Consider the following 122,209-nt stretch of genomic DNA (forward strand, 5'->3'; position numbering starts at 1 on the left):
ACATCTCTGTGTTCAATAATTGATCAACAGTATTACTATCATGTTCAGTATCACTGGTCGTCATTATTATGTAGGCTACAATGATCAATATCATAATATTTAGAAGCAATAAGTCAGGTTGCAGAATATGTTTTTACCACCTGGAACTGAACTGCCAATACTACTGCACCCAGCTTACTCGTTACTTATAAAGGGGAAATAACTCATAATATTATACAATACACAATAGATGGCCCATGATAACTATATTGTAATAATACAGCGATTCCACAATAAGTGATGTATTGCAAGAAAATCATTTCTTCACGATATCGGACTAGCTGAAGAATATTAAAAAAGGTCAAGTGCAGGATAAATGTATTTATCTGTGTCACTTGCACTTCTCAACCTGCTTGATATCTTAACTTCTAATCTGTGCTTTCATGCATCAATAACAGTATGCAGTCTGCATTAATATGGTCTGTCATTGGTACAAACAATAGGCTAAAGTGCAATGTTATTATTATTATTATTATTATTATGTGATTTTCAAAGTGTATTTTAGTTGGTAAGTGAAGTTTTATTATGAAAAGCCCCTTACAGTTTATACTATCTGACCATTCGTAACTTTACTGATTTAGAAGTCAGTGAAAACGGATATGGTTTGTACCTACGACACGGCGTCGTCAGAGGGCGGGGTCATACGACCCGTGTTTAAGGACACCGTGAGGAGCGGGGCTGTGAACCCGTTGACCCTGGCAGGGCCTCCGGGCTGCTTCAGAGCAGAGCCACACTTCACCTCCTCACCGGGAGAGTTAAACTCAGGAGCAGACCATGGCAGGCAGTTTTCACAGCGGGCTTCCTACAACTTCACAGCCTCTCTACCTCTGTGAACTCACAGTACGCTGTGCTCCATAGTGGTTTGACCATAAACAGTCAATCAATAACAATCCTATTAAATCATTATTTTTAAAGGCCTACTAATATATAAAGTTGTCAATATTTAACTTTGATAGTTGCTGATAGCCATGTTTCAAACATTATTATCTCTGTTGTTTTTATTATCAATAGTATTTTAAAATACATGGACTTAAAAAAACTACAGATCTTCAGTCAAATTTTTAACCCCAACAGAAAGAGCAATGTTTAGCAACAGCAGGCGTTGGACGATTAAAACAAAAAGTATCCAAACATTAGGTGTCTGGGATTTCTATTTTTATTGCCATATCAAAACAGGATGAACACTTTTGCTACTTTCACTTCTGACTTTAAAATTCTGGTATCGTGAAAATCAAAGAGAGAATCAAACAACATCTCATACTAATTATATGTAAGATCCACTCTTTGTTGGTAACCTATTTATATTGTTTTCCTTTTCAGATACACCAAACATGCCTTTATTCTTTTGAATTATCACCAACATTACACCCTGAGTGGATACAAATCTTATAATAATCAAACTTATTTCCTCAACATGACACATTTAATTTGCATATGGGAACCAGCCAATAGGCTTACATTGGTATATTTAACTGTCAAATCCTAATATACTATCTTTCCCAAAAATCGAATATCTGTCAGGCTCTAATGTGCATTATATATTAAAATTGTTTTTGTCAGTATGTGTATACAGATTAAATATGCATCAACTGACTTGCAGCTGCTCCCTTGTGATGAAAAACAACCTCTTTATAGCACAGAAAGTGTTATTTAGGCCAGCTCATATAGCTCTTTGCATAAAGATTGTGAAATCTTAATATACTGTTGGAGGAAGGTTGGTTGTCATGGCGCATAAACACATTAAGCCACATTTTATGAATATTATAGAGGATAAGCTGTATGGTGTTTGTGTTTATCTGCCTCTGTCAGTTACAGCACATATGTGTCGGCCTGTAGGCTGTTTGTGTGTGGCCTTAAATAATGTGTATGAATTTGGCATTCATCTTTTTAAATAAGAATGTAGGTTAAGCCTTAGATATATCATACTTATAGGATAATACTGTCATTTTTTAAAAGGGGGCTGTGCGCAGTTTTAGAGGAGTTGATATAATAAATGCCTTTAACACACAGCTATGCTATTTTCTCAAATGTCATGGAGATTTGATGGGTTGTTTACTCATTAATCTGTATTATGGATAATGAGACTGCAGTGCTGCACCACTATTGGGTGCTGTGAATTATGGACGAAAGCTTGGCCTCTTAGGTGGTTATAAGATTAATTTCATATAACATAATCATCATTCAGCTCAACAACTTGTGCAAAGCCTGCAAGCACAGTATTGCCACATTTCCCCCAATACCCTAACAGTAAACAGATAAACAAACAGCACACAGTCTGTGAATTTGGCCTAAGTTCGTTTTTTTTATTTTATTTAACTAGCGGACTGAGAATTGAGCTTAAACATTAACTTAGTTAAAATGTAAATAATACTGAATAAAACCTGACATTTTAAAATGAAGAGCTTAGGTTTAGACTTAATTTCAACCATAGGTAGCTGTTTAGCTAGCTAGCGTTAGCTTAATATTAACCTGTTGTGCATTATCAGGGACAGGGGGCATCAGCTTACTGGAGAAAGACTGAACTTCTAGTCGGCATGAGGCCACGTGTGACAAAGAGACTGACTGAAACAAAAACAAAAACGAATGTGGTTGACTGAGAATTACTTCGATTAGTGTCAAAATAAGCGCTAAAACACACGTCTTTCTTTTCACAGTATATTACTATTCTGTATATCTATATATACTATTTCTGTATACATACAGAATGGACAGCTGAATATCTCACCTCAAGTGAAGCCAAAAGATTTAGAGCATCCCCTGCTGACGTGCTGAAAGTAAGCCTACATGTTATGAAGCCGCCTCCTGTACATCAACAGATAGGACATGAGTCAAACTGTAAAACCAAAATGCATTTCAGATACATTACAGACCCGATTTTGTCATGATAGTTGGTTATGAGCATGCCATTTGTGTTCAAGTCATCTCTTTTCTTAGGCTTTTCTCTCAAAGTATTAATTTGATGCTATTAAACTGTATAAAATGCCATGATTGACATATTAGCAAAGTACAACTGTAATGAACTTCAACACAAGAGTCGCTTATCTCTCATAACTGTGCGTCAGCTTCGTACCAACACAAAAATCTGTTCTGCACTGGACAGTACCAGCCAAATCGATGTTTGCTGTGATATTTATAAGTTGTATGTGTGTGTTTCCATGAGCAGAGGCAACATGAGGTCAGCTCTTTCAGCTGATACCTGAAGTGCAGACTTCAGGCATCAGCTGGCAATGACAAATTTGCAATAGGTCAAAGTTGACCTATTACGTCACATAGCATACGATAAACAAAACAACTTAGCTAGCAGCAAACTGGTTGCGTTTGCTAGCAGCAAATGTGATGCGTGTTATCCCTCAGTCATGCCGATATCCAAAGGCAAAGGACAACGTGAACTTCTGCTATATGTTTTTTGGGTTAAAGCTCAGAGTGGAAACTGGGGAGCATGCGTAGAACGCCTTGCCAAATATGAGACTGATTAACACATACTGCACAGCTGCAAGAGTGAATCAACTGCATTATCTAGGTGTGTTAGTATGACTTCTAGAAAATTTACTTAATACTGTTTCAGATAACTAACATCATGTTTACATGTATTTTAGAAGTCTAGTTTTAGTCAGACTGACACAATAAAACGTTTTCAACATCATTATGTAAGAGGCCTTACACTGCATTGCCAAAGTGCTTTGAACAAATTGCCAGTCTTTAATCTCTCACAGGAAATTCAACAACGTGCAACAGGAAGGCCGGCAAACATATTTTTTCTCTTTGCACAGTGACAAGACTCCTAAAAGCCCACGTATAGAATGAAATGGTGTGTGTGTTTGTATGTCCTTGTTAGTGTATCCTTGTGACATAAAGTTTAGTCTGCTTGAGGGTCCAGGGTTAAGTTCAGATTTGTTGAGTGTTGATGCTTGCAGATAATTAACTGTTCATCCTCTACTCAAATGACTTTGAATCTCATTTGAAACCTGAGTTTTTGCAGTGTGACGTGTGCGTCCTTGTATGTGTGTGTGTTTCATTCACAAATGAACCATGCGGAAAAATCTAATAATGCTTGCGGAGCCCCAGGCTTGTATGAGACATTTCTTTTTATTTGTTGGTTCACAGAAATCGCTATTGACATAAAAACATTTACTTCACATGAATACAAGGTCGGGTACAGGATCTCATCTCCACCAATGATCAGAACTGCTGAGTAGATTTTTGTAACCATAGTGACTCCACACAGACACACGTACATACACACAATTTATTTTTTTCTTCATCTGAGTTGCCAGGAATATTTAATTTAACAGCAGCCACTTGTCAGAAGAGATGAACAGATTTCTATGTCCAGTTCGCACCCAGCATGTATAAAGTGTAGAGTTCCATTTGTTCGGCCGGGTGAGAACAATGCCATTTGTTGTCCGATGATTCACTGACACTTAAATGCAAGCAAACTGAAGACAGTTTTAGTATGAGAGATTGGGACTGTCATCCAAACGGTCTATAGAAAACAAACCAACACAGGTTTATTGGTACATAGTGATAACCAGCAGTTAATGGTTGGAAAGCCTGATGGAATAAAATGAAGTGACAGCAAATCGCAGTTTGGACCCATGCCAAAATTCAGTTACTTCTACACAAGTTCTCAATATGTACAACTATAAAACATTGACACATATTTAACCTTAAGTTAGGGGACCAAGTCTCAGTCATTTTTCAATTCTGCAACACCAACAACTCTAATTTAGCAGATTGACAGGAGTCCGAAACTGATCAACTCCTGAGTCCTTGTGACTTGATTTGAAGCTCTGGTGAAACGGAATACCTGGCTTATAAGATGCTTCCAGTAGCAGCTTCAGGTTCATTGAAGCAAAGAATAATTAATTTCATTTAAATTAGTAACCTACATTTGTAATTAGGGGTTTTCCTTCAGACACTCAAAGTTAAGGTTATTAAACCTGTAAAGAAAAGAAGGAGCAAGTGGTTAGTGTAAAAAACAGGGTTTCTCTGAAGCTCTTTGGTGGACACAGGATGGCAGGAGAGGCTATTAGCCAAGCTACCTCTGACTTTAGCGTAGCTTTTTATAGTTGGTGGTTAGGAGGACTTGGTGACCTGTTATTATACTTGTTGGTGCTTTGAAATCATTACATTTTCAACTAGACCTGGTCTTAACAGCCAGAGTAATTCAAACACCTGTGTGGGTGTACTGGGCCTTTAACTTTATTGGGTGTGATCAGGTGTGATAACACTAGTGTAACTGACTGTACAGTATATCCACTTTTTAGATGCATGCCACCACAACAACTACAGAAGAGGGCTGGAGGAAAAGATACAACGTAATTTGGTCTTTCTAAAAAGTAGCTGTATATTGATTTTGATTCTTTTTGGCTGAAGCAAAGTGGTTTTAAGAAAAAGGGGCTGGGAGGTAGAGTGTTCAGGAAGGAAGGAGGAAGGGAAGGAGAGAGGGACAGGTTTTTTAGGGTTGGAAATGGGGAGTAGAAAGGAGGAGGAGAGGAAGTTGTAGTAGTGGCTAGCAGCTGAAACGTAAAGCGTAAGGGGAAGGTAGGTGAGTTGTACACCAGAATCTTATTCAAAGAGAATGCAAAATATAACAACGTGGCAAGATATATGTAAGTCTTACTGACTTAATATGTACTCTGGAGCAAACTGAAATGTCCTCTGGCTGCCTGACTTTTCCAGTTGGCAACAGAATAAACCCACAACAACTTGGTGAATACTCACATGCATGTGTACAGATTAACATGGGCCCTCTGTTAAGACACAGAACAGTACAGATAGAATAGTGAAGTGAGCTCATGCTCTACACCTTAAATGCTATCAATTAGAATAAACAGGCTCGACAACATTTTGGGATTAGAAGCCAACATTTTGAGTATTTCCTGCAACTCAGAACGAAAGAAGTTATAATGCAGGCCATGACAAAAACAAGCTATAACCCAGTTCGAGACTGCACTCTGATCTGATAAACAGTTTCCTTTAGATATTCAACTCCAGCCATGGTATTTTAAATTCAGCCTGTTAGTGGGTTCAAGATGTTAGCCTTTGAATATCAAAGGTTTCTCTGTAGACCCCATTCGAAGGGGGTCTTGCTGGCACCCCTAAAGGTGGTAACAGAACACATCAAACACAGTTCTCCTAGAAGCCCTCCTAGGGGAGTTTGGGCTGAACTCCTTATAGAACATCGAGATACGGTCTATAGGTTGAAACACTACACCAGTAGAGGAATCTCTAAAGAACCCCTCAAAGAGGATCATTGGTGGAACCATTACATCACAGGAGGGCTTCTAGCGTGAAATCTTCCTTGCAAACCTAGAAGAACAGTTGTTTCTGATGACATCCCCTCAAGTTCTAGGTACTACCAATTCACCATAGAAGTATCTCTGTATAGGAACTCTTGCAAGGGTTCTGGGTGGAACTCTTGTTTAAAAACCCTGCGAGGTTGAGAGGTTCTGGATAGATATTTGGAGAGGATTCTTGAGGGAAATCCTTTTTCTGTTGATCAGTTCTTTGTCAAGTTTTTCACAAGAAGCCGTGTCTTGAACCTCTTACAGATTGATCTAGGAAACCATTTCATGAATAGAACTCTTTGAAAGTACCCCAAGTAACCTTCACAAAAAGGTTCTATCAGGAACCGAAACAGTCTTAAATTGTAACAGAACTGTAAATGGTTGAATTGAGAACCTTTTAATTCTAAGAAAGTATGAACCCAATCAAAAGCAGCAATTTACTCTGCTATTGAAAAGATCCTTCTGTCTTAAAGGGCCCCCTCGCTCTTGAAGAAATTATTGGCTGTAGTTTAGATGGAGTGGATATGTGTGACGGCTGTTTTAAAGTCTGATTATAAAGTAGAGATTATAGATATCAGCAAATCTGTGAGGTCCACTAGCATTCAGCAGCTTCAGTCGAGTAAACATGCTCCTTCAGTACAAGCTACAGTACATCTGTACACAGGCAGGCGAGAATGGGTAGGATTTCATCAAAAGGGGTCGAGCAGAACAGGATTGAATTGAATGATGAGATCACCATGGTAACGAGGACCTCCGCGGTGTAGAGCATAAGGGGAATGTGGGAGGGGATTTTCATGCTGAAGTGGGCTAAAGTGGAAGGAATCACTCTTCACTTTTTTACAGTTCTGGGAGATTCTCATGGCCACGATCCAAACACTCACTGTAATGAACTCTTCACACACACTCACACACACACACACACACACACACACACACACACACACACACACACACACACACAACACACACTCACACTCAACACACACACACCATTACATCACAACTAACAACAGTTATATAACAAGACCATGTGGACACTGAGGTTATTACAACGCACTTACATCAGTGCCCATGGGCCAAATAAATACAAATACTTAAAAATTCATCTTCCCTGATGGCAGCAACAAAAAAAACAAAAATGTAAACAAACACATAATCAACTAAATAACAAAAGGATTGCACATTTCAGAAAATGAAGATCAATATTCTACTCCCAACAGATGGTGTGAAGGTTTCACTGGAAATCATTCCTATCAGTAACCCACATAATGAAACAACAAAAGCTTTCCTCATCTTTGAATCCTTCACAAATCCGGTCATTAACTAAATCACATCTTCAAACTACTTGCATTGGATTGGTGTAAATGTATCCTCCTTATTTTAAAATCAACACATGTCTCTTAATAAACTCTACATCTCAATATTCAGGTACTGTACATCATTTTAAATATTGCCAAATGTTGCAAAGAAAACTGACTGTGACAATTCACTTGTTATCTCTTCTCTTCAGCAGATTGTGTTCGGTGAGAACGCTTTTCGTCAGGAGTAATGTTGAAATAATGTCCAGCCAAGTCCTAGAAAAGAAAGAAAAAACATACATCAGGACAAGTCGATTTATCTTGAGGTAGAAAATGGAAACGGAAAATATTAGTTTCTTCTTCTTTCTTGGTTATCAAAGTAGAGCATGGTCTATTCAGACTGAATAAATGAGTTTTAAGACTGAGTTTAAAAATCTCAATATTCTGGGCTCCTCTCAGACCCTCAGGAAGGTCGTTCCACAGTCTCGGAGCGTAACAGCTAAAAGCAGCATCACCAAAGGTTTTTGTCCTGCTCTGTGGAACAACTAAGAGAGAGGAACTGGAGGATCTGAGGGGCCGTACTGGTTCATAAACTAAAATCATATCTGATAGGTAGTCTGGTGCAAGGCCATGTAATGTTTTATAAACTAATAAAAGAATTTTAAAATCAACACGAAAACTAACAGGCAGCCAGTGTAAAGATGTTATAATGGTTATAATGGTTCAGAGCAAACATGCTGTTGAGAAATTGTTTCAGGGTTTTGTATGTTTTTTGTTGAATTCAGTTTAGTTTATTTTTCCTACAGAATTGACAGACATGCCCCTTCTTTCATTATAGGCTGTACAGTGTGGGGATGTTTTCCACTGTGTTCCTAGAAACAAATGGAGTGGTTTTATAATTTGCAAAACATGTAAATACATTACACAGCATGAGGGATAAGAAAATGTTGGCCCAAAAAAAAAAACAGCAGAAAAAAAGAAATATACACGAGTATCGTCGTTTAAGTCTCCTTTTGATCATTCTTGTTGGTTTGAATTGATACAGAAATAACAGCTGATTGCAATGAAACAGCCATTAGCATTGATGTAGTGAGACATTTCTCTTTTAATTCACACACACAGTGAAATATGCCAAAGGGCCTGCGCAGATCAGTAACCGAACTGATTTAGCACAATGTATGTAGTTTAATTGATCTTGATTCAAAGAGTAGGATTAGTTTGATTAAATTACATTGCATTTAACTGACTAGTATGTTTGAAATGCAGGCAAATTAGGTTCATCTTAAGTATGAATACATTAGCATAAAATCTGCAATTAGCATACATTTTTCAGATTTGTTAGAGCCATTCAAAGAAAAAGCAATATCCAGTGTTTGTTGTAATACAGTAAAATATTCCAATATACAAACATACAGTTGCCTGGCCTTCTCTGCACACAGGTCTCAGCATTGTCATCATCTTCTCTCCATATACTTAACCTTTTGTCTGGTTCGTTTTCAGATTTATTCTCAGGAAGAACTCAGGAAAAGTTCAACCTGCCTCAGGAGCTGCTTATCATATTCTACACTGCAATAGTCTAGTCTTTCCTCTTCACCTCCATCGCTTTCTGGTTTGGATCTGCCACCACACATGACAGACATAGACTGCAACGGACCATCAGGAATGAAAGAAAAGTTATTTGTGCCCACCTGCCCTCCATCCAGGACTTGTACCAGTCCAGGGTGAGGAAATGATTAGGTAACATAACTGCAGACTCCTCACACCCCAGACACAAACTTTTCAAAGGTGTTACAAATGACTGTACACAAAAACAACCCGACATAAAAACAGTTTCTTCCCCCAGGCAGGCTGTCACTCTGATGAACGCTGAACAGTCAATGACTCTCAGAACAATCACGGTGAAATAACCTTGACTCACACCTGCACTGTGAATGTAAATTAGAGTATTTAAACATTTTATGGTCACTTATGTTATCTTTTAAATATTGTTATCCTCCTCATTTGACATCCACCTATGCACACTGCCTTAATGTAAATATCATATCTTACTGTATCGTATCTTATCATTTTGCAAGTTCTCCTGTGATTCCCGACCCTGTTTTACACTCACATTCAGTCATTTTTAAAAACATTCAATTGGTCATCAGCTTTTTTTCAATCAGTAACACCACCATGAACATTTCTAGTGTTTGAAGGTAAAGTATACTGTTCTTTTTGTGTTTATTGGTGGCTATCTGTAGTTGTGTTAGGTGGATCAAGACAAACCAGCAATAACAGCATTGAAATGTCAGTATACTTATTTATACCTTGCAGCCTTTAACTCACCTTGTTTACTCCCAGAAGTAGCGCAGATACCATATAGTTTCATTCTTCAGCTGAGGGCCAAACAAAGGGTTGGTTTGGGCCAGAATGGCTATCAACCAGCTGTGTAACAAAGACAGAGAAAAAAATACATGATCAACATGTCTGATGTTTCTACAGTGGCATCAATACATTTTATTAATAATAACCATCAAAAGTGTGAAGCAAAAACAGGAAATAGCACATTACAGGGAATGGCTTTCAACCACTCCAAAAGTTTACAAGTTCATCAGTTTATCAAATATATACAGGGGTGTTAATGACCTAGAACCACACTTTATCTTTCTGTTAAACCAAATTGATCTGTTGCCTTGCAAAGATACCAATGATTCAACCTGCAGGCGGACCTGGATGCAGGAATGTTTTCTTGATGATCTGGCAATCACTGCTGTGAATTTAGATATCACGCAGATGCACTGAATGGACTCAAAGAAATCATTTTATAGTATTAATGGTGGAAGGAAGATTGCTTCTTAAACTTTCACAATTTAATCTTCTTCTGCATTTACTGGACTTTAACTCAGGCACTTTGATGGCCGCCTATTGCTGGGCCCAGCTAAGGTGAATCTATAAAGAACCCTTAGATCTCTGCCATGTGCTTTAATGGCAGACTTTAACTGTTGAGTTTTTCAGTGGTATTGGATGATAAATGCTTTTCTGTACTGCAAACATTAAACACCATCACTAAGTTGTCTTAATTATGAGAGAAACAAAACTTTCTGAACATCTTTGAAGATATTATGATAAAGTTTCCTCTTTTAAAGCGTTTCATTCGGTGGAAAATGTTGAGGCCTGCTGCCCAAACCTGTGGTACATTTGTATGGATGGATTTCATCTGAGAGGATGATGCAACAGTCATGAACAGTAAGTGGTATTGTTTACCCATTTCTCAAATATTTTTTCATGTTAAGTACTTCTAATTATTTATAAATTTGATTCAAGCTTGTAACTTGCAGCAACTGTAATGCTAGCCTGATGTTACTATGCCACTTCGTAAAACATTAAAGGCTCCCTTAGTGTGGTGTAAGTGTGAGTATAATACTGATGGTTAATAATGGTTTGATGATAATGGCTGAATGTCTAATTGAAGGTGTTTTGTGCTCATTTATTAACTGGCTAAATGCTAAAGCTACATAAAAAATAGTGGTGACTACATTAGGTTGCAGTTAAGCTTCCAGGAAGTGTGCCAGACTTTGAAGTCTAAGTGATGCACACCCACCTACCTACAGTGTTATAGAGATGTTTAGATTTCGTTTCGGTACATTCACTTTAAGTTTAATTAACTTAAGGCAGAATCTAGAGGAACTGTATGGGCATCTGTTGCATCACACTCTTGGGAAAGACAGAGTTAATAAAAACAGTTACGCTTGCTGTGAGGGCCCCACATTGTGGAAGCAAACTGGAAATCGGGGTAATTTAGTCAAACCTGTTGACTTAATTTCCCTCCAAGAAGCCGTCAAAGGAACATGCTGCCCAGTTCTCCATACACATAAATGGTTTGACTTTACAGATACAAATGCTATTCAGGTTACATTTTTCTAGATTAAATCTTGAAATTAAATCTTTACAGTTTAATGACATTTCTTTTGTAGAACCAACATTTGACGTGTATTCTAAGATTTCTAGAAAACATAACATTTTAAAGGATTAATACATTTTTTGAACTGTTTGTACGTAACACTCTATCTTTTGAGATGATACTGTTCAGTAACTGGTGTCAGGTAAAGATTGATTTTAACATAGACAAAGGCTGTTAAATCTCAAAGTTACATCACAAAACATTACAACATAAAAATGTGTTGTTGTTTTTTTTCCTGAAAGCTCATTTTAGGAGATTTTGTGTCAATTTTGGTGCCCACCCCCTGAGGCTGTTTCTGCAGCATGTTGTTATTGACCTAATCTGACAACTACCATGCACTAGGCATTCTAAATGACTATATAGAAATAATCAATCTTTGTTCAGATAGTCTGGTTTGCTTTTGTAGTTCTTAAATAGCCAGCATTATTTATTAATTTCAGTCTGTTTCATAACCTGCAAAAACGAGTCATTTATATTTCATTTTATTTGATTGATGATGAATGCAAAAAAAAAAAAAAAAAATGCTGTCTTAATTTGAAAGTTCTGTACTGTATTATTTACTCTAGTTCGTTTTATTTTGAAGATATACTCAGTGATGTGGCTCCCTCTAGTGGCTCTAGTGGGTTTTAGCTGCAACTTAGTGTTTAGAAAAGTTATGAATTGACATTCTCTGTTATTATTATTTTTTTCACAATGTTGTACCAATTCTTTTCTCTACAGGTTTGCATTAGTGACTTTGTGATTTTCTGAGGACATACAGTATTTACCCAGACATCCTCACGGATTTCCTATTTTGGCTCCTCTTCCAGTTGATTTAACTCAGGGTGTTTTCCAGTTTCATACCAGCTAATATTCTCTATATATTGGATATTGGCCTCTGTTTCTTGAATTTTCATCAAGTATTGTTCCATAAGGGAGCCATCTTTCCACAGGCTGATTCAGTTTGGGTCTGTAAGACAAAAACTTCTAATCTGGAGATTTCTAAAAGACAACGTTAAAATCCTTACATAACTATTGAAATGTTTCAAATGTCTGGCCTTCCATAAGCTGATGGATAGACTAAGGTCTTCGATTTCTCCAAACAAATGGAATGTTAGCCGGGGGCATTTTGATGGTGGTCTTCTCATTATCAAGCCACCTTGTTTCCAACCTGTCTAAAATCCAGATGGGGAAGGCCCTGACCCCTAGAACACTAACTCGATTGTGCTCATGTGAATTTCATTGTGTTGCTGCTGTCTGAGTTGCGTGGGTCCTTGGGTAGCTTCAGGCTGCCCCTTGATGTCATTGAAGGTAGGTGTGTTTCCCTGCTCCAATCCCTGTTTTTTTTCAACAGGCTGATCGGGTGAATTTCACCTGACATTAGTAATACATGTCTGTTAGTGAACACATGTCCCAGGAAGAAGTAGACCGAAAAACCAGATCCCAGCTCCATTATTTATTTATTTATTTTAGGAATTTTTCAGTAATGATTCCCCAATTTTTCACAAATTTTAGAGCCTTTTTATAGGGTCCCCCATGATACCTTTGTATCAGAAGAGTACTTCAATTTGCCATGTATTGTTGGGATTTAATATGTTTTGATGGGAAGTATGTTTTATTGGGTTTATTATATCGGGTAAAAATATACCTGACGTTAGTGATGGTGTTACAAAGCTGTTAGTTAGTGTTCTAGGGTTAATTGACAGGGAGTTCCCAACCTCCTAGTTGTTTTGATAACGATCCAACTTTCTATCTAACATCTGGGCGCCTCCCCTGCAAAAAACAAACCCTTGAAAGAACAGCCACAAACATATTTTTTGGTGGAATAAGATAGAAGTTGACAAAGAAATAGCAGCCTGGGTAGCACGGTCATCTTGATACTCTCTAAACTGCTTAAGAAAGTGAGGCGTAGCACAGTCCTTCTTTTAAGATCAGCAGGACTTTAATTATCTATAGTTTACCTCATGATCTTTATGTTCTTTGGGTATCAAGGCGAGGCAGGTTTATATCACTAAAACTATGGCCCCTTTATTAAAGGCAAAAGAGTCAGCTCTCTCAACCATTGGGCCAATGATGTCAATAAATATTTTGTAAAAATGAATTAGTGACTCCGTCTGTACCCAGACTTTTATTATTCTTTAGATTTCTAATGATGTCTTTCATTTTCTCTTTAGTTATGGGACAGTTTTCTGGTCTAAATGTAAATCACTAGGCTTCTGAAATTGTATATGGTTTATATAGAAATAGTTAAACAGAGTTGTTACTTTGGATTTTGTTGAAAGTTACTGTTATGAGGTTACATTGTATATTGTGGCAGATATTACATTTTTATTTCTTGCAGCCAATCAGTGAGTAGCATTTTTTTTTGTAAATGTAGTGTTCATTACAGCGATGCCACTCATGTTTTTTTAGTCTCCAGCCTTTGCTCCGAAACCGACTAAGAGCTGTAAATAACTTCTGTTGTCTGCCTATAATGAACAAACAGCAACCAAACAGGTTTTTCATATATGACAAAGCATCATAATAAAGCAATAACAACAACGACAACCTTAATCTACAGCTAGTTTAAAATAACAGTGACGTCGAGTGGTGAAATCTGCAACTAAAACACAAACTTATTGAACAGTACTCTGTTGCTGGTTGTTTTCGTAAATCTGGTGGGGTTTTTTTTTCTTGGCTGTTAGCCTGGCCTTGGCCTTGTAAAGCCTCTGAACAACATTATGTATCTGTTTTTGTGTCTTGTTAGAGCCACTTACTGGTTGGTATGTCCTGTTTGAATACTTGCAGGTCTTCCGTGATATAAGATAATCCTTTATTTATCCCACAACGGGGAAATTTACATATATGATGATGACTAGAGTAACTCTGTTGCCAGTGACCAATTTACTTCACAATTACTATTTCTTTCCATGTTTAGGTTGTTTTAATAATACACATAATTTCTGCTAAGTTTTAAAAGCAGAAGTTGAGTAATTTCAGTAAATGATCTAAACACTTTTAACCATCACTACTGGGGATGACTCATAAAGGTTAGAGGGGGAAAAAAAAACCACATCAACACATAAAATGACAGCAGCTTCACATTGAAGACACAGAAGAAGAAAAGGAGAGTTTGTACTTACAACAAGTAGCAGCAGACCGCAGTGAGGATGAGGCTGGTGACGATCACCCTGAAAACAAAGACAGAGTTATATCTACACACCTCTGTTCAGATGTTCAAATTGACTGTCTGAGGCAGTGGGTTTTTTTCTTAATTAAGGTTAATCATTTCTCAACAGTTTCAGATTGAGTACTTCAGTATTTACTTTGAGACTGCAACCCCATTATTTTCATTTTCAATTACATTTCTGCTTGTTTTTGTTGCTTGCTTTTTTACAATCAACTGATTACATTTTAAGTTTAGTTGATACATTTTCATGATTCTCTCCTAAAAACCAAGTGAAAAGCCTCCCATCAGAGCATCATCACAATTTCCCAGAGCCCAAAGTTACGCCCTCAGATTTCTTTTCTGTCCAACTATCACTCCAGAACCCAGAGTCTTTGTTTGGACCCAGGCATTTTTTTGACATTTTGCTTGAATATTAGTCAATATTAACTTAATAATTTCTAGTTTTGATTGTTTGCCACAGCTTTAGTTAATTTAACACATAGCTTTTGAAACAAGATTTTGTCTCACTAAACATTTGTCATTTGGATGCACTAAATTAGGCTCCCTTTATCTTAACGTGTTTAAGTCTGGACTACATATAAACAGTTTATAATATAACCAGACAATATGATTGAATGATAGTGAACTTTTTTGATGTTTATTTTGATTACACAGATTTCAAGCGGTGCAAGGCTTCAGCATCACTCAGGATACAGCCTGCGCTATTCCCAAGAGTCACGATCCGGATTCATCTTTTCAAACCCTCAAACCACATCACTATCTCCAAATGGTTTGCCTAAATGACCTTGAAAAGCGTATTCGTTTTGATTCGACCCTTTAACCTTACAGTCGGAAGAATGGATGGGAGGGAGGGATGGATGGATGGAGGGAAGATGACGCGCAGGGCCTCCATCACATGAGCAGGTGCTCCTGTGCATTTATTACGACACAATAAATCTCGACGCGAGGTAAACATTGATTATGAAGAAGAAACTCCATCAGAATATGAGGTTAGGAATTTTAAAGAATCGTTGTAGTATCGCCGTAATATACAACCAATTAACTGCAGATAGACCACCTACCCCCGGTTGGGTCCTTTAGGCACTAAAAACGGAGCCACGACCCCCACCAGCCCCCACAGCGTGGTGAAGCAGATCATGGGAAGGGCGAGAGAGTGAGAAACCATGACTTCAGTCCGCAGAAAAGCGTAGATATGAAAGAATTATTGTCGATTTTTTCCTCTTGAAATTAAGAGCATCAATGGCTGCTGAGCCAGCCTGTCGCTTCCGCAATGTCCTCGCCCAATTAAGCCTATGCGAAATCTAATTGGTTCACGCTCTGGAGACAACGGTTTCTGATTGGTTTAGCTTACCGTCTATCAGGATTACAGTGAGAGGGATTGGACTGGTGTTAGTGCCAGCAGACTGCGGGCAATTGTATTTTTTATTTTCACAAACAGCACAAGAAATGTAGAAAAATTGACACAAAACTTACAGCACTGTGTTTCATTTTATCTATGTTTTGTTCTTCTTTTAATAAAATTTACTGTATTACAAATAAATAACAATATAACAACATATCACTTTGAGAAGCCTTCCCTTCTATTTTTCAATAGTGGACTATAACCATAACATGTTCATTATCATGGGCAACTATTACTTTCATTTTATGTCCGATAATTCATTTCATTGCATGTGCAATATAACTTTTTACATTAAGGATATTCTTTGTTTTGACATTTGTATCTACTTTTCCATGTTGGACTTCATCATGTGCAATATTAATTTCACAACATTATCATGAGCAATTCCCCTTATCCTTATGATCTTGTATGGTTACGTTTAATATAAGATCAAGTTGCACTATAGTTAGAATCGATGATGTCATCACCTGGAGCTTTTAACAAAGCCATGGGTCTTTTTCTGAACTATCAATAGCCTACTGTTAATACTACTATTACTATTCTTTTACTGTGACCTAAGTTATCATACTCATATTTACCCTTTTTTAGGCATGGTTTCTTTAAATTTAACCTTCAACTTTAAAATGTATTTATTTGTTTATTTGACATGGACATACAGTCACATTGATGCTATAATACACCATTTACATAGCCTATATTTGATCCTCTTTCGTGTCACTCTTATTTGCAGCAACTGTAACTATAGGCTATAATTATTTTCAAGGCTCTGAATTTGGGCAGAATAATCTTAACTTGCTGATATAATCAGAAACCCATAAATTCCCAGTAAGTCAGACTCGGTGTTACTCAGTCATAGTACTGAAGTTAACATAAAAAAGTTTAAACAGATTTTGTCAACACAAAGCAGTTAATTTCCCCAAGCAGTTGCTTTAAAGAAATGCCCAGTTTGCATGATTCATTCCACCCCTCTTATTCACTCATTAATAAAATGAAGTGCCAGGATGTGGACACATTGGGTTGTCATATGGAAATATAGGGGGGAAATGAAAACAAGACCATCCACTTTAAAGCACTAAACATGCTCTGATACCATTACCTGTAACATGTTCAGATATGGGCATTTCCTTTATTATAATGCTACTTTTTAACATCATTACCAATGGCAGAGTGTGCACTATCACCACCCAGTGGACAACCATGCAAACGTCATTTTGTTGCTGTCTCATGTTTAACAAAATTCTTATCACTACCCAGAGTTATATTTTCCATCCAGACCCACTGCTCTCCAGTTTGAAGTAGGTCATGTCGCTGTGCCGGAAATACCACATGGCTTACAGCTTGTGGTTCCCAGAATATTTCTCACTTCTTGACCAGACTGACAAAGTGTGTTGCATTTATTATAATGAGGGGGGTTCTCAAATAATCCCCTTGAAAAATAAATGACGAATAAGCCACATAGAAAAAATAGGCTGTTTCATATATGTTGAATTGTATGCTCATTTGCTAACATAATCAGCAATTTATCCATTACGATTTCTTGTGTTATCACTTAAAATACAATTAAAACAGATTTCTTTAAGAAAACCAAATGATAACAAATGACAGAGTAAGAATCTTCACAAGAGCTTTATAACCCATTTGTTGGATTATAAAAGGGGATAACCATAAAAACAATAACTTACATGGAATGAAATAGGCCTACATTATAGCTTCAAGACTACACTCGAGACTGTGATGACCTTACCCCTGGGCTTACGATCAAATCATGACAGTGCTGCTATTCAGTAGGCTAGAATATCAGTCCATCACATCCAGAGCCGGCCCTAACCATTTTTTATGTCCTGGGCAAGATTTCAGCCGTTGCCCCTTAAGTTGCAGCCAGTTTGACCACCAAAGACAATATTCATCCACAAAACTGGCTTACAGCTTTATATTTAACATCATTTCTTTATTTTAAAATAAAAAATACTTATCAACAAACATGAATAAAATGGTTATAACGCTAAGACTTCTTATAAATAAACACAAAATAAAATAAAAATAATAATTCCTTGGGTTTCAAGAGGGTCCTCGCTCACTCTGTGAGTGCTCGGGCCCTAATAAATACAAATCACCAGTGTAACAGAACAAACAATACCAAACAGTGCAGAGAGCAGAAGTGGTCACAGACGGCTCAGGGACAGCAGGGGATGGATTTAAATGTTTTAAAATGTCATCTGGAGAGAGAAGATGAGCATTTGTTAAACAATCTGCATTTTATAATATAGTGTGAACACAAAAGATTATTTTCTCCTCAGAGCAGTACAGAAACCTCAGCATAGTTTTTCATGTGAGCCCAAACGTTTTCCTTACAACCAGACCTACAGCATGCACACATATCTATTAAGTGATGACTTCAACCAGACCTACAGCATGCACACATATCTATTAAGTGATGACTTCAACCAGACCTACAGCATGCACACATATCTATTCAGTGATGACTTCAACCAGACCTACAGCATGCACACATATCTATTAAGTGATGACTTCAACCAGACCTACAGCATGCACACATATCTATTAAGTGATGACTTCAACCAGACCTACAGCATGCACACATATCTATTCAGTGTGGACTTCTAGCACAAAATGCATTCATGCTCTTAGACAAAAGGCAAAAGCTTAAAACTATTAATGACAACAGGAGGTGGAAAATAAACATTTTAATCGACTAGGGTGAAAGCTAACTAAGTACACAAAAATGTCAACAAATATAAAAGTAGGTTTTGTTTCTCAAACAACAAAAGAAGACATGAATAATCTTAACCTAATTAAAGTACAGTGGAAATAATTGATGTTAACTCGAGCTAGGAAACACTAACGTTACTATCATCCATCCATAACAAGTAGCTTAAATACAACAGGTAATAGATCTGTGCAGTATGTTACCCTCTGTGTCTTTTTCATATTTTTCCTCCTCCTCTTCTGTTTCGTCCCTGGGCTCCGGAGGGCTTTGTTGTTGTTTTTTACATCACGGTCATTTATAAACGTGATATTAATTCGTACACACATTGTCACTCACTTCTAATAAGTCACCTGCCCTCCTCCTCCTCCTCCTCCACAACAAGCAGCTAATGAGCAGGTAACGAGTAACTTTTTAAATATGTGAAGTAGCCTAGTTGTGTTTTCATGGCTTCTTTTGTATCATTATTAAATAATAGCATGAAAATGATATTAGATATATAATATTTAGTGGTATTTAACCGCATTTTTCCTTCTATTTCTTCTTCTTATCTTCAACTTTTCTGCTGGCGCCCCTAGCATTTGCTTACACTGCCTATACTGCCTATGCCACGGGCCAGCCCTGATTACAATAATGGACTTGAAAGTTATAAACGCCCATAAATCTATGAAGGAAACATTAGTGCATAAGAAGTTTTACTTTGATAGATGCAGCCGGAAGAAGTCTGCCCGTTCTCCCTATCATTGTTTTATTGTTGTAAAGTGGTTACCGGATGCAGTGTGTGTTATTGATGTTGATTTGACGGTGGTGTCGGCTGGACGTGTGGAGGAGGACCATCGGGCTCAACCCTCCTGTGAGCCGGGTATCCGAAACGACGAGGTGGCAGCAGCAGCAGCAGCAGCAGCGCTGAATGAAGATTAAACACGTCTTGTCCTTTGTGACAGTTCAACATTTTATTCAGACTTTGGGTCGATAATGCTGGATGTTGAAACCCGATGAAGTTCACCAGAGATATCTGTCGGCTGCTGGGTTTAGGAGCCGGTGAGTAAACCTGCCAGTCAGCCGAACAACTTTAAGTCGGTCAGTAAGATAAAAAAGGGCCAGTCATGTTCTTATCTAGTCAAGCTGTGATTCTTCATTTTAGCTGAACTACTTGGTTGAGAGAGCACTGACAACTCCATTGAATTTTAGCCTTTACGTGATTTTATACAAATGTATAAAAACGTAAATTAGTAAAATAGCTTACAGTATCGATCATTCATAGCCTATTGACAGTGCTTTATTGTATACATGTGAAAGTATGGGCCTTGCTAACTCTTTTTCTCGGATGTTTCCAATATAATTTTGTCTTCAGATAGATTCACACCTTTTTCAACAGCATTTATTTTTATCTAAAGAGGTTATAAAGTAGGCCAATGGTTATGGTTAATGTAACTGCAGCCTATGCAGAGTAGTATGTCTATAAGTAGAAGTTATTTTAGGCTAAATGTTACAGATCTACTTTTAGCCTGAGCTCTGACTCTGAAAAGCAAAAAGGCAGCTGTTGGGTTCTCACTGTATGTGTTGAATGTAGGCTACATTTAACACAATATACCGATTATCAATGGTAACATTTGTTTCCTATAGGGATTCATCTATTGCTGTTATTGAGGCTTTTATGTGATAAGGGGAATCATAAAAACACCAGTTTTCAACTTGTAAAGAGCTGTTTATTTCATCATAATGTGAGCAGTTAATTCATACTTGATGCAAAACATGAAGAAAGTTCTTGAATAGTAAATTAATTAGCTGAAGGCTATCGAAGCCAGGAAATGGATATAACGTTTCTTAACAATTCACAGTATTTTCAAGCCCTCAAAGTTACACAACCATGTTGTGTTGTCTGGTGTCTGGTGGCCGCTTGCGAGTTGTTAAACTGGGACTTGAATGCTTTCCATCTCCCAGCATACGACATAAACCTTGCATTATGCCGAACTGCCTTCTTTTGCCATGCCTAACCTTAACCTATACCCAACATAGGGATCTTTACACTTCAAAACTTTCTATTAGTAAACTGTTACTCCAACTATAGCGGGTATTGTTACAGTTACTAGATTTTGATTTAAAAAAACAACTGTTGCAATTAAAATGCAGGCTGCAGGTTTCAACACGCTTCAGTGAACTCCTTTCATAACTTCAGCCTTCCAGGCACAACTTTTGTCAAATGCAATCAAAGGCTTATCTTTTAAATAGCAAATAAAAACTCTGAAACGCACACAGGTCTCTGCATGCTTAAAATGCAACACCTTGCATATATTTTGCAGCATTATTACTGTTGTTTATGTGCCTGTACATACAAAAAACAAATTCTATCAGAGCTCACCTGGCAACCGGTCGTACAGCCAGATGAAAATATTTGACTGGCAAATTAGTTGTAGACTAACCTCTAAAGAATGTGCAGAACAGGTTAGCCTACATTTGCTTTGAGGCTCTTATATAGTCAGCCTTGATTAAAAATAGCTCGGGTATTCATGTTATAAAAGCTGAATTAAAGCTTCTTTGATGTCCCAGGTAAAAAAAAAAAAAAAAGCACATGTAAATACACGATAACATAAACTGAGTTATAATAAAAATTCAAATGCTTCAAAATGCTGATCATGTTGCCCTGTCCCATAAAGCACCAAGAAACAAGCATTATGTCTCCAACAATGCTCGCTTGTTTTAGATCCTCATGTTGCATTTTGCAAAAAACTGAGAGTCTGACATCATGAGTTTCTGCTGGGTTCTGACCACATTTAAAGCCAGCTGATAGACAAGTGTAAATCATGGAAAATCTCGAAGTGAATACTTGGACAAGAGAGGTTTTTTTTCATAAAGATTTTCCATTCAACTGTCTGTCCCTGAAATAATGACTTACCCTAATTAAGAAATATGTTTCCCTATCAGTGTCACATTGTCTGCTCCTTAAAATCAACGATCCAAATCATCTACCCAAAAGACCCTGAGTGTACCAAATCTCTTCACTTTGCCTGTTTTTGTTGTGATATTTATACACTGAGAAATGCAGGAGCAACAGCATGCAGGCTGTAAACCTTACAAAAATCTGAAGCAGGAGCAGAATGATCCGCAGAGAGTTTCCTCCTCGGCAAAACCATCAAATCAGACATGATGGTTTAAAACACTAAAAACACTAAATAAGCAGTTTTAAGATGCTTGAAATTAGTTTCAGAGGGGCTGCATGCTGAGCTGTTGCTACATTGTTTAGATTCTCAGCTATAGTTGAAAGATTTACAGTAATGTCAGTTTGAGGTTTTTATAGTCATATTCTATTCAGTCGACTCCTCCTCTCCCAAACGAATCAACAAGCTGATTAACAACAAACAACAAATAAAGCTGTCTTGGATAAAAAAAAAAAAAAAAAGGTATTTCTGCAACCCCTTTCTGTAAAGCTTTGTGGTCTGCAAGCCGAGAAACATTTGTTGAGCTCACTAGATTTCTACACTTCATTCAGTTGAATATGATGGTTAAACCCCATTTAAACACGGGTCTGAGAGACTTGTAAAACTGTAGACTCAAGGCTCATATGATCAAACAAATAATACTCCTGTCTGAAGGTTTTTCTTACAAGCTCTTTCTGCCTCTTACTGGACTGTTACTGGACTTTCTGCCTTTTACCCCAAATAAGCTCTTAGATTTAAAAAAAAAAAAAGGAACTGTAAGATGCATTTCCCCTTTCTCCACTTGCATTAGGTTTCATGATGCATGTGGTCATTTTGAGACTTGGTTTGTGAAGTCTGCATACATCCTGCCATTCTGTTGCTCAAGCCTCAGTGTGTGTAAAGAATCACATCTCAAAAACAAAAGTGTGCTGATGTACAGTGGCCCGACAAACAAGCAAATAAGACATTCTTCAAAAGGGACAGGCCTTCTAAGACATCCTGTGATCTCATTTCACCTGATTTGATCTTGGGTGTGTCTGTGTGTGTGTGTCTGCGTGTGTTTTTGATGTGTGTGCTTTGTTTGGTGAATCAGTAAAAGAAGGAGCAGATGGAAAAGCGTTCACCACAGTCATTAGCCTTTCCTTTTCCGTGGCTTGACACCATTTAGCAGAAGAGAGAGGCAACCACACCCTGAGTGTTCATTTTTGTACTTTGCATTGAAGCTCCCTAGCTGAGTTTTTAGCTGGTTATTAAACAGACTGAAAGAAATATACAATTCCTCTATATCAGGGGTTCCCAAACTTTTCAGGTTGTGACCCCCAAAATAAGGGTGACAGAAACTGGGGACCCCCCACTGTTCCTTAAGGTGGTTCGTTAGGTATATAACGTAGCGACAGCCACGCACACACTAATAAACCTATCCAAAAACTAGGAACACAAAATAATAAAACAGACCTAAAAACAATAAAAATGTACACATTAATTTCACTTAATGATACTATGTCTTATATGACATTAGACTACTTTTTTCTTAATAAAAGTAGAAACACTTAGTAGTTGTAATTATTTATATACATTCTTCCACATCAGAACGAGGCAGGGGTCAGTCTATATTTGTATTATTATGGATGTCATTCTTGGTTAGGTCTTATTTAGTTAATTTCTGTAGTCATTTTTAGTAATTGTTTTGACTTGATTAATAAGCACTGTAATCTTTTATTTATTTAAAGTCAGTTTGAATTTTTTGACGCTCTTTCCCTTGATGAGAGTCAGTTTCTCATATTCACATGTGGAAACTTGTCAGTGCAGCCACCGGCTGGTCAGTGGGTGCAATTTGGGTTTAAAGTTGTTCACAGCTCAAGGCCAACTCAGTGCAGCCAGCCCATTGGGAAATGTTTTATTTTTAGCTCTGGTTTGGATTTTTAAAGATTAAGTCAGTGATTACCCTCTATCTTAACTGGACTTATTTTCATTTTAAATGTATGAGTTTATGATTGTTTTCCCCTAAGAAAACCTGGTTAGAAGTTTATGTTGGATAGCATACTTTGGTATTTTAATGACTTTAAGCAAATCATTTCAATACAAGTTAAAATATTTATCGATAACGGTTTAGGATGACAATGGAGTTATTTCACAGAGAAGGCTGGTGTAACTAGGTCATGACTGTTAAACCACAAAATTGATCTAGGTGAACCCTGCAAGATTGTATATCTTTTTTTAATAACTTTTTTAAATGATGGTTTTGTAAGAAGAATCTGATATCTGACGTCCTCTCTTGTTGTGTTGTTGCTGTTTGTTTTGTGTCAACATTCAGTCGTTATCTCTCCAGCTGTTCACGGGGCTGAATACCAAGAAGTCTTTGATTATGAAACAGTCACAGGAAGTGGTCAGTTATGTAGCCCACAGCTTTATACCTAGAAATAGAAAACAGAAAACCATCTGAAAGACGTGCAGGCTGACGCAGCAGCCTCCATGCCAACACTACAAAACCTCACGGCTTCAATGTCAGCGTGTTGATAAGCAGCTTGTTGATAGATCTCCAAATTCCTCTGTCCTTCAAGTTCACCTCTCCGCTGCCTCACCAATCAACGGGACTGATAAGACAACAAAGGCCACCAAAAGTTTGCCTCATTAGTCCAGCCCTACACCTCCCTTCTCCGAGATATCTCCAAGTAACCAATCTCTATTAACTGATTCAGCCCATGATATTTTGGCCGTGATGTAAAATGGCCCAATACTTTTAACTTCTTATACTTATGCCCTGCTGATAAGTTACATAAACAACATCGCCATGTTCAAAAGACCCAGTTTATGTGTGCTCCAAGTATTTACAACACTGATACTACCTACCCTATCACATGACCCCACAGCCCTTTGAAACTTAATGGGTAGTGAAAGCCAGCACATCTCCAAGGTTATTAAGTGGGCATCTTAACTGTTGTTTTGTCAAGTTTAGCCTACTAATAAGACTAATTTAGCCTACTAAACAGTTAGCGTGGGCGTCCCAGAATTCCCCCTCTTAGTTAGTATTTACAGCTCAACATACCTACATAAACAATATAGTATTTCTTTGTGCTATTGTTTCCTTAACCGTGGTGGTGTTTCACACTTACAGATTTCTTAAATCTTAACAGCTGTTGAAACACGAGAGACTCCAAACAGTGACAAATAATGATATGCAACAGTTTTGTTCCTGTTGCTCCTCAGTTGAACTTCTCATGTTGTCCTGCTTTCGTTAACATCTAAAGGCGACTACTGCTAAGTCCTGTGCAAAGGAAGAATGTGCGTCTTTTAGATGTTGCCTTGAGCACCAGCTTGAAACCTAAACAAACTGCTGTTTGTTCACATCTCCATCATACTTAAGCCTCCGCTCTCCTCCAGAAACATACCTCAAACTTCCCTCCCCTCTAGCGTTCTCATGAAGGAGTCAAGTGCAAGTGGTCGACAAAATTGTCCTTGGCTTGAGCTGCAACTGCCTTTGGCCTGCATTGTTGTGTTAGCAGGCTAATGCTAGCACACTTTAGTTAGCCCATAGCTTCACATTGCATGTAAATTTTCACGCAATGACTGCGATCTAAAAATGCTTACTTGACATTTAAATAAGTAGTGAGTATGTTATTCTTCTTTTCTCTAGTCCTTGACAAAAACAGTTTATTACCCGGCCCATGAAAACACGATGGAAACACGTGACTCACACTTCTTACTCATAGACAGTCATGACTAAGAGAGATTTTTACACAGGATATACTTGATGTGTAAAATGTCGCTCAGTCTTCCATTTTAAAGTGAAATTATTCTTGTTGAATTTCTCTTTGCAAAGCTCCAGGGCAGCAGCTCAGAGAGAAACAGAAACTGTAGCATTGTGGATAACTACAGCCTGACTCAGCATGTACAAAGAGCATGCACACAGAAGCAGAAACACTCCCAGAGCCTCATCAGCCAGAGCTAACATTTCTAAAATTGTGGTGACTGATGATCTTTTTTTTTTTTTTTCTTTGAGCTGAATTATTAAGCTGGTAAGAGCTGGTAAACAATCAGGAAATGAAATCAAAACTAATACCAAGAACAAATTGCATGCTGTAAAAAAATATTCTATAGGAGTGTTTAAAAAACATTTCACAACTTTAAAGAGAGAATCAGGATCTATAATTTTGAATTGATGTGACAATGAGGCATTAGTCCAAACTTTTTTGCCAAAAACAACAATAGTGTTGGAACCATATGCAGCTGTAGGCATGCTGACCATCCCTCCTGTGCCACATGCCCCTGAATTAATATCCATCAAGTCATGCATTTAATGAGCCTCATTAGACTTTCTGCAAATCCACACCTACTCAGGCTGTTTCCTACATCCACTGAAGCTGCAGTTATTAAGCTACAGTAAAAAAGAATAACACCTTCCTCACAGTATCAAAGTTCAAAATGTGACAACCCTGCAATGTAGTTGATGTGAGCTTTAGATGATAGGTCTCATTTGGCCTCATCAAAACATAATTATTTTATTGACCTAAAAATTATTCTGTATCAGTTTGAGGCTTCCCCACGTCCATGTAGCATTTGAACATTTTTAAAAGTTGTAATCATCTAATTTTTCCAAGAACTGAGACCCTGATGTTGGGAACAAGATCGTACTGTATGCATGTTGCTTTGAGTGTCTGTTTACAGAAGGGGAGGAAACTTTCAAGGCCAGCTTATTTGGCAGCCCAACATTTCACCAGGCGATGGCTTTAGTATCAAACACTCACAAGTTTTGTTACACAGAGTTCACTATACCAAGCTTTTTTCTGCATCATACTTTAAAAGATTCAAAGTTCGAGATTTAACTTTCATTTGTGCTGCATGCAGAAGCTTTCTTGAGTTTTTCTTTTCGTTTGTCTTTGTTGGTTGACAGTTTCCATGGTGTTAAATCTTCTATGTAAACATTAGGAACCTAAGCTGAATGAAAGCCACTCAGCCTTCAGTGAAACATGTCAAAATGTGTGTTTATCAAAGAGTCATCCTGCAGTTTGTCATCACTGGAGAAGATATTGTATCTGTTAACAGTCTTTAAAAAAACAGATGTTAAACCGTCATTCCTGCTGATGGAACATCTGATTATAAAAATGAAAACAATATGTGATAGTCAATGTGATCTGAAATACATGTAGTTTAAAGCTAATGTGCACTATACACTAGAAGAAGTTGAAAACTTTTAAAGATCCCAGTCTGACGTACTGACACTAAACACATTTTAGTTACAGACTATAAGATTATCTAAAGACTGTATCTGGCAAGATCACTATTTACAAGACTACAATTACTTTCCTGTGAAAATTTACAAGGAGAAAAACAAAAAATGTGCAGCTTTAGGCCATGACCATGGCAAGGGCTTTGGTTAACACTCTTTCATTATGATGGTAATCTTAGCTGGGTTAGCATGAGCAAGCAGGCTGCTAGCGAGCCGTGTCAATCCTCCTTTTAACTTCAACATACAGTCCTTCAATGACAATGACAGCTATGATGGAGAACCACTAGACAAGTGTGTTGGGGCATCGGAGGAACTTTTAGCAGTTCCTAAATGTTGAAACATTTTCTGTATTGCAAGCAAATAAAAGTAGCTATTTCACCTGTTTGAAACACTGAAGAGTAAATGTAAGTTTAAGATAACTGCTGTGGTCTAAACCTGCAGTTAATAACACCTAAGCAAGTAGTCAGGTTGTGAAACTCTAGTGCCAATGTTTGAAACTTTTGGCCCCCAAGAGGCTGTCAGTCCATCAGGCAGGTGTATGGCTATGTGATAAATATTACCAGGGTAAGAAATTCAAGTTTTTATCCCTACACACAAACTTTAACTGCGCCTTCTACCCAGGTACTTTTCAAGACTGTGCGCTTGGTACTGACACCTTCCTTTTTTTTAATGCCAACTTATGCAGATGTTGCATTTGTTCATGAACAACATTATTTGGTAACTTTTTTATGTTGGCCTTCATTGTTTTGATAAACCACACAATAGTGATGAGAATATTGAGAATAATAGTAATACTTTTATTTGGAAACTTTTTTAAAAATACAGTTAACAAATTGCTTCACAGCAGACAATAAACACAAACAACCAATAAAAACAAACACACAAATAGATTTAAAGTAAAAAAAAAGAAGAAAAATCCCAGAGTAAAAGTGTTTTTTTTGTAAAAGAGTCCCTTGAGTAAAGAAATAAAACTGACTGACTCTAAGATCTCCTCTGGCAGGCTGTTTCAAAGTTTAGGGGCTCTGATTACAAAAGCCTTTTCCCCTTAAGATTTCAGCCTGCAAAAAAAGTGATTAAAATAATGTTAAAATGAATCCTAAAATAAACAGGCAGCAAGTGTCGTGATGCTAAAATTAGAATGAGCACATGACTTGATTGTTTATAGAAGGGCTGCTGAATATGGCACAGTATGAAGGCAGTAGATTATCTTTTGACTGAAACAGGTGTTTTGCAAGTTGCAGTAGTTGAGGCAGGAGGATATAAAAGATCTTGGGCCGACGTGAAAGATTTGCCATTTGATATATTTCTGAGCTGATAAAAACAGAACTGGACAAACTTCTTCACCTGGGGCTCAAAACACAAGTCCTGGTCAAAAAATAACACCTAGGTTTCACATACAATACATTATTGTCCCCCAGGGTGAAATTTGTTATCACCTCTTACACAATCGGTACATGGGTACATACATACATATGAAAACACATTACTCACGTAACATATCAGCATGTACAGCAGTCAATGTGGCAGTTTGGTAAGAGCTTCAATAGCTGAGGGTATAAAGCTGTCTTTACTTAAAGCATGCCCTTTTCCAGGTCAGACCCTTGTATCTCCGTCCTGGTAACAGAAAAGCGTGCATTGAGTAGATAAGTGGGTACCTGAGTTCTTTGTGTGTCAGAGCTTTGTTATTGAGATCTGAGAGGTATGGGGTGGGCAGTCCTATGATTTTTGAGGTATTAGTTTATTTCTGTTCTCAGCTGTCAGCATGATGAAGGAACAGTTCGAGCAGTTGACCAAATTTGTAAATTCAACCAGCTTTGGAATGACTTGATTTTTTTTGCTTGGGGACAGATGATAATATCTTCCGATTTTGGTTCGTTCTCGTTTGAATGAGAGTAGCTATATTTGTCTGGTCCCTAGTTGGTCCCATTCACAGAGGGTGTTTCCAAGTGGGAACATGTAAATGGAAAACAGAATTGGACTCAGAACTGCGTACTGGGGGGGGGGGGGGCCTGATGTGTGCAGACTGAGTATACAGCTGATCGCTTAGCCCCACGGAAAAATGTGGGAATTACGCCAGAAATATAAATGGACTTCAAAGTGTCCTTTAAAGCTTTACGAAGAAGATTTAAATCTGCTTTGTGCGTTCAGATTCCCGACAGGAAGTGTGTGTCCCGACATGCAGTACAGTTTTTGAGTGCGGGAGGGACAGGAGTAAATGCAGCAGTTTGTCCAAGATGACTGTGGCACCAGGGAAACAGTGAGTGATTGTGTTAATGAAGCAGATGACAAATCACAGGATCATCTTTCAGCTTCAGTGTTTTAACGTCCCGATCCAGAGCAGTGGAGAGAGGGTTCATCACCCCAATATCCAGCCACAGCTCAGGAGAGTGGCGAATCACTTCAGCTGCAGGATCCTCAGAGCCGAGCCAAGCCCAGTGCTGGAAATAATCGAGGACAACCAGGGGAGAGAGCCTGGGGAGGCCTTGACCAGGTCCGAGTAAGCAAGGCTGGAAGACTGCATAAAGGGAATGTGGTTTGCTTGTGCTGCAGCTATGGCGAGAAAGCTATCAACCAGCTGATGAGGTCTGACTTTAGCCAAGAGAGATCCTCCTTTAACTGTATGTCATGAAGATTGCAGCCCACACCTGGCCATTAGACACAATTTCCAAAAAATCATTTACACTTACAATCCTGATGCTCTTATTGGAGCCATATGTGTCGAACAAACTCAATTTATTCCTCATCAAAACATCTGGTGACAGAAATCTGTAGACCATTTGAAATACGTGTGTACAATGACAAGGATCTTAAAGTTTTTTAAAGTAGCAAAATGTCAATCTGACCTATAGTGTTTAAAATGGGTACTGCAGTCCAAATTCAAAACATTGGAGAGCGCTGTCTCCCCCTGCCCCCCCCCTCCCTAAGGTCCACGGGCAAGCAGGATGCCATGTCGCAGACAGGGGAGCTTCAGTGTTGAGTTGAGTAATTTAATTTCTTATTCTGTGGTATAAATATCATGAATTAAATGGAGTAGCTTTGGCATAAATTGAAAAAATATTCTTCATGGGCCTGGCATTTTCTGAGAGCCCACCTGTGTTAGGACCCACCTGTGTCCCTACTTAGAGCTGAACACAACAAAATAAAATCCTCATTATTTCCAAGGCAATAATTATAAATACTGGGAAATGAGATCTTATCAGTTTCTGGAAATTCTCTCTGAAATCAGCTCTTTTTTCTTGTGAAAAATGCCTGAGGGAGCTTGATTTTCTGTGTGTGACATACGTCATCTCGAATGCACAAGCGTGTAGGAATATTCAAGCTCCAATCCTCAACCTCTTTAAATTACAGACTGAATAGCAGCCAATTCTTCTGCTTTGTAATGGTCAAAAAAAAGCATAAATGAAGTGTAAAAAATCTCTGAAAGATAAAAATGCAGGTATTGAACTACCTTTAAAATGAAGAGTGTGTGGGCAGAAGGCTGTTGTGTTACATCCCTCTCTTTACCTTTAGTGTTCATTTCAGTGCAGTCATAAGAGTGAGACAGATTAAACCCCTATCACGTTTCTTCTGATCTTCAAGTTGTAATGAACTACCTTTATCATCCAGATCCACATAGGGGTGAGCGTGTCAATATTTGTGACACTTGTGTATACTATTTGATACCATGGGTGCTTAACGATTCAATTTCCTATATTTAAATGATCTATAGTACTGAGAAGCACCAAAGCTTGCACTATAGTGTGCAGGAGTTTGTCTGTTTTAAAAAAACTATTTTTAGACAACATAAGGGTGCCTAAGACAGTTATGAATCCAGTTTAATTTTTACTAGAATCGTATCAAAGTCTAAACCCTACGTAGGGCAACCTTCATCTTTTGGTGGGGACAATTGCTAGGTGTCATGTACGACTTTAATGTTGGGATGAGGAATGTGTTTTAAGTTTACAATCCATGAAGTAACGTTTGTCTTAATGTGAAGGTTCAAAATAGGCATGCTATTTCTTCTACATCCTCCCTAGATCTCCGAGTACTCCTCCTTCTACTGCCTCTGGTCTGGCTATGAGTCAGGTGGTATTGTGGCTCTTAATGCCAAACAGATTCAGTTTCTGCTCCTTCCAAATGTTTCTGAAGGGGCGCTCTATTTCTGGAGAGAGTTGAGGGAAGAATGTTGGCATGAGACCGTACAGTACATATTTTTTTCCGTCAATCATCCAGAACATCCAAGTTGTTTCTTGACATCAGTAGCAAAAATCTATGCAAGAACAATCCCTGTAATGAATCTTTTTACATTTGTTGCACACAATGTAGCAGCACCTCATGGTTTAAATAAAAATAATGTTGCCTTTGTCCAAACTATAACTGAAAGGAGACCAAATAATGACATGACACTCAAACATTTATTGATTGATTTGGCTCTACTATGCCTTCAAGCAGTGACAAATAGACACATTATTCCTGTTGAAACAATACATGCCCCTGGAGTTAATTCTTGCCTTTTTCTTGTTTACTTTTTTGGAGTTCTGATAACTTGAATTGTTTAATAAGATAAAAAAAAAACCATTTTCTAGCTAGAGTTTTCTGCATCAAGCAGGGTTTTAGTTGTTAGACTTAATTCATAACATAACAACATGTGCGTTTCAGCAGATGGTCTCTCTAACTTCAACTGGTGAGGAGCACTTGTACCAAGGTGGATTTCTTGCCAGGTTCGGCTCTAGGCACTCAGATGCTAAACCCCACCACAAACTCCACTTCACTTTGTCTTAGATCCAATGGCAGTTTTACGTCCTGACGGTGTTCCTGCACATCATGCACATATAAACAAAAGGGGCTTCAAAACCTGCCATTTTGCCCTCTGTGTAGGAAGTGCCCTTTACATTATTTTGAATCTAGTATTTATTTCTGGCTTGGTGACCTGTTAGTCTGGTATGAGGGGAGGAGGGTTCCAGTCTTTCATACACACACGTCAGACTCTGGCTGTGTCAACATGCTCCTAAAAACTTTCCTCCATTCATATGAGCTGGACTTAAGTATGCAAATACAAGAGACTTTTATTTGAATATTTGAAGTCAATAAATACATTCTTTGTATATTGCTGTGCAGACTGCTAAACCGCTGATAGTGATGTAAACCTAAGGGAACACATCAGACCAAATAAAGTGTAGTTTCCCACTGTTCTCGTCGTCCAATCATGAGCTGCCACTCACATAAATAGTTTTGCATTGTAAATGTGTGACAGGTGTCGGAAGTCAAACGAGGACTCACAGATGCACCACATTCCCCTCTTCTAAACACAAACAATGCCTTTAAAGAGATGCACTTTTATCTACTGAAAAAGAAACAGAAATATTAAACTAATGTAGGAAATATGTGTACCTTCTATATAGCATACAGCGTGTATACATGTTTTATATGTATGTGTGTAATAAGTGTGTGTATCTATGTGTGTCTAGATAGGTCAGGTGAAGAGGAGATGGAGGTTCAGAACGGAGCCCCTGACTCGACGGAAAGGAGAAAAGACCCAACACAGGTAACATGAACTACTTTTCAATACACACTAAGGATCACTTTCAGAAACACTGTATTGATCATAGATCATAGTTTGATACTGTAAATTAAAGCTCATTCATCTAATATTTATTGACATATTTGACTGAAACCAATTTTAAAATACCATGAAGTATATAATCACCAGTAGCTACAAGAAAGTGATTCAGTAGGTTATTTTTATTTTTTTCTACCATGAATACAAAGTTCATTTACTCCCCCAAAAATAAATCTTTGTCTCAAAGTCTTTCTCCCCTCTCTTAGCTTTATACATGTATAAATGTCACTCTATGCTAAGGTTATTAAATGTTTCAGTACTGCAGAAACTTTTGATACGGCATGTTCTCAATCAATACAATCTCTTACTTTTCATCAATAGTAACAAAAAAGTACCAAACAAATAAAGAAAAGTTCTTCATCTCCCCCTGTCAATTTTTTTCACAATGAGTGAGGTCTTTTACCTGAACTTTTGTAAAGCTCCTCGAGATAACACTTGTTATGAATTTGCGCTAAACAAATAATTATTGATTGATTGAACCCAAAGAGAGAGCACTGATTGCAACATTTGGTAACTGGAGTATTTGAGCAATTTAGTCAGTGTGCAAGAATCTGCCGGAATTTTTATGTGAATAAAGAATAGACAATTTCTAGGACCTGTATTTTTGTTGCCCAGGCATTGAAACAGGTATCCATGTGACTTTTATTTGAACTATAATTGTATAAAATAATCTGGTATAGTGACAACCTGAGTAAAAATAACAGGAATATTTCAATACCTTGAATATTGTGTGTGTATGTTTTCAGCAGGTGATGCTGAACAGTGATGATGGTTTAGATGATGAAGAGAGAACGAGGAGGAGAGCCGAGAGGAGGAGAGCTAAAAGGAAAGTGAGTGAAAATAAAATAGAGACTGACCTGTTTTCAGTCTTCAAATTTCATAAACTACAACTGCCTACTAAAATAATACTTTTATAATGGCTGTTGATGTTTTTTTTTTTCTGTAAGTCGTATGTGTTAAAAAACCACCACTCACAGCTTTGGTGCTGCTTTGATGCTTACCGCATCTATTTATAATCCTTTAATGTAACAGTACTGTTACATTTCTCATTTGTGCTTAACTAAACAAGGAAGTCACTGAGAGTCTGTAACTAAGTTTAAAAGAAAAAAAGATCAAATGCCAATAGTACTTAAACCTAGCTTTCACTGAGTTGCTTTCACTGAGTATATAACATTAGAATCATCACTAAATACAGAACAAACCACAACTTTTCCACATTTTAGTAAAATAACAAAAAAACTCACTCAGCCTGAATCAACTTCTTCAGCTTCTTCTTTAACGTCCTCACATTAAAAGAGTGAAAACATTAAGATGGAAATATCTCATCAGTATTGCAACTCGTGTCTTTTTTGATTCCTCTACTAACTGAACTGCATGTGTCACTTGTATTTCACACATCCCAACGCCCCTTTTCCACTCGTGTCACCACTTCCTCCCCGTCCTCGGTTTTCTCACAGCTGGTACATTATTTACGTCCTTCCCTGTTTCTTCTCATTCCAACACACCCTCTTTGTAACTTTTCCCACACATGTTTTATCACTTTTTACGACACGCTTGACCACACATATGTTTTACACCTGTTTCCAAACGTGTCACTGTAACCATCCTTTGCCTTTTTTTTGTCTTCCAGAGGCAGAAAGAACGCAAGAAACTGGAGAGAGAGGAGAGGATGGAGGACGCTTCAGAGCAGGTGATAACAGCCAAAAGAGAATTTGTATGATGCCGTTTATTCTTAACATCATCTTTATGTCCAAATAGAAGCTTTAATGCATATATGTGCTGACAGACCTGGCTGTTAATTATCTATATGCAGCCGTAAAAACTCAACGGTTATGTTTTGAATTATTTTTGAGATTTAAGCTTTTTTTTCCGTTTTGAAAACACTTGTATTTTGATCGATTTTTCTGTTATGATTTCAATAATAACTCAATAATTTAGCCTTTAAAAACAGATCAAGTGATAACATAAATTAAAAAAAATTAAAGAATATAAATGTAATAGAGACAGAGGAAAAACAGAAATAAAATATGACATCACATAAAATAAAGTCAATAAAAGTGAATTCATTTGAAAGATGTCATTTTGACATTTCATCTGGCTGTTTTTTTTAAAAGCTTCAGGGCTCTCATGGTAAAATCTTTAGATGTATGCCTCGCCTTATATCCAGACCAGAAGGATCCTAATGGATGAAGAGTGGCTCCATACCGCGTTCAATTTCTGCTGCAAATGTTGCTTAGGGGCCCGAACCAAATAGACCATAATGGGATCATCACCATCTTAAAATGTTTTCCAAATCCAACATGGAACCAACAGAAAGAAGCTAAGATTATGGTGATGTGATGTCATTTACCAGTGACAAGCCAAGCTTCTTGCAATCTCCAAGCTTCTGAAGTTATTAGCAGTGATGATTTTTGGTTTAATGAGAAGTTACATGTTACATCATAGCACTGCAAATCCAGAAAGAAAAAAACAATTTCTTCCTTTCAATTAAAGAAAAATCTACAATTATGTTTAACAGGAGGAGGACGCAGCTGGAGCGGTTTCAGAGAGTGACAGCGAGGAGGAATTAAAAGATGAAGAAGAGGAAAAATGGACCACCGTTCATCCAAAGAACAGATTCAGCCCTGAAACAGCTGCTGGCCTCATAACAACAGAGAACAAGAGCAACCACCAGCTGCCCCAAAAGACCTCGGAGGAGGTGGGTTTAAAGAGCGGTCGATATCATGGAGAAATCTCTCCTTCATTTGAAATGAAATGAATAATTAAGAGAGTACCTAGTGGGCGAGTGGCATCGAAGCATCAGAGTGATTTTCTTAAACAGCCGAGTGTCCTGTTAAATCTTTGCTGAGTGAAAGCCTAAACCCTTCTCATCTCACTCACTGACGAGTAGGATACATCCTCCTAATTGGACGTAAATACTATAACATTTGTTTAGCTAAAATTGAAGACTGGATACAGCTATCATTAAACAAATAGGTCTCAAGAGAGTCAGATGATATCTGCTGCTCACATGTATAAGAATAGTAGGCCAAATTTGTAAAATATTTCACCGTTAATCAAGAAAATAAGGCTTTCTTAAATGTCAGTTGGTTTAATTTGGTTTTAGAAAAAGAACAATTTATCAAGGAAACTGTTCTCAGGAATAAGATGCAAAATTATTTTTTAAGAAATTTTTTGGTCAAGACTCCATGATCCTAGTAATCCAAGGCTGGAGGAAAGTCCTGTCCCTCTTGTCTATCCACTTGTGCCAGGTTGGTGTATCAGAGGTGAATGTGGTACTTGGACCGGCTTATACAATGCTGGAAGTGTAGTTTTGTTGCATTTTTTAGTTTGACCTGTCGAGAGAGGAAAAGAGTACAATTTACATTTTTGTCTGAGGTTTTTAAGTGTTCACACAAATGCACAATAAGCCATAAAGGGATCATTCATTATTCAAACATTATCATTCTGAGCAGCTGTGTCAGATCTCTTCACTCCATACAACTAACCAAAACGTTTCCCAAGAGTGTTTTTTATTATTATTATTTTTTTCAGAAATGAATGTCTTTCACATGATGTCAGTCCTTGTTGCAAGAAGCCTATCTAAAATGATTAGTGTGATTCAAGACTTCAAGACTCAAAAGCAAGAAGCATAGATTGATGGTTGATGCGGTCTGGCTGTTAAAAAGATTATTTGTCTCTAAACAAAAGTTCACAAAACATAACAGCAAACTCCTCAGGCAGAAATGCAGTGTCATGACGTACGCAGAAAATAGCCTCCAAATCAATAGACCGTGGCTTTGATTGAAGACGTTTAGATAGTGTAGAGAGTGTCGTGGCCCGGCTCTTCAGTCCTGACAAAAACCAGGGAAACATATGGTTGAACTAAATGGTGTGAAAGTTTATTAAACGATACTAATAAAAATTCAAATTTACAATGAAAGTGAAAGTCAGTCACTCAGTGAATCAGAGGGTCAGCTGTTGGGTTAGTGTGTGATGTGTGTGTAAAACTAAACTAAACAGAAGCAAAGCATGGTGCCACGAGGAGCTGTGTGGTGGTGATGAGAGGCTCAGAGTGAATTGTGAACTGCTGGATTTGAGGTAGCCAACACCTGAGTGAATGGCTAGGTCTGCCCAAATGTGGTGGAGTACAGCCCACCAGAGACCTGCAGAGAAACTAAAACACACAGACATAATGGCAGAGCACAACAGCGGGCCCTGCTGGCGGGAGGGCCGTCACAAGAGGAAAAGGGCGACTGTTCTTTATTTGGCTATAATTGATACACTTATGCTGATGAATGATACAAGATATTGAACTGGACCTTTTAAAACAACATGTTTTGATTTAATAAACATGAAAATCTATTTTGTCAGAGCAGATGTTGCTGCTTTTTGTTATGACTACTTCTGCATTTTCTAGTTTATTGTATGCTTTGTGTATGTGTGTGTTTCAGGAGCCAGAGTGGGATGTCAGCAGTGCTTTTGTGGCCAAAGCTGCCAGCCACATCAAAGTAAAATCTCTGAAGAACCGAGTGGCTCAGTTCTCCAGAGAGAACGGGGAGAACGAAGTCTGGAGCAGCCAGGTACATGCATGCAGCATACAGTTGACCCATCCATCATCCAGTTTGTAGCCATTTAATCCAACCTTCTCACCTCCTCTCGCTCCCTGTCACGTGATTCTCCTGGATATCTGATTGATTTGTCTGATGTGAAAAACCAGCAGTGCATGGAGAATAGTTTCAAAACTGTTTGTTGTGATTGCAGGTGGAAACAACAGAAGAAATGAAGAGGAAGGGGGAGTCCCTCACAGGTGACTCCTTCATTTGCTTTTCTTTAAAAATATGCATCCTGTTGAATACCTTTTAGTGCTCTCGATACAAGTTATGATTTTAAGTAAATTCAGTTCTTTGGATTAGATTTTTTTTGTGCGCAAATGTCATTATTTTCCCCTTGTTTCTTTCCATCCTTATTTCATCCTATAATCTTTAATACTAACTCTTCATAAAAACACCAGTTTGATATTTTTTTATTGTGTTGAGAAAAGTCCAGCTTAAATAATATTTAGGAAATGGGAGACAGCTTTTTTTTAACTTAGCTTCACAAAAACATCTTGAGGTATTTTCTACTGACATTAGAGCAAATTGTCAATAATGGTCTATGCCTTTTCTCATTTATCATTCAGGTAGTTTTATATAAAGCACTTTGACATTGGTATTCCTATGCTACTAAAAAAGTGCTATTTAAATAAGTTAACGTGTGTGTGTGTTGTGTTGTGTTGTGTGTGGTGTGTGTGTTCTTTAGTGCAGGGCATTCAGATGTTTGAGCTGGGCCAGTACAGCCAGGCAGTGCACATGTTTACAGAAGCCATCACCTGTGACCCTAAAGACCACAGGTGAGCTGTGAGTTGAAGTCTGACACCAACTAAACCAACTAAACTGTCTCTACTCTATTGTACCATTATATTATCTTTACTTTATTAAGGTTCAAACTCACTCCATGTCTTCATGTTTTCTGTCTCTCAGGATTTATGGAAATCGGTCGTACTGTTATTGGTGTTTGGAACAGTACTTCTCTGCACTGACAGATGCCCAGAGGTCCATTCAGCTGGCTCCTGATTGGCCGAAGGGACATTTCCGCAAGGGTTGTGCTCTGATGGGGTTAAAGGTAAGCACCTGTATCGTTGTAAGATTGCAGGAAAAATAAATAATTCTACTTCAATCATTTAGCACATATTTAATTATATTATATTGTTATTAGAATGTGTGGCTGTTTTACATATCCAGCTCTTTGGTTATTTGTGTGTGTATCATTTTTAGAGGTACAGTAAGGCAGAGGAGGCCATGGCTCAGGTGCTGAAGTTGGATCAACATTGTAAAGAAGCATCCAGTAAACTCTTGACCTGCAGGGTACTGCAGCTCATGGTGAGACTGGGAAGCTTTCCTTCATCATACGCAGCCGTCAAAGAGCCACAATCAGGATGTATCATTATTGCAGGCTTGCTTCTTTGTGTGGTTTGTTATTTGTGCAGATAGATTATCAATAGAAGTTATAGATCAAACCAAATACACATGAGCATGTAGTTAGTTTCTATTAAAAAGCTGAGCTGGACTGTGGTTGGTCCAAGAGATTATTTGTAGTTTTAACAACTTGTATCAGGTTGTTGTATTTGTTTGTTTAAAAAAAAAATTGTATTGATGCAACTATTCTTGATACACATTCCATCAAGATAGAAGTGTATCCTTTATTTATTTATCGTGCCTCAGGGCATTTTGTAAAAGACGGTAGAAAAGATGAAACTTCAATGTACTTATCTTTGTAGTATTTTAAATTGTATTTTTATTTTGTACATAATAGGAGCTGGGTTTTTCAGAACAACAGAGTGAACTGCTGCTGGAGAAGTTCACCACTGTTCAAGCTGTCATCAACTCACCTCAGTCCAAAGGTAAGAGCTAGTTGTAGTTCCACTTCTGTCCACAGCAGGGCAGTATTGCATTGAGCTGCAGTTATTGGAATTCTTTGGTAGCAATACATATGTGTAAAGAAACCTCTTTAAATACCTGTCAGTTAAATATGAAATCATCATACTGTAAACCACTCACTGAAATAAAGACGATTTGTAGCTTGCACAGTGAAATAGAATCTTTATGTTGGATATAACGACAAAATAAACATAATAACATTTAGCAATTTGTCTCTAGATGTAGTACTATTGTATTAGTAATAGAAACTCATGTACCACCCCCAGTTAATGTGCTTTTAGTGAAAGTGTGTTAGACAATTTCACGCCCCATAACAAAGGCACATCGGGGAATCAGCTAATTCTAAACCAACTCTATTTAAACGACAGTGTAAAGACATTAGTAAAAATACTAAGTGTACAGCAGATAACTGTTCTAAATGTAATTTCATATTGTACATGGTCCCTTTAAACATAAATCATATAATTATCTTTTAAATAACTTTTTACTGATAAACCTTTGCTTTTTTTTTTTTTTTAAACTTCACGACCTGACATCACCTTCTGTCCTCTCTTGCAGCACAGAAGCAAACGTCTCAGCAGGACCAGAGTGGGTAGGTTGTATGGCAAAAACGAATATACATAAACACAAAAATCATTTCATACTTTTTAATAAGAAGTCTCTTACATTGTCCTCTCCTTACATTGTATCCACCTGTTACTATTTTTATTCTCATTCCTTCCTCTTTTTTTTTTTTTTTTTTTAAATCTTTAGGAGCTGCCGATCTCTGTGGGTGGGGAACATCACTTTGGAAGTCACAGAAAAACACCTCTCGGACCTCTTCAAAATGTAAACACTTTTTGTTTGAGGACAAATTAGAACCTCAAAGATAATTTTTGATAGTGCTGTGAACTATGGTTAGTTAGGGTGCTGAGCAGTCAGTTATAGCCCATCCACTATTTTTACTGATACACAGACACCCCTGTAAGACTTAAAGCAGGTATTCATCAGTAGAAGTACTAGTAGTAGATTAGTTAAATCCTGTAGCTTTTGAAGAAGTATGTAGGTGAGTCATCGTCAGTTTTGTAAAGGGACATAAGTTTTAGTGTTAGCAGAAGTAATAAAAAGTGCTTATTCAGCATGCTGTTATTTTGCCTGTAAATCGTTCACAAAGTGCTTTGCTCTAGATTTAGAAGCTGTGTGTTACCATGGTTGCAGGTTTGGTGAGATAGAGAGCATCAGAGTCCTTCATGAACGTTTTTGTGCCTTTGTCAACTTCAAGAATGCCAACATGGCCGCCAAAGCCATGGAGCAGCTGCAGGTTAGTGACAGGTATTCTCAGAATATTCTCAGATCGTCTCAGATGTCATTTTCAGTGACTGAGTATGTGAATGTGCAATTTGAATGTTACAACTAGAAGCTGTCCTCCTGCTCTTTCCTTTAATTTGATCATCTGTGCTGCTTCTTCCTGGCCAGGGGGCGGAGCTTGGGAGCTGTAAGCTTGTGATGAGATACCCTGACCGTTGGAACCAGCGGACCCTGCCCTCAATACAAAGGACCGACACTGTAGATACACAGCAGAGCTCAGTGGTTGCATGGTACTGAACAACTTTCTTATGTCATGCATATCTGTGTAATGGTGGAGTGCTCTCCTTTACTTTTACATACAGTTATATCCCCACTCTGCAGATACAAACCTCTGAATCAGCTTTTACAAAGTAAGACCTCTTATCACATGCTGTTTGTATTTATTGAGGGTTAAGGGACAATCTTGGACAAACTTTTCAAACGTTGGGGTGACTGTGGTAGGTTTAGGTAACACTTTATGATGGTTATTGATCATACTCCTCAGACAGATATGGCTTTATAATTAAACCATCATTTTATGCTAAATCCAGAAATGCTGGTTTTCTCTTTCTGTACATTTCCGTGATCAAATTCTCCTCACATTCAGAACATGTGGTGATGCTGTTGACTTTTTTTCTGAGAGTAAGAGTTAAAGAGTTTGTAGCTCAGCTACAGTGTTTTAGAAACTTCCATCTACATAATTCAGTGATTTGGTCACTCACCTACTGGTTTGTGGACTACATTTTGTAAGACTACAGTTTGCCATTTTGGCTTTCCCAGATTGCTGCCTGTATCCAAAACTGACAGGTACACATGGTAGCTGCATGTAAATCACAGGCAGCAACACCTGAAAACCTCCTGAATTGTCTTCCTGTTTTACTCTAAAAGGAGCCACAATTCACAAAAATAACATCATATTGTTTTAAAGTAGACTTACATTTAACAACTGAGACCATTAAGTTGTTAGTTGATTTATGACTTCAGTAAACATTTCCCCTGAGAAGTAGGATCTTTTTGGATCACCTGCTTCCATTAACGTCACCTCTTTTTGGAGTGTAGTCACCCTCTGCTGGCCATTAGGAAGAATCATGTTTTAGGCACATGGACATGCAGTATGTTTCACCTTTGAAAACTAGAGGTAATGTACACTTATTAAATGCAGTCAATGTTACTCATGGAAAATAATCTTGTGTGTTTTTCAGCCTCCTTTGTGTGTCTCAATGCGGAATCCTATTTTTGTCCTGCATCTACTGTTTCTATCTCCTGTTTCCAAACAGGATTCATTATCCTCTTCTCGTTTCCATCCCTGCAGGTCTAAAGGATGCGCACCAATAGATGGAGATGAGTGCTTCTACTGGAGGACCGCAGGCTGTTTTTATGGCGACAAGTGCCGCTTCAAACACATACCAGAGCATCAAGGTCGAGACAAGAAACAGTGGACACCCTAAATGTGTTCCCCTGCACTCCTAATTTTAGCACCAAGGGACAACAAAAACAGATGGATTTATGAAGAAAAACAGAAACAGGAAAAAAGGGGAAGTGAGCTGAGTGAAGATCTGTCTGAGAACACTGACAAATGAATGTTTGTGCGAGAATAAAAGGATACGGCCTCCGGAGTAAAGAAAAGGGCTAAATGAAGAAAGTAATGCGATACCTTACAAGTTCCACTGTAACGGTGGCTTAAATTCTACAATTCTACAATTCACTTAGCAGACGCTTTTATCCAAAGCGACGTACATCAGAGAGTAAGTACAACACAAGCAAGGATCTAGAAAAAAGGGAACAATGTCAGTAAGAGCAAACGATCAGCTTTGAGTCTGATTGGACACACAGGTGCTGACAGGAAGTGACCAGAGGCAAAGCACAACATTGACGGCAGTTCTTGTTGTGCTTTTCCTAAATGGAATTCAATATATTGGAAGCATCACAAATGAACTCCTGGTTTCTGCATGGAGCTGACTGGAGTCTGTCATCAGATGGATTTACTTGGAACTGTGTGTTGAACTAAAACAGAAACACTTTACACAACCTGCAACAACATGTTGTCTCAACACCTCTGGTGAATTGCCTTAAAGTCCAGAATTATTTTCTTATCATATGAAGAGATGCAACATTAAAGAGTGTATTGTATTTTTCACAAAACAGTGAATCAATAAAACCTGCCTGAACCAGTAGTAGTGTCTTCACAACCACCAATTATTCCAGATTTGAAACTGTCATATCAGGGTCAATTTTTTTGGGGGGGGGGAGCCGCTTCATCAAGATGGCGGTTCCAAGATGGCGGCCATGTAAAGTCCAATATGTCTTTCAAGCCACTTAGAAGGTCGATCTTGGTGTCAATATATACATTCTCTGGGTCAATGAATTCATTAAAGCTATTGAAAATATCACGAGGTGATTATTTGTGCCAAGATCAAATAAATATGTTAATTTTGGCAATGTATTACATCATTTTCAACTTGGTTACTAGGCAACAGACACCCTCTGAGGTCTGGGGCTAATTTATCCGTTTTGTCATTTTACTGTTCAGTTAAGCAAAACAGGAGAGCCAGTGCACGAGGAGAAATATTGAAGCGCCTCTTCTATTCTTGTTCCACTAATAAAAGACCAAGGGCTGTCAAAGCCAGTGCCATTTTCAACTTTTAATGAGACATTACTCTCGATAAGAAGTACCTATATTACGAATGTTGAGCAACAGCAGTGAGAAAATTGTCGTCTCATATCATAACAACGGTTTATTTATCTGTTTATTACCTTCCTCCTCCTCTTCTGGGTTCCCTTTTTTGGACTGACGATAACAGACTACTGCCGCCTGCTGGCATGGAGAGTTATTGCCTTTCACGCATGCACAGAACGCACGTGGTGGTTGGCCGTGGGCTGTAGTCTTTGCGGTGTGTTCGAGTGCCACTTTTTGGCCAATTCAAAAGGCGTCGTGGGAACCTCGACTCGTTCAGTGCCTTCAAGTTTTAAAAATCTTATGAAAAAGCTAGAGGCTCAAACCAAGCCACATGTCTACATTCAGGGAAAGGTAGCAAAAACCTGGAATATAGTTTTTGAAAAGGAGGAGGTACACCTGGTCTACTCAACATTTGCCCATCAAGAGTCCTCATTTGAATAACCCACACCTTCGTCTACCTTTGGCATACATTTAGTAAATGGCCTCTTGGATATGACACAGCTCTGCAATATTGGACTTGTTTTGTTGCTGTGCCCCTGATACATATTAACTGACCAATTAAACCCTATCCAATGCCACACCTGGACCACCCGCCCCCTGCCCACCACACCATCTCTCAGCCTCTTCCTTGTCCAACATCTTACATGTGTAATTATGTCTGTCTGTCTCCCTTATGGCTGCCTCTCCAGACACCAAAGCCTCATCCTCTGATCTGAGCCTGTCCCTTTAAATGTCAACACACGACGCGCTCTGGGAGGAGCAGGGGAGTGATGACAGTGAGAGAGAACATTTACAGTCTATGGAGAGAACACAGCGGGGCGGAGGACGTGTGTGAGGAACTATGGTGAGGAATAGGAGACATCGGAGGAGACGTTTGGCAAGCTTTAGTTTAGTTAAAGATGTGGCCTGTATTTCCTCTGTTATTTCAAAATGTTAAAAACATGTTGATAATATTGTTTGATTGTTAATCGATTTTAATGTTGAATCATACTGTACATAGTTCGCCCTTGTGAAACACTTTGTTTTGAAAAGTGCCGTAGGCCTATACCGATAAATACGGTATGTTAATTATTACGATAATTATTAATGCAGCAGGTGTTTAATTCAATGTGATTTTAATATTGTTCTTTAAAAAAAGTTCTTTATAAAAACTAGATGTGGTCTGCAATTTTTTTTTTCTAAACATGAGTGTTGAAAAACGGGGGTCGTCTTATAATCAGGGTCGTCTTATATTCGGACCTATACAGTAATTCATTCAAGTACATTTTCTATTGTCTTAATTATTTTTTATTAGATCAGTATGTATCTAATAGTAGTATTTGAGGAGGACAACATAACTGACTCAGTGCGGGTTTGATCTTTTTAATATTTTCTTCAATTCATAACAGTGAATTCACAGGCCCGACCAACGCCCTCCAACAGCTGCCATAGTCACACACGTTTATAGTTACATAAACTATATTTAGAGAAGCTGTCACATCATTTTCATAAAAGTAAGAATCATTTCTTCATTTCAGTATGGGGATTTTCAGTCATTTGTCTGTCCATATAAAGGGGAAGGAAACTGGTGTGGCTCTTATTTTCAAACACAGTAATAAAGAACACAGTTATCTGCTGACAGGAGTACCAGCTATGAGTTTATCTGCTGCAGCGAGTGGATTTGTTGTCTTCCTTCTCGTTGTACAAGGTAATGTACTTCTACATGAACACTTTCAGGCAGCAACATCTCCTGACACTTTAACAGTATTATAAACTTTAAGTCTTGTGAACGTTACATTTCATGCAGATTTTTTTTTTAGGATGATGTATGGATTGATCTATCGGGAATCCTCTAAATGGAACTGTAGCTGGTGTATAAATAAATCAGTTTATTCAGAGGCTGTTTCTTTCTGCGATAAAATGATTGTGGGAAATACATTATTAATAAAACAGATAGGGTCTATATAAGGTTCTCCATGTCACAAGGAATTATTTTTCACATGATTTCTAAACTAAATAAGACAAGCTAAAGTAGTTTGAATTAATATTTTAATATTGTTGGTAAAAAATGAATGACTAATGTCAAAAATGTTTGATTGCAGTACTAAACTTCTTTGGAATTATCAGATGACACAGCACCTCTCTATACAGAGCATTTTACTGTCTTTCAGCTCATTATTTTGGTGTTTTGACTTAAACTCATCATGGCTCTCATCAGTTGTTTTTCCAGCAGGGAAATCATTATAGTGTAAACTAGTTAAAGGTCCCATATTATGCTTTTTCTGGTTTTATATGCCCTTTAGTGTGTTTTCCAAGTGTCCTGTGCATGTTTAGGCACATCTATGTGCATAAATTCAAAGTCCGCGAAAACGCAGCTTCTCCTATGTCCTCCTGTTAGCTGTAGCATTAGCTGCATGTAACGTTGGTTCTAGCCCCCCTCGATAAAAATTTGTCAGTGTGAGATCACTGATCTAAGCCCATTGGCTCGTTGTGGTGAGCCCTGCAGCTCATGTTGAAATTTCCGAGACGCGTGCTGAGCAACTGACCAATAACGACAGAGCAGATCGGCAGACCAATCAGAGCAGACTTGGCCCACGTGGGGTCTAACAGTGTGGGCTCAACAGAGTGTAGCTGACGGACTCAGAGCGGAGAGGGAGCAAGGAGGAGCAGTACATGAAAACAGACACTTTTTTTTAACTTTAGCTATTGTGAACGTACAAAAGTAGGTACATAGATTAAATATACGAACCCCAAAAAGGGCATAATATGGGCTCTTTAAAACTAAGCAGCAACTTCTGAGGTTGAAAAATGAAGTCAATGCAGAAGTGTAAAATCCTGCAGTGTGTCGAGTGTCCACTTGAGGCTGGCTCCAAGAAACACCAAAGTCAAATACACATTTGTGATTTGATGACGATACTTGTCATCCATAGTTTAGGGGTCTGGCCCATAGACTTTAAACAAAACCTGTTATGCTAAAAGAACTGCAACATCCTTTCTGCAGCATTTTGGTGCTAACTTAAGTTTCAACATGTTAAAATTTCAAAGAATTTGGAAATTGGTCAAAATAAAGATAAATAAAACACATCCATTATTCTAAATGTTATGTTCAGTTTTAGTTAGGATAAGACTGCTGAACATATTTGTCCACACTCTAGTGTGCAACAGTAACCTGAGAGAGAGGTAAGAGTTTTTAGCACTTCTAAAATAAATGAGTCGGTCTTCTGATGTTTTTATTATTTTAGTTGTGTTTCCTGGTGTGCTCTGTGTTACAGTGGTTCAGAGTCAGAATGACATGAGAGTGACTTACAGTCCGACCAAAATCTGTGCCTTGAAAGGAACAACAGTGGAACTAAGCATGTACCTATCCACAAGAAATAGCCCGTCTACAGTCGATAAATCCTTTTGGTTTACCAAAGAGCAGGATAACGAATGTGTTGATTTGACAACAGACTCACAGTATGCAGATCGTGTGATGCACAAATGTATTGGGACGCGCTGCACTCTGAGAATCACAAACTTGAGAAAAAGCGATTCGGCTGTGTACAAGTTTAGGTTAATATCAAACCAACCTAATGGAAGATACACTGATGAGCCTGGAGTCTTCTTGCATGTCACAGGTAATGTTTTCACTCGTAAATGAATTATTTCATGATGTAAAAAACCCTATGGAAATGTTTTTTTTTTATCTATTTGCATGTGTTTGTTGACAGATTAGGCTAAAATAACCTTTCTTGTTCATTCTCCACAGATCCAGATCCCAAGGTGCAGAAGATGACAAGTAAAATGAAGTGTCACAGCAGTTGTACTTTACCTTATCAGTACTCCTATGTCTGGTACAAAAATGGACAGGAAATGCCAAAAGTCTCATACTCTGATTATTCAGGCCCCTTTGTATCTGGAGACAGCTATACATGTGCTTTGAAAGGATTTAAGGATTTCCCCTCTCCTCCTGTGTGTGAGTTTACTTACAATCTGACACTAGCTTACAACTACAACGACTTGTATTTTTAGTGTGGCTACAACATTTGTTAATTGTAACCAACATTTCCAGGTGCCATAAGTAAAACCTGCAACAAAGTGACGTATGCTGTCCGAGCCATCTGTGCCTCCAAAGGCTCATCGGTGGGCATTTCTTGTACTTACAACAGTTATGGATGGATCATTTCAAAATCCTGGTTCAGTCCTGGACTGAGTCACCATTCGGGATATCATATGCAACCTGAGGACCTCAGTAGAGACCCCAGGTATACAGGTCGCTTGCAGGTCTTTGACAATGGGAAGGGACACACCACTTTGAATATCTCTGCGCTGAATGAAAGCGATTCAGCCCAGTATCGTTTCAAATTCACAACAGAAATAAGTGGATGGGGGAGTGCTGTACATGGTACAAATCTGACTGTCACAGGTACATATGAACACAAACCAGTGAAGACCTTACTTTAAAAAAAAGAACTGAAATGTTGCTTTTTAGTCAATTACTTTCAGTTTGTGTACTAACTGTTATTTAAGTGAATGCAGTCAGGCCTTTTGTCTGTCCACAAAGCATTTTTTCTTTAAGCCCACGTCTTTTTGAGAAATTGTTCTCAAAGATTAGCAACCATTCATTGTACATATGGCCACATGCAGGAGACAATCGATTGTGTTGAATATATTTACAGGTTGCTGCCTTTTTCAAGTGGCATGTCAGAGTGCCTTTTTTTTTTCCAGCTGTAGTTCATATCATTGCATTATTGAGACAACCAATCATGAGGAGGGTTAAAGAAGTTAGAGAAGAAGCTAGTTTTGCCTCTGCGTATACAGAGAAGTACAATATGTCCGTCAAAAAATAATCACAATAAGAAAATAAAGGATCATTTTTGGAGAGCAGATCACCCTGAAACATCTCAGTCTAACAACACCTCTTGGACAAGGGAATTCAATGAACAATTATCAGATTGTGTCATGCATGCACCAGCTGCTACACACCTGTCAGATAAAGATGTGACAGAGGTCAGTCATCATTATGAATGCCTATATACAAAGAATGAGGCGCAGCATCCTCCGGTTCATCATCATACACATAGGCTGGAAAGAGGACATTCTAGTTTATTAAGAATATAGGCAGTTGTCATAGAAATAAAGACCCAGGTGCCGCATAAGTTGCTTTATCCCTGTACTCCACTGCACTTTTCTATGAGAAAAACATGTTTTGTGGACACAGGCCCTTGGTATGCTAGGTTTTACTTATGTAACTGTAGCTGTTGCAGTGATGTGTAGCTAAATGTATCTTCTTTTTTGGAAACTGATAATGGCAATGTTTCTTATTCTGTATATCTAGCTTTACAGGTACAGGTGACTAGAATAGCAGCCCACCAATTTTACGTTGAGGCAGATCTGAGGTGTCACAGCAGCTGCAGTGAAGCAAGTCGTCTTCCATATGGGTGGTTCAGGAATGGAGAGCAAATAATCTCGCAGGATAAATCTTCTTATAACCACTTTTTTCATCTTGAAGACGAAATCTCCCGTGCTTTAAAAGGACATGAAGGATTTCCCTCTCCTTCAGTGTGTAAGTTAACTTGACTTTGTCATGGCAAAAAACACATCTGCACACTTACACTACAGCAAAATTACATTTAAAGTTATCAAAAAAAAACAAAAAAACACTGTGATTGAGTAGATTCAAATTTTATTCTTAGAAACAAAAGTGAATCTACTGCCAAATGAAGAACCAGTGTAAAGAAAGAAGTTTACAGTGTCCGAGTCGTAATTTGAGACAGAGTGATAGTCATTGTAACATTACTGATTGTAAGTCCACCTCAAAATTGGGATTTAAGTGTGGCTGTTCGGCACTGGTGGTGAGCAAAAAGATGTCAGGAGGCAGAAGTCAATGCAAAATGAAGTGATTGATTTATTAACCAAAAATAGCACCAAACAAAAGTCCCGGGTAACCTAATAAAACAAGATTACGTAAACCGAACGAAACCACAGCCTCACAGCAAGCTGCCACTAACCAAACAACCCCCTTTCCCCCCCCCCCAGACTCTGGCTTTATACAAGAAAACCCCAACTGGCCTCACTTTGTCTGATTAAGCTCAGGTGATTTCACTCAGCCTAATCACTCTGCAGGCCAGTGTAGGGAAGGTGGGGGCAGGTGAAAGGTATGGGACAACCTTTTCACAGTCATCATCTTGATTTACAGTACGGTCAATCTTAATATTAGCAAATTCAAAACCAGTGATGGGCAGGTTACTGAAAATGAGTGACTAGTTTCAGTTACTATCAAGAAGTTACTAACTGAGTATCTGCATATAAAAGTAACTACATGGAAAAATTACTTTAGCGTCCCTTTTTCACCTCAATCCTCATTTTAATGATCACATTATTTAGTGTTTTAGTGAGGTTTTCAACATGTACATTTACTAATAAGGTCTCTGAAGACAACAGATTGAACAGTTGATATGGGAAGCATGTTGTCAACTTCATACCGTGCTATCAGTCTGTTTAGTTGAGGCTTACAGATCATGGAGCTGGCGGTTTATAATGTTTGTATGGAGTGACTCCTCCTTGGTCTGCCAGGCTAACATGAGCAGCGCCACCTGGCACCTGAATTATTTACAAAACATAAAAGGAAGTAAAACTCCAGCTCAATGGTCAGCACTGTACAGCCACCGTGACAAAGATATGACTCAAAAAGGCATTCAAATGAATGTGTGATGAGCTGCTCTTATCATAAAGGAATGCATGTTGATGTCATCTCCAGATGCTCCAAAGGTTACCTCAGTGTTGCTAAATCCCCCTGGTGAAATCATGGAGAACTATTCTGTTACTCTGACCTGTAGCACTGATGCTAACCCAGCTGCTAATTACACCTGGTACAAGAAGAATGGAAATTCAGACTTTCAGCCTTTCAGTGAAGAGCTGCAGCTTGTCTACAGTTCCATTCAATCCTCTGACTCAGGAGAGTATTACTGTGCAGCTGAGAATGAGCTGGGGAGAAGGGAATCTGGACGCATCATCATTAATGTAAAATGTGAGTGAAAAATGTCATCTATACCTTATCGAACACATTAGATTTTGCCTATTTTTTGTTGCCAAAAGCTAAAACAGAACCAACGTTTAACACATTATTTTGTAATGTGGCAGGGCATCCTGTAACCGTGCTACCAATTTTATAAATATGGCTAAAGTACTTTATTAGTATGAGATGTATGCTTAAAGATGTAATGCCCCAATGTCATTGGATGGCATTGTTACAATTGTTAAAAACAGTAGTATTCTTTCTAGCTCATGGCTGACTTTTCTGACAAATGATTCTCTTATCAAAGACTCATGAATTGTTCTTTTTTTCCCCAACCAGATGCTCCAAAGCATCCCTCAGTGTCAGTGATTTCCCTTGACGAGATAATGGAGGGCAGTTCAGTGACTCTGACCTGTAAAAGTGATGCTAACCCAGCAGCTACTAATACCTGGTACAAGGAGGGCAACTCACTATTTGAAGGAAAAGGAGGCATTTATTCTTTCACCTCTATCAGGTCTAAGGACAGCGGGATCTACTTCTGCAAGTCTGAGAATAAGTATGGTCAGAGGAACTCCTCAAGATTACTTATAGATGTTCAGTGTAAGTACAATAAATCACCAAATCACATCAACACTTCATGTATTTAAGTAGATATATAGTTAATATAGTTGCAAAGTTGTCACTGTAATTTACATCATTCCTTCTGTTCATGCTGACTAGGAAGGTATCCCTTCATAGAGAAAGTACATTAATCAAGTGCATGAGTGATATATCCAGTTCTGTGCAGAGAAAAATCCAAAGTTCGCCTGAACCTCATGAAACCCAGTCTGGATTACACAAACCAACTGTAACTTCCAAAGTTCCCACGTGGGAAGACTTCAAACAACAGTTTTTCCTTGCCTTCATAGTTTTATTCTTTTGCATCTTCTCTAGACCCTCCGAGGCTTCCCACTGTGTCATCAAGTCCATCCTTTGAAATAATGGAGGGTAGTATGGTGAACCTGACCTGCAGCAGTGATGCTAACCCAGCAGCCAAATACACCTGGTACAAGATAGATGAAAACACACCAATAGCATCAGGACGGATCTTCACAATCAACGACTTTGGCTCTGAACACAGTGGGAGTTATTTCTGTGAAGCTCACAACAAAAGAGGATGCCATAACTCGACACTGCATTTGGTTGTTGTTTCAGGTGAGTTTTGTTTTTTCAACATGAATAAACTTCCACATCATCTTGGCCTTCCAGTTAAGTTAATTGAGCCAATAACAGTACATGCCTGCTAAGCGACACTACATAATTTATTTCTGTAATTTAAACCTACCTGGATGAAAGCCAAGGGGCCCACTCACAACATAGAGTCTTCTGCAGATTAATATACAGTCCAATGTGGTCTGAGGTTACAGCTAGCCTAAAAATTGAAACTGTGCTTTTCATATTGCCTGGTCCTTGTGTGTGTCATTGCCAAAGGAGACTACTCGAGGGGTGTCAGCGTGCTAGTGCTCATTTTTGTAAAGCACTGATTTGTTTGTTGTCTCTGACATTCTCTATTTGTTCTTTGTTTGTAATGTATGCATAGGTCTGAGTGGAACTGAATTGCCCTATGGGAGAATGAAAGCTTTCTAAGTCTAAGTCTAAAACAACATGTAATTCTCTGATTACCAAATGGAATTTCATCTCTGCTTCCTAGATTCAAGGACTTCAGTAACTGTTGGATCGCTCACTGTTATTTTTCTGGTTATCATTTTGCTTGCCATCTTCCTATTGACAAGGTGAGCTGTTCATTTTGTGTGGTTTGTAATCCAGCAACGGAGCTTGAATTCAGTCAGGTTTTTAAAAACTACATTTGGTTATATATTTTTTATAAATCATTTTTGCATCCAGAAGAAAGATGTCCTCAAAAGAAACCAACCAGACTGGAAAGAGGGCAGACAACAAAGGACAGGTAAAGAAGAGTTCAGCTACCATACTGTCCATTTACAATTCAAACAATGCTACTTAACGACCTTCTTTGTATTATAGGGTTACCTTTAATTACCTTGTCATACCATTTTGCCATATGTAATAATCAGATCCACAGACTGTATAAAAAGATGGATGACATAAAAGCTCCCCAGAAGTGAAACCAAAAATATATAAAGCTCCCCCATGACTGCAGTAGAGTTCATAAAGTCCCCCTCTTTCATGTTAAATGTTGGGACATGCAAAACCATAAAAACTAAATACACATTTACCTAAATACACATTTACCATACTGATTTATGCCTGATTGGTCATTTTTCTGAGAAATTCAGTTTTAATCGGTTAGTTGATGCTATAAAAAGGAGTATAACATCATGAGTGACAGCTCTTTTGACTAACACAAACCTGATTATATATATTAAATGTTCAGATCCTATTGTGCTATGACAGTGACTTTGTTTCCCTCAACATTGTAACAGATATGGCTTGAGCCCTCTGTTAAGATTGGGCATTTATCGCTTTTTCTATGCCAGAGTTTTGTTACAACAGATTGAATTAGATATTCTTAAATAGTATCTACCTGTACAATGACTAGTAGGGACAAAAACAAGTGTACTCATAACCCCCTTTCCTTTGTGATGCAATGTTTACTCTTCAGCTTAATATGGATTTGGTTTATGAAAACGCTTCAGCATCAGCACATGGACAACCAGATGAGGAGCAGGAAGATCTTTATTATGCCAGCGTAGGCTTCTCAAAGAACAAGGAAGACCCTCTCTACACTAACGTTGTGCAAGCTAAGCTAACCAGACCCACAAATAAGAAGGAAAAAGACGAGGATGAGGAAGAAGATGAGGATGAGGATGATGTGGAATACACTATGGTCAACGTTAAGAGTGCAAATGCCATTTCAGAGTGAGTCTGTGTTTAAAAAAAAAGTTTGGCATTTGCATGTGGTTCTTTACATTGTGATGTTCTTTTTTGTTTTTTAATCAAAGTTTTTGAATTTCACAGACTAAGATGTCAGGAGAAAGTAGAAGATTCGTCTGCACTGTACAGCACGATCACCAAGTAACCAAGAGTACCAACACCATAAACTTGTGTGCTTCGTTAAGAAATTAAAGAATATTTCTCTGGACCATTCCAGTCAGTAACAAAGAATGAATGGCACCCTGTCAAAATGAAGAAACACAAAAACAAACTGAACTTCCTCTATTGCAGTCTCAAGTTTATTTGGGGAGAATCTGTTTGCATGTCTTGTGATTCTTGCCATATTTGATGTTTCTATTTAAGCACTTGCTATGCAAGTTTTTAAAATACTAGGGATCCAGCTGTCAAAGGAACTGCAGTTTTGAGTATTTTAGCATTTACTTCATTTTTCATCCCCAGAGGAAGGCACTTGGTTTATACTCTGTGACACAACACCATGGTCATCCGTTCTGCTGGAATGCCTTCAACCTGGTTAAACTGTTTGCTCAGTGCTCCAGGTGACATGTGTAAAACTGATAACTGTTTTAAATGTGTTGTAATAACCTCCAGCCTTTGATAGAGTACATGTATCAGTTATCTAGCAGGTTGTCAGTTCATTATGTATAAAGCTCACACATAATTAGCTTACTAAGAATATCTTTTACACAATATTTATGAACTTTCCATGAAGTTTCTTTTTTTAATATCTCTTTTCTTAATGTCAAATATTTCATTGTATATTATGCCTCTGTTCATTATCCTGAAGCTGTTGAATCTAATATTTGAAAAGAAATACAGACATGAAGTTATTAAATTATTTCCCCGAGCTGTAAAGATTTTCATGCAAGCTGATCAATAATAAATGTACCAAGAAACCAACATTTCCTTTTCCAGTGAAATGCTAAGTTCTACTTCTGTACTTTTCTTTGTTTTATTTAATGTAAGTGGTGCTCTGAAAAGAAAGTGGGACTTGAGATCATGTCCTGCCTAAGATCTTTTTTCCTTGACTAAATTTACCACACACAGAGAAGGTATAATTAATGAAAAGTATCAGGCTAATTTGTGCTGCGTTTACAGTACAAGCTGGAAAGGTCACTTTTAAAACCAAACGTTGTACTTAAAGAGTTTGCAGGATGGGTGACTTTTCCCCTCACCTTTGCAAAAACATGTCTGACTTTAATGGTTTTTAAACATGTGCTCATGTAAATTGGCAACATTTGCATGCATTTAAAACTTCTTTCTTCCATTTTTTAGTTAAATTACGTAAAATAAATAATGCTAACTGTTTGGAACTCACTTTGTTACAAGTTAAAGACATGCAATGAAAATGTAAGTTTATTTGCAGACACATGAGCTACTTGGGTGTACCCTGGGTGTACCATGTGTTCTGACACATAAGCAATTTTATGAAATAAATATTGATCCACATATAGGGATATTTTTTAATATATGCTCATTATATGGTTTATAAGACGACCAATTTTTGCATTTATTCTGTTAATCAGATTCTACAAAGTAAAATGTTCCCCTTTTTTTTCTAAAGATTTATTTTTGGGCTTTTTGTGACTTTATTGGAGGGATAGGACGGTGGATAGAGATGGAAACCAGGGAGAGAGAGGGTGGGGAATGACATGCGGGAAAGAAGCCACAGGTCGGATTCAAACCCGGGCCACCCACTTGGAAGACCACAGCCTCCATACATGGGGCGCGCGCACTAAACACTGCACCACCAGTGCCCCGTAACTTCCCCTTTTAAAGAATTCTGTTGTAAAAAGTTCTGTAATTGTCCCTAAATGGAAGAGGAGTATAATATGGAGAGGAGAAAAAGAAATAATTAACATCACAAGTATCACAAAATTTTTAACAATTACAGTTCTTTGGTCAGTGTACTTATTTACTTTATTTACTATTCACTGTTTCTTCCATTGTGAGAGTAGTATCACCTGCATTATTTTGTAAAACTTAGAGTTGTATATTTTTATTATTATTATTTCACGTTTATTTGTATAGGAGCAAGAATAGGGCAAGCAAACATACTCCAAAGCATTCATAACTCAAGCTAATTTGCAATGTCCATCCCTATGGGACAAAAGGCACATGGTAACAAATCACATTTTTATTTTTATGCAAAATTGCCCTACTGTAATTTGTGTTAATGGTTGGGTGCGGTTAGATGTATGGTGCTGTCACCAACATGACCTTGAGTTTAACGTGCATGTAAAGTTCATGCATGATTAAACAACAGAAGTACTCGTTTCTTCATTTTTCATTTCATCTTGGGGATGTACAGACCATCAGCTGCTCATGCTAATTATGAAAAGAGGAAGGAAGGCAGGGGAGATTTGAGCAATCGTCGTATCCTACAAAAGACAAGTTTCCTTTCAAGACTTGATTAACCAGCAGAGATGTTAGTTTACTTGAACATCAGAAATAGTGTTTAGTATTTGCATCTTATCTTTCTTCTGATAATTTTTGCCATACAGAAATCAGCAGAATGGATATGAGTTTAACTGCAGCAGCAACGGGATTCGTTGTCTGTCTTCTCTCTTTGTCAGGTGCGCATGCTAACTTTTTAATGTTATTTGCCAGTTAAAAATCAAACATACATGAATTTGATTGTGTTGTAATGCAATATCATGTTTACCTGAAATTTGAAATCTCAGCATATTTGGAGGGTTTTATCTGTATCTTAGTAGATAAAAGTAAAATAAATCACCAGTTTCATTCTTTAAAGTTGGTGTAACTGAATGTACATCTCTATCTTCAGTCTATAACGTGTTTCAGCTGACAGAAATGTATAACCGCAGCCTTCTTATTCCTCATAAAAGGTCAAATACAAAAAAGAAACCAATGTCAATAAAAGCAAGTTTCTCTTGTGTGTGTAGATCACTGTTAGCAGTGATTACCATGCTCTGGACTGGCTTTTATGTCTTCACAGAAAAAGAGATTGTCGATTCACAAAGGCCCAAAACATGTTAGAAGTTGGAGAGCTCCCTTTATGAGAGAGAGAAAATAGAACCATTTAAATATAACAATTAGACAGTGTCTTTGAATCAATTTAATCACTACCTGAAAAAAGTAACTGGGACTATTTTACATTTTCTTATCCTCCACTTTCTGACATCAACATTACATCAAAGTTAAGTTTTACCACAATGACATTTTTACCTTATATGCCGTTTGTAACACCTTATAGCCTGCTTCCAACAAACAGATAGTTAAGAGTTTCACATCCTTATTCTGCAAAGACATCTCTGACCTGACCACAGACATGAAACTAAGCAAAACAGGATGTGTTTTTCTTCTAATAATCAATGTTCTGTTGCTTCTAAGCAGTAAAACTGCACTCAAGTTTCCATACTTTTCTGGCCCCTCGCCCATTTAAATGCTTAAGTGTACATAGATTATTCCAGTTTTATTCTTCTATTTCTTTCAAAAGCTCTGAAGGCAAAATAAGCTTACTTTATGTATAGGCTCCATTTGTGAATAATCTGTGTTTGAAATTGTTGGAGGATTTATAAAACCCCTTTTTTATATTAAAGATATATCAATTTATTCAAGGCCAACACTTTTACAATTACATCAAAGAATATAGATAACTTAAAAAGCAACACACATCTATCCATCCATCCTTTGTCTTCCACTTATCTTGGGCAAAGTCATGGTGGCAGCCGGCTAAGCAAGTTGACCCAGATGTCGCTCTCTCCAGCAACATTTTCGAGCGCTTCCTGGGGGATTCTGAGGCATTCCCAAGCCTGATAGGATATATAATCCCTCCAGCAAGCTCTGGATCCAGCCCGGGGTCTAGATGTGCCTGGTTAAAAGGAGGCATCCTAATCAGATGCCTGAACCCCTCAACTGACTCCTTTCCATGCAAAGGAGCAGAGGCTCTACTCCAAGCTCCCTCAAAGTGTCTGAGCTCTGCACACTTTCTCTAAGACCACCCTTCAGAGCAAACTGATTTGAGCTGCTTGTATATTGTGCTGGAAATTTCTGTTAACAATGCAAAAGAAAGGATCATGAGTCAATCAATGTCTTTGTTAAGTTTAATTCTTCTTGCAAGTAGAAGGAACAAAGCTTCAAAGTGTCAATACAGTCTGAAGGAAAGCTCCAAGTAATCACAATATGCTTGGGTTTATATACACATGCTTCACAGAAAAACCTTCATGCCTATATAAGGATTGCCGACAGTCAAATATCAAATACATTTCGTCATACATTTCAACACGTCGCACAACAGTAATGTCAAGGAAACTTCAAGTCTGAGTATCTTTGATATTTAGCTATTTGTAAGAAACCTTCATCCTTGGGTAAAGACAAAACAAGAATATTACGTATTCAATTATTGTTGCATTTCTCAAACGAGCTCTAAGTAAAATGTGTCCTCGACAGTAAACAGAATTTTTCCATTACAATATGCAACCTCATTTATTCAGTAATTACCCATAGCCCATGACCAACTGGTCAACTGGTAAATTGAGAGCTTTACCTTCAGTTATAGCTCCCTCTTCACCATCAAGTTCTGGTATAACACTCGCATTACTGCACCAACCGGCCTGTCAATCTTAAATCCACGTTACCCTTGTGAAAAACACCCCGAACACCACGAAGATACTTTAACTCCTTCACTTGAGGGAGAGACTCATTCCCCACTCAGTGGGAGCAATCCACCATTTCCCCAGCAGTGAACCATGGCCTCAGACTTGGAGATGTTAAACCTTATACCCACCACTTTGCAGTTGGTTACTTCTGATGGTCACTTTACATCACAACCGCTTCCATCAGTGTATGAATGGGTGTGAGCGGGTAGGTGTGACATGTGGTGTTGAAAAAATAAAGGGCTTTGAGTAGTCTGAAGACTAGAAAAGTGCTTTACAAGCTAAAGTCCATTTACCAAACAAAAGGTGGCAAAACAATGACGTCATAATAAATATGAATTTATTTCAAAAGATAGTTAAATGGATGAGATAATTGGTAATTAGCTTAAAGTTGTAAGTATCTTTAAAAACCAGTTAAACTAGTGGAAAAGTAACAGTTCATAGAGTTAGCAAATATATCTTTTGAGAGGTTGACTGTTGATATTTAATGTTTTCCAAAGCACTTGAAAAGTATTTAATTCCTACATGATTCCGTCTGATTTTAATGTATGTTCTGTTTTATGTCACAGTGGTACAGGGTCAAGATCGCTGGGGAATAGCTTACTCTACTTCTGAGATATGTGCTTTAAAAGGAGCAACAGTGGAAATAAGCTGCACCTACAGCTACCCAAGGATGATCAATGGCCTGCCTACCGCAGTTGAGAATACATTCTGGTATCGTAAACTGCAGGATAAAGTGCCCTTTGACCTGAGGGCCGACGCAGAGTATGCCGGTCGGGTGCAGTATCATTGTGAGGAAAACAGCTGCACTCTGAGAATAACAGACCTGAGAGAGAGCGACTCGGCTCAGTACATACTCAGGTTCATGACAAACCAAGAAGGTGGGAGTTTCAGTGGTGCTCCTGGAGTCTATTTGTCTGTTACAGGTAATATTATGGTTGGATGTCAGATGCTCATCATCAACAACTCTTAATAAATGATTAAGTTAATATTGACATATGTTGACAGCAATGTGTGAGCTCATATTTTTTTTTACTTTATAAATTCAGGTTTCCAGGTGCAGATTTACGAATCAGAACCATGCAAAACTTATGACTGCACATGGTCCCATTTTGAGTGTAAAAGCAGATGTCGTCTACCTGGTCAGACTTCCTACATCTGGTACAAGAATGAGGAGAAAATTCAGAGGCTAGCGTCAAATTCTTATGAAAAATATTTTTATTCTGCAAACAGTTATTCTTGTGCTGTACACGGATACGAAGAATCACCCTCGCCTTCAGTGTGTGAGTTTATACCACAGACTGTTAACATGATGCTGAATTTTTGAGATACTCTATTATTTTGTAACATTGGTGTTTATATAACATGGGCAGCCTCATTTATATCTTTTTTTTTGTAGGTGGCCATGGTCATTCATGCAACAGAGTGATGTACAATGACAGAACAATCTGTGCCTTCAAAGGCTCATCAGTGGACATTTCCTGCACTTACAACAGTTATGGTAATATAATATCAAAATTCTGGTTCAGTCGTGAACAAAGTCACCATCTGGGATATTATAAACGACCTAAGGACCTCAGTAAAGCCTCCCAGTATTCAGATCGTTTTCAGGTTATTGAAACAGAGAGAGGACGCTCCACTCTGAGAATCTCTGACCTGAGCGAGGGAGATTCAGCAGAATATTGCTTCAAATTCAGAACAACATATTTTCAATGGCAGAGCAAATTTCCTGGTACATCTCTGACTGTCAAAGGTACTGATGCAATACATTGTTTTGTCATTGACTGTATGCTAGAAGTGAACGTAGCCACAGTGATCTGTTCAGTTATAGCAGCTTGCATGTATATTAACTAGAAGAGTGTAATGTTGTAAAGCCAACTGTGTGTTATTTACTGTTAATTGAACCAGACTTTTCTTTGTTCACAGATCCTGATTTACAGGTCCAGGTGATCTGGTCTGCTATGGGTCCAAGGCTCATTTGTCACAGCAGCTGTATCCATGGAGGTCGCTCTCCCTTTGTTTGGTTCAAGAATGAAACAAAAATTATAGAAGAAACCTCTTCATCTTATCAAGGATTAGTTGACCCTGCAGACATGTATTCCTGTGCTTACGAGAGATATCACTCTTTTTCTGTGTGTGAGTCATCTCACTTTGTTTCACACAAATTGAATTTGAAGGAATCTTTGCTAAAGTCACAATTCTTACAGAAAACAATAGACATCACATCACTGTTTGAATGTAAAGTTATACTTCTGTTGGACCCGGGCGTTGAAGGTTGCTAGTGTTGCTTTGTATCTGCAAGATGTGTAAAAAGGCATGAGCATGCAAGTAATTTAATCATTACCTAACAAGATGATCATATCTAATTTTCTGAATGTTTGTCATTACCTTTTAGTTGACTTTTAAAATATATTTTGTGCATAGCTCATTTCAGCTGGCAATAAGGGACAAGAGCTTTTTTTTTGGAACTTTAACCAAACAAGAATTTTAGGTGAAAGTCAGACAAAATTCAACATATCCCAAGACTTCAGTTACATACTGTAGAATCCTTCTTTTAAGTAATATATGGACATACATGGGGATATATTTCAATCATGTCTTTTCAAAAATGCTTATTTCCCCCATTTTTAACTATAGCATTGTACACTGAAGTAAAAAACAGTTTTTGAACACTAGCCGGGCCAGTGTTGTTGTTTTTCACGTGAAGGACCTCTGAACCCATCCAAAAAAATTACTAAACCACAAAACCGAATTTAATCAGAACTTTTTTCAAGTGTCCCAATCTGGAAGAATTTTTCCTTTAAATGATCAGTTGTCAGTGTATGGAACCCATAAAATACTTATGTTTATTTTATTTTTAACCTAAGAATAAAGTTGAAGTTAAAATACATTGCTGGAACCTCTTCAAGGACCCGAAAAGTTCCCCTGACCCTATTTATATAATCACTACTAATAAAGCAATGTTTTAATGTTTGGAATCTTGCTCGCTGCATATCTTGCATTTGCACAAAGACGCACAGGCAGGATTCACATCAAGATATTGGCTTTAACGATTATTCCAGTGTGCAACACTTGATAGCTTTATTCTTCTTAAATGACCACATACATTTACAAGCCATTTATTATGTCAACAGGTAAAGTCAGACTGACATTTTTGTATTATTGAATGTTCACATTATTTCCTCCAGATGCCCCGACACCTCCGTCAGTGTTGATGAGACCCACTGGTGACATAATGAGGAACAGTTCAGTGACTCTGACCTGTAGCAGTGAAGCTAACCCAGCACCTAGATACACCTGGTACAAGAAGAACCAATCACTGCTCAAAGAACCACACCTTTACCTCCACTCCGTCCAGTCTGCTGACTCTGGAGAGTATTACTGTACAGCTGAGAACATGCTGGGAAGGAGGAAATCAAAATATGTCTCTGTGAATGTGAAATGTAAGTAATAGCCTCTGCCAGACATGTTGTATCTCCTTTAAAAGGACAGGCCTACAGATTGTGTCTTCTGTCCTCACATTCAACATTCAGAAAGCCTTTCAGTAGATGATGAAATCATCTTTTTTTTAATCAGTATTTGTATTCATATTAACAACATTTTTTAGGGATTTAAAAAGTTCAAATTCAATACATCTCCTTTAAAGTTTCAGATGCTTCAACCCTTCTTGAGTAATTGATATCTTCAATCAAACTTCTCTTCCAGATTGTCCACAGGTTGCAACTTTGTCAGTAAGTCCCTCTGGCGAGATAGTGGAGGGCAGTACAGTGACTCTGACCTGTAGCAGTGACGCTAACCCAGCAGCTAATTATACCTGGTACAAGGAGAACCACAAACTGCTTGAAGGACAGGAAAGCATTTATAATTTCACCAACATCAGCTCAGAGGACAGAGGGCTCTACTACTGCAAATCTGAAAACCAATATGGAAGAGTCAACTCCACTTCTCTATTTTTAGATGTTCATTGTGAGTACAAAAGTTCCTAAAGTTTCCCTATTATCATACTCTTATGGGTAGGCCTACACTAGTTCCCACTACACACAATACTGTTTATCGACTTCATTGGCCGAAGTTTTAATCTGCTGTGGCTTCTTGTTTTTTTTTGTTTTTTAGGTTATTCTGTACCATGATATCAGCCACATTTTAAGATAACGTAAAGAGCCAAACAGAATACAGAATCTGAGCAAGAATTAGAAATTTAGGACAAAGGCTTGGAATGTAAATTCAGCAAGGAAGCTCAACATTTAGGTCGACTCACAGATAAACTATAATATTTTCCTTCAGATGGTCCAAAGCTTCCCTCTGTGTCAGTAATTCTCTCTGCTGAGGTCGTGGAGGGCAGTTTGGTGACTTTGATATGTAGCAGTGATGCTAACCCAGCAGCTAATCACACCTGGTATAAGGAGAATGAAGACTCACCTAAAGCTTCAGGACCGAGCTTCACCATCAGTGACTTCAGGGCTGAACTCAGTGGAAATTATTACTGTGTAGCCCAGAACACATTAGGACGTCACACTTCTGCCTTTCATATGATGGCTATTGCAGGTAAGTCACTGGCTTCTATTTATATACCAATTCTCAAACTTACCTGTGATGTTGCAGAAGACTGCTAGCAATATAGCTAACCAAAATGCAATTCATGTCGTTTATAGATTACCATGTTTAAGTAGTCAGAATTACAGTTTGTGCAGTGTTCATTTTGTTAACCTAAATAAGATGATTAATGTTGTCAGCAACTGTTTTTCCATAATGAAGACGAGACTTAGAGGAGCCAACAATCTATTTTAAAAAACAAAACTTTTAAAATCCATGATATGTCCCCAACAGTAAATCTAATCTGTGAGTCAAATCAAAACACAAGCAGGAGAGCGAAGAGATGTTTGTGCGCTGCCAGGCAGAGAGCAGGAGGAGTGTATGTGAGGAGTAGAGAGACTGAGATAATTGCTACTACAACGAGCATTGAAGAGCTAACAATGCTAAAGCAGTGAATAACTAGGGTCTGTATTGTTGATAATATTAGTAACCTCAAAGGGTTGAGGTTGAAAACCTCAGAGAGAGAGAGATTAGAAAAGAGATCTGATTTTAGTGGGACTCAGCTGGCTAAAGAAAGGTTAAGGCTTCCCTTTATAAAGATAAATAAAAAGTAGTTTGAAAGGTTCAATCTGTAGCTTTTCTGAGCTTAAAATATATACCATCATACATACTATCATGTATAATTTAAAAAATGAATGAAAACATAAATAAAACAAACATATTGTAGACTCAGAACATAAAACCAACGCAGGTGATTCGACCAATGGGCGCAGCACGCATTGAACATTTGACCTTACTTTGCTACTTCCTCCTGTTAGCCAGGGCACAATTGTTTGTACCGTTAGCAAAGGGCAAAAATGTATAGTTTTCTAGTCCCTCAACAGCCACGTGTGAACTCAGAGACTCAATCCAAACTGATGGAGACACAGGTGTGTGAAAGCGTGTGTGTCACGGCCTTGCGGGCGTTGCAATAGAAATTACACTGGTGACTGGCAATGGGAACCCTAAATCTCAAAGCACCCTCGCCGAAAAGTTTTGCAACCCCATAGCACCAACAAAAAAAGAAATCTCTGGCGCCACACATGCAGAACAAAGTCAACAGAGAGCCACTTTTATTACAATTCACCAAAAGCAAACCAAAAGGATAAGCATTTCTGCCAATTAATTTGTTATCCATCAACACAGTAACAGAACAGCCACTACAGTCATGAAGCTGGCATGCCTTCATGTTGATTCTCGGTTGCTGCATCCTCTAAGTCTTCATTTTTCTAATTTTTCACATCTCTTTGTGTATCTTCGTGTCTGTCGATCTGGTTTGCGTGATTGTTGATTAGAAATTGTTAATTTTTTCATTGCCTGTGCATATCATCCCAGCTAGTATGAGACGCAAAGCGGACGTAACGTTGCTGCACAAGTGTGCAGTGATGACAGGTTTGACAGTTAGCTCCCTTTTAGGAACTCAATTTATAATAGTAAAAAGTGAAATATAATGTGAATTTTTTGATGCTTGTAGATTAGTTTATTTACATATTTATCAAATTTATCAAATGCATGTCATTATATGTATTGGCTGCTTTATCATATGATCATAAGCTACCATGGTGGCCACCAGAGTTGTCTGATCCCTGGTCTAGAAAACAAGGTGGAACGTTTAAATTCATGATTATGAAAGGAAATATTTACAACTGAACACCTTTGGGAGATTATGGAGCAATTATATAAGCTGTTAATACTCAGTCAGCTTGATCAGATTCCCCTATCAGTTGTCAGAATTTATCTCTCGTTATCCAGGGGCAAGGATGTCAGCAGCTGTAGGAACAATCACTGCTGTTCTCCTAGCTATCATTCTTCTCACTGTCTTCTTTTGGATAAGGTGAGGAGTTGTGTGTCTCTATGACTGTTTCAGTTTGCTACATTTTTTATTAATTTCATTTTCATTCATTGATTTGCTGATCTTCCCATCCAGGAGAAAGAAGTCCTCCATACAACAATCCACGGGTAGTAAGAGACCCGGTAACAGAGCACAGGTGAGAAAGGATGAATGCAAGTATTTCAGCAAAACTGTCTGATTACAGTTACTTTCCCTAAACATTTTATTTAAACATTTTCAACATTTGAGGTTATTTCTCATGGGATGACAAATATTTACCTCTCACCCATGGGTACAAATAAAGTAACTTGAACCTGAACCTTCACTGAATATCTATCTATGCTTTTGGAATGATCTCAGAAAGTGAATCTTCAGGAATTACTAAGTCCTTATATACAGGGACCTCTGCTTGCGTTTAGGCATTGCAACAGCACAAATCCGTATCTCAATTCTAAGGATCACCATTGTTAGGATCAGAAAAGTTTAATTTCACAATAAAGAGCATCGAGTAACGTGACAAGAAAATATCAGTTTCTGTTGAGGAATTGTTAAAAAACAAAAAGATAACCCAGATTTAATAGGTATATTTACTTAAGGAAGAATGTGCAACATTTTACACATAAATAAAGTAGAAATAAAGTCTATCCTGTGTAAATGTCATTCTGAGTCATGACTGTCTACAATGAGTGACAAGCCCGAGTCGCCAGCTGTATTGTTGTCTGAGCTGTGTTTACATCGTGTTTATATGGACAGCCTTACATATAAAGCTGTTTTAGTCAAGGACTAGAAAAAAGAAAAATAACATACTCACTGCTAATTTAGATGTCATGAAAGTGTGTTTAGATCATGTTCATTCCATGTCAGTTTATGTGCAATGTGAAGCTACGAGTTAACCAAAGTGTGCTAACATTAGCCTGCTAACACATCAATGCAGGACATAGGCAATTGCAGCTAGAGCAAAGGCGAATTTTGTCCACCGCTTGCGCTTAATGATGTTTACCTATGGTGCGTTCTATTTGATAACACCTTTGTGCGAACGTGATTGGAGAGGAGTTGGAGGTGTGCCGCTGAGAGCAGAGGCTTCTGAATAGCAGAGTTGTTGACAAAAAGTGGTTTGTTTTGGTTTAATGCTGGTGCTGAAGGGCGACATCTACTGGATCAAAAAGTCACACATGCTTCCTTTAAAGTCAAGTTGTCCAACATAGTATGCTTGAGTTCTGTTTTTTCAATCAGCAAAATATAGGTCCAATGTGTGAGAACGCGTCAGCTGCAGCACAGAGACGACGACCTGAACAGCCGGATCCCCTTCGCTATGCCAGTATCCGCTTCTTTCAAAACCAGGCAGATGTTCTCTACTCCAACGTCAGGCCAGCCCGGCCCCACAGATGGTCACAGGAAGAGGACAGAGAGGATCAAACTGAATATGCAACTGTCCAAATAAAGACTGCCGGTAGACATCCGGGGTGAGAATCTCCTACGAAATCAAATGTGGAATTGCTAGATCCTCTCATAAAATAAATATACATTGAGTTTAACATAAATTTTCCCCTGAACTGATCAAGACACCAAGAAGCAAGAGAGGATTCCTTTTCTCGGTATAACACTGTCAAACCAAGATAACACAAGCACTTCTTTCAAGGAGTTACCCTGAGGATTAAGACCCCATGCAATCATACTGAGCGTCTAAAAATCCAGTTTACCTTCAAAAATACACATTTTCATCTTCTTTTGAGCGGTTGCTTGACCTCAATTACAATACCAAAACTTGTACTGAGCCTGCTCTAATTATTATTTTGAGTTTTATCAAGCGCATGAAACTTATTTCAGATATGATAATGAACAGCTGTGTTAAAACAGTAACTTTGGGGCAAAGCATGGACGAGTCTTTAGACCAAATTCACAGATTTTGCTACACATCATGAACAACTTCTTAAAGGTTTTCTGAGTAAATTTGACGTGGATATTTTCAACAGATTTGGAGCTGTACCTCAGTAATAATATGTAATTTCCTTTCACCACAAAAGGATGATATGTCTAATATGGAATATCAATCAGTCAATAAATCTTTTTTTGTATAGCTCAAATTCATAACACATCTCGAGACACTTTAAAAAAGCAGGTAAAACACCATATTTATTTTTTGTTATATAACATTACAAAAGAGCAGGTAAAAAGACCTTACTCATTGGTGTATTACAAAGACCCAATGTTAATCTGTCAAAATGGAGGTGGACTAAATGATATACCTAGGAGGAGTTCATGCTATTAGGACCCCTGTAAATGGCCAAAACATAACACTGATATTTAGTCATTTTTTTTCCTAAATGGCAAGTTTCCTGTTGGAGTGATGGTATGGGCCCAAGAGGCTTTTTGATGATCTCTCCAAACCACATCTGCCCCATGTTGGATGCATGTGAACAGTTTCATGACTTTTCAAACCCAAAAGTTCAGGGAAAGACATAAAAAAGTAATAATAAATAATCCCTACCAGATAGGGTTCTTGCACCAGTCGGTACCTGGGGCTCCAATAATGTCCATCCATCCATCCATCCTACACATATCTACCTACCTACATCCATCCTCTGTAAGTTTTATTATCCAGTCAAAGGTTTTGCCGATCTTCCACTGTCTACTTTAAGCTCTGTCTGTTGAATATTTAGTTTAGTTCTCCGGGTACATTTGTTTTCAAATCTGCACAAATAAACTGTTTGCTCTTTCTCTACACATAACCAATAGACCAATAGTCTTGCTGACTACACCTACAGTGACTTAACTGACTGTTTCAAACCTTTCATCACATTCTTGATTAGGTTAAACCACAAAAACAACTTGGTAAGGTTTAGGAGACAATTATGGGTAAAAATATTGAATTGACATTGACAGTTTGTTTCATGCAGGACAGGTAGGGATTATATGGTAGGCTGGGACAGATAATAATTATATCTTAATGACATTCTCCTTTGATGAACTTTTCTTCGGGGGAGGAAAGTTACATGTTGTTGCTGGAAAAATCACTGTTGTTTACCGTTGTAATTATTGTTTTTGTTTTTTCCATTCTTCCTACAAGAAAAAGGAGGACTTCCAATAAACATTCAAAGACTGAAAAGAGACAGGGCAACATGGGGAAGGTAAGAATAGTAATTTATATCATAGTAGTACAAAATATGCATATTTATTCATACTGCTATCTTATAAGTCATGAATCCAACAGACTAAATGTGCAATATATAGAAAGCATGTTGAATACATTGGGGCGGCTGTGGATCAGTGGTAGAGTCGGTCCTCTCTCAACCAGAAGGTTTGATCCATAGCTCCTGCAGCCACATGTTGATGGGTACTTGGGCAAAACACTTAACCCCAAGTTTCTCCCGTTGCGACGTCAGGGGCGGGGTATGGACATTAATGAAAGAGTTAGTAATGATGGACACTTTATGTAGAAGCCTCTGTGATCAGTGTGTGGATCAGGTGTGACCTGCAGTGTGAAAAGCACTTTGAGTAGTCAGAACACTAAGAAAGTACTATACAATCTTAAATCCATTTACCATTTAGAGGCAAATATTTCAGTCAAAAACTGATCAGCTGACTTGTTACAAGCAATTATATCATTCCAATATTTTCCCCAGACATCATGAAGCATGGTTAATACTGGCTGTCATGAAAGAACAATTCATATTTGTCCAATATAAACAGGTTCCTGATGCTTTTATTGTACTGTAGCACATAATACCTTAGATGTTAAACTTGCACTCATTCAAACAAGGGGGCACTTGATATGTGCTCCTAATTCTTACTGTATTGCAAGAGCATTTTCAAGAGCACTTTCATGCCCCTGATTGATCACAGTAATGTTTTATGCATCTTCTCAGTGTCTAAAATCTTTGTTTACTGTATATCATGGCGCCTTGAGATTCAAATCTTAGTGCCCTGACTTATCATTGTATATTATCGCGTCTGCACTTTTGTGCGCTCTCTCTGTCTATGTGTGGGAAACTATTTTTACAGTTCATTCAAAAGCTGGTCTTTTTAAAAGTAGATTGATGGTGTAGAGAAAGATGCTTCAGGGTGTAGATGCTTGTGTTTTATGTTTGTCTGTTGTGCTGCTGCCCCTCTTGGCCAGGACTCTCTTGTAAATGAGATTCTTAATCTCAATGAGGTTTCTCTTGGTTAAATACATCTGAAATAAAGTATCTTTAACACATCACACTGTAAGTACTCTTACCTAAGCCTTCTCTATCTTGGTTGTTGCCCTCTACTAAAATGCAATTTAGAAATGTAAAATATGTTAATCAAACTCAAACTCCACTTAATCAGAGACCACCAGAGGAGCTGGACGACCTTCAGTATGCCAGTGTATACTTTTCTAATTCCATCAGACCAGCTCGGCCCCGCAGGCACACAGAGCAACAGGATGTCACTGAGTACGCAGCTGTGAAACTTAACAGCAACAGTGCTGCCATGAGGTGAGCAGCTATTAACAAAGGGACATCATCCTGACTACAAAATAAACATGAGATTGTTTACAGTTTTTCCGGTTATGATTTATTTTTCTGACTTGAACATCATTGTCACTTGACTTTTCCCCTCAGAGCTGGAAGTCAAGAAACTGGAGAGGATTCAGCAGCACTGTACAGAAATTGATTTTAATTTTGCCAGGTCCTATAAAATATGTTTCCATTTTCACTGCATTCTCTTTTGGTGCTTTTTACTTTCACAGTTAATTTTAGGTTTTTACTTTCTATTTCCTTCTTTCGCTGATATCTCTTTGTTTTCCAACTGATTTATTTAACCTTTTACCTTGTTATGGTCTTTCTTCTTTTAATGTATAATTCTTTTTTTTTCTTTAATAAAAGTTTTGTTAAAAAACTGAAGGGTTGTTATGAATTTGAAAGAAAGCGTCTTTGTGAGACCACAACTTCAAATCTGATTGCTGAAGATATTAATACCAACAGGATGTGTATCTAAGTCCTTTTTCTTTTAATAAAAAAAAAAAAAAGAAACCCCAGAGATGTATTAATACATAATAATAAACCAGTCTTGCAACTATTGCATCTTGGGACTTTTTGCTGACATTAATAATGCAATATTACATGGTTCATTATGTCATGGTGGTAAATAGTTTTCTCTTTTAATGTTAATGAGTTGTTGTGTTGAGGATTTTTGGGGTTAAGTAGTCTATTCTGTGAAGAGGAAGGAAGTGATGTACTTTAACAGCCCGTTCCTGTTGTTTCTATCAGCATGTTTTATTGTAACTGAAGCTACGCTGAGATGAAAGGAGCAGCTACCAAAACTGCAACAAGGAGTGGATTTGTCGTCCTTCTTCTCTACTTGACAGGTAATTTCAGATTATATATAAAGTCCAAGAGTACATTTGATGAGATGAGATGAGATTCAACTTTATTGTCATTACACATATACAAGTATAGAGTAACAAAATGAGGTTTGGCATCTCACCAGAAGTGCAAATAAGCAGAAAGTGCAAGAGAGAAAGTGCAAGTGCAATTTGTTTCAAGTCTTCATCTTTTATTGTGTCTCTGTTCTTTGTACCATTACATTTTAAGAAATAGTTATTGTATTGTAATGATTTTGAAAAAACTCATATTTGTTTTTAGTTTTCTATTCAGGCAAAAAAAATAAAAAATTCAGTATCTCTTTACTTACAAAATGTGATTTTTAAAAAATCTAAATGTAAATAAAACAGAGATTGTTATTTTTGGAGAACCAAACCCACTGGATTACTGTGTGTTTTGGTTGTGAGACAGAGCAATGTGGGTAGGATAAAAAATAAATAAACAGTATACATAAACATAATGGAAGACTAATTAAACCTGAAATGAGCTGTAGTATAGTAATAATCATATGGGAAAGCTAGGGAAATGAAATAAATGAATAAACATATAAAAGAGAGGGGTGACAAAAAGCAGTGGAAAATTATTTTTTGTAATGATTGAACCTTTGACAGGGATACCAATGGTAATGAGAACGATTATGTAACGTTGCAATTGTGCAATAATTGTATCACATCCTAGAGTGAGTCAATAATTTATGGTTTAAAGGGCATATTGCTTCAATGTAGAGTGTATCATACACATATGTGTTAGTTTTAGTTTTCTCTCTTCAAAATAAGGACTTTGTAGTGGATAACTTTCACAGTGTGGTAAGAGTACTTTTAACTACCCCTGGCTTACATATTTTGAAGAGAAGAGCTACATGTGTAACCTTTCAGCTTTGTATATATCTATATAAACGGAAGCCTTAATCCTATAAGGTTACGGATACTGCTTGGGCAACAATTTATTTTTAGCTCCTCATCATTTTGTCTTTGTCATGAAAAAGGATTGTTGATGAACATTTTTGCCATATTTTTCATTCATCAACACTGTTGGAGAATAAGACATATTAAAAAGAGAAGTCATTGTTATTTGGACTGTAAATAAATGCAGTAGTGATAGGATTGCCATGTATTTTAATGTTAATTAAACATCCTTCATTATCTTTTACTTTTTTTTATAATTAAATGGACAAAAAAGGGAAGAATAATGACATACAATACAAGAACATAATAATTAAAATTGTACACAAACTACAAAACAAAGGCATGAGGGTCAGGCTAATGATGAAACAAAGGAGCATCTTAATTAAAGCAATCAGCATCTTTGTGTCTTTGCATCTTTAATGGTGGTGGTGGAAGGCGGTTAGAGGGGGAATGAGAATCAGCAGAATTTTGCAAGGGGCTTATTGTTTCATGGAAAAGTTTGCCATCAATACAGTTTGTCAACTAAAACAAATGTTTTTCTTTCCTTTCTTGCACATTCTTTTCACAGATGGGGTGTAGTGTTTTGGGTCTGCCCATTATTTCATGGGGGAAATGGTCGTTCATGCCAAAGTTGGTACCTGAGATTTCGGCTGTGTCGTTGTACATACTTTTCTTTACTGTATTCCCAATATTCAAATTTTGCAACGGTGGGTTTTCACCCTGTTGCTTTAGGATACTGAAAATATTGCCCATAATGCTGTGGGATTGTAGGTTGATACTGTTTTTTTCATTGGTAACGTTTGTGAGCTGTGTTGCTGGTCAGGTGACAGTGTTTGAGGGAAATGTTTTCTTCTTTCAGAGTGGTGAGTTACTCCTGTGTTTATTCAAGACTGCCACATATAGAAGTTGGAATTACTGGTAATGTACCTCAGTGAGTGCAATTCTTGCATTGAGTGTTAGTTACTGTAAAAGTTCACTAATCTTAGAACAGCATGATTTCCTGGCGTTTAGTTCTGGAAGGAATCAGTTAGGCAAAATCGTTTTTTTGTCAACTGGCTTTGGGATTAAATGTTCCTTTTTATGATCTCTTTAGATGTAATTCATGGTGCAGAATCAAGTGACATATTTGTCAATTCATTCCTCAAGGTTATCCAGGACAGCCAGTTACGGTTGTGCAGCTGTGAGATAAAGAAAAGTGTGTTAAAGGTGATTAAAAAGAAAGTTGAAGAAATGCTGTTTGCAATCAACTGGTGGCTGCACATCTTGGATCGCACACCTGTCCTGTTGGATCCCTCAGTCACAGGATCATCTTCTCCTAAAAATCCAACATTGAGAAGTAATAAATGACTGAACTAGGTTTTCAGGTTTTGTTTAAGACATGATGAGCCTGAGTTCTTTTCTCCATGAGGTTTACATCAGCCTCCACAAATGATTAAATCTGTAGTCATGATTGTGATCAAAATGTCTTCTCTGTGTTACAGTGGTAAAAGGTCAGGATGGCTGGGGAGTGACTTACCCTTCTACTCAGATCTGTACTGTAAAAGGATCGACAGTTGTCATACACTGCACTTATACATTTCCACCCAGTTGGAATGAGCAGAATACAAAAGTTATAAAAACGTTATGGTTTACAAAAGTGAATCAAAATCAACCTATGGATCTGATAACTGACCCATTGTACACTGGTCGTGTGGAGTATCATTTTCAAAAAAACAACTGCACTCTGAGAATCACCGACATGAGAGAGAGTGACGTAGCTGAGTACAAGTTCATGTTCATAACAAACCAACCAGACGGACATGTGACTGGTTCCCCTGGAGTTACTTTGTCTGTCACAGGTAACATTTTAAATTGAGTTATTTTTTGTTCCAATAGCTATCTGCTTTTTGAATTACTCTTGTTTGTTTGTGAGACTGCAAAAGCCCCATTAAGTCTATTTGAATAACAGGTTGTATCAAAATAAAATACAAAAAAGGTGAAATGGGGTACATTTATTTCAGACATGGTATTCCTAAGGTGTAAAAATGTAATATCGCTATGTTGAATGTATTTGTGCCTTAATTCCTGTGCCTTCTTCACAGAACCAGATCTACATGTGGAGGTGATTAAATCAACTGAGCTGAACTGTCACAGCAGTTGTCATCTTCCTGAACGTCCTTCTTAAACAGCATAGTTTTCATTTATGTTTCACAGATATTTCTATAAAGGCTCCTTAAGGGTTTAATACGCTGCAACCAATGGTATTATGAACAAGAAAAAACATTTACCAATGCTTTGTAGATCAGTGATTTATGAAGAGTTTGTCTCTGGATTTCTAGCTCAGTAGTTCCTTAGAAAGATTCAAGTAACTGTTGAAGCCCCAGACTGCTTCCAATGATTCATCTGTTATGACAAGTCTTTTTTGTAGACAGCAGTTTTGAAGCATTACCTCTAAATGAATTTGCAAACAGTTGAAATCTCCACAGCAGTTTTGAGGCACTTACACACAAGCTCCTCTTACTAGACGCAGAGGCTCTGTTAATTTCTTGTATTCTGTCCATGTGAAAGACATTGTGATGTTAATCAATGATATTTTTGTTTGCTTCCTTATTTATCCAGTGCTGCAGGTGAACATTGTTAGAGTTGACTGGAGTAATACCTACGCAGAGCTGAAGTGTCACAGCAGCTGCAGTCCAGCTGTTCATCCTTCCTACATCTGGTTCAAGAATGGAGAGAACATTCAGATAGAAACATCTTCTTTTAGAAGACATTTTTATCCTAAAGACAGCTTTGCCTGTGCTTTAAAGGGATATGAGAAGTTCCCCTCTTCATCAGTGTGTAAGTTTTACATCACCATTATGATGGTGCCTGTTACTTGTTTTAAAAGTTTGCAATTCAGCAGCAGCTGGTAACTCAAAAAAACAGCTGAGAGTAAAGATACTGCTTATGTCCCATGACAAGTGAAACAATTTGATCTATTCAAATAATATGGTTTAAAAGCTTAAATTTCGGAATGTAACATAAACTTGTGAAGACAAGAAATACTATATATGCTTGTATGCGAAGTATTCACTGTGATATATTGTATTTAAACTCCTGGAGAAAGCCTGTGATCATTCTGCTGACTGCTCCTATACTTCCAGTGGCCAGAGTTGTGCAATTCTAATTTACTTCTGTGCTTTAAAAATACAAAAAGGAAGAATACAAACGTTATTTTTTAACATGTGCCCGGTTCCATTTTGCCAACAAAAACTCACTAAAATGTTACTTTTATTTTAGGTGTCCATGGTCAAAGCTGTTACAGAGTGATGTATGATGTCAAAAGCATCTGTTCCCTAGAAGGCTCATCAGTGGACATTTCATCCACCTACTTCAGTTACTGGTATTCCGAAACAGAAATTTGGTTCAGTCCAGATCGTAGTCATCAGTGGCAGAATCCCACACAGCCTGAGGACATAAGTAAAGACTCTCAGTATGCAGGTCGTGTTCAGGTTATTGAAACATGGAGAGGACGCTCCACTCTGAGAATCTCTGACCTGAGAGAGAGGGATTCAGCGCAGTATCACTTTAAATTCAAAACAGGGCGCTTTGAATGGAAGAGCAGCTTACCTGGAACAACTTTGACTGTAACAGGTACTCAGAACACACACAGAGACGTTAAAGTTACAAGGGTAATGTTGGAGGAGGACAAAAATCAACAAAAGAAACATGAAACCCAAAAGTTTTCATTGATGACTCGTGATTGGGATTTAAAGTATTTAAATTTTATAAAAAAGTGCAGTTAAACTCTTCTCTTAATTTAAGATTAAACATAAATCTAATGACAATGTAGTAAAGGTCACTATTTGTTTCCTTTCACTTCCTCTCTTTTCCTACTGCACCTCCTTTAGTACACTTCCTGGTTTCTCTCTCTCTCCTCTCCCCCTTGATTGGTTGTTGTTTGCACTCTGTCACTAATTATTTAGATTGAATTCACCTGCCTACTCCTTATTTAAGACTGCACTCCCTTGCGCTAATGTTTTTCATCCTCACATGGGGTGGCAGTTCAGCAATGCATGGATGTTCAATCCCGTGTGTGTCTTCTGTTACTCTCATGATTTACCTAATTTGAAGACATAAACTTGTTTCATAAACTCATGTCTTGTTGGATTCCTGCATCCTGACCCGATGCCCCCACTTATGTTTGGGTTATAAGTAAAGTCGATGTTTTGAATTATGATGCTTTTGACTGTAACGTTTATGATAATAAAATGTTTCACTGTTATCTTTTGACATTGTGGTTTATTCCTCACATATCTAGCTCTCAAGGTGCAGGTAACCATGGCAACATTTCAACAGGATCACACGGAGGCAGAGCTGAGATGTCACCACAGCTGCAGTCCTGCCGGTCGTATTTCCTATGTCTGGTTCAAGAATGGAGAGAAAATCCTGAATGAGGAAAAGTCTTCCTATAAAGACCTGTTTTATCCAGGAAACAATATCTCTTGTGCTGTGAGAGGACTCGAAAGTCATCGCTCTGCCTCGCTGTGTGAGTATGCTTCAGTATGAAATATACAGAAAGATTCCATGCAACATAAAGGAGGCTCATGAAGTCAACCACAAGTTACCTTGGGTCTATTTTTTATAAATTACCTATTAAATGAATCAACTTTTTTATTTAAATTTTTACACCAGATGCTCTGAAAGCTCCCTCTGTGTCAACAAGTCCTTCAGGGGAAATAATGGAGGGCACTTCAGTCACTTTGAACTGTAACAGTGATGCTGACGGAGCAGTTAAATTCTCCTGGTACAAGAGGAATCGGACGCTGTCCAGCAAAGAAGCAGAGCTTATCTTTGGCTCCGTCCTGTCCTCTGACTCTGGAGATTATTGCTGTACAGCCGAGAATGAGCTGGGGAAAAGAACATCTGAAGGCATCTTTATCAATGTCAAATGTCAGTGAAATGGTTATTAGATAAGAAAGAAAAATCGCTTGTTACAACAGCTCACAATAAAAGAGTAAATAGGGTAATCAAGAGATTAAAACAGAAAAACAACGAGGGCCATGTTAAGGATAAAATGACAAAATATAAAGTAATAGCAATAATAAACCATACACACAATTTACAACTTTTTCCTTTTAGGTAGATACTTCAGGTTAAGATTAGATATACTTAATTGGACTGGTTCAGTACAGGCCAGGCTAAGCTGTTAGCTTTTTTTTCCAGCAGTGTGACTGATGTTGGAAGGAAAGAGCTTTAATGGTTCCTTTTACACTTAAAGGCTTGGTTACGTCTGCCTGAAGGTAACATGATTTGTACTAGAATTTTGTAAACGCGAATGGTGTGTAGCATTATGATAGGAATCAGATAACATAGCTTATGTGGTTCGATCATTTTAAAAGTGTTTCTCTTGGTACAATTTCTTTCTAAATCCTCCATATATGTGCAATGTGGATAGTCCCTTTTCACGGAGTTGGAAAATGGTTTTAAAAAAAATGTAATATTATGGAGGCAACAAAGAATATGTTTTCGCACAGCTGAGAAATAGTCACCATAACTGTACAAGAACGTCAAAAAGTTATATTAATTAATATAAGTATTTGCCACCATAAGCTTTATAGATGGAGGGATTTATCACTGAAAGTTAGAATAAACATGGTGCTCAGGATATGCTACTGATGGAGGTCTATTGTAGGTATTAAAAAATGTGACCAACAATTTATTTACAAGAATGCATATGCGGGGAGATTTGTGCTGTTATTACTTCAAGTGCCATGAAACTAAGAATATCTTTCATGTTACAATACACATGCTACAGACAATTTAATCAAATCCGTTCAGGACACTAGGTTGTTTTAACTTATTCAGTTTATAAAACCTGCAAAGGTACAAAGTATTTGTGCAAGTATTTATGAAGTTTCTCTCTCCTAGATGGTCCCAGGCTTTCCACTGTGTCAGTGAGTCCCTCTGCTGAGATAGTGGAGGGCAGTTCAGTGACTATGGCCTGTAGCAGTGATGCTAACCCAGCAGCTAATTATACCTGGTACAGAGAGAATGAAGAGTCTCCAGAAGCTTCAGGGCCGACCTTCACTATCACTTACATCAGAGCTGAACAAAGTGGAAATTATTACTGTGAAGCCCATAATGGAATAGGACGCCATAATTCCATCTTGATTGTAATTGATGTGACAGGTAAGTTTCCATTCACTTACAGTGAATTTATACAACAACAGTAATCTGAACATATTAAATGATGCTATGCAAGGAGAAGAGAGCCACTGGTTGAATGTTCTGCGTGAAAATGCCCCGATCACGTCTGCTCTAAGATGACAAAATATGGATCATTCAACTGTGATCTTCACCTGGAGAAGGTCTGAAAAACTGTGACTGTGTTTTAGTTTTTCAAAAAGAAAATTGACACTGATTCTGAAATGTTTTGGACAAAATTTGGTTGGGAAAATGTCAGTATAATACAATAGCGTTAACATTACATACATTTACAGTTACTTTGTTAGACCAGTTACCAGTCGTTTCCCAAAGTAAGGTTGGGAAGCCCAAAAAAATCAATCTTTAAAGTTGTATATTTTTTCTATTATTGTAAAATATAACCAAACAAGTAGTTCAATTTCAAATAAAACCATATCATGATGCGGAATGAAAGGAATTTGTAAAAATGCTTATTATTATTATTGTGCGTGGCTGTGCACTATGTTATATGCCTTAACCTACTCCAGGAACAGTGGGGGTTCCCAGTCTCTGACACTTTTTATTTTTTAGGGTTGCAAACTGAAACATGTGGGAACCCCTGTTTGACAATAGGTGCAGGCAGAAAACTGTGATTTCTCTGGTTTTATTTTAAGCCAAAAGTGCACAAATTACTGTTTGTCTGGTTAGCAGTATCTAAGAACGTAAATCAAATTGTTCTTTTTTATTGTTCTATTTTGACTGGCAGTAATAGAAATCCTAAATAGCAGAGAACATCATATGACTGTTTTGAATGCTACAAGTATAGCAGAGGTGTTGAGACAGGGTTGTGTCAGTACTTAATGAAGCACATAAATGCTAACTTTAAAGAAATAGTCACATTTATTCCATATTAACCAACATAAAAGTGGTTCCAGTGTCGTGTCAGTTTATAAAAGAAGTTGATGATTTTATATCGGGGACATATTACATCATCATACATCAATGAAGTGCTATGCAGTGTTTGGAAAAGTATAACTCTACAATTTGAGATCAAATTAGTCAGCTTTTTTCAGCAAAGTAAACACATGTAAACATATGCTGTATAATTAGTATTTACATTAATTTAACCAAATGAGCGATCTTTGTTCAAATTTGGTTTATATTGGTAGAGTTGCAGAAAAGGGTTACATACTTCTTGTTTTCCAGGAGTCCATTAAATGCTATAGAATGATATATTTTAAAATATATGTTTATTCTCCATTTGTCTTCTGATACTGCTCAATTATTTTTGTTAATGTGAACTATAAGTGCTTTACTATGTTTTTATTCTTTTGGTCAGTGTTGTCACCTTATCCCCTTTCCTAGGAGCATGGACATCAACAGTTGTCGTAACCACCATGGTTGTTGTGCTGGCTATCATACTCCTCTCTGTCTTCATATTGATTAAGTAAGCAGTTTGCTTTACAGTTTACCCAGATACTCTAAGCCATTTTCCAAAGTTTGAACATATAACCACACGCTGAATGTCACCAAAATCTCTCATTGTGTGCACACACAACAACTTTGAATACAGTAGAGGTGAAGGCTGGTTTAAAACCTGTGACGCTGGTTCATTTAGTTTACCTTTTTATGAAATACCTGAAAATTAAATAAAGTCAGCAGTCAGCTTATCAGAGTTAAATGATCCATTCTTTTATTTATTTTTGACTCTTCTAAACAGAAAGAAAAGGGCCTCCAAGCAACAGTGTGAAGAGAGACCAGATGACAACAGGGAACAGGTATGACAAAGAAAAAGAGACTATTGTACTTCTAAATGTGGGTTCACACATCCAGATGAAAGGCTTATAAACCTGAATGATAATGAATAATGAAACAAATCACAACACTGAAACTATCTGGAGGTTACAGCTTCAGTGATCAGAGATATAAAAACAGTGAGAGCAGCCGGGCTCAATTCATGAGACAAGGGCAAGAAGCTACATCACACGTCTATCATTTAACATTTTTTTAACGTATCAAATCTGCAACCCTCTAAATTAAAAAGATTTCATCTATGCAGTGTCTACCAACTCAGGGCCAGCAAGAAGAGCAGGATGACCTTCATTATTCCAGTGTTAAGTTCACCAAGAATCAAGCAGAATCTCTCTACTCCAACATCAGACCAGCTCAACGCCACAGACACAACGAGGAAGAACTGTATGAAGGTGTTGAATATTCTGCTATCACATTTAACAAAGGCCCTTCTGCCCCCAACTGAGCAGCTCATCTCCTACTGTATATACATATTTAGTTTATTTAAGCAAATGTCACATGACTGTTAGTACAGAACAGTCTGTGACAACACCATCAAGACCACGAGACACTTTCAGAGAAATGTTTTTATATAGAGATGTAAATAAAACATGAGAGTTCAGCTTGTTATTTCAGTCAGCACAGGTTTGTTGTAAAAAAATTACTGGATGTTTTTTTTGTACAGTAACCCCAAACCTTTTCCATCTGGTTTTATAAATTCAGACACCTTTCTACAACCAGAGAGTCTCCCTCTGCTGGTCAGTGGAAAAAATGTCCCTTAGGGCCACTTAACATTGGCTTCAGTTTAATTATCTGAGCTGAGCTCCTCTCATTTTTTTAAGGAGGACTTATTTTTTATGATTTGCTTACCTCCCTTTATGGAGGCAATATTAATGAACTCTGTATCAATGATGACCTTTTCTTCAATATGTGAAATGTATCACTTCCTTTTATTAACAATATGTTTCATGTATAGCTTTAAGTAGGCATTGTGACAGTTTTACTATTTGGTTTTGTACTTCAAACATAAAAAAAAAAGAGAAGAAGCTATAACAACCTTGAACAGGCTGTTTGGTTTCCTTTTAGTATTAATACATTCTTACAGTGGAACTAGTTCATGTTGCATCATCACAGTTGGGGAAAAACTTTATGGGTATGTGGCGATAACTAGCTCTACTTGTAGTTATTTTTTCACAGAGCAACACATTTAGTATGTCATTATTCACTTATTGCAAAGACTGACTACAGCCTGCAGCCGTTGACAGACAGTTCATATGCGGTATCATCGAGGGTCTTGCATTTGGTCTGCAGGCTGGGATCGCTGGAGCACTCTGCAGATGAAGGCCAGCGCTCAACCCAGGTGTCTTTTCCTAACATATAGATGTACCTGAAAGACAGGAAGCAAAAGGGGAGGAGAGACAGTTAAGTTTGACTTTATATAGACCAGGCTGTGTTTTTGCACCTTGCAAATTGTTTTTTCACTGCAATTATTTCCAAAAAATATCTGATGTATTTAATATTTCAAGGCCCCTTTTAAAGTTGACATTGATAATTAGCCAGCATCTTTAAGGTTTATAACACATTATACTGTATTATTACAAGTACATTTCTTCTCCCCAATTTTTCTACAACTTTTGTTATAAACATCTTCATTTTTTTATTGCTCTCCTTACTTGTTGGTTTCACTATCAATGTTCCATTGGTCATCTTTGGGGCCGATGATGAGATACTGGGAGCCCGGCGTCAGGTTGAGATCATCTCTGCAGCCTCCATGAGACATGAAAACCCGCTTTTGTCCCACTTCAACTCCAGCCTCCTCACCTTGACGGTGCGAGGAAGAGATTCAGTTGATATATTGGTGTAAGCTTTATATATTCACAGGAGCACCTATAAGTTATTGTGATGTCATTAAGTATAGAAGTTCTTCATTCCACAGATATTTTATTTCAACGCACTTCTAGGTTTGTTCTATTAGCTGAACATCTTTTTTTTAATACCTAGGCACACAGCCATTGTTCCAACTCACCCAGTTTGATAACTTGCGTGATCTCCATCTCGTATTTGTCGTAGTAACTCTGGCTGAGACTCAGCACCTTCACCTGGAAAACTAAAAAATCAGGAAACATTTAATTTGGTGTTTATATTTAAGTGGTTATAACAACACAAAGTCTTGGGGGGGCGGGGGACTGTGGGGACTGTGAGTGTGTTACAGCGTATACCGTGGTGTAAACTTTTGCAGGCAAAAGTCTCTCTCTCTTGGTTGGGGAAGTTTTCAGTATCACTTTTGGAGACACAGCAGTCACCTGGAGATATGAAACAAATACAAAGTAGATTTTAAATTACAGACAACCTGAACACCAATTCCACAAATGTTGCAGGCACATTTGTGTTTTACCCTGCGTGCAGCGGCAGACATTGTCCCTGCAGATCTGCGTGAGCTCCTCTCTGTCCTCCTTGGGATTGTAGGTACGACTGCAGCGGTGATCTTTGACACAGACAAAGACGAAGGGTTTAACACCTGGCTGGCACCATCAAACTGAAAGTACACCTATTATATTTGAATACTGATGTGACAATACTTACAGAAGACATACTCTACATTATCAAAGGGTGCATTAAAGTCCACTTAAAAAATGTCTGTGTGAGACAGTTTACAGCTGGTACATTCATGTGTCCTGGGTAATCAGAGTCTAAAGTGGACAGCTCAGAAAACAGCTGTTCACACCTAGCATTAATTTGACTCTACCATTGTGATCAGACATCACTATCCCTCTCTTCATGCAGAGATAATTTAGTCTATTTATTCTTGTTAGCTTTTAAAAAAAACAACAACTGGAAATAACTTGCTGTAGATAACTTGTGTCTGGGCATCAGAAAGAGAGACAGAGAAATATAAAGACAGAGGGCCTGATTCACTAAGAATTGATTGTTATTGTTAATAGCTCAAAAAAATTGCGTATCATTTTCTCCAATTTGCCCTTTCTCGAGGCTTAATTCACAAAGAATATACTACAAATGATATTCAAGCGCAAACACGCCCCATTAGTTGCCCTGTTCCGCGCAGTTTGATCTTGTGTTGCGTTTAAAGGCACATGTTTGTCCACATAAAGATGACAAGCAAGGACGGGAGGGGAAACTTTTTGAAGATTATAGAGAGGCTGGAAGAAAAAAAAAAAGACATTACCTTCACCATTTAAAACAGAGCTTCCTCCCTGAATGGATTAAGGCAACTGGATGAACAAAACGACACTTGCATCCTTGTCACGCATAACAGATCAGAACTTCTGCACACATGGGGATGAAATGTGAAGCTGGTGACAGCCCCCCGACTGATTTATCCCATGGTTGTATCAATAGCTATGTCCAAGTAATATTTGCAGACTTCATTCACATATTATTTATACTTAAATCGTACAGAGAAAGATTGTTTTGAGGTCCAGCCACTGGTTTGCCTCTACCGCTGATGAAAAACACATGCCAGACCTTGATCTCAAAACCTCATCAATGTGTCTTTGTTACATTTACACATTTGAGTCTGTTCACTGGTGGTTGTAATCACGATGCATGTTTGTACCAAGTGTAAACAGGACCAGAGCGGTTTTTTTTAAAGATTGAGATTAAGTTTGAGATTCTTTGGTCTGGATCAATTTATTGTTCAATCAAACCTTAACCAGTCTAGAGGGAGTAAGGTGGAGCTGTTGTATTTTCAGTGACATTTTTATTTGTAGTTTAAATGTCGGAAAATGTATAGGGTCAGTTTAAGCTATTCCTTTTATCAAACATTTTTCTCAGAGCTGTACTGGTATGTTTAGTTTAGGTTGTGATGTCCTGGATGCGTTTTCCTACCATGGTTGTAGTATTCATAGACAGTAACTGAGGAGGGCTGCAGGAGGCCAACTTTGAAGCTCTGTTGAAGCCTGAAGATCAGGATCTCTGGCTCTTTGTGGGAAACCTGAGAGGAGGAAAGAAAGTATGTAACATAGAGGAAAACAGAAACAATTCACTGAATTCACTGAGCTCAAAAACTAACTCAAAGAGACACGTTTAGGTGGAAGAACAAGTTTAAACTTTTGCAGACCACTTACATAAAGCAGTCAGTCACACTCCCTCTGGTTTCATACATGTTAATGTGACTGGTCTCTACTTTTTTTTAAATTACCTTGAACAGGTGTAAAATCAGAGAGCCTCGGTCGCTCAGGTTATCAACTATCTGGAAGTTGCTGACGTAACGGTCCACCGAGTTGGACAACTAGACAGACACAAACACACAAACAGAATCAATGACCAGTCCCAGCCAAGCAACCTCTCTTCAGAATAATGATGTTGTTATACGTATGCTGAATGCATCCCAATGGGTTGATTATGGAGTTCCTAAAGTCACATCAAGCTTCTGAATAAAAATCAAAACCTTTCTTTGTCAATAAATCATTATTTTACTCTAACACTTTAACATTTTCAAATTCTTTCTAACAGTAAGATTCAAGAAGTGTTTTATAATTGGACATGCTGATTGTAGTATAATGTTGTAACTTGTAACACATTTCTGAATAAGCTTGCACAAATAAATGTTAGCTGATGAGAATCCCAAAGTAAGAAATGTTACCGATGAGATCAGAGGATTCAATGTGCAGATCAATGCATTCTCACTATCTGATCTCTGCTCTTTGATTATTTTTACAGAATGTGTTTGAACAGTTAATCACAATTTAATAAAAAGGGTAGAGGAACAATGAAGTGAATACACAGACATAATCTTCTTTTTTTGTAGTATAGTGTAGTGTAGTGTTAACTTGTGTCTCCCAGGAAAATTTGCAAATAAGATTGTTTATTTATTTTTTAAATTTGTGTTTAGTTTATTAATCTCTTCTACTTTTTTTCATGTTTGAAATACATATAATACATCAATCATTAGTGTTAAATATCTTATCAACAAACTACTTTAAAAATAATCATACATTATTTTCAAGTCAAGTTTATTCCAGAGATTTTCTATAAATATCGAATAAGTGGCATGTATTCTACATTTTCTTTGTCTCCATATGCTTTCAGAAAGCTTCTTAGCACTAATAGTAGAGGCTGATTACCATCTCTAGGTCTGAGTTCTCTGGAGTGAAACCAGTGGGCAGACTAATATCTAGAACCACCATCCTGACGTCTCTGGGTCCTAAGGCCCTGTGAGGTGGAAAGAGATCAGCTCAAACAAGAAATACTCTGACATATAATACGTCCTTATAAAGTTATCATAAGTACGTTAGTCTATCATTTTCAATAAAAAGATTTTTAACTTGGAGATGTCTTCTTCAACTTACCTCACTTTGATGGTGATCTGGTAAGATTTTTCTACATCTGCGGGAGGCTTTTCTGTTAAGGGGCAGACACACATGCTTATCCTGCAGGTTTGAATTCATCTGATTCTTTATAATAAAATAAGTTAGCTTGAGGATGTTAGTTAATTTATAATTCATGAATAGGTTAACATAGACATTTACTGATAGCCGGCTGTTTGCCAATGTGACAAAGATCGGTCAGTACCAATGTTCAACTGATATATTGTTCCATCCCCAATTATATCACTTCATGGCACTACGACGAAATCCCCTACACTAAAAGGACAGAGAACATCAACACTAAAGAGACAGACATCATACATGAGTAAGACACTGTGAGAAAATGATTTACCGCCTGATTCTTCAATAGTGACGTTGAGCTCAAAGTGCTGACAGGGAAGTTTCTCATCCACCTCATGCAGCTGGTTGTAATAAGTCACAACCTTCAGAAAGACCCACAAGAGATCATTCAGAGCAAAAACCAGACATTAAGCCAAAAAATAATCAATGCATTAAAAAAAAAAAAAAAAAAAAAAAAAAAACTGCTGTATTTTCGAGTTACAAATAAAATGTAAACAGAATTTTTGCTGAACAAAAAAATCTTATCTTACCTCCAGTATTCCCTGTCCGTTTCCCCGAGCCTCCACTTCCAAATCAAGTTCAGCGGGCAACTACAGAAGCAAAGCACGGGAAAACAATCACATCAAATATAACTGAAGAAATCGATTGAAACACTTGCTGATGTCATTGATGAACCAAGTTGTGTTCTTAGACCTGACATGTCCTCAGAAAAAAGGACAACTTAAAAAAGCCCCTTTGATTTTAAATTCAGTTTAAATTTCTCTCCTTTACCCTGGAGGATCGAGCAGCATAGGAGGTCACGGGGTCAAAGTGGTAGCGGATTTCCTTGCGCCCTGTTATCCTGACGTCCACATCCAAACTGAGGTCTCCAGGTGGAGGTTTGTGGATCAGGTACTCTGACAGTGCTTGCAGCACAACCATGGTGGACTGGGAGAGGACAAAAGAAAAACAAAGACTTTACAGAACAGCTTGTACATTTGAATAGGGTCTACTTGAAAAATTCTTAAGAGTACAGTTTCTGTGTAGTAGTTATCCAAGTGTTATCGGTGTTAATGTTTGTATTATTCATAATGGAACTACATCGTCGTCAACTGAGTAGGAAGCACAAAAAAAGACGCTTTTGGAGTGTGCAGCTCCCGGCTTAGCTTCCAGTCTCCCCCTGTTGTTACCTGGGTTGAGCCGAAGCCTCCACCTCTCCTCCGCTGGCTGTTCAGCCATTTAAACGGTGCTGCTGCTTCCTCCATACGTCCCAACTTGATCAGAGCGAGCAGGGCGTAGCCGGTCGCCTCCAGTGAGAACAAGGTGTTCTGTGTGTCGGGCCAGTGACCATCTAGAAAAATATACCGTCATTCAGGCTTTTCTCATTGGAGTAACTGTGTTCAACAAACAAATAAACCCAGGCTGATAATTAGTATGTTGGATACCTTCAGATGCTCTGAGCAGAACTTGGGTCGGGTTGAAGGGCTGTGACTTCCCCAGCAGAGCCAATGCATAGGAAGTGATGGCCACAGTGTACGGCCGCCTTCCCATCTTTAACAGCCCTTTATTCAGGTAATCAGCTGTCTTACGGATAATAGCCTGCAGCACAATGATATGGTGCACGATAGTTTTAAGTAGGAAAATTAAGCAAAGATGATATCTAGCAGCTTGAAGCAACAAATCTTGAGGATTAATGTTTTGACTGAATTACCTCTGTGTTAAAATTTGGATCATTGCAACGGATCCCGGCCTGCTTAGCCTCAGCAAGCGCTATGAGGACAAAGGCTGTCAGGGTTATCTGATGTTCATCACCACGGACACCTACACCACCCTGTAGAAACAGGCAGAAAGACGTTTTTGTTCATTCTTTAAAAATGTGAAAAAAAAAGCCACCTTTAATTAAAGTTTTGTTTTGAGGAAATGTGTCTATTTTTGTGGTGAAAGTTTCTTACAACCAAGACAACGTCATTTTATCTTTTATTCATGGTATCAGAATACCTGAAGTGGAATGAAGTGTATATTTAGAGTCACATTAACGACTGAGTTGGAAATGACGTTTGTTTGATTAGGAAGATGTGCAGTTACATACAGACATTAAATAGGAACAAGAAAGAAGGGAAAAAGAGAGGTAAGCTTATTTAACAACATGTTGACATGATGTGTTTTTAAGAGTATGTGTGTCTCACAGTCATGGTGGTGCTGTAAACTGGGTTGTCTTCTCTGAAGCTGCCTGTCAAACGTTGGTGTTTGTTCTTCAACAGGTAGAGCAGAGGTTCACACACTTGCTGCTCGTTGATGCCAATGATGGAGTGAGCCATGGAGAAAACTTTAACAACGTATGCCGTGATCCTGTCATACAGGGGAATTATGATTAGCCTACATTTGGCCACGTCTGAACACATGTTATATATGTATATGTACTGACTTCTTAATGGATTTTCTAAACCACTTTATTTAATGAAAGTCACAAGTTGTGTTTGCATGCATTCAAACCTCTAAAATACAACACTAGATCCAGTAGCATCAGCTATCATTATACCTCATGCATGGTAGTTTCACAGAGGATACAATTTCACCACTAAAAAGGAAATTATTTTTGCCTACAATGCCAGAGAATTAGTTTATGAGTTTTTGATAGTTGGTATTTGAAAGTACAATTCTGACAATACCATGTGCTTGCGCCTTCCCTCCTGTACGGGGGGTAAGAGCCATCACTCTTTCTGTAGGCCAGTTGGTTCTCATAGCCTGAAAACATAAAACACAATTGAAAAAGTTAAATATGGGATGTAAAGGAAAAACACATCTTTACTCAATCAAAGAAAAGCTTGTTCCACAATCCTCCATCCAGCCTTCATCCATCTGGTGACTCGCCATCTGACTGTCCAAGCAGCAGTCCTTACATCAACCATCATGAATATCATCCATCCAACTTTCCATGCATGGTAAATGGTCTTGAGCTTGTATGGCACTTTTCTAGTCTTTTCAAAGCGATTTTTACACTGCAGGTCATCTACCCACTCATATCCATTCACACACTGATGGCAGAGGCTTTGCAATGTGACCATCAGGAGTAACTACTCCCATTCATACACATTCATACGCAAAGCAGAGGGAGCAACTTGGGGTTAAGTCCCAAAGACATTTAGGACACGTGGCTGCTGTGGATGTGACATCCTGCTGGGGCTCAAACCCCCTACCTGTCCGTTGAGAGACGACCAAATCTATCAACTGACCCACAGCAGCAGGCAAAAGTCATTTAGTCATCTTTATACACAAATCCAAAATAATGTTATGTTATACATTAATTGATCCGTCTATCCCAATGTTTGTTTTCAAATAAGACAGTATTTCAAGTCATCCATCTCCCACACATCCACCAAACACTCCATCAATCCATGTATTTCACTTGTCCTCCTAACTACCATTGTCATCATTAAAAAACTGAAATCAGTTATTCTATCAATAAATCCTCATGGATAAATCAATTCACGTGTACCAATCAGAAAAACTGAATAAATCCAAGTATTGACATACAGCAGGTAAACTAGATTTGTTATGTTTTTTGCTGCTATTTTGAAATGGCTGTATCATATCTTTTTTTGCATTTTGATATTCTTTGTCCACCACAAATTCATCAATGTGTTCTTTCCATCTCTCTCACCTCTCCTAATGTATCGGATAGCCTCAGCCTTACGCTGCACCCCGACACTTTCCCAGTCGTTCGTTCTCTCCAGGTAGAGAGTGGCGATGAGCGGCAGAGTGATGCTCGCCAAGTTCTGCTCCACACAGCCGCCGGGCATCCGGATCAGGGAGGCCAGAGAGTCCTCACTGATGGAGTTATCGATGCTGTCTGCCAAAATATTCCCTGGAGAGAAAAGGAAAGGAGGACTTCTGAAATCTGTTCTCAGTGGTTCATTTTTAATGATTTTTTTTTCTATCACCCTGTGACTGACTGACCTCTGACATTGATGAAAGTCTCAGGCACAGAATTTGGGACAACTGACTTCAGTTTCATCTTTTCAACATGAAGTGTCTGTGTTCCTGTTGTATACAGAAACAAAGCAATAGTTATGCTTCATAATTATCCAGCCCAAACCTGAGAAGAATTGATCATTACAAAAAAACATGCAGTACAGGTATATCAATACCTGCCCCAATGACAACTATGATTAAACCTTGAGGGACCAGAGTTATAAAAAATTACTAAAATGCTTAGATCTGTCCCCTATCTGTTTGGCTTAGAACCTGCTTTTGGGTAACACTGTCATATACTATGGAGAACCTCTAAAATGGAATAGTATCAGTATGTATATTCATTATCTTAGACAAAATATATATTTTATATTGTTGACTAGAAGTTTACAGCCCAAAAGTGTTTGAGTCCTTAGACACCATCTGTTGAATAAACTAACCTCTGATTTGAGCATAGATAAAACATATGAAATCCAATAAATACTTTAGTATTAACAAGTAGTTAAGAAGAGATAATAGGAAATCATATATCTGTGATTATCTTACCTCCCTCAGCAGATGGGTTCAGCACAGCACTCCACACTTCAGTCTTCTGCATTCCGTCCATCTGTAAAGGTTAACAAGAGTTGCTTGCCCAAATCTTTTACAGAAGTATGTTAGAAATAAAATCACTGCCACATTCAAGGAGTCCAGATTATCAACTTCATTGTTTCAGCAGCAGCATTTTACGGGCTCCTGTTTAAATAAAACCCTTCATTATAACTCCAATAAACCTAATCATCAAGAGTCACTCACCACCACACGTAGATGCTTCTGGATACGATCTCCTCCCGTCATGTCTCTGCCGACCACCATCACTTCCAGAGGTAGCTTCCCCACCACCAGTGGGACGATGGTGTAAGGCACCGCCACAGAAGAGCCCGGCGCCAGTGTCAGCTCTTGTGTGTGTCTGTCCTTGAAGGCAATGCTGCACATGCCTTCTGTCTTCATCAGCACTACCCTTACCTGAATGGATACAGTCACAGCATAATAAAGATTGATTTCATTCAGCTTTTTTCTTAATGCATCTGTAAGAAACTTTTGTGTTGGTTAGTTTTGGTGACACTTGTGGACAAAGTGGTTCCTCTTATGTCTTTTTTGATCTTGTCCTGTACATATGTAGATGTAAATTTTACAAATTTTAAGGAAAATGCCATCTGTATAGCCTAGATTCCCCATTTGATTAATGAGAAAGCTATGTTTGTCTTACATGCATCTCTTCATAGCCGTAGTTATGGACCACAGCTTTTATCTCGAGCTGCTCGTTCCTTGCCACTGAATACGGCAGCCTCAGGTCCACAAAGAAGTCCTTCCGTGCTCTGACATTGTACGGCTCAGCAACACAGAAACCTACGGACATTCAAGACATTTACGATGGGTTTGCTGTAAATGTGTACATGTTGTTTAGCATTAGTTGTATTATTGTCTTTAAAAGTTTGGAGATTAAAATGTCCGAATTTGGTGAATTTAACAATGTGAGGACAAGACGTAGGTCTGCATTATCAAGCCACTGAAACATTTTCATTGGGGTTCATGGACTGACTTATTAAAAACCAAAAGCTTTTCCCATTTTAAGAGCAAGGGTTTGAAATGATGGAGGAAAAGGCACTCCAAACAAAGCCTTTTTGAAATAATTGCAAATGAAAATTGATTGATATTGCACCAGCAATTATGGGTGGATTTTTCAACCAATCAGACAATCAAAAAAAAGAATGAGAAAAATATTTTGCTCTAGCTGCAAGTGCTGATTTGACAATTAAAAAACAGAAGAAACCATGAGCTCAAGTCTTGCTGAGAAGTTTAGAAAGTCTATATCATTGCTTCTGAAGACCTTGACTTCCACCTCACTCTCCTCCTCCTACCTGTATGAGGTGATGAGCTTACTGCCAGGACTCCCCACTCTGTGATACTGTCAGGTAAGGGGTGGTTCACAGTCTTTGAGGCCAACCTGTCGAAAAGATGTATGTGTTATAACTAGCACCGAGGTCAAGAACTCTAAACCAGATCTTCTCTTTTTTATTATATTTAATAATAAAAAAAACTGCAACACTTAAATAAGGCCACACTATTAACCATTGACTATGCTTATTAGCATGCTAATTAGTAGCATACCGGCTGCTTGTCATGATTAGGCACTTATTAGTACCTTATTTTACAAAACCATAGTCTATTGCTACAATATAAGGCCATTAAGGAAGCGTTTTCAATCAATACCCTCCTGATTAACACTTATTAGGAAGTTAGGAAGTTGTTAAACATGAATTATCATGTTAATACTCTTTTGCTTCTTCTACCTTATGGGCCAAACTAAGCAAAGCATGTTAAGAGAATATTTAATGTTCAACAAACACCTTACTTACCAACAATAAGCAGTTATCATGAGGGTATTGAGAGCAAACGCTCAGTTAATGTTTACGTTAGTCTGTTTGTTAGAGACTATTGCCATGTGAAACAAGGTACAATACGTGCGACTAATTATAAGCCAGTATGCTACTAATTAGCATGCTAATAAGCAACTGGTTAATGGTGAAAAGTGAGACTTTCATTTAAGGTGTTACAAAAAGCAAACAGGTATGGGTGTAAGAATTAAATATCCACTGGAAGAAAGTAAAAACTACAACCTCAGATTAAAGATGATTTGGGATTGTTTTTGCGATTAAATTCCAGACTTGTTAATGTCATAAATAAAAACTGTATCTCAGCAGTTTTGGTTTCCAATTCCATTTCACAATCAACAAGGTCATTGTAAACACGCACACGTGTATTCATCAGAACAAGACAAGGGTCAGAGTGAAATTAAAATGACTGTGAAACAATAAGTGTTTTTGGCTGTCCTCACTGATCAAAGCAAACACTAATCAACAGAGGGAGCTACTTGTTTTGTGGTGAAACAAAGTGATTGATTTTATTATGATGTTTCTAGTTATTCACATCGTAGAACACCAATGATTACTTGCTGGATTTGGACTTTTTCACTCACCCGTCTCTGTCTGCCTGGCTGGGCAGGTCAACTTCCATCCACCACGACTCGTAGAACTTGAACCGCAGATAGACTTGAGTCTCATCCAGGTACTCCCAATCTTCCTCTTCATCTTCCTCATACTCCTCCACATCCTCCACCATTTCCCCTGTTGTTTCCATAACCACATCTTCTTGTGCCATTTTATTTACATTGGAATATTTCATGTGCACTTCAGGTGATTCAGGCAGTCCAGGTAATCTCTGTGGTGGTCCCCAAGCTATGTGAAAACATGTATGAATAGAAGGTCTTATTACATGTCTTCATTTTAAATCACTCTTCAGTGTTCCAAGCAGAACATTTCTTACACAACAAAAGGCCTTATTTGGGGACTTTAAAAAAAATCAAAATTATGTAATTTTATTCAGGGTTTCTCAGAAAATGTTGTATGTCTATCTCCAATGCCCAGCATAGGGAATACATAGGTTGCATTACTTAAAAAATCTTTGGAGAGCCTATTTTGTCATTGCACATAATTTCATATCAAGGTCAACTAGCTTAAGTTTTTGATTTGTTTTGCATGCTCACTTGCATACAATAATAGATGGTATTTTAAAGAGTGAGTAATTGTCGCTTTATCTTGATTGGAATAACCAGTAGACCTTTGAATGATATCCAGGAAACCCATATTAACTACTGTATGTCAAGAGTTTCTCGTTTGACTAATGTTCACTGATTACAATCCGTCTATCAAATAGAGACACAAGAATAAAATTAGATTTGAGAGACAAAATCTACAGCTGGATTGCTACAGTACCACTGTAGCCACTGTCTCAAAAACACCTAATAAAATGCACAAAAAATGTGTCCTGAAGTCAGATTTTATTTATACTCTAGCTTTTTATCGAGAAGCAATCATCAGATCATGATATCCTTCCCTTCATGGCATTACCTTGCTGTGGTGGGGAGGCTTGTGTGCTTCCATGACTCTGGAGGCTTTACCGGCTGGGGGTTAAAAAGAAACCCCGAAAAGGTTTCAGGGTAGAGGACTAGGTGAAAAGCAGTACCTGGCCTTCCAGCTTGGGGGTTGGACATGGGGCTAACAATTCCATGCCATAAAAACCCACCCTGTTGCATAAGCTATGACTAATGCTACAAATGCTGAAACAGTGTGCCCTATCGTCGACTTGAGCCAGCCCACTGTTAATATGACCACGGCCTGATCAAAGCCCCTTTATACTGTTGATTCTGACAAAGAAATCTACAACACTTGTGATATTTCCAGCAGCCTAAACTATATTTAGGACATCTAGCAGTTGGCCTTTTAACCCATTTGACAATGTGCAATATGTTGTTTGTTGTGGTCAATGGTACATGCCTCTCTGTTCACATGTCTGTTGCTTGACTGTTGCTTGTTCTGTGTTTTTTTATCTTTTCATTCATACTACTGTGGAGGCAGCAGAGTGTATGCAGCATTCAGGTCCGAGAAAGAATGTCCTAAAAAAACATCTATGCCAGTAGTATTGTGTTATATAATTGCATATCTTAACATATTGCATTGTGCTGTATCATGTTGTATTGTTTCTTTTCATATATTATAGTATGATATTGTATGATAGATCATCATTTTGCACAGCAATGTATCCTATCCTTAACAAACACTATAAACTGAGTAACATCATAACACTTCATTTCAAAGTAAAATGTGAAGTTTTAACACTTCCTGTTGCTCTGTAAGGATAGAGGTGCAGTACTTACCAAATTTTTTTGGCGAGAGGTGCATTCTTTGTACAGACCCATCTCTTCTAGCAAAAGGATGTATGAAAGAAAGTCTTGGAACTGATGTGGTAGGTGGAGCTGTGGTCATGGGTGGTGGGGTGGTTGGAATTTGGGTGTCAAACTCTTGGTTTCTGTATGTGGCACAGCAGTATCGAAAGGCACGGATGCACTCCCAGCCCTCTGTGATGTAAAGGGAGCGCCTCGTGCAGGAGTACGGCATGGGGATCTCCCTGAGGCCGTCCCTACAGCAGCGACGCTGCAGTTTCTCCTTGTAATAATCCTCTGGAGGCAGAAGGAGTGCAAGAGAGGGAACAAAGAGAGAATACTGTACAATACTAGTAATAATTATCAACCCCCACGATACGATGGCAATGTGTAAAGTTACATTCTACAATGGGAATGTCAAATCAGAAATGCTGCTGTCTAACCAGCTTGTTTTCTTGTTGAGTAGCATCTATTAGGTAGGTTATATTGAATTCATAATTTCTGAACAAACCATTAATGATAAGAGGACACTCACCCAGCTGGGCTTTACGTTTCAGCAGTTCAGCAGAGCGCCTCCTTCTGGTTCTTCCAGGGCACTGCAGGGCTAAGGAGAGCATCAAAACAAAGAGGGGTTTAAAATCTTCCTCCCACCATCCATTACTAATATGTTTTTGGTGTCTCCAGCTTCCTACAAGCTGTTGCATGCCTATGTTAAACTGGTTGCCACATTTACATTGGGCTTTGCACTCTTTCTTACATGGATGATTTTACTGTGTGAGTCAGTTGTGCATCTTTTCAGTTTGAAGTTGATTTGAATTGGAGTTTTAATGCAACTATTTTTTTCTGCTTGTAAAATAGATGAAAATGATATAAACTGGTCAAAATAACATGAAGCTCTTATCTACTAGATAAATTCAGTCTGTGTTTTGCACGGACCTTTGAGTAAGTACGTTTATAGAACCTTTCAAGAGCAGATGTCACACACTGCTTCACAATAAAATTAATTAAAAAATGGGTTAAATACATTGAGGGGAGGAGCTACCTTGTCTTGTTTCGGTTTTGAATCCTGCGCTGGAGGAGAAGAGCAGCCCTGCGTCGGAGAACACTGCCTTGGCATCCCTGCCTCCCCCGTGGGTGCAGCCGATGTCTCTGTGTTCCACCACATCCCAGAGCTGAGGAAAAGGAGAATGCAGTGAAAAAAAACAGTGGCTATCATCTCTCAGCTTCAAAATGTACCCAGGCATATTTATTTCACAATACATGTTTGAAAAGAAAAAAAATCATCTGAAAGGTCATTGTCTTCTCTGCATTGCTCATAAAATTTGCCACATTCTTCAAACTCTGAATTTGAACTTCCTGCTTGGTTTCTGCAGGTTTGAAAAGAAAAAAAAACACTTAAATGTAATTCTCAAAAGTTATACATATTTTTCTTGTAGATGCAATCAGATGTAGTCTAAGCCAATCCATTATCTTGTTGTCAGGAATCTTACAAATAACAGGAGGGGCTGTTTATGCAGCACCTGAAGTGAATATTGTCAAAGTTGCTCCCTGCTGTAGGAAGCTCACTGTGAAATAATTAGCCAATGTTCAAGTAGTACAAGCTGGAATTATTTAAAAAAATAATAATCTCTTGTCATGAGTTGATCCAATTTGATAGAAACTTGCTTTTTAATCAATGTATTACGGCTGTATAAAACGCTCTTTAAATTTCTACCATTAGCTTTCTGGTCCCTGCACAAGCCCAGTTTGTGTTCTAATGTGACATCTTTAACAAATGACACATACTGTAGCATGCATTGTCAATAAATGTTAAACATTTGTTCAGACTAATCATTTTGATCTATAGGACACTTTCAACTGTTTAGCTTTATGCTACCTTATATATTATAATAAAATGTAAGTAACAGAAGTCATTGGAACTCAAACACACACACACACACACACACAAGCAAACACACCTTCCTCTGTGTCAGTCTGTCCTTGTTGAGCAGAAACACAGCGTTGTCCACGGCCACCATGCTAACTTTTGCCCCTGGATCTCCTCTGACTTGAAAACTTAATGTCTTTCCAGGTCTGTAGTCTCGATGTATGCCGTCCGCTGGCCCCACTCTCAGCTGTAACAGAGAATTAATCAAGAGTATTATGCAAAACTAGGGTGATAGTAAAAAAAAGACCTGAATAACAGTATGAGTAGCAATTTTACTTTTTTTTTTACTAATCTTCACACAATACTAAAAAAAATGGTACTATGTAAAAAGTCGGCGAAACAGATTTATTCAGGATATCAAAAATATTTCTAACTTAAGACTTTTTCTCTCTCTCCCTGCTGACATTATGTTTGTTTGTTAGTTTGTTAATTTGTGTGTTTGAATCCCCCTTTAGCTTCAGCAGAGCAAGAAGCTATTCTTCCTGGTGTCTGCACTTTATAATGTGACAAAACAATTTACACATACTCATATTTTATCACAATACACACACATTACACAACATATAGCACATCAACAATAACTAACAATACAAAAAATAATGATAATTAAAACAGCAAGCCGAAGGGTGGCCCTTCATCACTGCTTGCAACCCCCAAGCTGGAAGGCCAGGTACTGCTTTTCGCCTAGTCCTCTACCCTGAAACCTTTCCGGGGTTTCTTTACCTTCGTGATGTGTAACTTAGAAAAGCTATAATATAATCAAAATTCTTTACATTCAGGTTTTAAAAAAGCGGTCAGACTATAAGATCCCAACAATAAAGCGTGTTGCAGCTCTTAAAAGAAGCATCTCTCTATCATCATAATCATTAAGGTAGCACATGAGTGGCATATGCCGCAACACATTAGTGGCACAAGTTGCACATGACGTGGCATATGTCGGTCTAGTCCACTCATGTGCTCTGTCAGGCCGGCACATGCTGCGGGACATGACTGGCATATGAGTTGCATATGCATCTCTGGTCCACTCATGCTCTGTCAGGCCAGCACATCCCGAGGCACATGAGTGGCATATGCCGCAGTATATGAGTGGCATATGCCGTCGCAAATAGTTGTGTGTTCAAATAGGGATGCAATCTGAAAAATCTTTACACAAAAAATTTATAATAATGAGTATGGTCATTATGTAATTTTTTTCTTGTCTCATTCAGCTACATATGGCTCACCAATTGTCGTGCATGTAGGTTAACCGCAGTACCCTGAGTGACGTTTGGGGGCACTGTGGAGCCATTTGGCGACACCCATGCACCGAAACACTTTCATACGTAAATTTCATACAAGGTTGAATTTTGGGTGAAGTTTGGTAAGCTTTCGTGCACGCTAAAGCCTCCAAATATAGGTTCCTCGCTCCGAGGTTGGGGCTCTGACATTATTTATTGACATAAATAAAAGCTCAAAGAACAGACAATACAAAGACTACAGCGTCTAAGAGATCATAACAGCCCATAGTTCCTTCAGACTACAAAGACTAAAGACTGAAGTTTCTCTGTAGGTCATTTTTCTTTAAGTGATTTTTTAAAACTGTATTCAGAAACTCATGAGCATATGTATGCACATACCAGGGCTGCTTGTGCCAAATATCATGAACCCTTATTTGGTCTTAACATTTGTATCGCCTACTCACCTTGCTCTGTGGTACAAAATGACCCGCCTTCACTTAACTCCTAAAATAAAGCAGCCTGATTGAATTTCAAATCCAAAATCTATTTTGCATGAAGAAACAACCTGACTTTGACTTTTCAGATTGACCAGTTTGAAAAAAAAAAAGGAAGACATCATAAAAGATCATAGTTAATGAGGCCCAAATCTTCAAGTGTGTAACCACTGAGACTGAGCTGATATTCACTCACCCCTCCAACGCAGGAATCTACCACATCCACCCAGATGGAGTCAGGCACCACCTCCTCTTGCCCTGTCCAGATCCAGTAGAATGCCACAACACGAAACGAAGGCAACATCTCCGGTGTGACCATCAGTCCAAGACTGGTGATCACCTGACCGGTCACATCCACACGCTTGGCTACGATGATTTTACCTTTAGTCACCACCTGAGGAAAATGAGGAACAAAGTCACATGCTTGATGATTGTTTTATTTAAACTTTGCTCTGAACTTCCCAAAGGTCTCTGCTACAGCTATTTCAGGATGCAATGTTAAAAACACTTACATGAAGAAAGACATCTAAGCACATAACTCCACTTTTTAAACCTTGCACTAGCACTGTTCCTTTTCATTTGTTAGTCCCTTTACTTGTGTGTACTTGTACCTGTTTTTATTACTGATCTTCTTTCACGTCATGTTCCTGCCAGATCACAAAGGTCCTCCAATGCTCTCTTTTTAAACGTGCATCATGTGTTCCACTCAAGCATGGGCGGGAACCCTTTTTGTTTTTATGCCCCAAAATGTTGGATGCTGTTATTTAGGAAAGTTGGTATTTAAATAAAGCTGAGTTGAGGAAAGAATGTGATAGCTGTTTCTTTTGACACTGTTGGACTGTTATTGTCTATAAAAAAAAATGTGTGTTATAGGTGTTGAGGCAGATAATTAGTGAAAATACCTTTTTTTCAAAGTAAAGATATCAAGTGTATTGGAAACATGCTCACCAGATATGTAACATGTTTAATGAGATCCCTGTTTGTCTGCTCTGCTGTGATGATGCTCAGCTTCAGAGACATTCTTTCTCCCACAGACACCTTGTTTGTCCCTGTGGAGATGTACAGGTAGTTCTGCTGGCGGCGGTCCAGGCTGACATATGACTGTATTGATTGCTGATACCTGGCCTGCTGCTCTGGTCTCAGATCAGCCTGGGTGGTTTCAGCCTGGAGAAAAACAGAAAATATATTTATCCATATACATATTCCTAAAAGGGAGGTAACATTACTACAGAAGGCCCAGAAACAGCTTAAAAAAACCATTTTAAAATCAAAAAATTGTAGTAACTGAGAGACTTTAGAAATGCTCCAAACTATGAAATGTTTTTTTATGTATGTGAAGGGTTAAATAAAATGCATGCAAATTATTATCCAGCACTAAATATTGTCTTCTTAACAACAGGTTTTCATGCTTTTGAAACTTTGTCATTTAAAACTCATGCAATTGATCCAAAATGTCATATTGCACAGTGAACACGTGCTGCAATTATTATGTTTTATCATAAATTCATTTTAAAATTAACAACTGATTTGTTTTAGCAATGCCCAAAAACTAGTGATGCCTTGAATTTGAAAAATCAGTTAAAGAAACTGAAACTCAAGTTTGTCAAGCCAACAGCTGATTGTGGAAACAACATAAGCAGAGAGTTAGATATTAAGTTTTATCCATAAATAAGGCAACAACAAGCCTGATGAGACTACAAACGTCCAAGACTGGGCTTTACTTGTCATATTACATATCATACGAGAGAGGTGGACTGCAATTACCAACTCTTTAGTGGTCTCTCTGGGCAGCTATGTTCTATTTAGTTAAGAATGACCCTCTGTTTCACTGTATGTGGGAGTGTCCACTGATAATCTTCTGGGAGAAGGTGTTGGATCCGCGCAGTCAAATGATCGATAAAGAGGTGCCTCTTAACCCTAAATTGTCTGTTGTTAGTATACTGTATATCCTAATGAGTTTGTTTTTTCAGACTCAACCTTTGTTTCCTGGAGGCTAAACGATGAATTGCCTTCTTGACATCCTGTGGAGTCTCTCAGTGGTTGAATAAAATGATGCTCTATCTTGCTCTTTAAAAAATAAGTTAATTTTGAACTTGACAAGTTTTGGAACATATTAATTTTTTTTTTTACACAACTTACTGGAGGGTAATGGTATGCAAAATGAGGTTTGGACTGATGAAAAGTCTAATTGTGCTGCTGTGTTTATTCTTTACCTTTGTATCCTTTTCTATATTTCTTTTGTTTGGTATGTGTTGTAATGCTATATTCTGTTTTTGTTTCCTCATAAAAGACAATAAATACATGTTTTAAAAAAAACAGTATAACCACTGTAAAACAAATCATAAAGAAATATTTGATAAGTTTAGACTTTTTCAAAAATACCAAATATGTCACATTTAACTTTTGGGGGGAAATGCCTCAGGGATCTCCTCCCTTTTTTCATCTGAGAACTACACTGAAGAAATTAAAGTCGACTTTCTTATGATGCAAAGCACATCAGAAATATTAATTTGCTGTTTTGGTGCAGTCATGACTATTGGCATCTACAGTTGAGATATTTAGCTCAGGCATCAATATATTTGTCATAATGTCATATTATGTGTGAACATTTATATCAGTATATGAGGGAAAGTCAAAGAATTGTTACGAACTGATGAAGATTATTTCTTTTTTTTTCATCAGGGGAAATTCTACAAAGGCATAGTGAGGCATGGAATGCATCAATTATTCTGATAAGTGGTTAAAGGACAACGAAAGTAAAAACAAAAAGCAAGTAAATACAACAGAAGAGTTAAATGATGAAAAAGCAAAATGCATAAATATAACAAATGTTCTGTCAGTAAAGCCATAGTGCAGTCTTTCTTACAGTGATGGTTTGTGGGCGTGAATCACTCGGCATGTTGATGGTGACTCTGGCTGTGCTGGAGACGATCAGGGGCGTGTCCAACATGTTCAACTTAACAGGAACATTACGAGCCGGGGAACCATCATGGTGGCTCACCTGGATCTGGACAGAAGTGAGGAAATTCACTGTGACTTTACCGACTTTACAGTTGGACCCTCACAGTTATTGAACACAAAGAAACATTGGTACAAAATGCAAATATTCATTTTTAGTCCCTGGATGTAAGAGGATAGTCTTTACTGTAAAGTCAAAGGGCAGGCCTGGCTTGAAGTACTTTGGTATGTCTTTGAAGGATAACACAAAGGGAGACTCCACTATTTTAATGCCAGTCTTCTCTGCTTCAACCAGATCACTGCCTGTACAAAAGAAAAAAAAGATACTATGTTAAACAGAAGTTAAAGACCAATCGCAATAAACCTGAACATTGATTTAAAGCTTTTAAGAGGAGCTTTTTTTCTTTTTCTCTTTTTTTTTTTAAAATCCTAATTATCTCTGTGCAAAAATGTTGTTCCTAATACATTTTCCACAATAACAAGTGTATAGGACAGTGGACAGAAGAATCTTTTTCCCCAACTGAACTTGTTCCACATTTTCCAAAAGTGAAGTTATTGGAGATGACATGAGGTTCATGATAGATTTCAAAAGTTGAATTGATGGGATGACACCATTGATCTATCCTGCAAAGGGCAAATATAAACCGTATATAAATATAAACATGTGGAAAAGTCTGATGTTATCAGGCTGGGGTTCAAAGAACAAAGCAAACATTTGATTACTGGCAGCAGCACACTACACCGGCTTCAACACAGTTTGTTTTGTAATCCTGTGGTCATCTTTTTCTCTTTTTTTTTTAAGATTTATTTTGGGGCTTTTCGTGCCTTTATTGTCCAGACAGGACAGTAGATAGAGTCAGAATTAGGGACAGAGAGTGGGGATTGACATGCAGGGAAAAGAGCCAGAGGTCAGATTTGAACCTGAGACGCCCACTTGGAGGACCCTTACCTCTGTACGTGGGTCGCTAACTAACCACAATGACTACAGCGCGCCAAGCTTTCGTTTTGTCTTGATTTACATCTAAGGGTACATCTTTCTCTTCCTGTCCTGTATTATGCCTAATAAGTGTTTTCTGACAATAAATCTCCAACTGTCTATGAAAATGTTGTAGTGCTCACAGTCCATGTGCACAGGTAATCCAGGTCAGGTAATGATTGGAAATGTGTGGGGTGGAGTTTGGCCTGCCTCTGCTCTACTGTTTGTTCAGCAGTGATATGGAGTGATATGGACTTAACCAGCTGGTCTCGTTAAGATGCTTTTAAGAGGATTTTAAATGACTTGGAGGCGGACACATCTGGTTGTAGATGTTCTCCCTGATATGTATGTGGATGATCTTGACAAACATTTATTGTTCAGATTTGTTATTTGTGTCTGTCAATGTCTAATAATGTATTTTTTTTGTATTTGTATTTTTGGCTGCTCGTTGTTTGTATTAATTGTGCTGCTGCCTGCCGTGGTACAGGACACTCTGGAAAAAGAGTTTTAATCTCAATGAGTTTCTTTCCTAGTTAAATAAAGGTTAAAAAATATCTTCAATACAACTTTTAAGTCTTTTGACCACTGATTAAATCACAAGATCAGCCAAGTATCAAATTCGCTTAATTTGTCAGTTTCATAAGGCCAAAAATAAACTAGACTATTTAACATCTCAATATTTTATGGCAGTTTTGTTTTTTTCTCCTTAAAAAAAGCGGATTAAGAGAGGACTACAGTATCAGCTAAAAGCTCTGGGAACATAGAACTCTGATCGCTTGCCATTTAGGGATAGATACTGTATTAAAAACAACATTTTGGTACACAGACCTATTAAAAAAATCCTAATTATCTCTGTGCAAAAATGTTGTTCCTAATACATTTTCCACAATAACAAGTGTATAGGACAGTGGACAGAAGAATCTTTTTCCCCAACTGAACTTGTTCCACATTTTCCAAAAGTGAAGTTATTGGAGATGACATGAGGTTCATGATAGATTTCAAAAGTTGAATTCTTGGGATGACACCATTGATCTATCCTGCAAAGAGCAAATATAAACCGTATATAAACATAAACATGTGGAAAAGTCTGATGTTATCAGGCTGGGGTTCAAAGAACAAAGCAAACATTTGATTACTGGCAGCAGCACACTACACCGGCTTCAACACAGTTTGTTTTGTAATCCTGTGGTCATTTAAAATCCTTTGACCTAAAAAATGTTTGACTCATGTTTGTACTAATTTGTCATAGGGTTGACTTCCTGTTGTTTTTTTCTGTGTATCTGATAACATGATGTTCTTACCAGACTGTGTAAGCACAGAAGCCTTGACATACACAGAGTTCCCCACCAAAGATCTGATGTTGGGGTACGCTCTCTTTATCTCCTCCATGCTCAGTATTACAACTCCTCTATCCAGCTGCAGGAGAACAACAACACATGAACCCGTTTTATAACCTTAGGAAAATCAATGAGAGCAGCTTATGAATGTTGTAAATGAGTAGTAACTTACATCTGAAACCTGCTTTACTGAAGGCAACCTGCGCATCTCATTGTTGATATTCACTCCAAACACAACATAGGCTGTCCCCTGGACTGGCTCCCCATACAGGTACCTAAAACACAACACACAAAAACAAAAAAAACAATCTTAAGTTGACAGTCAACAGTTTTGATTCATTCATTTTCCTCATGTTCTCTCTTTATGTCATCAGACTTTTTTATAAACAAGGTTGATATTTCATGTTTGCACATTCTAGTTGCTGGAGGGGCCACATTAGGGTTAGACTATAGGTTTAGAATTTATATAAAGGTTAAACCAAAGACTGAAGAGGACATAGCTACTGTGACAGCAACTATTACTTTGGTCATTTTCTGATCTACTAAGATCCAGTCAGACTCCTCAGTTGTAACCAGTAGAGTGGCCTTTACTGGCCATTAGAGAAAGTGCAGATTTAAGGCACTACAGCATTGTTTTCACTTTTAAAATGATGACACTGCATCCACTAAGCACATGAAAAAGAACAGGACCAGCATGGAGTAAGGTGTATAGATTATGTCAACAGGGGAAGTAGTTTAAAGGCTTTATATGCGTTTTTTCACACTTAAATGTAATATAAATCAAGTATATCCTCTGAAAATAACTCTGAGTCATGACTGTCTACAATGGGTGTAACACCCGAGTCCCACTGTCTGTGATGTTTTCAGAGTTTTCAGAGTCCTATCTTCACTTTGTTTACATCGCCGGGACAGCCGGCTGATTCCTCCCCTCGTGTATAAAAGTTGTTTAATTGAGGGACTAGAGAAAAGAAGAATAACATACTGTACTCACTGCTTAACTGTGTTTCTAGATCACGCTCATTTCAGGTAAATTTACATGCAGTGTGAAGATACGAGCATAATAAAGATTAACATTAGCATGCTAACACAACAATGCACTGCAAGTTGTTTTGGTTTCATACTGGTGCTCAAGGGCAACATCTGCTGGATCAAAAAATCGCATATAAAGCCTTTAAGTTGAGTTCCCGTTTTTATATTTTCCAAATATAGGTCCAACTTTTTCATAACAAACTTAACCAAACTGTGACAACTTCACCTGGTCACTCTGTTAGGTGCAGAAAAGGGTCATGGATTGGGTTAATATTAAGTCAACCGTGACATTTGGTTTTACATTACACACAAACAGATATCTCTTCGGTGAAGTTTGACTTGTAGGCTATCCTAGCTAATCAAACACAGTAACATTAGCCAATCAAAAGAAAGTAGGACAGGTGTAAAACTTTGGAGAAAAATAATCTGTTCAGTTAGAACTGGTGTGGGTGTCAGAGTTCCTTTAAATGATAAATACATGTGGACAAAATATGATTTATAATAAAGAGCATGAGTATGTGAGTGTTTTTCAATCCACCTTGCTGAGATCTCTACAATGAGTTCAGTGTCATCCAGGCTGAGAAAGGACTTCTTGGGCGTCAAGGTAACGTTGAAGGCAGGTAGCACTGAAACACAGCAGGCCAGAGCAGAAATATGTTACATAGCCATGATGTCGGACTGACATTGTTTCTAGCATTAAAGAGAAACAATATGCGATTTTACAAGCAAAAAATCTCAGCCAGCACAGTTTAACTTGACCTACCATATTTCTTCACCACAAAATTGGTGGTAAATGTGTTCTGCGGCCAGTGATCGAACTTTGCAATCACCTTCCATATGCCTTCCCTGTCACATCAGAGATAATAACAGAATCAGAAGATAATACATTCATTGGTTGGTACGTTTCTAATGTGAAGGTTTTAAGTGTCTTCAGCCATGCAAAGATCTTCTTAGTTTAGTATATTAGCAAACATGCTAACATTTCTTAAGCCCAGTAACCATGGAAGTTTTATTTGATTGCTAGAATTATATTGCTAGAATTGCTAGAAGTAAAACAAATATGGACTATCTTGAATCACTGATGGCTAATTTGTGGAATCACCAAAGTCAGTTAGATGTATCTTCATGTGTCCCTGAAAAAGCTATCCAAAGAACCATATCTATACATTTTTTTCATATACATTAAATAAAAATGCCTATAAAATAGAAAAAAATCATCAGCAAAATATGTGATTAGATAAAATAGGTGATTTTTTGGAGACAGAATTCAAATCACTTTCTAAAACTCAGATTTCTTCTTGCGTTCTTTGAATTTTTTGATAAATTTGCACCAGAAGAATGTTCCCCATGGTCAGTCAAAGTGGCCAAAAAAAACAATTAAGATTTAAAAAATCTACATTAAGCATGCACTGGTACTACACAATCGTATTTAAAGGCTGAGTTGCATCATTTCTGCCTTTTCAGTGAAGTGAGTTTTTCAAGCGACATATTATCTAACCTCACATGGAGCAACAGGAAAATAAACACGTCATGATGACAGAGTGGTTGATTCAGTTTGGAGTTCTTCTGAGTAACTCTGGATGAAACTGTTCAATAAAAAACAGTCCTTTCTTCTCTATCGTGTACTGCCGAGATACATTACAGCCAAGATTTTACAATATCCTGAAGGTTGCTGTGGTGCCAGTCTGGTATGTAAAATGGGAGCTATCTTTTGCCCCCCAAAAGAGGGATACTCATCTAAAGTCCATTGATAAATACTATCAATGTTTTTTTTTATTTCTCAGCAGAGGATTAATTTTAAATACAAACCAAAAGAAAGGAGCTCACTTGACAATTTCAGAGAGAACTAAAGTGTCTTTAAAGACGCCATCAACAGCTCTGGTCCTGGAGATCTGCTTAATCACTATACCATCTGTGTTCTGAAACATACACACACACACACACACACAAACACACACACACACACACACACACACACACACACACACACACACACACACAGGATGTCACAGAAGTCTTATGAAATCCATTTTGTCTTTGAAGTAATCTCAATGTACTTGCAGATCTAAAAACAAAGTATTCAAACTCTTTTTGTTTTATTTTAACTCCTTAATGTAAAGGAAAGGCCCCAAATTTACTTGGGTTGCATTTAATGATCATGTTCATAATGGAGAAATCTATTAAGCTGTTTTTATTTGGTCAAATGTGAAAAATTTAACCTTACTATGCCTTAAACCCCAAGTTTATATTTTATAGGTCTTGTTTTGACCAGCAGCCTCAATTCCAAAGATTCCCATTTAAAGGTATACAAAAGAAAAGAAAAGAAACAAATTATAAAATTTTGGTACAAATGTTAATCTAAATGTTTGGTTTAGTATCAAAGAGTTGCAGATACATGTTCTGCAGATTAATCCTTGATTCAACTCATACATTATTTGTTTACCTGGATGTCTATGGTGATGGAGCTGTCGAAAGCCTTGAAAGCAGGAGAGGACACGAAGGCTCTGAACTGAACTAAAAAACGGGATAAGAGATCAAATAAAATACATAACATGGCTTTAAAAAAATCTGTTTTTAATGAAACTAATTAGAAGTGTCAAACCAATTCATGTTTCATCTCAACATGCCCATTAGGCTATGTGAGTATTGAGTTCTCACCAGTGTCTCCAGGGTTGTAGATAGGTTTGTCCGTCTGGATGAAGATGTATCCTGAGTGAAAGGAAACCATCAACAACCTCTCCTCTGTGTGGAAGTCCCCAAAGCTCACAGACAGATGCACAAACTTGTTCTTCTTCTCATCACGGTTCAAGAGGTCAGAGGGAAGCTGAGATGAAATGATATACACAGGATGATGTTTAGAATAAAGAAAGCATTACTCCTGATAACCGAACATTAAAGCGTTGCTGCTCATTAGTCTGTCCAATGTTTAGGTCATGTGACATCATTCAGCTTGTTTGTGTGCTCTTGAATAACAACAAGGATCTTAAGTTTGCTCATTAATTACAAATTATAATTGAATCTGCATTACCAGGCTGATAAATACATCTAACTGCATAAAAGACTGTAGTCATATTTCTTTTTTACGAAGGTTGGTGATTTTAAAATTTCACAAGTGTTTGTCATAACTTTGAACTAAAGATCAAGACAGATGACACCCTCTAGGCATTCACTTTAATCTTTGTTTTTCGAGGAAAGCTTTATATTTTCCAAATGTCAAATTGGGCTATTTTTTGTTTAGAAACAATTAAAAAAAACACAAGCAAACAAAATCATTTCATAATAACAATCAACAAGTGGGACAAAGCTTGACACAAAATAACTATTTCTAGCATGTTACAATGTTCATTTTTAAGCTTTCTTGTCCATTATTTTATCAGTTTTAGTTGAAATTCATATTAAAAAGGCATGTTTTTTTTACAGTAATGCATAGTTGGAAATGTACAACCTTTTTTTTTGGCTTGTTTCGCTTTGTAAAGGACTTGGAAAGAGTAGGAAGCTGGGTGGAGAGAGCTGGGGAATGACATTCATGAGTCACCTGTATAGACTTGAGAGTGTGGTATCCATTCTCCTGGTTGAGTATGGCAGAGTCCTGCAGCAGCATGGTGGTTTTACTGAAGTCCTGGATGGAGATAGAAACGGTGACAGGGTCGGACAGGCCATCGCCCACCATGTAGATGTTCTCCTCACTGTCTGCTCGCAGCAGGTCTGGAGCCAGGAGGGTGAACCTGCAGAAAGAAAAATATCAAGCAGGGGATGTTCTCATTAACTGTGAAGGTAGTGCAAGTATATAAAGAATATCCTGTATATAGTAGTGTGTGATTAGAAGAAATAGAAAAAGTCTCTGTGTGAAAACTCTGGAAAAAAAGCACCATTTTACGCTGCTCTGTCTGATAGAATGATTCATCTTTGATTACTTTAATTACTAATATGTTGAAAACCTCCCCAACATGGGTGCAAGGTTATGAACAAGTTCTGTCCTGCCAGTTGTATCCCTCTGCAGGAAGTACCACACAGTAAACTGACATGTAAACTATGCCAGGTATTGGTGTTCTTCATATAGCCCATTAAAGACTAAACACAGATTGAAACGTTGGTAAATGGTCACATTATAAAATGTCACATAGTAAAATGCTTTGATAAGTAAAAAAGTTAAACTGCATTAATTGTTGTATGAAAAGGCATCCAACTGTACCTCTGAGAACTTGAGTCCTTTTTGATTGATACACTGCAAATAAACAGGACAAAAAGTATTTATTTCAGTCATGACAGGACAATGCAAACTAAGGCAGGTCAAACAAAAAAAAACATGTAATTCAATAAAAATAAAAACATTTCTTTCGGCTTCCACCTGGCTACATATGAGTCATAAGATAGAGATATTTAAGTTGGATAACATATCGCTTACGTAGAATAAATATTACACTCATCAGTCTGTTATCATACTTAGCTGTTACTGCTGATACTACACTTACTTTTATCATTATTAGGTGTTTTCAGACCAAACAGTTCCGGGGACTTTTTAAGAAGAACTATCCACTATGGAGTTCCCTGAGAACTACACATCATGGGGACTTTTTTTCCTGTCTGCATTTGCACTGCCATGGTACCTACTGTGAAGCAGGAGCTAAAAATGGTTCCTCTAAATGGGGTTCTAGGAACCAAAAATAGTTTAGAGTTCCTGCGGTGTAGAATGAATAAAAACAGAGCAGGGTTCCAACGGTTCCGAGAACTATGATAAAGTTCCCTCCATCAATCTCCCTCTATCCCACTTTCCAAGCCCAACACACTTTGGGCAGATGGCTGTCCATCATGAATTTGCTTCTGCTCGAGGTTTCTGCTTCTCCTTACCTCTGTAACTTTGCTAAATGATGCTTAGTGCTCATGGTGGATTAGTGTTGGGTCTTTGTAGATAATATAACAAAGACTAAAGTCTTTTACCTGCTCTTTTGTAAAGTGTCTTGAGATATATTTGTCCTGAATTGGCGATATACAATTAAGATTGATTGATGGTTGATACTTTTTGTAGTTGTTAATATTTCACTGTCAAACAAATCGGATAAAGCTGAAAAGGCTAAACCGAAACAAATTATTTCAACATTCTGAGTTGGGAGCATCTAATCATGTCTCTCTCCTTGGTGGTAGGGATTTTTCTGTCAAAAAATAAACACAAAGTTATGGTTTATCAACTACCACTAAGCTCAGTCTAAACATTTCAGAATCAATAGTCAATGATTTTTCCCTCACGGTTAAAAGTGAATTAAACCGTCTGAAGACTTATTTTAAGGTTCCATTGATCTCATGTTTTCTGTTTTCTTTGACTACTTACTGGCGCTCCCAGAAGTGGTCTATTTGTTCAAATCTGGGGAACAGAATCAGAGAAAACAAACACTTACAAATTAAAGAAGAATAAAGGTATTAACCGTATATACATGCTTTGTGGACAAATACACATACCTGTCACGCCAAGGCGTCTGTGGCGGTCTGTGGGAAAACACACAGAACAGACACATTAGCAAAAAGTATTTCAGAAAAGATAGAAATTGTCCAAACAATTAGAAATAAAATACCTTCTTCTATCATTGAATAACTGTCCATTGGCCTTGCAGAGAAGCATGAGAAATAAAATATTATGCAGCTTCCAGCGATCCATGTTGACTGACTGGAAGCCTCAGTGGACTGTGGCCTCTGGAGAGCCCCCCCCCCCTTTATCACACAATGTCTAGTCACAGGAGGAGGAGGAGGAGGAGGTGTTTCTGATCAATAATGGTGACTTGATTCAAAAACATGCACAGAGTCCTTGTTGATTAGAAAACTCACACACCTTCTGCCAAACATGGCGAGGAGGAGATGGAGCCTGTGGGATCTGTATTTTTAAAGTTTATTAAGCTGCATTAACACAACCTCAATAAAACCCATGGACCTTAATGAAAAGTTATTTCACATTAACACCTAGAAGGAAGACAAAAAAGTATTTGATGGTTACCTCAAGAGTTCATATTTTTTCTCTTCATTCTTTTTTGATTCTAGGGTTGATGGACGCCAATATCAGTGTACTTTCAAGCAGTATCTCGTTCTTCAGCAGGTCCCATTTTTCTGGAGATTAAAAGAAGGGAGCTACTCAACCAACATCCAGGTAGCTTACGCTTCAGCTGTTTAAACCTAGCTTTCACTGAGTATATAACATTAGAATCATCACTAAATACAGAACAAACCACAACTTTTCCACATTTTAGTAAAATAACAAAAAAACTCACTCAGCCTGAATCAACTTCTTCAGCTTCTTCTTTAACGTCCTCACATTAAAAGAGTGAAAACATTAAGATGGAAATATCTCATCAGTATTGCAACTCATGTCTTTTTTTGATTCCTCTACTAACTGAAATGAATGTGTCACTTATATTTCACATTCTGAAATGGTGATTTATTTACGTGGTACATTATTTACGTCCTTCCCTGTTTCTTCTCATTCCAACACACCCTCTTTGTAACTTTTCCCACACATGTTTTATCACTTTTTACGACACACTTGACCACACATATGTTTTACACCTGTTTCCAAACGTGTCACTGTAACCATCCTTTGCCTTTTTTTTGGCTTCTAGAGCCAGAAAGAACGCAAGAAACTGGAGAGAGAGGAGAGGATGGAGGACGCTTCAGAGCAGGTGATAACAGCCAAAAGAGAATTTGTATGACGCCGTTTGGCCTTTTTAAATCTGGCCCACAAGAGGGCAGTATAAAAAGGAGCACAATATGTTCTAAAGAGATTTTAGCCCTAAATATTTAATTTTGGTGCTAACACTCAACACCTGTCCTGACAGGTAAAACTTGGGAAAGTTTAAGTCCTTGGCCCCTTTTGTTCTGCATATCAAAACAGTACTCTTTCTAGCATTGTATTGCACATCATATGTTACTCCATACTCAGAAGATATATTCAGGAGCTGCTGAAACCCAGTGCTGCTTGTGGAAAAAAATGGCCAAATCATCAGCATACATGAGGTGATTGATACCCAACCATAGACTGTAAATATACCCAACACACAACTAGTTTTGCAGCCATTCAGTTTTTTAGATAGATCATCCATGTACAAGTTAAAGAGTGCAGGAGAAAGCAACCCCCCCTGTTGCACACCATTGCTCACTCCAAAGGGGGAGGAAATTGTATCTCCCCATTTGACTTGCATACTTTGGTTGGCATACCAGTACGCCCAAAGCCTTAATATATAATCAGGGACCCCCTTTTTACTTAGTTTCATAAACAACTTCTGATGATTGACACGATCAAAGGGTCTTAGAGGCATCAACAAATCCTATCAGGACAGAGGAGTTTTTCCTCCTATAGACCTGTGGTACCAGTAGATAACCAGCCCAAAAGGATACTCTCGAGGACCTAGATACCACAATGACTAAAGCAATAGGCTGGTATCTAGGCTCCCAACCTTGCCAGCTTTGTCCTTGATAACAGGCACCAAAGTGACGGACAACATAGAGTCTGGTAGCAGGCCATGAGTCATTAGACCAGTAAAACAGATAGCAAGAAAAGTAGCAACCTTTGGGGGAGCAAACTAGAGGTGCTCTGCTGCAGTGATCTGATCTGAGCCACTTGCCTTATTTTTAGCAAGCTGCAATATTGCTTGATTGACCTCAGTGGCTGTGAAACACTACAACAATGTTTCCCAAATTATAAAGCATGGTAATGTTGCTTCCATAATAATGAAAGTGGGACACGCCAGACTGCAGAATGTCCTGAGCTGACAAACAGCAGGCGTTTTAACTCACACAAGGACTTTATAGGTAATGATTAGCCTTAATCAAACTTTCCATCTATCACTGAGTGAAGTTTCGTTTACACAATAAATCAAGACATTCCGTGCTGAGCCCTGTGCTCTGTGGTAGGCTAATGAATCAAAATGTGTGATTTTAAATGAACATATTAAAATTTTGCTAAAAATAAAGGGGGGAAAAGACGAACGAGAGAGCGCAACACTTATGGTGCATTCATGTGGTGTCGGGCACATCGGAAAAACGAGTGTCCTAGTCGTAAAAATGCACATGAACACCTGCTCAAATCGGAACAACAACTCGGAAACTCGGAAAATAATTAAGTGCCCGAGTGGCCGACTTGACGTCAATATGGTGATCGCATAAAGGGCAAAATACGTTTAGGCCTAATTAATGTTAACATAGCCTACTTTTTATTATTCTAGTTCACGTAGGCCTATTGTGCATCGACTTTTTGCTCAACTATAACTTTTAATAGATACATCAGCTGTTGCTGTTGTTACAACATTCCGACTTTCAGAACTAAAATCACTTAAACACACTGAAGTCAGAAAAACGACTTGTGTTTCAAATACATGGGCCAGACGTGGCCATCGAACAGGCCGGGGGGGGGGGGGTCTGGCACAGTGTAGTTCCTAGAGCACTCGGAAACATGGACCACCCGAGCAGCACATGAATGCAGCAATACACACAGAACATGTTTCTGATTGGCGCTGATGGGGCACGTGACGAACCTCATTTGCATATGGACAGGCAGGACAGGTGAGCGTGAGGTACACTAGTTTCAGTTACAAGTTCTGCTGGATTATGAGTTTTGTCGGCTCCCCGGAGCTTCTCTCGTTGGATCAGAGTCACCGAGGAGCACGTTGGCCGTTTTACCTGGATGCGTACCAAGCGGCAGGTAAATAAATGCATCACAATAATACCTTTCTAACAAAACAACACGTCTTTCTGTGAGTCAAACTGCTCGAGCAGCTGAGAGCAGGGAGGCACCTGGTCAAACAGGTGGAGCAGGACCTGCCGCATTCCGCCACGCACAACAACGCATCCGCCTGTGGCAATGTTAAACTAGGCGGATGTGTTTGTGTTATTAGCTTATTGAGGATTAGTGAACAAATTGGCTATTTCTGAGTGAAGTGTAAACTTTACACAAAGGATATTCACGGTGAGTAAAATGAAATGTATAACAGTTCTAACTTTGTTAATTATGAGAATATTATCACTGTTGTGATTCCTACATCCTGCCGTCACTTGTTCTGCTTTTTTGGTGTTATCTGTCCATGCAAACCGTCAGTGTATTCATTAATTGACTCATTTCCTCAACACCTCCTCATTAAAATTAGCAAACAGAGAAGTCTTTTATTTTTTTAACCAGTGCAGCCACATTAAAGGTGTTGTCTTTAACTTAGACATTCAAGGGCTGCTGAAGGGGGTCCTCAAGCTTCAAGAATTAAGTAATTTAAAATAAAAACATATAATATAATCTTTATTCTTGTCTCTATCCACTAGTGTTGTAGTACTTGAATCGGTCTTGATCTGGGCATCTGCTTGTTTTGTAAAAGACAGTGTAACAACATTCTTGGGAATCTTGTCTGCTTCTTCTGTTCTTGTCTCGTTGACAGATGGCCCCCCTAGCCACTAAATATTGTGACATCTTTTTAGAATAAAGAGCTGTGACAAACATGAAGTCATGTTTCTTGTTTCTGCAGGTGCAAGTGAAGATTAAGGTTAAGTATTACCTGCTCAGCATCTCTGGCCTGCAAATAGTGATTCCCTACATAATCTAGTGTTCTGCTTACTATTCTCCCAAATATATTTTCATCTGTACAAAAGCAGAAAGTACATTTCATTGACAGTCAGAGCGTACTGGAGTTTAAAACACTTCCTCAGTTGTGTGGACATGTTTAGTTTGATACCAAGTGGATACCTCCTCCGGTCTAAATTAAGCCAATGCAGAAGTGCAAAATCCTCCCATTCACCCATTAGTGTTCATCTATGATATTCAAACATGCCTGTATTTACAGCAGAAATAAACATGTTTACAGCCTGGCTTAAAAACATATTTGATCTGAATAGGTCACGTCTTTAAGGTCACACACTTGACGATTGGGGAAAGCAAAGTATTTGCAAATCATTTTTTCTATTAACAGTTTATTGAGTTATTCTTTTGGCTCAAGCATTGGCTTTTCTACACGCACAGTATTCTAAAGAACAACAATTCCTCCTATGAACTCGGTTTTATCGTTGTGTTGGCAGTAGTGCACTGACTTGAACCTCCCCAAACAATGTGAAACAATCTAATATGATAGCTGTAAAACATACCTGTGTGAAACACGCACATGCTTTGTTGTTGGAGGTTTAAAGGCCCTGACAAACCAAGCAGATGGCAAAGAACTAGTTGCGATGAAGGCCGCCTCACGTCTTGGCCAAAAAGTTGCACTGGAACACACGGCAAAGACTACAGCCGATGGCCAACCACCACATACGTTCTGCGCATGCGTGAGGGGCGCCGTAACTATTTCTTATGATGCAAGAAGATCATTTTCACACCGCTGTCGCACACCACTCGTATAATAGGTAGCCTACTAATGGAGAATAATGTTTGATCAAAAGTTGAAAATGGCACTGGCGTTGTCAGCCCTTTGTCTTTAAGTGGGAAAAGAAAAGAAGAGGTGGAGGCGCAAATGAGGAGAAACCGCTCTAATGGGTGAAAACATGGATACTACAGCGGAAGTCTTAAGGGGCTTTCCAGAACCTGTGTCGAGAGATGGAGATAAATTAAACCTCTGAACAGCCAACTGTCCAACTAGGACCGAGGGCCGATGATCTCCTTGGTGTGTCATGGCCTCTGTGTTATCTTTGCTGTCTGAACTCTTCTGTTGTGCAGGGCCTCATTATGCAGTTGTGTTTTAAATAGAAAGACAAACCCAAAAAGTTATGCCATCACTTGTTCCTCAGAGTCGAAGTGCGACCATTTACCCAGAATGCTGCAGTTCTTTTCTTGACTTAAGGGTGCATCTGGATTGTTTCTGCTATCCCCTTTCACTATCCACTTTACCTTAAGCCCGGGGAAAACGTCATGAGGTCAAGGAAAGATGTTAGGAGAATCCATAAAGGACTTAGGGAAAGGCGATCTCGTTACTCTGACAATCCGACCACATTTTCCACTAGGCGACGTCATTAAATGCAACGGCCCGGCGGAGGTTAATGACGTGGGTCTGCCGTGTTGAAACTACAATGTTTCGAAATTGGACTACAAAAAGTGCATCAGCCCTGTGCCTTCTTGCCGGTGAAATAATCCTGATTACCACAAGGAAGTGAAATAAAAGAAATATAGAGCAGGCTATGAGTAACAAAAGTGAAACCATCACCTTCCTGTCCACTGAGAAATCAACATTTATCCACAATAGCCTAAGTATGATTGTATGAAATTAATTGTTACATTTATGTAAGATATAACCTACACATAATGTTTTATACAAATGTACAACTGCACAAAGCATTCTTAAGTGAATGAAATACGTTGAATAAAACATCATCTGGATAAAAATGTCTCTTATCTTTTTATCTCTTACATGATCTGTGTCACTTTACGATCATCATAAACGGTCGGATGCGTGACTCGCTTTAAATGTAGCGGCCGCAAGGAATTGTGGGGTGTCATATCTCCTCTCCTTTGTTAAAGGATGGTCCAGTGTATCCTATGCTAAAGGAGGTTATAAAGGAAGCATTGACACATCTTTCCTTTGCTTTTAGAGAATTTGAACGGCTCTTATCATGGCCGCCACTTAAATGCTTCCGGGTCATTTCACTCAGTTAGGAACCTTCCTAAGCAAAAATGACAATTTGGACGCACCCTTAGTCATTGTAATGACATAATGGCTCCTCTTAAACATTTGAGCTGTCTTCTAGTCTGTGTTAGGAACTGATAAGATCTTTCTTCTGCTATTGGAAGCTCTCAAGTTTCCTTTTCATTTATGTTAAACCACCTTTTAATTCCTACAGTTCAAACTCAGTTAGTCATCCTCTGATTTGGCTGTTTGTGTTTTTCTCCTTTTCAGATGCTTCACAGTCCAGATGTAAGAGCACAGGCCTCACAGACCTGATCCAGACCTAACATTTCTCAGCTGGGTGAGCCCCCACCTAACCTTGTAGCATTTCCCCATAGGGAAACGTGATGAAATCTTTATATATATATATATATATATATATATATATATATATATATATAAAAAAAGAGAGAGATTTGTACTTTTCTTAGGCTTTCATATTTAAAAAAGTGAAATTTAATTGAAAGTAACACAAAGACACATGGTAAGTGTAGGAGCCATATTCATGTTTTTGGGTCAAGCTGTTAATCATTTTCACTATTGTGCCACTGGGTGTCGCTGTCCTATTGTTTAAGTCACAGGTATATATGTACGTCACTTGTCAAGGTACGGGAGGTGTTTGACCCCGGAAGGTCTTATGGTTTTTGACCACTGAGCCGGCATGGAGAAACCGCAGCTGTATTGTTTGTTTGTTTTGTTCAAATGAATGGAAACTAATGGACGCTGTATTCATGGTGCTGCAATAAACGGATTGTATTATGCTGCAAACCAAAGACACGACTGCAGAAATCTTATTGATCAACAAACAGCAAACGGTATCATATTGACCTACGACAGTACAGCGCATCAGCCAGCTCTCTCCTGGGAGTCAAAACAAAACGGCTGCTTTAGTATTAGACTAAGCTTCTATAGTAAGTAAGAGACAAATTTGTCATTTTGAAAGTTGAATGTTTGACCATTATGCTTCATGGAAGGAAGCTATTCAGATGTTCATGATGCTCAAAATGTTTTTAATGGGTGTTAAGCTGGGACTGCAGGAAGGCCAGTTCATCACCTGTAGTCTTTTACTTGCTGGTGTAATACTCCCAGAATGTGGTTGTTTTCTTGCTAAAACAAGTTGGTCCTTCTTTGAAACAACAACAGAAGTTGTCTACTTGAGAGCACATGTTGCTCCATAACCTTTTTATCTGGTTCAGGATTGATGGTGACTTCACAAATGTGCAGGTTAACCATGTCATGTGCACTAATGCACGGCACCAGGCCATCACTGATGTTAGCTTTTGAACTGTGTGCACTGATAACAAGCAGGACGGCTGCTCTCCTCTTTCAGGACAGTTTAACTAAGTGCTTTTCAAGGAGCCTGCACCCAGAGAAGGAGAGAAGGTTCAGGATTTCAACATTTGGTTAATATACGGTTCCCTCAAGGGCCGTCCCGTGGCATAGGCAGTATAGGCAAATGCTTGGGGCGCATGCCGTCCATAGGGGGCGCCGCTGGCACCCCAAATGAGTGATGAAGAAAAGTTGAAGATAATAAGAAGGAAAGGTTTGTTTAACTGTTACTTAATGTTGTTTTATATATAATACCATTTTCATGCTATTATTCAGTTACATAACAAAAGAAGCCAAGAAAACAGAACTACATCACCACATCACCAATTTAAAAAGGCTCTATTTTCTTGTTCCCTGCTCAATCTGATGGATCACAACACTGCTGCTTGTTACCTGCTCTTGTGGGGGAGGAGGGCAGACAAGTTATCAGAAGTGACTGACACTGACAGTCGGATAAATATCAGGTTTAAATTAAGAAAAGCTGTAAAAGATAAAGTTGTATGTCAGTTTTCTTTAAGTGTATGAACATTGTGATTGGTGAAGGAATTAGTTGCAATACAAGGGGCACCAGCTAAAATCTTGCCTAGTGCACCAAGTGGGTTAGGCTCTGGTTCCCTCTTTTGATGTTAGTGTTAGCTTCCCATTTAAATGTGGCAATGACCTGTGTTCACAGGCGATGGTTTTTGGAAGAGTTCCTGAGCTCCTGCAGTGATGTCTACTACAGAGTTGGGTCTGTTTTTTTATTGCAGGGTCGTCTGAGGGCCCAAAGATAAAGGTGTTGGATTTTAGTTTTTTGACTTTGTCCCCTGCTTCCCCCTGCATGACAAGTCTTTGCCATTGTCTTTTGAAAAAGCTGCTTCTTGAATTGTTGAACTATTTGCCAGTACTTCACTTCACCTTTCACAGAGTAATGAACCCCTCCCCCCTCTTTACTTCAATCAGACTCCGCCTCTCTGGGATGTTCACCCAATCATTTTACTCCCCTGTTGCCTGTTAACTTTCACTAATTGTGAGGTGCTCCATCAGGTGATTTCTTCGGTCCCAGCCTTTTTGAAAGGTGTTGCCGTCGTCAAATTCAAAATGAGCTGAAATGTTTCCAATAACAATGAAATGTCTCAGTTTCAACGTTTGATATGTTTTCTTTGTGCTTCTTTAAATCAAAATGGGGTTTCAATGTTTTGAGAATCATCACATTCTGTTTTTTTTATATCATTTTACAACATCCCAACTCTTTAGAGAATGGGTTTTATTATCATGTGGAAAAAAAATTAACATCTAGACAGTTTAACATTTGGCATGATCTGTTGAATCAAAGACTGTAGCTTATGTTGTATCTTTTCAATATTTGGTACCAAATTACAAAGTTCTCTGCAGCAATCACCAAGACTCATTATTTCATCATCAATGGTGTAATATGGAGTTTTACGTTCACTGACCCCTCTGACCTACATTTTCTTCTTTCTTCCCCCAGCTGTCGGTCACCATGGTGATACAGGTGTTAGTCCCTTCTGTGGAGTCAGTGTTGGTGCCCATCGTGCTGTCTTTGCTCAGCCTGGCTCTTCTGCTGCTGCTGTGTGTGATCAGGAAGAAGAGACGCATGGAGGGAATGTACAGGCCCAGTGCGGAGGAGAAGAAACAGACGGGAGCGGCCGGTTCTGAGAAACCCGGCCTCCCTCTGCCGCTGCCCAAAGAAGAACGCCTCATATGACGACCGTAAAGAAGCGGACACACACACACACATCATGACCATGGGCAAACCTGAGGATTAATACCTCCTGCTTTCAAAAGTTTCATTGACCAATCTTTTCTCTTCAGACACTCTGAACACTGTTTGTCCCGCACATTTTCTTTCTGGGTCAATAAATACAGCGCTCAGCCTAACGGCGCTGTCACCTGTCTCACTGCATGGAAAATATGACTCATGGAGTTTCTGTTCTTGGCATGAGCTGAAGTGTTTGGTGTTGTTGTATCTGCTATTTTTCTAACATGTATTTATGTAAAACATATTATTTTTTCACTATTTCAAATTATGAAGGATATTAATTAAAACACCAATAATGATTATGCACTTTACGTTATGCTCTGAGTGGCAACGTTTCTGAAAATAATAAAAATCACTTTGTATGAAACACGAGTAGTTCTGCGAGTAAAACCGGAATGTTCCAAGAATGATTATTATCCCCATGATGTATTACTTTCTGTTGGGAAGTAGCCAATGTAAATCTTTCTTTACACACTAAGAAAATATCCACCTATGAGGACAATTCTACAATTAATTTAGCAAAGACTTTTATCCAAAGCGTTGGACGTCAGAGAGTAGGCACATTACAAGCAAAGGATCTAGAGAAGGAAACATAGTGAGTAAAACATTCACAGTCTTCAATGTTGTAGAAATGATTTCTTTATTTCAACCATCCTGCATATTTGCCTTGAAGTCTGAGTAGAATTCATCATTTTGTCATTTTATAAAATACAAAAAACCAAATAAATAAAATCAAATATTTGTCCAATCTTGATGACATCAACTGCCAGCTTGGTGCCCCAGAAAAATAAATCTGCAGATTTTCTGCCAACAAATTCCCATAGACAAAACAACAACAACTTCTAACACATTTGTGAAGCACACCGGGTCACCAGTTACTTTGTAATTATGAACAGGCACTTTAGTCCGTCTTCCTCTGACCACTAATGCTCCGAGTTAGGTGCGTCTCGCTGTTTCATGCCATATATTCACATCACTCATGGTTTGTAAATAGCTTAAGACCTCTTGTCTCCCTCTCGAACCAGCTCAATTGAGATTACAACTTTATTTGCATTATAGAAGGGCCAGTCCTGATGCTGGGGGAATGTAGGCCTGAGGGAACATGGGGCTGAGGGAACATGGGGATGACCCCTTGTTGGGAAGAACAAAGTGTTACTGAGAGGCGCAGAGGACGCTAGAGACGCAGCTCTAATCACAGACTCTGGAGGACCAGTTATAATCATATCAACTAAACTTGATGTCAGTCTGTTTACTGGCGGAAAAGGAGAAAGGTGACAACAACAGTGTTAAAAAGTAGATAAAGATGTTTATACAACTCTATGACAGAGAAATCCATTTTTTTTTAAATTGCACGTGAAGTAAACAGATAACAGAGCGTGGTATGAGATGCAGGGATGTTTGAAGATGTTGAATGAAAGAAAATGTCAACAGACATGACAAGGCAGAAAAACTCAGTCAGGTGCTGCTGTGATTCATGCTGATCCTTTCACTGTGTCACTTCACCATCGGTGGAAATGTTCACTTTAATGTGAGTAATGACAGCTAGTTTAGCTCCTTTTATGAAGGCTACAGAGTTTGCCGCTCCAACTGTAGATTCCAATGTACCACTTTTATTTTATTTTGGCCGAAGAAATCATTTTAAAATCAATAAAATCATTTCCAAATCAATACTTTCAAGGTTCCGTTCTGCGATAATAACCCGCTCACTTTACACGATCCCTTTAAATGTTCCCGTTTGATCCTTTAACCTTCAAATCTCTTCTTGAGCTCAGACACCTTGATTGCCGGCAGCTCCTTCTCATCGTGCCCCTCTGAGCAATCTTTCTCCTCGGATACCTTTGAGTCACATGGCGGGTGAGTTTGTGCACTGTCCTTGTTCTGGAACCTGTTGCAAACTCTCCCAGGTTCATTCAGCTCTTTGGCTCTTGACTTCAGCTGGAAGATCTGAGCGTGCCCCTGAGACTGGAAGCGTTCCACAGCAGACAGGATTCTCGGAGGAGAGGGCGTCGGTGTCATCTCCCGCTTGACTTCCTTCACGGCTTCTTCTCTCCTTATGTCTTGAGCTGCTGGAGGTTCAGGGTCGGGGGGGTGGGAGTTCAGATTTGTCAGTTTGTTTTCTTGGTTCTCTGTTTCTTTTTCCTCTCTTGTTCCATCGTTCTGCATGTCAATTGTTTCTTTTCCCACTTCTTCTCTTTCAAATATCTTTTCATTCTGTTTTTGCTCATCTTCACTTTTTTCTTTTAAACCATCCTCACGACTTTCAAACGTTTCTTTTCCCACTTCTTCTCTTTCAAATATCTTTTCATTCTGTTTTTGCTCATCTTCACTTTTTTCTTTTAAACCATCCTCACGATTTTCAAACGTTTCTTTTCCCACTTCTTCTCTTTCAAATATCTTTTCACTCTGTTTTTGCTCATCTTCACTTTTTTCTTTTAAACCATCCTCACGATTTTCAGACGTTTCTTTCGCTGGGTCCTCGCCTAAACTCTCCCTCTTATCTGTCATTCGCTCTTCCTTAAACTCAACTTCCTTGAAGTCATTCCTGTTTCCTGGTCCTCCTTCTTGGTTTCCAGTTTTTGCTGTGTTCACTTCTTCCTGTTCCCGTCCGCTTTCCTGCTCCTTCATTTCACATGCTGCCTGCAGACTCTCTGTTTCCTTCTGTTTTGGTACACTGGTGACCTGGCTCAGCCAATAAGAGTCCTCCATCAGGTCTGACGGCTCATCTGCGACTTCCAGGTTCCAGCTGTGCAGGCTGCCGCTGCCGCTGATGGACAGAGACAGGCTCTCCTGGCTCGGGTTGGCTGTAAGACCAACCTTGAGAACAACAACAGCAGTTATAAGACTGGAAATCACATATGTGCTTTTTGTCCTGTGTGTGTGTGTGTGTGTGTGTGTGTGTGTGTGTGTGTGTGTGTGTGTGTGTGTGTGTGTGTGTGTGTGTGTGTGTGTGTGTGTGTGTGTGTGTGTGTGTGTGTGTGTGTGTGTGTGTGTGTGTGTGTGTGTGTCAGTCCCTTTCTTCTTACCTTTGTGATATAGTCCTGACTGTCTGATCCAAACAGATCCAGGCTGCGTGTGCCGTACAGAATGCCACGCTCGTGGTAGCTGCGGGAGCTGAGGGTGTCAAAGATCTCCCCGAGCAGATCCATCTCCTCCGGGTCACACAGCGGTGAATCTTGACCCTCCTCTTCATCCTTCTGGAGCCCAGAGTCAGGCTCGACCACGGACTCAGACACGGCTCTGAGGAGCAGAGAATAAAAACAGAATCACACAAAAAGGAAAAAAAAAAACATGCTGAGTATTTTTATCTTTATTCCAAACACTTTTCTCTCACCCGTCCCATGAATCTTTTGAGTCCTTTGGGTTCTCCTCGTCTCTGGGAAACCTGTGTTTGTGAACAGGCCGACGAGGACGTGACTGACATGAAGCAACACGAAGCAACAGAGCAAAGCAACGCAACATTCCCCCCAAAAAGTGTCACAATAAAGCAACAAATATTTTTCAGTGAAAGTTGCAAAATGGCACAAAGAAGCAGTAAAGGACAGAGAGGGTAGATTAAGTAATGACTGAAAATATCTGTGGACGGATTTTGTTACGGAAGCCTTAAGAGGACATTCATCCATTTATTTATTTACTCCATTTTCCCATAATAAGGTGTTTTCTCAAGATCCCAATTTATTCATCTGGATTTTTTTGGGATTATGAAGTTGGTATTCTAAACAATATAAATGAATTGATGACATTCTCTCGAGGTAACAACACTTGTTCTCTTTGAAAAGCGGAGTAATGTTCAGGTGATCTAGAAAACAAAACAACAGCCTGGTCATCTTGATGGCCAGACCACAATATGGCCTGCTGCCATTGCCCTCAATTCAGTACGTTTGTATGTGTGTGTGCGTGTGCTTTCGCAAATCTCAGGATACAAGGACAATGCTTTTCAAACACTAAAAGACTTTAAGAAGACTTTTAGAAGAATAAAATCTGACACCCCTCCAGTAGCTGGAGAGGTGCCAGTTCACTTTCTCAGCACTGCAGAGGAACCGAAGCCCTAACTGCTCAGGCGCTCCTTCATGGGCAGCCCCTCACTCTGACATCTCTCCATTAGTGCATGGAGAGACACACTAATGGAGCGCATGCACAAACGTGTGTATTTGGTCCTATACTGTATGTGTGAAGCATGTCTCAATAACAGAGTATAAAAGTCATTTCCCACGTGGGATTAATAAAGGATATCTTCTTCACTAGTTTCAAAATTAAAACTTCATGATATTGGTGCATCATGCAGCTGGTGGAAATGTACAACTACAACTGGTAAATGTACATTTCTAATTACAAACTGGTGGCGTTTTAGTGAAGAAAAAATGCCTCTTTGATGTGTCCTCACCTTGTTTCCACAATCAAATGGAGAAGGAAAAAAAAAGTTGGACAGAAAATGCTGCAACCCTCGAATTTCAGAAAATAATTATTCATTTGCAGTTCATAACCCCGGTGACAACAGATGTACCTGATGAGTACGCTACAGATAACATACTCCTTCTTTCCCACATGGAGAACTGCACATTCCTTTGCCTCCTGGCCATGTTTACTAATTTTCAGCTTCCTGCTTGTTGCTGATGAGACCGCTCTTTATTCGTTGTTCACAACTGTCACATCATTGAACAACACACATTGCACAGGACAAGACAAAAGACCTGTGATAGTATTAAACATGTTTGAGTTTAATGTAAAGCCAAGAAGAGAAAAAGACTGCCTATGAAAGAGCTCAGATTGAGTTTTATGACCACCTTACACTTAACGACCGAGATCATGTTAGCGCGCCCCAACTCTCGAAAAACGCTCATGATTTTTGGAAATGTGCTTTTGCATTGAAATTGATTGAAATGTCATTAGGTTTAAGGCCAGAATAATCCTGAGAAACAAAAAATGTTTAACGGGAAAAACCGAGTAAATAAAATGTATGGATGCCTGTCAGTTAAGGGTCTCGACAGTTTGTTGTGATTTAAAAAAACGTTTTCTCTCACCATCCCAAAGTGTTGCGTGATCGGCAGGCGGTTCTGCAAGCTGTCAGATTTGGCACGGCGGTGTGACATCGATCCTCCTCTCTCCAGGAAGTGGTCGTCACTGTGGGTCTGCTTCACACAAATTAGTATGAGATTAAAACTGAAGCAGAATTTGTATCAATGGAAAACACTGAAACAAAAAACACGGACCCACCTTGTGAGTCAGAAGGTTTTTCAGCCCCGACTTTGTGAGACCTTTGGCCTGTGAGGGATGAAAATGATTGTGAAAAGAGATGCTTTCTTAAAACAG

The 122,209-nt window shown here is 38.3% G+C and overlaps 8 protein-coding genes across 19 annotated transcripts in view; 5 read left to right on the forward strand and 3 right to left on the reverse strand.

Moving 5' to 3' along the window:
* Positions 1–4,106: 4,106 nt before the first annotated feature.
* On the reverse strand, positions 4,107–15,992 carry atpv0e2 (ATPase H+ transporting V0 subunit e2). Its single transcript, XM_020652940.2, has 4 exons — positions 15,777–15,992; positions 14,669–14,716; positions 9,953–10,051; positions 4,107–7,903 (listed from the first exon to the last, which is right to left on the reverse strand). The coding sequence occupies exons 1-3, from the start codon at positions 15,878–15,880 to the stop codon at positions 9,958–9,960; spliced, it is 246 nt and encodes an 81-aa protein (XP_020508596.1). The 5' UTR covers positions 15,881–15,992; the 3' UTR covers positions 4,107–7,903; positions 9,953–9,957.
* A 3,662-nt stretch (positions 15,993–19,654) lies between these two features.
* LOC109998183 (stress-induced-phosphoprotein 1) lies at positions 19,655–42,544 on the forward strand. Of its 3 annotated transcripts, none has more exons than XR_010665950.1 (16): positions 19,655–19,883; positions 32,435–32,511; positions 33,333–33,416; positions 34,217–34,276; positions 35,105–35,284; positions 37,020–37,148; positions 37,330–37,375; positions 37,867–37,957; positions 38,088–38,229; positions 38,382–38,486; positions 38,920–39,007; positions 39,603–39,636; positions 39,798–39,872; positions 40,242–40,355; positions 40,500–40,621; positions 41,683–41,821. XR_010665950.1 is itself a non-coding variant. In XM_020652944.3 (16 exons), exons 1-16 carry the CDS (start codon positions 19,838–19,840, stop codon positions 41,816–41,818), a joined length of 1,518 nt encoding a protein of 505 aa, XP_020508600.1. In that variant the 5' UTR covers positions 19,656–19,837; the 3' UTR covers positions 41,819–42,544. The 3 variants fall into 3 exon arrangements, 2 of the variants coding, with proteins under 2 accessions (XP_020508600.1, XP_029136828.1); XM_020652944.3 differs by having other exon boundaries at positions 19,656–19,883; positions 40,242–40,344; positions 41,683–42,544; XM_029280995.2 differs by having other exon boundaries at positions 19,656–19,883; positions 33,336–33,416; positions 40,242–40,344; positions 41,683–42,544.
* Positions 42,545–42,877: 333 nt separating this feature from the next.
* On the forward strand, positions 42,878–53,835 carry LOC109998176 (B-cell receptor CD22). Of its 6 annotated transcripts, XM_065952606.1 has the most exons (13): positions 42,878–43,891; positions 44,669–44,734; positions 46,299–46,643; positions 46,775–46,981; positions 47,078–47,431; positions 48,344–48,571; positions 49,766–50,035; positions 50,363–50,623; positions 50,957–51,217; positions 51,714–51,795; positions 51,908–51,968; positions 52,644–52,900; positions 53,000–53,835. In XM_065952606.1, exons 2-13 carry the CDS (start codon positions 44,680–44,682, stop codon positions 53,058–53,060), a joined length of 2,442 nt encoding a protein of 813 aa, XP_065808678.1. In that variant the 5' UTR covers positions 42,878–43,891; positions 44,669–44,679; the 3' UTR covers positions 53,061–53,835. The 6 variants fall into 6 exon arrangements, with proteins under 6 accessions (XP_065808678.1, XP_020508594.3, XP_065808685.1 ...); XM_020652938.3 differs by having other exon boundaries at positions 44,669–46,643; XM_029280998.2 differs by lacking the exon at positions 42,878–43,891 and having other exon boundaries at positions 44,285–44,734; positions 52,984–53,835.
* Positions 53,836–55,009: 1,174 nt separating this feature from the next.
* On the forward strand, positions 55,010–68,823 carry LOC109998186 (B-cell receptor CD22). Of its 3 annotated transcripts, none has more exons than XM_020652946.3 (14): positions 55,090–55,509; positions 58,122–58,478; positions 58,602–58,835; positions 58,952–59,305; positions 59,479–59,688; positions 60,741–60,995; positions 61,258–61,518; positions 61,837–62,097; positions 63,877–63,958; positions 64,052–64,112; positions 65,189–65,418; positions 67,023–67,083; positions 68,267–68,415; positions 68,542–68,823. In XM_020652946.3, exons 1-14 carry the CDS (start codon positions 55,449–55,451, stop codon positions 68,591–68,593), a joined length of 2,628 nt encoding a protein of 875 aa, XP_020508602.2. In that variant the 5' UTR covers positions 55,090–55,448; the 3' UTR covers positions 68,594–68,823. The 3 variants fall into 3 exon arrangements, 2 of the variants coding, with proteins under 2 accessions (XP_020508602.2, XP_029136832.2); XM_029280999.2 differs by lacking the exon at positions 55,090–55,509 and having other exon boundaries at positions 58,350–58,478; positions 58,602–58,694; positions 58,786–58,835; XR_003809531.2 differs by lacking the exon at positions 68,542–68,823 and having other exon boundaries at positions 55,010–55,509; positions 65,518–67,083; positions 68,267–68,354.
* A 3,252-nt stretch (positions 68,824–72,075) lies between these two features.
* Positions 72,076–79,206, forward strand: LOC109998165 (sialic acid-binding Ig-like lectin 16). Its single transcript, XM_029281001.2, has 8 exons — positions 72,076–73,025; positions 73,467–73,820; positions 74,488–74,715; positions 74,862–75,119; positions 76,098–76,358; positions 77,718–77,799; positions 78,073–78,130; positions 78,412–79,206. Exons 1-8 carry the CDS (start codon positions 72,764–72,766, stop codon positions 78,607–78,609), a joined length of 1,701 nt encoding a protein of 566 aa, XP_029136834.2. The 5' UTR covers positions 72,076–72,763; the 3' UTR covers positions 78,610–79,206.
* A 179-nt stretch (positions 79,207–79,385) lies between these two features.
* On the reverse strand, positions 79,386–107,879 carry LOC109998169 (complement C3). The gene is made up of 44 exons (XM_065952628.1): positions 107,770–107,879; positions 107,657–107,683; positions 107,529–107,561; positions 106,395–106,427; positions 105,738–105,927; positions 104,861–105,026; positions 104,646–104,716; positions 104,030–104,121; positions 102,966–103,048; positions 102,741–102,828; positions 101,346–101,448; positions 101,138–101,252; positions 99,048–99,163; positions 98,769–98,909; positions 96,851–97,066; positions 96,099–96,296; positions 94,223–94,378; positions 93,307–93,436; positions 92,800–92,868; positions 92,259–92,561; positions 90,522–90,780; positions 89,404–89,489; positions 88,752–88,891; positions 88,298–88,507; positions 88,049–88,109; positions 87,488–87,571; positions 87,192–87,395; positions 86,200–86,275; positions 85,717–85,879; positions 85,242–85,361; positions 84,976–85,129; positions 84,721–84,881; positions 84,323–84,478; positions 84,082–84,141; positions 83,823–83,913; positions 83,453–83,504; positions 83,228–83,315; positions 82,303–82,392; positions 81,990–82,095; positions 80,539–80,628; positions 80,363–80,446; positions 80,170–80,250; positions 79,817–79,964; positions 79,386–79,530 (listed from the first exon to the last, which is right to left on the reverse strand). The coding sequence occupies exons 1-44, from the start codon at positions 107,850–107,852 to the stop codon at positions 79,386–79,388; spliced, it is 5,322 nt and encodes a 1,773-aa protein (XP_065808700.1). The 5' UTR covers positions 107,853–107,879.
* Positions 107,880–110,720: 2,841 nt separating this feature from the next.
* On the forward strand, positions 110,721–117,269 carry crb3b (crumbs homolog 3b). 2 transcript variants are annotated; one of them, XR_003809536.2, is made up of 3 exons: positions 110,723–110,882; positions 114,043–114,112; positions 115,814–115,919. XR_003809536.2 is itself a non-coding variant. In XM_065952661.1 (2 exons), the coding sequence occupies exons 1-2, from the start codon at positions 110,865–110,867 to the stop codon at positions 116,846–116,848; spliced, it is 255 nt and encodes an 84-aa protein (XP_065808733.1). In that variant the 5' UTR covers positions 110,721–110,864; the 3' UTR covers positions 116,849–117,269. The 2 variants fall into 2 exon arrangements, 1 of the variants encoding a protein (XP_065808733.1); XM_065952661.1 differs by lacking the exons at positions 114,043–114,112; positions 115,814–115,919 and adding an exon at positions 116,612–117,269 and having other exon boundaries at positions 110,721–110,882.
* A 254-nt stretch (positions 117,270–117,523) lies between these two features.
* The window catches only part of dennd1c (DENN domain containing 1C), a 16,618-nt gene continuing 11,932 nt past the window's right edge, over positions 117,524–122,209 (reverse strand). For both annotated transcript variants that reach the window (XM_020652935.3, XM_020652934.3), the window contains 5 exons: positions 122,114–122,161; positions 121,921–122,028; positions 120,234–120,316; positions 119,926–120,139; positions 117,524–119,716 (listed from right to left, as the gene is read on the reverse strand). In XM_020652935.3, coding sequence (XP_020508591.2) covers positions 118,646–119,716; positions 119,926–120,139; positions 120,234–120,316; positions 121,921–122,028; positions 122,114–122,161 — 1,524 coding nt within the window. In that variant the 3' untranslated portion in view covers positions 117,524–118,645. The remainder of the gene's footprint in view (positions 119,717–119,925; positions 120,140–120,233; positions 120,317–121,920; positions 122,029–122,113; positions 122,162–122,209) is intronic.

The sequence above is a fragment of the Labrus bergylta genome, chromosome 1, assembly GCF_963930695.1.
Source record: "Labrus bergylta chromosome 1, fLabBer1.1, whole genome shotgun sequence".
Lineage (NCBI taxonomy): Eukaryota > Metazoa > Chordata > Actinopteri > Labriformes > Labridae > Labrus > Labrus bergylta.

Bases quoted from the DNA above. Each gene is read 5' to 3' on its own strand.
- atpv0e2 (XM_020652940.2), bottom strand. From the start codon at position 15,880: ATGGTTTCTCACTCTCTCGCCCTTCCCATGATCTGCTTCACCACGCTG. The intron at 14,717-15,776 runs GTAGGTGGTCTA...CTTTGTTTTCAG, and splicing joins CCTAAAGGACCCAACCGGGG to GGTGATCGTCACCAGCCTCA. The intron at 10,052-14,668 runs GTAAGTACAAAC...TTTGTTACACAG, and splicing joins GCGGTCTGCTGCTACTTGTT to CTGGTTGATAGCCATTCTGG.
- LOC109998183 (XM_020652944.3), top strand. From the start codon at position 19,838: ATGAAGTTCACCAGAGATATCTGTCGGCTGCTGGGTTTAGGAGCCG. The intron at 34,277-35,104 runs GTGATAACAGCC...TATGTTTAACAG, and splicing joins TGGAGGACGCTTCAGAGCAG to GAGGAGGACGCAGCTGGAGC. The intron at 35,285-37,019 runs GTGGGTTTAAAG...TGTGTGTTTCAG, and splicing joins CCCAAAAGACCTCGGAGGAG to GAGCCAGAGTGGGATGTCAG.
- LOC109998176 (XM_065952594.1), top strand. From the start codon at position 44,566: ATGGGGATTTTCAGTCATTTGTCTGTCCATATAAAGGGGAAGGAAACT. The intron at 46,982-47,077 runs GTGAGTTTACTT...CAACATTTCCAG, and splicing joins TTTCCCCTCTCCTCCTGTGT to GTGCCATAAGTAAAACCTGC. The intron at 51,969-52,643 runs GTAAAGAAGAGT...TTTACTCTTCAG, and splicing joins GGGCAGACAACAAAGGACAG to CTTAATATGGATTTGGTTTA.
- LOC109998186 (XM_020652946.3), top strand. From the start codon at position 55,449: ATGGATATGAGTTTAACTGCAGCAGCAACGGGATTCGTTGTCTGTCTT. The intron at 64,113-65,188 runs GTGAGAAAGGAT...TTTTTCAATCAG, and splicing joins GACCCGGTAACAGAGCACAG to CAAAATATAGGTCCAATGTG. The intron at 67,084-68,266 runs GTAAGAATAGTA...CCACTTAATCAG, and splicing joins GACAGGGCAACATGGGGAAG to AGACCACCAGAGGAGCTGGA.
- LOC109998165 (XM_029281001.2), top strand. From the start codon at position 72,764: ATGTTAATCAATGATATTTTTGTTTGCTTCCTTATTTATCCAGTGCTG. The intron at 73,026-73,466 runs GTAAGTTTTACA...CTTTTATTTTAG, and splicing joins GTTCCCCTCTTCATCAGTGT to GTGTCCATGGTCAAAGCTGT. The intron at 75,120-76,097 runs GTCAGTGAAATG...TCTCTCTCCTAG, and splicing joins CATCTTTATCAATGTCAAAT to ATGGTCCCAGGCTTTCCACT.
- LOC109998169 (XM_065952628.1), bottom strand. From the start codon at position 107,852: ATGGATCGCTGGAAGCTGCATAATATTTTATTTCTCATGCTTCTCTGC. The intron at 107,684-107,769 runs GTATTTTATTTC...GTTTTCCCACAG, and splicing joins TTATTCAATGATAGAAGAAG to ACCGCCACAGACGCCTTGGC. The intron at 80,447-80,538 runs GTAAAACACAAA...TCATATCTCCAG, and splicing joins TGTCTGCCGCTGCACGCAGG to GTGACTGCTGTGTCTCCAAA.